The sequence below is a fragment of the Lucilia sericata genome, unplaced genomic scaffold, assembly GCF_015586225.1.
Source record: "Lucilia sericata isolate MDLA Ls3-8-SP2 unplaced genomic scaffold, ASM1558622v1 Contig000197F_arrow, whole genome shotgun sequence".
NCBI classification, from domain to species: Eukaryota; Metazoa; Arthropoda; class Insecta; order Diptera; family Calliphoridae; genus Lucilia; species Lucilia sericata.
Window position 1 is genome coordinate 116369 of NW_023994225.1, and position 144179 is coordinate 260547.

Below are 144179 nucleotides of genomic sequence, written 5' to 3' on the forward strand. Positions count from 1 at the left end.
AATACTTAAGTTTATATTTGCTGGGTATTCACGCAGTGTATGTATGTATGTTTGTTTATTTACCTGTATATGTAAATAAATGTGTTTTTATAGTAAACATCATACATATACATATGAATGTATATGGAAATATGGGAATATTTTAAATGAAAGTGACATTGGCGTTTGTTGTTGTTGTTATTTTCATCGTTTGTTAGTGTACTTGAATTTCATCATAAACATTCACATAATATCACTCATACGCACACATGCACTACAGCACTCACTTGCTGCAACATCATCATCATCAACAACAAGACACATATCCTTACATTAGATTGGTACACAAAATAAAACTTGACCAGATATCGTTTTGTCATTTTAGTCAAACTATTTTAAAACACCCCTAATAATTTATTATAGATACAATTGTGTGTGTGCGTGCGTTTGTATATGAATGTATCTGCATAAGTGAGTAGTCTACTCAACACGGTCGTATGTGAGTGTATTTATGTGCACTCACCTTAACATCCTCTTGGAATATTTTGAATTTAGGTGTGATTTTTTGTGTAGAATTTGTATGTGACATGTGATGTTATGCATTTTCCATTTTATTTTTGTTTTTTTATTATGTTTTCATCTTTTTTTATTACTTCATTCTTGTTTTGAGTAAACAGGAAACAGTGGGCTTAGAATCATTTCTTTTGAATTTATTGAGAATATTGGGTCAAACGATCTAACTAACTAACTAACTAACTAACTAACTAACTAACGAACTAACGAACTAAATAACTAACTAAGTAACTAACTAACTAACTAACTAACTAACTAACTAACTACTAACTAACTAACTAACTAACTAACTAACTAACTAACTAACTACTAACTAACTAACTAACTAACTAACTAACTAACTAACTAACTAACTAACTAACTAACTAACTAACTAACTAACTAACTAACTAACTAACTAACTAACTAACTAACTAACTACTAACTAACTAACTAACTAACTAACTAACTAACTAACTAACTAACTAACTAACTAACTACTACTAACTAACTAACTAACTAACTAACTAACTAACTAACTAACTAACTAACTAACTAACTAACTAACTAACTAACTAACTAACTAACTAACTAACTAACTAACTAACTACTAACTAACTAACTAACTAACTAACTAACTAACTACTAACTAACTAACTAACTAACTAACTAACTAACTAACTAACTAACTAACTAACTAACTAACTAACTAACTAACTAACTAACTAACTAACTAACTAAACTAACTAACTAACTAACTAACTAACTAACTAACTAACTAACTAACTAACTAACTAACTACTAACTAACTAACTACTAACTAACTAACTAACTAACTAACTAACTAACTAACTAACTAACTAACTAACTAACTAACTAACTACTAACTAACTAACTAACTAACTAACTAACTAACTAACTAACTAACTAACTAACTAACTAACTAACTAACTAACTAACTAACTAACTAACTAACTAACTACTAACTAACTAACTAACTAACTAACTAACTAACTAACTAACTAACTAACTAACTAACTAACTAACTAACTAACTAACTAACTAACTAACTAACTAACTAACTAACTAACTAACTAACTAACTAACTAACTAACTAACTAACTAACTAACTAACTAACTAACTAACTAACTAACTAACTAACTAACTAACTAACTAACTAACTAACTAACTAACTAACTAACTAACTAACTAACTAACTAACTAACTAACTAACTAACTAACTACTAACTAACTAACTAACTAACTAACTAACTAACTAACTAACTAACTAACTACTAACTAACTAACTAACTAACTAACTAACTAACTAACTAACTAACTAACTAACTAACTAACTAACTAACTAACTAACTAACTAACTAACTAACTAACTACTAACTAACTAACTAACTAACTAACTAACTAACTAACTAACTAACTAACTAACTAACTAACTACTAACTAACTAACTAACTAACTAACTAACTAACTAACTAACTAACTAACTAACTAACTAACTAACTAACTAACTAACTAACTAACTAACTAACTACTACTAACTAACTAACTAACTAACTAACTAACTAACTAACTAACTAACTAACTAACTAACTAACTAACTAACTAACTAACTAACTAACTAACTAACTAACTAACTAACTAACTAACTAACTAACTAACTAACTAACTAACTAACTAACTAACTAACTAACTAACTAACTAACTAACTAACTAACTAACTAACTAACTAACTAACTACTAACTAACTAACTAACTAACTAACTACTACTAACTAACTAACTAACTAACTAACTAACTAACTAACTACTAACTAACTAACTAACTAACTAACTAACTAACTAACTAACTAACTAACTAACTAACTAACTAACTAACTAACTAACTAACTAACTAACTAACTAACTAACTAACTAACTAACTAACTAACTAACTAACTAACTAACTAACTAACTAACTAACTAACTAACTAACTAACTAACTAACTAACTAACTACTAACTAACTAACTAACTAACTAACTAACTAACTAACTAACTAACACTAACTAACTAACTAACTAACTAACTAACTAACTAACTAACTAACTAACTAACTACTAACTAACTAACTAACTAACTAACTAACTAACTAACTAACTAACTAACTAACTAACTAACTAACTAACTAACTAACTACTAACTAACTAACTAACTAACTAACTAACTAACTAACTAACTAACTAACTAACTAACTAACTAACTAACTAACTAACTAACTAACTAACTAACTAACTAACTACTCTAACTAACTAACTACTAACTAACTAACTAACTAACTAACTAACTAACTACTAACTACTAACTAACTACTAACTAACTAACTAACTAACTAACTAACTAACTACTACAACTAACTAACTAACTAACTACTAACTCTACCTAACTAACTAACTAACTAACTAACTAACTAACTAACTAACTAACTAACTAACTAACTAACTAACTAACTAACTAACTACTAACTAACTAACTAACTACTAACTAACTAACTAACTAACTACTAACTAACTAACTACTACTAACTAACTAACTACTAACTAACTAACTAACTAACTAACTAACTAACTAACTAACTAACTAACTAACTAACTACTAACTAACTAACTAACTAACTAACTAACTAACTACTAACTACTAACTAACTAACTAACTAACTAACTAACTAACTACTAACTAACTAACTAACTAACTAACTTAACTAACTACTAACTAACTAACTAACTAACTAACTAACGAACTAACTAACTAACTTAACTAACTAACTAACTAACTAACTAACTACTAACTAACCTAAACTACTAACTAACTAACTGACTAACTAACTAACTACTAACTAACTAACTACTAACTAACACTACCCCCACTTGTAAGGTTAAGGTGGTTGGAAGTAGTGCCGAGAACCTGAATGGCTAGTTAGTGGTTAAAGAGGACTAGTCGATAACAGCTCCCCTCCGATGCCAGGGTACGGATCGGTTGTAATGCTTAGCCTAGCCCACGTACGCCGTCCCTGCGTGGGTCGTCCACCCATTACGCGCCTACTCGTGGGAATCACATGGAAAACACAACAAATAAACAAACAATAACAAACAACCCGTGGAAAGCCAGTTGGGGAAACCTAAACTGGTGGACTGCAAACAGCCTGCTATCCAACCTTCTGGTGATAGCACGGCTGAACGCTAGCGAGGAAATCTTGTCCGTAGTGGCAAGCACCTCATCAGCTGCACAAGCCTTAGCTGGTACGCCAGCAAACACCCCTCCTCGGGCACTGCGGACCAAGCAGTCACCCCCGCGACTTCTGGACAGGTTGGATCGTCGAACTCGATGTCGGGTCCAACTAATGCTCCCTCAACCGCCCCTCACGGCTAACGAAAACCCCCCTAGTCGCAAAGATCCATCTAGGAAGGCTTTTGTTCAAAGGCGTGCCGCCATGCGTTTAGTCGAGCGACTTGGAGTTAAGTCGGTCGATGCGCTTACCACGGACGAAAAATCGTCCCTAGATTGGGCTAAAGCCCTACTGGCTCAGCCGGAGTGTTCTGACACTCCTACAACCTCAGATGCAGCGGGACCAAGCTACATTGCAGGGCCTAAACGGCAGCGATCGGAGGAAGAACATGCTCTCCAGGCAGTCCCACAGCCGAAAACTAAACGTCAGAAGCAGTTCGAGACTCGTATAGTCAATAGACCCTACAGCGAAGTTGCTAAAAACCCGCTAGTTAGGGCCATTGTTGACAAGAGTGTCAACGACGGAGCTATCTCCCAGGACAAATGGTTGATAATTCGTCAAAAATTGCTGGAGGTGTATTGGAAAATTCTCAAAGAGAATCCCGGTCCATCTCCGCAGAATGATGATGCTGGCTGGTACCAAGGCCACATCAAACTGCTGGCGTGCACGAACGAGCGCTCAGCAAACCTGCTTAAGTTGGCGGTTACGTCTATAGGGGAAGTGTGGCCCGGCGCGAAACTTGACGTGATCCCGGTTAGTGAGATACCTCGCAGACCGAGATCAATCACGGTTATTCCGGCGGAACCACACGAACCAGAGGCGATTCTGGCGTACCTTCAGAGTGGAAACCCTGACCTACCTACCCACAATTGGAAGGTAGTCAAGGTCTCCGAACCTGAAGGTGCTAACAGAAAGGCGGTCGTGGTCCTTAATAAGGAATCGTTGCCGTTACTCCGAGAGAAGCAAGGCAAAGTATACTACGGATTTGATAGTATCAAGCTGCGCGTCTACCGGGGTGACGACAAACTAGACCCCAAACCGGTAAGCACGGACGGAGGAAAGGTAGACGATACCACTAACTCTGACGACCAAATGGACGCCCAATCAAATACAGACTTGATTGGGAATCTATTTGATAGCCAGGGCGAAGTGATTGACGAAGACGAGCTTCTGAAAACAGACCCAGAAGACGCCGACGTCACAATCGTCTACGACCCTGACCAAGATGAAGGTGATCCAAGTGAACCTTCACCACTCTAAAGCAGCTTCAGCTGCATTACACCTCCACCTTGGATATCAAGGGGAGGATATAGCGTTGATCCAAGAGCCGTGGACCCATAACGGCAACATACTTGGAATCAACGTAAAAGGCTATAAAATACTATACGCAAAAGGCACAGGTAACATTAGATCTTGCATACTTGCTAAAAGCACCCTAAATATCTTCATTCTATCTGATTACAGTGATGAGGATACAGTAACCGCAGCATGGGAGACAGAGGAATCCACAATGTGGATCCTCTCCTGCTATATGGCGCACGACCAGACAGACCCCCCGCCAAGTAACACGGTCGTCAGGGCAGTAAGTGCAGCAAACGGAAAACGCATCCCTGTTATTATAGGCGCAGATGCAAACGCACACCATACACTATGGGGTAGCACCAACATCAACACACGAGGTGAGTTTGTATTAGACTTCATTTTAAACCATAATCTTGAAGTAGTAAATAGAGGTTCAGAACCTACATTTGTAGTTGCAAATAGACAAGAGGTACTGGACATAACGCTTGTAAATACAAGTCATTCGCACATAATCCGAAACTGGAAAGTATCGGAAGATTGTTCCTTTTCAGATCATAGATATCTCGTATTCTCGATAGAAAAAACACAGGAAAGGAAAACCTCCTTTCTAAACAGAAGAAAGACAAAATGGGAAGAACAAAATCGAATCCTGACAAGTCTTCTTCAAAATACGCCGGAAATAAACAATACAGCAGATATTGACAGAGCTGTAGACAACCTTACACGCTCTCTTAATCAAGCAACAAGAAGAACATGCAAACCTTCGATACCAAAGGGTAAAAGTAAACCTCCTTGGTGGTCCTCGGAAATAGCGAAGACTAGGAATAGATGTCGCAAACTTTTCAATGAGGCCAATAGATCAGGTGAATGGTCCACATATAAAGCCTCATTGAATAAATTTAAGAATCAGGTTAGGAATGCTAAACGCTGCTCATGGAGAAGCTTCTGTGGTAGCATCGAAAGCTCTTCAGAGACAAGTCGTTTATGCAAAATTCTGTCTAAATCACAAACCGTTCAAGGCTACATCCAAAAGCAAGACGGTGAGTGGACTACGAGTGGACAAGAATCCCTACAGGAATTAATGGACACTCATTTTCCAGGTAACTTACCATTGGATACTACAATGGAAAGACCACAAACGTATTGTCAAACCCCGATCGGAATCACTAGGGAATGATAAAATGGGCAATAAACAGCTTTAACCCATATAAGTCACCGGGTCCGGACGGCATAATTCCAGCTGACCTGCAATATAATGCAGAATTAGTTATACCATGGCTACTTGAAATATTTCAAGCCTGTCTTACATGGCCTTACGTACCAGAACAATGGACCAAATGCAAACGTTTATCCCCAAAGGAGGAAAAACAACGCATATTAAGGCAAAGGAATATAGGCCCATAAGTCTATCATCGTTTCTGCTTAAAACTCTAGAGAGAATCATTGACGTCCACATAAGATCGTCAATAGATCCTATGCTCCTATCTCCCTCACAACATGCCTACACCAAAGGCAAATCAGTTGAGACGGCCCTACACTCATTAGTGGGACATATAAAAAAGTCCTTGGAATTTGGTGAATACACGTTAGTGGCCTTTCTGGACATAGAAGGAGCTTTTAACAACGTCAAACTCGACATCATCATATCAGCTCTAGAAGAGCTCGGTAATGAGACATCAGTGATTAAATTCATAAAAGACCTTCTTCAATATAGGATTATCCGTTCTAACATGGGAATGGCATGTATTCAAAGAATGGCAATCAGGGGTACACCTCAAGGTGGAGTCCTATCACCACTTTTATGGAATGTGGCCATAAACAGCCTACTAATGAAATTGGACACCCAAAGATACAAGACTGTCGCATACGCGGATGACGTTGCGGCAGCAGTATCAGGTTTCCATCTGAATACGATATCTCAAAGACTCGAATCAGCACTCAATCTACTAAGTAAATGGAGCGTTGATAGTGGTTTGAGTGTAAACCCTAGTAAAACCGAACTTGTACTCTACACCAGGAAATACAAGATCGAAAATTTTACCCTACCTCGACTAAACGGAGTCGTACTCTCACTTTCGAACAGTGCGAAATACCTAGGGGTGATACTTGATAGTAAACTATCATGGAAAGAAAATATCACAGCCAGGGTAAATAAAGCCTTAATGGCAATGTACATTTGCAAGAAGGCCATAGGCAAAAGATGGGGACTAAATCCCAAACTGGTAAATTGGATCCATGAAGCGGTTATTAAACCTATTCTCTTTTACGGGGCTGTTGTCTGGTGGAAAGCACTGGACAACAAATCCAATTGTATACTTCTTGATAAGGTACTAAGAAGGATAGCAATCCTTATAACAGGAGCACTGAGAACAACTTCCACCAAATCTCTATTCGCAATGCTTAATTGGATCCCAACGGATCTGATAGCCAGAAAACTGGCACTCATCACTGCCCTCAGACTCGATGCCATAAATGCTTGGACACACAGGCCATACGGCCATGCGGCCATTATCGAGGAAACATCTTTCCTCCCGGACAATATTGATTACTGCACACCCAAACCTTTCCTCCACAGGGACTTCGGATACACAATATCCGAAAACTCTTCACTGGAGGAGAATAGTTCCCCAAGAACCCTCCTAGTATATACAGATGGTTCTAAAAAAGGGGAACGAGTGGGAGGTGGCATTTTCATCCCTGAATTTGGAACTAAAATAAGCTTTAGGATACAGAATAATTGTAGTCCACTACAGGCTGAACTATCAGCCATAAAAAGAGCAGCAAGTTTGCTTTGATACTACAGAATATCAAACAGAGATATTCAAATTTGTACCGATAGCCAAGCTGCTATCAAATCCCTGATTAGTGTATATACTACATCTAAACTAGTCCAGGAATGCCGGGCATCCTTAAACAGAATGGCGAGACATTCAATAATCGTGCTCAAATGGGTACGGGGACACGGGGATTTGACTGGCAACTATATCGCTGATGAATTAGCGAAACTAGGAGCCTCAATGTCCGACAAGGACATAGACATCTTTTGCGGAATACCGCTAAAAGCTTGCAAGACCATAATGGATGGAAAGTTCTATGAAATTTCTCAGACAAGATGGCGAAATGAACCAACTTGTATCAATACCAGGAAGATATGGCCAAATTTGGACAGTAAACGCACGTCATATCTTCTGCAACTAAACCGCCCTCATATCAGCAACCTTTTTGCTGTCATTACGGGGCATATCTTATTGGGAAACCATGCAAGAAGACTTGGAATTCCCCACAACGACTTCTGTAGAAGTTGTCAAGAAGAAGAGGAGGAAGAATCTATTGAACATCTTCTCTGTCAATGCCCTGCGCTAGCAGACACTCGATCCGTATATCTGGGAAAACGACTATTTGATGATTTGTCAGAACTATCCAGTCTAGGACTGGATAACATAAATGTCTTCATCAGGCACAGTAACTGGTTTTAGGACCACCAAGCCATAATTAAGGCACTCACCAGTCCACAAGGACAGACCTCTCAATCTTCTCCTCCACTTCAATTTCTCTTCTATGGCTTAATCCTAAACTATCTTCTACTACCCTCTACTCTCTTTCTTTTATATTTTACTATCTTTACAGGTATCACAAAGGGACCAACAGGACCCAAGTGTGTGTCTTTGCAGCGTGAATACCTAACCTAACCTAGCTTACATTAAAATCCTTATTAGCGTTCGGAAAAATTGGCGAACTTGCAATAATTTGCGTGGCATCTCCCATGTGTAAGTAGGTTTATTTTTTGCTTTTTGGGTAGCAAAGCACACTAGGTATAGCTAGTCAATCCATAAAATTTTATAATTTATGAAACCAGTTTAAGGTGGAGGGTATTTAAGATTCGGCAATGCCGAATATTGCAATCTAACTTGTTTTATTTTTAATATTTCTTGTTCCTGTGAATTTGTAAATTTATATTTTTTAACTATAAATTTATGTTATTGGTGGTTTGCCGATCAGCTGTTTATGTTGTTGGTAAATCTAACACGTTTATATACTAGACCTTTTTACTTAATATAATAAAAGGTATTTTTATAATTATCTACAATACTTACCAAACCCACAAGGGTACTTTACTACCAAGAGTGAAAACCGCTACTGCTTACTAACAAGTATTTACACAGTATGCCCAGTTTTTACTATTTTTAGTTTTCCTTATAATAAAAATAAATTTCTATAATTGTGCTCATAAAAATTGAAAATAATAGTATAAGTTAGTTCTTTTGCTATTTTTTTAATTTAAAATCCAACAAACAATATATTTCTTCAAAAAAATTAACATGAAGTATAATGAAATATATGAAAATTGTTAGTTTTCATTATAAGCCCATACGTTCAAGTTATTCAAGGTCATCAATAATTATTCCGCTCGAAGAACTTTCCATTGCTCCTGATGGCATTTCATGAGCTAAAGGATTCGATGTAACAATTTTTGGTGTCTCGTTAGATTCGGAGCTAGATCTATTACCAAATTCTTGCATCTTTAAAATAAGCATTGCAAATACTTGAGCTGGCAATGTTGTTTGCAACACTTGCAATAATCGAGCAGGTTGTCCACACACAACAAGTGCATTTGCCAAATGCTCAACGCCGTTCTCAAAGTCGCCTCTTGCAATTAGCGTCTCTCCCATTTGAATCTCTTGGAGGAAATATCTAAAATATATGAAAAAGTATGTTTTAAAATTACTAAATCGGTTAATTATTTTTTTGAAGTATTGAAATATTTTTTTTTAATTTTTTTATAATTTGACATAGAAAATATTGAGGTGGAACATTAATATTAATAACGAAATAATATACACTCCCGTTCACTTAAATAGGTTCACTATTTTGTTTACATTCTAATTAATTTTTTGCAAAAAATAATGGACTAATTGGTTATATTAAAATTTTAATTAATAGCATAATGTCTTATGTATCACTAGATAGACAAGCATTAGTGCAATACTTATAACCGATTTTTAATAATTTTTTCTCTAAAACACTACGTTTTTAAACAACATTTTTTTGGCTCATTTGAATAGGTTCATCATCTTTAATTGCCAAAAACAACAACAAAATGTATTTCTCATGAAACCGTTTTATTTTTATAAAGATTTCTACAATGTTTTAATAAAGATTTAGGGAGGAACATATCAATTATTACTTGATATAACTTCGAGAATTCGAGGTGATAAAGAGTTATAAATATTCTTAAGTATTGACAAGGAAATTTCGGTCCAAGCCTTTTAAGTTCCTTCAATTTAGGCTTCTTTTGTGTTATACTGTCTGCCCGGCCTATTTTTTAAAAAATATATTGTATATATTCACAGACACTAGAATATGAATGGATTTTACCCACTGCCAGCAGTAAACTGATTTTATTCTGACTGAACCTAATCAAGTGAACCAAAAAAATACAGCTAAAAAACGTAGTATGTTAGAAAAAAAAAAAAATTATTAAAAATCAGCTATTAGGTATTGCGCTTATTTTTATCTTACTGGTGATATCTAAGACATCATGTTGTTATTTAAAATTTTTAAATTACTAATTAGTCCATTACTTTTTGCAAATAATTAATTTGAATGTAAACAAAACAGTGAACCTATTTAAGTAGCGGGAGTGTATGTATGAAGCTTTGTTTTATTTTAAAATTATTTATAAGAACAATAAAATTATAAAATTAAATTATGAGAATTGCATTTGTTTAATTAATTAATCACTAAATACAATAAATTCCTTTTTATTTTTTATAATTTTTTTTATTGCTAATGTATTTGATTTTGGAAATTTTCAATTCTTTTTCATGTAGGTAATAATAACACTGTGACACTCAAAAACACTCATTACGCGATATAATGCTTTTTATAGACCTAGATGAGTAGATCATTTTACCATTTTTAGAATCCTACCCTAAAAATCGGAAGATATTGGAAAAAACTCTTTTTGTTGACTAGACAGACCAAAAAAATTATATCTCAAAATTTTCTTAACCGGTTTAATATTTTTCAACTGTTTTGAAAAGAGTTCCCTTTGTCCTTTTGAAAAAGGTATACACACTTTTATATTTTTTACGAAAATGTGTAAAATATTTAGATCTAAATACAAATTTTTATATTTTTTTCATTTTTTTACAATTCAAGATCATTTTTGACCCACACTTATACACATATTTTTTAAATATATTAAATAGAATTTTTTTCGTAAAATCAAAAATTTACCAAATCTCTCATTTCTAAAGCAAATTATAAATTTGAATAATAAAGCTTATTGTTGTGAGAGATTTGACAAATTTCTGTTTCTACGAAAAAAATTATATTTCTGTCAGTTTTTATCTGATTTCAACGTTTCATATCTTATTTTATTCTATTATGGGCTAAAATAAAAAAATATTTAAAAAATATGTTTTCTAATAAAGTGTGTGTCAAAAATTATCGTGAATCCTAAAAAAATTAAAAAAAAATATATATAAAAATTTGTATTTAGATCTAAATAATTTACACATTTCCTTAAAAAATATAAAAGCGTGTGTACTTTTTGAAAAGTACCAAGGAAACTTTTTCTAAAACAGTTGAAAAATATTAAATCGGTTAAGAAAATTTTGAGATACAATTTTTTTGGTCTGTCTAGTCAACAACTTTTGAACCTATTCATGAGCAATTAGCTGTCTTAGTCAATAAATAATTTTTTTCTTTACTTCACTGCTTTTCCTTTTATAATGAAAGAGAGTATTGCAAGAAAATCTAAATAGGTCAGTGTTACTATTAATTTGGACCGTTATTATTTTCCTTTAAATACTACTGCTTTTTAATATTTTTCCTTACTATTATTTGCATTATGTTTGGGGAACTCTTAAAAGAATTTGTAAATTGTAATTAAATTTAATTTTTTATTATTTACAATACTTCGTATTTTATGTTAAGTTTATATACTTAGGTGTTATGGCTTAGTAGTACGTAAGATTGGCCTTATAGGCTTTGTATTACTTCAATGAATAAATAAAAATAAAATAAATAAAAAGCGTTTTTTTCCAATATCTTCCGATTTTTAGGGTATATTAAAGATTCTAAAAGTGGTACTGTAATCTACTCTACTAGACCTACCAACTTCAATAGGTCTCGCGATGAGTGTATTGATTTTTTGTAATTTTGTCACACCGTGTAATTTTACATTTTTTTTAAACAACGTAAAAATTAAAGCTATGTCAAAGCTATTGCACCCAGGTTTTGGTGGTATAATTTTCGTTGTTCTTTGAGCAAACGAATTGTCTTTGCGTATCGTTTATTTTTGTCATTTTCTTTCGTTTATTAAGGTAGAATTACAACAAATCACTTGCTGTTACATTGCCCTGAGAGTGAAGTCTCATGGCGTCAAGGCCTTGTTAGCTATTAAAATAACCTCAACATTCCTAAATTTAATATTAAGAATTTATTGAAACTCAATGATCTCAAAATTTTCTCATTACTATTTATATACATAAGTTTTTATTATTACCCAGCAAAAAAAGTGTGGAAAAAGATGTAGAATTTTCATCACAACTAGTAACCCGAAGTGCTTCAAATTCGGGTGTAAAACCTATGAATTTTACATTAGCGTGTCATTGGAGGGATGTTGTTCATTTTTGGCAGCTTTGAACTACATCTGATCTTATTTTTAGAAGCAGTAAAAATCCGATATTTGGATGTCAAAAATAAAACACATTCTCTTAATGACACGCTTATGTAAATTTCACTACTCTTTCACCAAATCTTGATGTACTTCAAATATGTTATTTGTAATGACTTTTCCACATCTCTTTCCTCACTTTTAACTGGGGTTTCATTTGTAAGGAAATATTTGGTTTATAAAAGTAAAAAATATGAAATCGCATTTTAAGATGTGATTAAGATGTGGTTTGTAAAGTATGACATCAATTATTTTTTGCTGGGTATATTATCAAGTTTAAAAATTTAAGTTTAACGCAAAGTCGTCTCTTTGTATTTTTGAACATGTCTGTGATACGTTAATTTGTATTGTCTTTTCTATGTTTGATGTATGTACGTATGCATAAAAATGTACATATCGTCCCTGTTTTGAAATTTAGTACTACATATGTGGATTTTTTCGAATTTTTTTCTATTCTTGCAATTTGCAGCTTTACTGGTTATACTTATGTGTACAAAAGCATTTACCGATAACTTAATTGGTTTAGGATTTAGCAAAAGCACCTATGTGATTTCTATATATTAAATGCGCCAACAAAAAGTCCTATGTGTTTTAAATTATATTGATTTAAATCATAAATCCGCCAAAATAATATTTTATTTAAATTAGTTAATATAATACCCCAGCAAAAAATAATTGATGTCATACTTTACAAACTACATCTTAATCACATCTTAAAATGCGATTACATATTTTTCACTTTTATAAACCAAATATTTCCTTACAAATGAAACCCCAGTTAAAAGTGAGGAAAGAGATGTGGAAAAGTCATTACAAATAACATATTTGAAGTACATCAGATTTGGTGAAAGAGTAGTGAAATTTACATAAGCGTGTCATTAAGAGAATGTGTTTTATTTTTGACATCTAAATATCGGATGTTTACTGCTTCTAAAAATAAGATTAGATGTAGTTCAAAGTTGCCAAAAATGAACAACATCCCTCCAATGACACGCTAATGTAAAATTCATAGGTTTTACACCCGAATTCGAAGCACTTCGGGTTACTAGTTGTGATGAAAATTCTACATCCTTTTCCACACTTTTTTTGCTGGGACCGTAAATAATCCCAGCAAAAAATAATTGATGTCATACTTTACAAACTACATCTTAATCACATCTTAAAATGCGATTTCATATTTTTCACTTTTATAAACCAAATATTTCCTTACAAATGAAACCCCAGTTAAAAGTGAGGAAAGAGATGTGGAAAAGTCATTACAAATAACATATTTGAAGTACATCAGATTTGGTGAAAGAGTAGTGAAATTTACATAAGCGTGTCATTAAGAGAATGTGTTTTATTTTTGACATCTAAATATCGGATGTTTACTGCTTCTAAAAATAAGATCAGATGTAGTTCAAAGCTGACAAAAATGAACAACATCCCTCCAATGACACGCTAATGTAAAATTCATAGGTTTTACACCCGAATTTGAAGCACTTCGGGTTACTAGTTGTGATGAAAATTCTACATCTTTTTCCACACATTTTTTGCTGGGATGGATTATCACCTGTCTTTTGTTTGACTCATCAACCTAAAATCACTTTATGAGTAGATTCAATCTCGTCCGTCCTTCCGTTAATATTTTTATTAAACTTTTTATTTAAAGTACTTGCGGTATTTCGCATACCGATCTTTATGAAATTTTGTAGAACTAGTCTAGTTTTGCATAGACAGATGCTGTGCAAATAAGTCGAAATTCTAAGATAAATGATTTAATAAGTATTTTCTGATAATTTATGCAAGAATAGTAATTATAATATCATAAGTGTTAATCTAATTGATATTTTTAAGTAGCACTGCTAAAGGAAATGAAAAGAAAATAATTCGAAAACAACTAATGACCCGCGAAAATAATCTTTAGCATAATATCGGAAATTATATTCTTTACAAAAGTTGTAATAACATCAAAAGTTGTACGACGAACAATCATAGAGATATATCCAAAGATTTGATACTTATGACCTTTGACTTCCACTATATCATTAGGATCGCTACTTTTAGTACTTTATTTAGATTGTTTAGATGATGCTGTAGACCAGTTTTTACATTACCGTCATAAATTCTTCATTTTTGGTCAATTTGTCTGCTAATTTAGACAAATTACGTTTGCAAAGGTAAATATCGCTATTATTGTGGATGTAATGCTAACATCCGCTGCATGGTATTATAATTGGTCAAATATACCCCCTAAAGTCTCTAAACCCAAATTTCGAACGAAATCTAAGAATCAGTACATGAAATGGGAAGAAAATTTCAATATAAAAACTGTTTTCCAAAAAGTCCTATGTGGAGTTTTCCAAAATGAAATGGAAGAAAATTTCAATATAAAAACTGTTTTCCAAAAAGTCCTATGTGGAGTTTTCCAGAATTGCGCTAAAATTCATAAAAATTCAAAATACAAATTAATTACAGCAGTTAACGGATCCTTCAAGATACATATATATTTTTTTAAAACAACGCGATATAATAAACATACAGCTTAATTAAACTGTTTTTTACCTTTTCTGAAAACTTTGTTAAAACCCACATAGTACCAATATTCAAAACAGGGACGATATACATGTATAATATATTGTTTGCGCTGGTCACAAGTTCGTATTAGTATTGTCTTCTGTTAATTTGCTCAAGCAAATTAATAGCAAAGTCGTCTAAAAAATAAAGAAAAAAATAAGTAAGAAGTTCCCAGCAAAAAAAAAGTGCGGAAAAAGATGTAGAATTTTCATCACAACTAGTAACCCGAAGTGCTTCAAATTCAGGTGAAAAACCTATGAATTTTACATTAGCGTGTCATTGGAGGGATGTTGTTCATTTTTGACAACTTTGAACTACATCTAATCTTATCTTTAGAAGCTGTAAAAATCCGATATTTGTACGTCAAAAATAAACCACATTCTTTCAATGAAACGCTTATGTAAATTTCATCAAAATTTGAAGTACTTCGAATATTTTGTTTGTAGTGACTTTTCTACATCTCTTTTCTCATTTTTAACTGTGTTTTAATTTGTAAGTATATGTTTGGTTTATAAAAGCGAAAAGTATGCAATCGCATTTTTAGATGTGATTAAGTTGTCGTTTGTAAAGTATGACATCAATTATTTTTTGCTGGGTTATAGTCGGGCAAGGCCGACCATATAATACCCTTCACCAGTTATAAAAAAAATGTGATTTAGTGTTCATAATAAAGCATCCCAGCAAAAAATAATTGATGTCATACTTTACAAACTACATCTTAATCACATCTTAAAATGCGATTACATATTTTTCAATTTTATAAACCAAATATTTCCTTACAAATGAAAACCCAGTTAAAAGTGAGGAAAGAGATGTGGAAAAGTCATTACAAATAACATATTTGAAGTACATCAAGATTTGGTGAAAGAGTAGTGAAATTTACTTAAGCGTGTCATTAAGAGAATGTGTTTTATTTTTGACATCCAAATATCGGATTTTTACTGCTTCTAAAAATAAGATTAGATGTAGTTCAAAGTTGCCAAAAATGAACAACATCCCTCCAATGACACACTAATGTAAAATTCATAGGTTTTACACTCGAATTTGAAGCACTTCGGGTTACTAGTTGTGATGAAAATTCTACATCTTTTTCCACACTTTTTTTGCTGGAATTTAGGTTGAATTGTACCTTGTCTCAGATATACTTTAGCCATTTTTTGTTGAATAAAATTGTGTACATTAAGTCATATTTCGAAGGGGGCTTTGCATAAGGGCTAGGATCGAAAATTATTCTAAGCCGATTGGTATACTTTAAGGTGGATATAGGACTCAATATACCCTCCCCACTAAAGTGGTATAGGGTATAATAATGAATGAAAAAATTAAACGTACATACAGTTAATCACAAAAATAAGTATACAGAAATACTGACAATTGGTTTTATTCAAAAAAAGGATATTATTTTTTCAAAAAAACAAAAAAAGTAACACATTTATTTATTAAAAACAATTATAATAATTATTATTCACTACTTTTTTCCTGGATATTTTTGTTATTTGAGTTCTGATTTAATGTGAAGTTAAATAGGTGCAAAATTTACGTCACAAAAGTATACAGATCATTTCAATATATATTTGGTTTAATGATATTGACAAAATTTATGAAAATTTTACCTGTTTGAATAAAATTACTTTATAATAAAATATTTTGTACACAATAACTTGGAAAAAATCCACTTTTAGATCCGAAATCTTGAAATTTGGGCCGATTGGCTCCGGAAATAATTAGTAGAACAGTTTTTCTCATTTCTACGAAATATTTTCCCACTTTAGACCCGGATTTTGGATCTGGTGGTCATTCAACCTTCCAAATGATGCATTAGAAGTTGAATTTTTAACTTTTGAAAAAGAGTTATTTTTAAAATAATGAGATATGCTTGGATTTGGCCATTTTGAACACATTACGTTCTTATAATCCGAAATTTAACTCCGATTTCTTAATACTTACAACATATCCCAGCAAAAAATAATTGATGTCATACTTTACAAACTACATCTTAATCACATCTTAAAATGCGATTTCATATTTTTCACTTTTATAAACCAAATATTTCCTTACAAATGAAACCCCAGTTAAAAGTGAGGAAAGAGATGTGGAAAAGTCATTACAAATAACATATTTGAAGTACATCAAAATTTGGTGAAAGAGTAGTGAAATTTACATAAGCGTGTCATTAAGAGAATGTGTTTTATTTTTGACATCCAAATATCGGATTTTTACTGCTTCTAAAAATAAGATCAGATGTAGTTCAAAGCTGCCAAAAATGAACAACATCCCTCCAATGACACGCTAATGTAAAATTCATAGGTTTTACACCCGAATTTGAAGCACTTCGGGTTACTAGTTGTGATAAAATTCTACATCTTTTTCCACACTTTTTTTGCTGGGATACTTGAAAATTTTGATAATTCCATATATTTCCTTTAATTTAAACAGATTTTTAAAATTCTCCGATTTCCAAAGTATACAAAAATGCTACTAACCATACCTTGATATACCCAAGACAATAACCATGTATTATGGATCGGGCATTTTATTTGTTCTAGCAACAAATTAAGAGGTATCCTTGTTCAAAATTGTTCAATTCGTATTCATACCACTAATTGAGCCTGATTTAATATAAAAATCTTATTATTTTGGACAATGACCAATTTCGGAACCGATATGTAGTGTAAATTATTGACATGGTCACCATTTGACGAGTATTGGTAGTATTTAGAAGTGTGTAATGGATGATTGGAATCAAAAAACTTGTTTTAATTAATGGAAACTAGTACAAGTATTAATAATTTCGCATTTTAAGAAATAAATTTTAGGAAATCCCCATTAATCCCCAAAACTCCGGGCGTTTAAATAGCAAGATGGCCTTAAATATGAAAAAATGCTCCTATAAGTAATATTCAGGTCAATTACCAAAAATTTAAATTTTTCGCAACTAAAAGTGGATTTTTCCAAGTTATTGTGTAAAAATATTTTTTTATAAAGTAATAAAATAATCTTTATACTTACTTGTGTGACGTAAATTTTGCAACTATTTAGCTTAACCTTAAATGAGAACTCTAATAACAAAAATATCCAGAAAAAAAGTAGTGAATAATAATTACCCAGCAAAAAATAATTGATGTCATACTTTACAAACTACATCTTAATCACATCTTAAAATGCGATTACATATTTTTCACTTTTATAAACCAAATATTTCCTTACAAATGAAACCCCAGTTAAAAGTGAGGAAAGAGATGTGGAAAAGTCATTACAAATAACATATTTGAAGTACATCAAGATTTGGTGAAAGAGTAGTGAAATTTACATAAGCGTGTCATTAAGAGAATGTGTTTTATTTTTGGCATCCAAATATCGGATTTTTACTGCTTCTAAAAATAAGATCAGATGTAGTTCAAAGCTGCCAAAAATGAACAACATCCCTCCAATGACACGCTAATGTAAAATTCATAGGTTTTACACCCGAATTTGAAGCACTTCGGGTTACTAGTTGTGATGAAAATTCTACATCTTTTTCCACACTTTTTTTGCTGGGTATCATAACTGTTTTTAATAAATAAATGTGTTACTTTATTGTTTTTGAAAAAATAATATCCATTCTTAAATAAAACCAATTACCAGTATTTCTGTATACTTATTTTTGTGATTAACTGTAAATATATATAGCACACCCAGTACAAAAGTAACATAACTCAATTTTTTTTTTTTTTTTTTAGAAAAGGAAACAAATTTTTTACAAATTCTGAAACATAAAGGAAGACATAACGTCTTTTCTTGAACAGTTAACAACAGCAAAATACACTAATATTTTTTTTAGAGATAAACAAGTATTGTTTAGATTTGAACAGAGGTTTGCCCGTCCCTGGCTTGCGTCAGATGGTGACGTTGCAAAAATCATATGAAGGAATACACAACTAGAGGCGCTATTGTCATCAGCTGGTATTCTTAAGCTTGACATTCGCATAGCTCTAAGCTTTGCATAGTTTTTGGCGGTACATTATTCGTTGCTTGGCCATCATATAATAATAAATTGTATCCTAAATTGGGGAAAAAAGGAAAGTGTTTGTATTTATATAGTTAAAAACCAACCAAAATCCTGTGTTTTGGCACTTGGCCAACAATTTGGAAGTATAATAGGAGTACACCACCAGGACATCCCGAGGGCAATTCGGCACCTCAACATTGTTCCTTCGATCCGGATTTGTTAGTGGATTATTAGCCTATACTTTTGTTCTTGTAATATTTTGTTTGTTAACATAACAAAATTTCACAAGTAAAGAAACTTTAAACATACGGTATGAAAATTCTTGAATTGTACTGTAAAATTGAAGTTTCTAAATGATAATACCGTCTTATAATACATTTGTTATACAGTCCATTAAATCAACGAATATTGATATGTATTATCAGTAAGGTGCGTGAATTTGATAGTGAGAATTCACCATATAGCACTATTTTGATTGGTATTATCACAAAGGTAAAAGAATTTGCTAAAATTGATTCACAATTGCACATTAAGGTGTTTGGATATACTAAGGTATACTGATCACATTGCCAACTTGGTTGAGGAATTAACTAAAATCTAGCAAATGCACGAACCATTTTGTTAAGTAGCAGCCTTGTCAGAGCAGCCAGATCTCATATATGTCAGACTCTGCTTTTTTAAGGGCCCTTCAGACGATCACACTTTACGTACAAGTCTAATGAAAAAGTAAAATTAAATTCCTCCGTATGACAAAAAAGAGAATAAAAGTCGTATGATTTATATTTTTTGTGTTTACACGATTGGTATAAAACAATAACAAAGTAAGATGGAAACAGTTGTTTCACTTTTTTGTATGTTTTTACTTAAAAATACATCCCTGATCTAATGCGACTTGCTTGTTTTTTGAATCATTTCACAAAATGAAGAGAGCCATACGACTGTCATTTTCCATCCGTATTTTCTCTCAATGTGTGATGATTTCTTTACATATTCCGTTTAGACGATACCATCCGATCTCTTCTACACAAAATATTGACAGATCATATTACTTGTGTGCTCGTGTGAAGGGGGCTTTAGACAGCACATTGCCTTTGTTTACATTTTAATTTTTACATTGAGTTTAACTTTTCTCACATTTTGTTAAGTTAACTACGATTATATTTAAAAAATAAGTTAATCATTTCCTTGTTCCCAGAAAGTCTAATTCAGATTTGTTTATATAAAGCGTGGCTGCTGTATTGTTTGTAATTTACCATCAAAACTTGTAGAAGCTGTATTTTTTTTGTGTTTGGACAAATTTCTACATTGGGCCCAGAATAAGAACACAAAAAGTTTTATTCCTGGATAGTGAATTTCCCTGAAACATCAATATAATACTGAGAAAATCTAAGACCGTTAGTTGTGATACCAAACTATTCTAATAAGTTGGCCACATATGTATGTACATTAGGGGAGGCAAAATACCACAGCACTGCCTTATAGCCAATACTGTCCTGATAATAAAAAGCTATTTTTTAAGTCAATTCGCACCGAACGCAATTTCTAAAAAGCTTTTGTTTGTTATTTTTACTAAAATTAAACTATTATCCATAACATGCATTGTTTTCACGATTTGTTAAAAATTTCATAACAGGGGTTTAAAGAAGAATGTTCTCTTTACGATAGTGTAATAAAAATGCAAAAATGTTGGCAAAAATATTTATTTTTCTAATACAGAAAAAGTAATATTTATACACAACTTCATGGCCTTTGATACGGGAACTTTTTTTACGATCGCGAAAAAATAATATCATATTCCTTAACATCTTTCACGCCCTACAAGGTCTTGCTATCAAGGTTTAATATTTAGTTTTATTTTCTAAATTGCCGACTAAACTGGAAAATGTTCAAGTATTTACTTTTCCCTTAGAAGCTAACTGAAATCAGTCAACTGTGCGCACACGATGCTGCAATAACTAGCAAGTGATTTTGTTTTTCTTCAGCATCCACACAAACAAGCAGCGGCCATGTTAAGTTTTTTCAACTCAACCGAACTGAACACGACCACTGAACAGTGCAAACATTTTTGAGTAAACTGCTTGCGTATTGTTATACCCTACACCACTTTAGTGGGGAGGGTATATTGGGTTTGTGCTGATGTTTGTAACGCACAATAATATTGGTCCTATACCCACCTTAAAGTATACCAATCGGCTTAGAACAGACGTCGGCGCTAGTATTGTTCTGACAACGAAGATTTTCGGCAAATTACATGTACACAACACGATCGCAGACGAACTTCTAAACAAGAGCATCAAAAATACAAATATTTTATTTAGTTGCTTGACAGCATTCAACTAAGCAGGCTGTTGTCGCTTTGCTAAAGAAATTGCAAACACAACTTAAAAAAACAAAAACAACTTGCAAAAACAAGAGCATAATTTACAAAAACAACATACACCCTAAATAATTTTCTAGAATGCATAACAATGAAAGTTAATAAGATCATTCTTATTTAATACTTTTTTGTACATTTTAATTTGAAATGTTGTTTCTATGTGAAGAAATTATTCTTCTTAAGTTGACATTGATTACATTTTGTTAATAAATATTCGCATTTTACAGTAATGCAATTTAATCTTCAAAATTAAAAATTACAAAAATTTTTTTCAGTGCAATTTCATTGAAAAAATACCAATAGTGTGTGTGTAGTGGTGATTTGTTATCTGCCTCTCTATACGCCGGTATATGGCTTAGAATCATTTTCTGAGTTGATTTAGCTATGTCCGTCCATCTGTCCGTCCGTCCGTCCATGTAAACCTTGTAATCAAACTACAGGTCGCAATTTTGAAGATAATTCAATGAAATTTGGTACATGATCTCCTACTGTTTTTGGGACGAAGCCTATTGAAAATGGTTACAATCGGTCCATTATTTCACCTATCCCCCATACAACTGAACCCCTGAATAGGGCTTGTAAACCTTGTAATCAAACTATTTTGAAGATAATTCAATGAAATTTGGCACACGATCTTCTTTGGTACCAGAAACGAAGTCTATTGAAAATGGTTAACATCGGTCCATTACCTCACCTAGCCCCCATACAACTGAACCCCCGAATAGGGCTTGTAAACCTTGTAATCAAACTACAGGTCGCAATTTTGAAGATAATTCAATGAAATTTGGCACACGATCTTCTATGGTACCCGAAACGAAGCCTGTTGAAAATGGTTAACATCAGTCCATTATTTCACCTAGCCCCCATACAACTGAACCGGACTAATAGAGCTTTTAAGTTCATAATTATGTTTAATATACTCGTATCTCGACAAAAAGCTGCAAAACCAAGTTCTATACTAGCCTTGATGACCCTTATGCATTTTTTAATTATAGGGTCTCATTTGACCATAGCCCCTATTCAAAGTCCCCTTCAAAATTCGACTTAAATGTCCACAATTTTATTCAACAATAAATTGCTTAAGTATATCTGAGGGAAGCTACAATTCAACTAAATGCTTTATTATGAAAACTAAATCATATTTTTTTGTAACAAGTGTAGGTTATTATATGGTCGGCCTCGCCCGACTATAATTTCTTACTTGTTTAGTTCTTGGTTTCGTTATCTTACTATGTACGTAATAAAAACTGGATAGTAACGTAATTTGACTGGATAGTAAGACGTTATTTGACTGGATAGTATGGCTGAAAAGTTTTGATGAGTTGTTTGATTTGTAAGATTATGTTGTTGTGTGCGCTTTTTGTTAAACTTAGTAGAATGGAGTGTTTTTTTATTTTGGTGTTTACATTTTACAATGATAAATAGAAATCATATCTCTAATTTAAATAAATTATGTATAATCCTAATATCCTAATACATATAAATCTATATATATAAAATTCTAACGTTACTGACTGACTGACTGACTGATTCACTGACTGATTCATCATCGCACAGCCTAAACGGTTGAAGCTAAAGAGCTGAAATTTGGACAGGAGGTTGGTCTCCCGCCAAATAGATCCACTAAGACGGGATTTTTGGAAATTCGAATGTTTAGGGGGTAAAAAAGGGTAAAAACGGGTAAATTCGGTAACCTTATATCTCCTAAACTAGAAAAGATACAAAAACAGCTTAAAGCTTATCGCCGTTCATTTAAAAAATAAACGGACAGGTGTCTGGTACTTTTTTAAAATTCGGCCCCTTTAGGGAATAAACGGGTAAAAACTGTATTTTGGTACTTTTTTCGCACCCCATGTATCTTTTAAACCAGTGCACATTCAAAAAATATTTTTGACTCCTTCATAACTTAACGAAAAAATAAAAATATGAATTTAGTACTTTTTGGATATTCGGACGTTTAAGGGGTTAAAATTGTACCTATTTTTGGTACTTTTTTCATAAAACATTGTTTTTGGTTTATTAACTTATACATATGAATACATAATAACGGGCTCCCACTACGATGTTGCAACTTTTTGGAATAGAATTTTTATTTCGTTAATGGGGAGGAAAAAAGTACCAAAAGGGGTAAAAACGGGAAATTTGATTTTATTCAAACACAATGATCCAATTTAGATAAAATTTTTAAATTTAGAAACACTAAATATCCTAATGGGGTGTTATTTGGAACCCCAGTATCAAGTGATATTTTTTGGTACTTTTCATTCTCCAACTGGTCCTTTTTGAGTTTTCTATGATATTGAAATAGAAACATGAAATTAATAATAAAGGGACTTTTCGCTACTTTTTCGTTCTACACAGGTACTTTTTTGAGTTTTCTTTAAAATTAAAGCTAGAAACATGAAATTAAGCATGTAGAGCTCGGAGTAAATGAGAATCTATAAAATGGGACTTTTTTGGTACTTTTTCGTTCTTCAAAAGGTACTTTTTGAATTTTCTATAATATTGAACCTAGAAACATGAAATTAAACATGTAGAGACCGGAGTAAATGAGAATCTATAAAAGGGGACTTTTTGGTACTTTTTCGTCCTTCGACTGGTACTTTTTGAGTTTTCTATAAAATTTAACCTAGAAACATGAAATTAAGCATGTAGAGCCCGGAGTAAATGAGAATCTATATAAGGGGACTTTTTGGTACTTTTTCGTCCTTCGACTGGTACTTTTTGAGTTTTCTATAAAATTTAACCTAGAAATATGAAATTAAGCATGCGGAGGCCTTAGTTAATGAGAATCTATAAAAGCGGACTTTTTGGTACTTTTTCGTCCTTCGACTGGTACTTTTTGAGTTTTCTATAAAATTTAACCTAGAAACATAAAATTAAGCATGTAGAGCCCTTAGTAAATGAGAATCTATAAAAGGGGACTATTTGGTACTTTTTCGTCTTTCGACTGGTACTTTTTGAGTTTTCTATAAAATTTAACCTAGAAACATGAAATTAAGCATGTAGAGCCCTTAGTAAATGAGAATCTATAAAAGGGGACTTTTTGGTACTTTTTCGTCCTTCGACTGGTACTTTTTGAGTTTTCTATAATATTGATCCTAGAAGCATGAAATTAAGCATGTAGAGCCTGAAGTAAATGAGAATCTATAAAAGGGGACTTTTTGGTACTTTTTCGTCCTTCGACTGGTACTTTTTGAGTTTTCTATTAAATTGAACCTAGAAATATGAAAATAAGCATTTAGAGCCCGTAGTAAATGAGAATCTATAAAAGGGGACTTTTTGGTAATTTTTCGTTCTTCAAAAGGTACTTTATGAATTTTCTATAATATTGAAAATAGAAACATGAAAGTATGCATGTAGAGCCTGGATTAAGTGAGAAACTATAAAAGGGGACTTTTTGGTACTTTTTTGTTCTTCAAAAGGTACTTTTTGAATTTTCTATAATATTGAACCTAGAAACATGAAATTAAACATGTAGAGCCCGAATTAAGTGAGGACCTATAAAAGGGGACTTTTTGGTACTTTTTCGTTCTTCAAAAGGTACTTTTTGAATTTTCTATAATATTGATCCTAGAAGCATGAAATTAAGCATGTAGAGCCTGGAGTAAATGAGAATCTATAAAAGGGGACTTTTTGGTACTTTTTCGTTCTTCAAAAGGTACTTTTTGAATTTTCTATAATATTGATCCTAGAAGCATGAAATTAAGCATATAGAGCCTGGAGTAAATGAGAATCTATAAGAGGGGACTTTTTGGTACTTTTTCGTTCTTCAAAAGGTACTTTTTGAATTTTCTATAATATTGAACCTAGAAACGTGCAATTAAGCAAGTACAGCCAAGATTAAGTGATAACCTATAAAAGGGGACTTTTCGGCACTTTTTCGTTCTTCAAAAGGTACTTTTTGAATTTTCTATAATATTGAACCTAGAAACATGAAATTAAGTACGTAGAGCCCGGAGTAAGTGAGAACATATAAAAGAGGACTTTTTGGTAATTTTTCGTTCTTCAAAAGGTACTTTTTGTGTTTTTTATAACATGAAATTAACCATGTGGAGCCCGGAGTTAATGAGAATCTATAAAAGGGGACCCTTTGGTAATTGTTCGTTCTTCAACTGGTACTTTTTTAATTTTCTATAATATTGAACTTAGGAACATGAAATTAAATAAAAGAGGTCTTTTGTTACTTTTTCGTACTTCATTGGTACTTTTTGAGTTTTCTAAAATATTGAATATATAAACATAAATTTAAATAGGGGACTTTTTGATATTGCAGATATATATACATTTACAATAATATTTATTTTATTTCATTACGATGAGGGTAGCGAAGCACACTGGGTATAGCTAGTATATTATAAATCTCTTTGTAAGACTGTTCGTTTGTTTGTTCGTCAATCACGCCTAAACGGCTGGACCGATTTTCTTCAAATTTGGAATAAAGTTAGATCTATACTTGGAGATTGTTATAGGCTATATTTTTTTCAAACTTGGACTAGGAGGGGACAACAAGGCGGTAAAATGGGTGAAAAACGGACAAAATTAATACATTTGAGAGAAAATACTGATTTTGTCTACACTTAAGCAAAATAATTTTTGATTCAACTTTTTAATTTGTCAGAAATAAGTATGTACTTGCAAAGTGTCGTTGGGAATGTTGGACCAGGAGGGTACAAAAAATAGGCCAAATGGTCGGTCTGCTTTAAGACCGATTTTTTCTATTATAAAGTCAAAATATTATAGACTATGATTTTTATAATTTCAGAAATATGTATATTATGAAAGCCCACCCTTATGGGGAAAAACGGTAAAAAGGGAAATTTGTAAACACTCAAAAAATGCATATCTTCAGACAATTCAAACTACTTCAATGTATTCTTTTAATCTTTTTTTTGGTACTTTTAAAAGAATTCTATCTTTTTTAATCACACTTAAACGGCTGAAAGGATTTTCCTTAAATTTCGAACATAGTTATATCTACGTTTCAAAATGGATGGTGTATTAGCTATATTGATTTTCAAAACTAGGATTATAAGGGGAGAAGAAGGGGTATATGGATGAAAAATGGGCAAAATTAGAACTTTTGAGTGTAAATACTAATTATTATCTATACTTAAGCAAAAAAGCAATTAAGCTTTTTAAAGTGTCTGAAGTATGTATGTATTAGCAAAGTTCCGTTTCGAAAGCTTGACCAGAAGGAGACAAAAATAGGACAAAGGACAAAAAACGGGAAAATTAGTACTTCTGTGTTTTAAGACTATTTTTTTCCTTCTAAAGAAAAAATATTTTAGACGATGAGTTTTGTAGTCTCAGAAATATGTTTATTTCGATTTTATTTAGGGGGGAACAAGAAATTCAACCTAAATGAGCAAAAACGGGTAATTATGTGTTCCTCTGGTACATTTTTTGTACTTTTATGATATTTAAGAAATATATCGTCACCTAAAACGCAGACAACCCTATCTAACATTTTAAAAATTTTACAGGAGAAACAAAAACTATTTAAATTGAAAAGTTTGTTTCTCTCAACGCGATTTCTTGTTATTCAATAAACAAATTGTTTAATAGTAAAACCTATCATTTGTTATGGTAGTTGACAAGTTGTGGACAATAAATGAGGGAATAAAACGGTAATAAAATTAGATCTATATTTCTTACAATTAAGCTGTACCTGCAATTTGAACTCGGCGTATTTAGGGAAAATCGATTTTTTTGTGTAATATTTTAGTGGATACGTATTAATTCTTTACTGTTTTACACTTTAAATAAAGTATTTTCAGAGTATTATAGTTCAGATAATATAAAATATATATCAGAAGTTTTATTCATATTGGACTTTCTTAACCCATAAATTGTGGAGTTCAAAAGTTTTAAAGTCTTATGTTTAAAATAACAGCGAAAAAAGTAAAATTAACCCTTTAAAATACATGGGACAAATTTACCCCCGAAGTTCAAAAAATCAAAAATGCACTATAAAACTTATAAATTAACCCTTTTCGAACATATACGGTTTGAATTTTTAGACATATTATGTCGAAGATCGACCGAAAAAATGGACTACATAAATTATCAGTTTTAAAATCAATGTTTTTCTTTTAAAAATGTACACCTCAAGTTTAGACCATAGTCAAAAAGGGTTAAAGTATAATTTTGTATAATTAATATATAATCTTTTATTATATTTCTGCTATTTATCTAATTATAAATCAAAGTGACATTTTTTTAACATTTAATTTTTCTGGAATTTATTTTCATTAACTTTATGGGAAAATTTTATAAAATGTGAATTATTGATTATAAATTATAATTTCGTTTGTTATAGGAAGAAAAATATTGTAAAAAAGAAATAATATTAATAAAAAACATCCAGTTTCCTTTTATTCGATTAACAGAGTAATTTTGAATTATCCGATTATTAACCAGCTAACTTAAAACCTCAAAAATTAATTTGTCGAATTAACCGAATAAGACAAAAACCCAAATAATTGAATACCATAATATATATTCACATCAAATTTAAACACATAAATAAGAAACCATTCTATACTACTAAATATAACATATATTTTATACCTAAATTTACAAATATTATACATAATTTATTTAAATTAGCAATATTATTTATATTTATCATTGTAAAATGTAAACACCAAAATAACAATCCATTCTACTAAGCTGTAGTTGACTGTATTCAATTAGTTTGTGATTAAAAATTTTAACAAGTTACTTATTTTTTAGCCGAAAACTAGATTTAGTAAAATATTTAGTAAATTGCGACTGCAATTAGTAGTTTTTCAAATCCCTGCTTGCTATGGTATTTTTCATATTTGCAAAAATTGCAAAAAGTCATAACCATAATGTATATCCCAACCAGTAGAAGACAGTTAAGAGCCGGTTGTAATTGGTTGCCGGCTGGAGTTGTTTAATTCATTTAAATTTGTAAACATTTTGGCGGTTTTGTTTTCTTGAAAGTTTTTACTAGTAAAGATAGTAATTTTTATTTTGCTCTCGTTGCAAGTATTTATTGGAAAATTGAAGGAATTGAATTATTGTTTCTTTGGAATCTTTAATTTTTTTGTGAATCTTTTTGGTTTTGTAGCTTGAAAAGCCATATATTGTGAAATTATTCTGATTTTGGTAATAATTAGTAGAGATTTTTAAAATTTTCGGAAACCATAGAGTTGCCGATTTTCTTGACACTTTTATTTTTGTTGGCGTTATAAATAAAAGACTTTACAAAATGAAATCGTAAATTTTAAAGAAATTTGAAAAGCTGACTGTTTTGCTCTCGAGTTCGAGAACGATTATAATGAAATGCCACAAGAAAATCACAGCTCCTTTAGAAGGAGGAATTCAAAATTTTATGGGATAAGTTAGAGATTCTTATGAATCTATTTTTCTAAATAGCGAGGACTCAGACTCAAAAGAAGCTTGTGAGGCGATTATAGAACTTGGCCTTCTTTTCGCGATATGTTTACTGCTGTTTACATTAATTGCGAAGATTTATCAGAAATCGAATTTGAGGCAATTTACTAGTGAGGATGCTTTAGAAATTGTGAAAGATTCTCCCTTGACAAATCAATGTTTCTGTAACGAATGGAAAAATCTATGTGATGCGTATGAGAACAAAAGAATTTTGGTGAATAGCCAACTTAAGATTTTGTTTAACCTCATTCCCGCAAAATTTGAGTCTGCTAAAGAAATAGAAAGAGACATTAAGAATTGCATATCGGTCTTAAATTTGCATGATGTAGATATTTCTTCTTGGGACCCCATTTTCGTTTACCTTTGTTCAATAAATTTGCAAGTTCTTACATTGTCTTTATGGGAACAAAATGTGGAGAACGAAAAAGAGATTCCTAAATGGAGCGATTTAGATAGTCCTAGAAATAATAGATTTAGATTCGATAAAAGAGCTAGCACTGGCAATAATAGATCCATTAAAGGACAGTTTAAAAGGTATCAAGTTTCACAAGTTTTCTATAATGTTTAAGTCTGGTGAATATGAAGGCCAGCTCAACAATTCAACATTTTAGAACTCTATATAAGATTGTACGATCCAGGCAGTATGGATCGGGGCGTTATCTTGTTGTAGGATCCAAGGGCTATGTCCATATAGGTCATTGAAAACCGAAAAAGCCTTTTTTATTAACCCAATGTAGTTCCTAGCATTTATTCTTGAGGTTAAAAGCTGATGCTCGAAGGTGCCATAATAGGAAAACAGGATTTGTGAAGTGGTAGTCAACCAAGGAGGTTCAACACATTACTAAAATAGCTTAGTTTAATTTATATCGTTGTAAATAATCTCAATAAGTTATAATTACAAAAGTTGCTATAAAATCACTTTTTCTGGGAGATGATCTTTTCAAGTGACGAATTTTTCACAGTAGCTTTTTTCGGTTAATTTACAAAATTCATATCACATTTTATTCAGAACAAAAAATATTACAATGAGGGGAAAAAACAAGTTTCCAGAAATTCCTAATCCAAAAATATAAGCTTGAAAAAAAATTGATATATGTGCTATTCAAGTGGCGGGAGTGTAGTTTCATACCGAGACGATAATTTGTCGAAAAGTGGCATTTAGGCCATGTTGTTAATGTTTTCATAGATGGTAATATACGAGATGCTGAAGTGAAAACGAACATTGGTTGTTCAGTTAAAATAACAGTGGAGAAGATCGTCGTTCTTCCCACATATTAATTTAGTTGTTAATATTTTTCAAGTATCATGATCTATCATTGCAGTAAAATTTGGATGTAATACTCATTTGGAGAGTGCAACGAATGCAATGACTACGAAAAGCGACTGTTTTCCTTATCGCTATTGCGCGGCTCATGACCATTGCGAACTTGTGGAAGTACGAGCACACAAAAAGAAGAAGAGGCGTCATCCAACCAATAAATGAATAAATGTGCCCTGGTTTTAAGTATCGAAGTAGGAACCGTACATAAATTGCATTTAATAAAAATCAATGATTGAATAAATATAAATTTTTAGACTTAGAGGCGCTAGTGATATTTTACTAATTTTACTTAATCTATTACTAACATTGTTTCAAATTTGGAAATATGGGATAATTAGTAATAGATACATAAATAGCATTTAATAAAAATCAATGATTGATTAAATAAAATTTTTTAGACTTACACAACCCCTGCATTTATATAGATAGGGCTCTCTACATATTTACATATATTATATGAAAGTTCAAATTGTTGTCTACAAAATTTGATGTGATATGAAGTTGATTATATCGATAAAAATCTTTTATGGGTCTATTATCGATAGCAACCGAACATCAGTTGAGTTGTCAGTTGCCAAAATGACATTACAGCTGCAAATTTCAGTTGCCAAATTGGCAACTAGAAATTTGTGGTTGCTGAGATGTTTTTTAAAGTAAATGTGTCGAATTTTTCATAAAGTATCCATATTTTTTATAGTTTGTTTACATTTTTTAGTTGCTAGTCTGTCAAAATTACCACAGAGGACACAATATGGATAACCATTTAGCAACTAACGAAAGTTGCCGTTCATAATACCAAGTTTTATGTCAGTTGCGTTGGCTGCTGTCAACTCAAGTTTGATTGCTATCCATAATCGACACATACGATTTTCGAGTAGGTTTTTTTAAGAGTAATAAAACGTCACTCGGGTGGGTATTGGTAAGGCGAAGGATGCAGTGAAGAAAAAAAATAGTAAACAAAGTTGTTTGTGTATTTCGTATTGCTTCCCTGCCGGCAATTTTGTAGTCGATTACGAGAAAAATTATCTTCTAGTTTACTTTTACAGACTGACTACAATGTAATGCAGAGCTATCCCGACTTTTAAAGACTAACTACATGCTAACTATCATGTAATGCAGAAGTGGCCCAAAATTATCTGGAGAGAATTTCAATATGTTTTCTCTTGTTTCCCTATTATTGTGAATTTTATTTGTTAACTTTAGTAGACTGACTATAAACGAACTACAATGTAATGTAGAAATGTTCAAAAATTTATTAATTAATTTATTATTTATTATTAATTTATTAATAAAATAAAAAATAAAAAATTGGTATTAGTTTACGTAAACAACCAACTTTTAAAGACTAGCTACAAGCTGTTATTATTAATTCCTCTGTTCCCCGGTGTTATTATTAGTTCCCCTGCAGAAAACGGATATCTGTCTATTAATTTTAACGAATTACTATCATAGCTTGAAAAAGCAGATCATATCATCATCATATATATAAATACGCAAAGCCAAAACGATTGGGAACATTTTCCGGCTCTATTACTTGACCGATTTTCTTGATTCTTTTTTTGATGAATGTAGATTCGCGAGCCTCACTATCTATATATGATCAAGATCGGTTCAGTATTTTCGGAAATATAAGCGTTTAAAGTTTCTACCAATACACAATCACACAAACATGTGCTTGAATTAAAAAATAGAAAACAAAATAAGAAAGCAAAACAACACCTTTTTTTTCATTGTAGAAAAAAGAGAGGAGAGTGTAAAAACATGTTACTTCTCTGTTGATGGTTTATTTTTGTATTTTGCAATGATATTTTTTGTTGTTGTTTTTAATAAGATTTTTGTAAACTAATATGTATACAGACAGGCTTAGCCAAAGCGAAAATATGATTTTATTGTTTTTTATTTTTAAAAGTGTAAAGTGATAAATTGTGAATGTAATAATGATATGTTATTATATTAATGATGCAAGATACAAGAGGATGATGATGTTTGACCTGGGAAAACATTGGTGGGACAACAATTCTACATAAATGTTAGTTTTTATTGATTTTAAAGATTTTAATGATGGACAAAAACAAAGCCTATTAAAATATAAGTAGGACAGTTTGTTGGTACATGATACACCATAATAAATGTATCAGTTTATCTCTAATACGTAGGTTTAGCACAGTGATGATTTGATGATATTTTTCTTTTTCGGGTTATTCTAACCAATTAGGAAAAAGGCGGTTATAGAAATAGTAGTGTAAAGTGAAAACTGTACTCTGTGTAGGCGACTTATATGTTTTATAAAAATAGAAAAATGTTGAAACGGGTCAAACAAATCATGATTGATGGTTGCCATCACTTAAGGTGGTATTGGAGTAAAATTATTATTCATTTACTTTCTATTAAACTTACATATATTAATATAAGGCTGTGAATTTATAGTTTATTAACGTTTTCTTTCACACATTTCTTATGAATTACTTAAATAATTATGAAAAATTAAATAATAACTAAATCATGGACAAACTCTTGAAGTAAAGAGACGTTAAAGTCTTATTCTCCAGATACAAGAATCTATCCCTGTTGCAAAATCTCTCTTGCCTAAACACTTCTATGCGAAAGCTAATAGAATGCCTATTAAAAGGACTTCGCTTAAAGGCCTATAAGTAGTACAGCTTCATAGAATATCTTCTATTAAATTCGATTAAAATACATTTAAATTGAAGCAAAATGAGTAGTAAATAAACTGAAAGAAGTCTTTATCGAGTGTTATAAGGGAGAATTTATACAACATAAACCTAAAGGATGGACTTTTTATACTAAAGACGGCAAAATTTATTTATTTCTTATAGAGATAATATATATTATATATATCCCTGTTCCAAAATCACATACCGATCTAAAAAGGAGTTATTTTAGTAAAGATATTTATTAAAACTTGAAAGAACAATAATTTAAAACATCCCACTTTAAAAATTTAAAGTGGTTTCATTCCAAAAAAGGTCTTTTTACTTTATTCAAAAAACAAAAACACGGAAATAATTCCACATTTGATCGGAATGAAATCATTTTGCAGTCCTGATAGCAATAATTGAAAAATTGAATTTTAAATAAAATTTTGTTAAATCATAATTTTCAATGTACTTTTGAAGGACTACTTCAAGTCTACCTTCTGCGGAAATACATAGTTACAAAAGATGAAAACACAGAAGATATGTTGAATTTTGGTTATTAAAATCTATGTCCAGTTTTAGAAAAAAGGTAATAGGTTTGTTTTTGTTATCTGTCAGCTAAAGAAAACTAAAAACAAATTTGGATAGTTCCATAATTTTTCGAATTCAATTCGGGTTTCTACTTTAACTATAAATAATATATTAAATATTAATTCTTGAGAATGACTTCAGGAGTAACGAATTTGGAATCAAATAAAAGAGACATTCCGCCTATAAATAAAATGTGTTAAAATCATCACTTCTGTAGGTCTTTTTTTTTGGCTGGGATATAGAGATATAGGTTGAATATAATTACAGGTTACAAAGGAATAGTGCTGGGCAGGTTCGACATTGTTTACGACAAGGGGCATGGATGATTGCTGGAGGAATTGGCAGATTGTTAAACATAGGAAAATATCATATTGTAAGTTTTGCATAGATTTTATGAACATTTATGTATGGGATAATAAATCGAAAGGAGAAATGTTCGTTGTTTTTGTTTTTAAAAATTCAAATATTTTTGAAAAATATGTTGCATAAATAATTTTAGAACCAACTTTTATCACTTTTTCTAAAAGAATACGTTGATCAAAGCAAGTTATACGCTTTGATAATAGCAATTGAAATAAATCTTTTCAGACATAAAAGTAGGGTTTTATTTTGCAGTATAAGTATGCAATTTTTACTTCAATGGTTCCGGTCGAATTTCGGCCGCGGGCGAACTCTAGTTACATATATTTTTTTAATCTTAAAAAGCACTATGACGAATTTTCATTCTCATTGCTCTGTTTTTGTTGTGTAATTCAGACAACTAATAGTTAAATAAATTTGAAATATATTTAATTAATGTAAATAAATTTTACATATGGGTCATTTCGTGTCAAGTGACCCAACTTTAAAAATCGGTCCTAGCAAAAATTGTCCAAATGAGTTTGGAGATTCCAAAAAAAAAAAAAAAAATTAAATTTGTTATTAACCATTTTTTTGCTCATAAGAAAGCTTTATATAATTTCCCTTAAGGGCTTAATAGTCCCATAATGGGATGCGAGTGGGATATTTATCAAAAAAAATATATTTTTTAACTTAAGAATAAGATTTTTTTTCAACATTTGGCACTTAATTCTCCCCCAAAATGGACGTTTTTGTTGTATTTTTTTACTCAAATGAAAGCTTAGACCATTTCCTTTAAGAGCTTTGTGGTCACTTAGTGGGATGCAAGGGGCATATGTGAAAAAAAATTATATTTTAACTCAAAAACTTTGCTTTTGGAATTAAAATATTTGTATACCCTTCACCTTCGTAAGAAGGGTATATATAAGTTTGTCATTCCGTTTGAAATTTCTATAATATAATAATCCGACCCTATAAAGTATATATATTCTGGATCCTTATAGATAGAGCAGACGATTTAGCCATGTCCGTACGTCTGTCCAGATAACTGACATAATATAACAGGCCTTTAAAATCAGTAAATTCGGTAAATAAATAAGGTAAATTTTGTTATTGTATTACTTGTTTATAAAAAAGCAAAGCAAGAACAACAATTATAAAAGAAGCAGTGCACATTGGGGCAGCTATATGGGGAAGGTTGGCGATATTTCAATAATTAAAAATGGGATTTTGGAAGAAAACTGTATACATATAGTTGGAAAGCTAACATTTTCCTCTATATAACTCCGTCATTAGTTTTTTTTTGTATTTTTTTTTTTCTACCCTCAGACGGGAGTTAAATTCGGAATAAGTATGTTAATAATCGTGAAGAAAAACCGCTAGCTTGCTATAAAAAGTCCATATTTTTTACAAACTACAATATAATGGTTTGTTGCTAATACATGTGTAAAATTTTATAAACATTAATGTAAAAACGGGATCAAAATTGTAATTATAAAAAAACATAATTTATTATATTAATTTTAAAATCCTATATCACGGTATTACATCAATTTATAAAATTAATTTAAAATACATTTCGTAGCTTGGACTGCTACGCCGAAATTTGTGAATCCAGAGTTACCATAGTGCATTTTTATAATCAAATTTAGTAAAATTATTGGCTAGAATAGAAAAGGTACTTTTTGAATTTTCTTTAACATTGATCCTAGAAACATGACTTGATTAGATGAGAACCTATAAAAGGGGAATTTTTCGTACTTTTTCGTTCTACTTTTTGAATTCTCTATTAATCGCCATGTTTTAAGTACTTGGGCAAAGTGAATTGTTATTGGCTAGAAACATGAAATTAAGTTTGTAGAGCCCGAATTAAGTGAGAACCTATAAAAGGGGACTTTTGGGTACTTTTTCGTTCTAGAATAGGTACTTTTTGAGTTTTCTATAATATTGAACCTAGAAACATGAAATTTAACATGTAGGTCCCGGATTAGGCGAGAACCTATAAAAGGGGACTATTCTATAATATTGTACCTAGAAACATGAAATTTAACATGATTAGGTGAGAACCTCTGAAAGGGGACTTTTTGGTACTTTTTCGTTCCACAAAAGGTACTTTTGAATTTTCTGTAACATTAATCCTATAAACATCAAATTTAGCATATAGGGCCTTGATTAGGCGAGAACCTATAAATGGGGAATTTTTGGTACATTTTCGTTCTACTTTTTGAATTCCCTATAATATTGAACTTAGAAACATGAAATTTAGCATGTAGGGCCCGGATTAGGTGAGAACCTACAAAAGGGGAATTTCGGCACTTTTTCGTTCTACAAAAGGTACTTTTTGAATTTTCTATAATATTGAACCTAGAAATATGAAATTAAGTATGTAGAGCTCGGGGGAGTTTCCCGTTTTTCCTACCAAGCGCGTCCCCGGGTGGCGGATAGAGGGTGGTGATGGACCATCTGTCCTCCGCCAGTTTTAGTTTGACTCAAGCCGAGGGAGGGCAGATTGTCCACCACCTGGGAATATTATATTCCCCGCGGACCAAAAAACTGAAAAAAAACAACATGGAAAATAAAAATAACAAGATGAAAGTTACGGTGCAGGGCCTAAATAACCCAGTACAGGCGGCAAGTGTTGATCCACTCGCGAGTCACGTGTCGTCGTCATCCTGCAATCGTGAGCAAAATACTACTACGGAGGTGGGTACCTTGGCCTCCATGGCGGACAATGCGACAAGTCTACAGCATGCCATTGGCAAAAACATAGGGGTGAAAGAGAAGGATGTACTCGGAGAGAGCTGTGAGCTACCTCAGCCTTTTAATATAGGTGAGGGTTCCGACTCTGAATCCTCAGACGATAATAACAACACCATTATAGCAAATCCCAAAAAGGATGAAGTAGAGCAAATAGTGAAACAGGTGAGTGATAGCATAGCTAAACTACCTATTACTAAGAAAAGACTATCTGGAGCACAGAGGAGGGAAATCATAGTCAATCCAACGACACTCCAAAGGAAAAATCGGACTCTCTCACAAGATCTGAGGCAAAGAGGATCAGGTCTCCCGAAGAGTTAACAACTGAAAATAAACCTAAGAAGAAAAAGAGCCCCCCGTCTTCTAATACACAGTCGAAGCCAAGCCATACTTCACTCAAAGGAACCTCAAGTCAGAATCCTGAGAGTAAGGGTGACAACGCCAAGATAGATATTCCGAAGACGATCACGTCGGCGAAATGAACCTCGAAGGTACGGGTATCTCAAAAGAAGCCCCGAAAAGCGAGGAAAGAGAGGCTAGACAGTGGAAAAGGAAAAGAGACGCCATCTTACGCCAAAATTGCCAGAAGAAGACACCGGGATGATCTCTGCTATGCAGTTTACGATGCCGGTAATCCGACAGGCAAAATTCTAATAGACCAACAAAGTAAGGTAGAAGATCTGGTGAACAATAAGACAATGCAATCGCTTCAAAGGGCAAACAACCAATAGAGAGCGTGAGCTGCGAGTTCAGCATGGGCGTGATGTTGATGAGGTTGGCATCTCACCAATGTGTTAGCACCCTAAAGAACTTGGTGGAAAGTATCCCACCTCCCTGGGACGGCGCTAAGCTGGGACTGACAAAGGAGAGCGAGCTTCCGGTACTCTTAAAGTGCACTGTCTACATAAAAGGATGGGGCAGTAAACTGTCTAATAAGCGTATGCTGGAAATTCTTGGTGGTCAAAATGCTGAGCTGGCCGTGGAAAAATGTGATGTCTTTTGCAGGAAAAAAGAACCTGAGGGAACTTTATTTGTAATAGGTATCGACCAGAAATCTATGGCTAGTCTTGCCAAGAATAAAGGTAGGGCTTACTTCGCCTCTAAAGCTGTCATATTCAAAATTGGGAAGGTGCCGATTGAAAGGGCTGTTACAACAAGACTCGAAAAGGACACTAAAATACCAAAGACCACAGCATCAGTAGCAACAACTGATAAAGTTAAGGAGCCAAATGCTAAAAGCGAGGAAGCTACCACTAACTCGCCAAAAGAAGGTGCAGCTGCCCTTTCCAAAATTGGGGAGGCGTCGATTGAAAGGGAGAACATGTCACAAGAACTTATGTTTTCTCCTCTCAACAGGATTATCCACATCGGATGCAACGGGGCTGAAGCAAGGTCGTGGCAACATATACCTTGCATCTGTTTACCTGCCTTTCGATTCTCCGACACTACCACTGGTCGAAGAGGCACAAAGGAAAAATAAGAAAAATAAGCATGGGGTAGTACAAACACCAATCGCAGGGGACAAGCCTTTATGGATTTCCTTAATACTAAAGACTTGATCACACCGAACTTAGGTAAAAAAGCTACCTTCGTCAATAGAATCAGAGAAGAAGTATTAGATATAGCAATATGTTCAGAAGAGCTTATAAACGAAATTCAGGATTGGAGAGTTTCGGACGAGCACTCCTTTTCTGACATAAGATTCAAAATACTACGGCCGCCACCAAAGCCGATAAAGTTTCGGAATAAGTTTAAAACTAATTGGACAATTTTCGGTTCCTTACTAAAGAACCGTTTATGTCAAGACACTTTTCAATATCGAAATAAAAAAGACATAGACGCCAAAGTAGAAATGCTCACAAGTGTCTTGGTTGAATCGTTCGATGACAGCTGCCGTCTGCGAGAGCGGAGATCTGCCCAGGAGAAACCCTGGGTAACCGGGGAGATCCGGAACGTTGGTAAGACTCTTCGCAAACTATTTAACCGGGCACGGCGTAAAAAGACCGCAGTATACTGGGATGAGTATAGTAGTAAACTTGGTGAATATAAGAAAATTGTTCGTAAAGCCAAACGAGACTCCTGGAAATTTTTCTGTGAACAGGTAGACAGCGCAAATGAAGTATGGAAGCTAAAAAAATTCCTATCCAAAACTTATGTCCTACCGGAATCTATGGTCGATGATACGGGCAGGAGGAGACAATGAAACTCCTAATGGACTCTCATTTCCCACCTGGTATATCGAATAACATAGATGAACCGATATTGGAGGAAGGGGAGGCCAACACGGAAATTGTAATTACATCTGATATGGTTAAAGGGGCAATCAAGAGCTTCGCTCCCTATAAAGCTGCAGGGCCGGATGGCATTTTCCCGGCACTCTTACAGATGGAGGTGGGACTGGTTTCCGTACATCTGTCTCAGATATTCACTGCATGCTTGAAATTCACATATACCCCCATTAAATGGCAGGATGCAAGGGTAATATTTATACCTAAACCAGGGAAACCTAGCTATTCGACACCTAAGTCATATCGACCGATAAGTCTTACGTCCTTCCTACTTAAAACATTGGAACGGATAGTCGATAGTATGGTTAAAAGCAGTATACCCGACAAAGACCTAAAATTTAAGCAGCATGCTTATGTAAAGGGACGATCGGTGGAATTGTGTAGAAGAGCTGAGGAGGCTCTGAATACGGCCTTGAGCTGGGCTCAACCGAGAGGCCTAAATGTTAACCCGGCAAAAACGGAAATCTGTCTTTTCACAAGGAAGACAAACATTTCTACGTATACTGAAGCTTGCCTCTTGGGCAAGAAGATACAAGTGACAGACAAAGTTAAGTACTTAGGTGTAATCCTCGACCGGAAATTAAAATGGAGACACCTCATAGAGGTTCAACAAGGCACATCGGTGCTGGGCGATATGTCGGAGAACTATAGGCATGAAATGACAAATTGGCTTTATAAAAGTGTAATTAGACCAATTCTAGCTTATGCTTCAATAATCTGGTGGACTGCTTTAGACATAAAGTGCAATATAAAACTACTACAGGGAGTTCAGCGTACATGCTGCTTGGGTATAAGTGGTGCCATGTGTACTAAAATGAGCAGGTCTGAAGTTAGTATGATGGTACGTATTCTGAGCACATCTCTGCAAAATTGGACGTGCGGATTCAAACGAATGTTGAGCATGTGGACAGGACAGTGAAACTCTGGAGCACTTTATTTGCCACTGCCAGGCATTCGTCGAAGTTAGATCCAAGTATATTGGAAGTGATGTTATTCCGGAAATAACATTCCTGACTAACACTGATTGGAAGATTCTTAGGAATTACGTTCAGGAAACTGAGTTTCTGAAAACTGAAAAATAATTCATTCAGTTCCCTTTTTTTTCATGATAAGGAGCGCACAACAGGCCTGATAGTGGCCTAGGTGTATTTCTTCGGATTTGATGTAGTATACATCCTCCTACCTACCTATCTACCTTCTGTCGACATACATTAAAATACGACATACATTACACCATTTTCAGTAATAGATTTTTAACTTAGTTATATTTCTGAAGAAAATCGACATATGAGCAATTCCAAAAACGGAAGTGTTTTTAAGATACATGTAAATATTTACGAAAATCTGCGAATTCTGTAGTTCTATCTTTTTTGTTTTAATTTCTTACACTATGGGACATATTTTTCATTCGTAATCCATAATTTTTAAATAAAAAAAAAAAATAATATAATTTTATAATGAACATTTTTGAATATCGTAATTTTTCTCCTGAATTTTTTTTCACATCTCAACAAATAAAAAGGAGTAGGAAAGTGCAGTCAGACATGGCCGACCTATATACATGTTTAAGCAATTTATAGATAAAATTAAAAAACATTAAATTAAAAAAATGGCGACTAGGGTCAAATATGGACCGATCCTCATAAAATTTTGGGGTGGTATTTTAATTCATATAAAACTTATTTGTGCCCAATTTTATTATAATACTAGTGATTATAAGTGAGTTACGAACGTTTAAGTGTTTTTCTTAAATTAAACTTTGAATGGAACTAGGGTCAAATGAGGTCCAATCGTTATGAAAATCGTAATAACGGTTTAGGCTTATATACATTATAGATCTGCCGATTTTGGAAGGAATAGTATTGTAATTAACAGTATTATGAGCTAAAATGTGATATTTGCGGGTCCGTTTGTATGGGGGCTAGGTGTAAAAATAGGCCGATTACAAAAATTTTCAACAGTGCTACAAAAGACCATATATCAATTTTTGTTGAATTATCTTAAAAAATGCAAAAGTTCTAGGGGTTTTATTTTTTCAGTCGTGGTTTACCTTTTCATGGAATTGCCCATATGTAATACCATTTTGAAAATTCGAGAGAAAATCGATGTGACTTCGACATTCATAATAAGGGTGATTACTTTTTATTAAAATCATCAGAACGAGTTTTGTAATATTTAACCTCATGATGTAAGAAGTAAAGTGAGAGCGTTTCGGCAACATACACAAAATTTTTTTGTTCTCTAGAACAAAAAAAATAATTTGATTTTATTTCACAATATGAACTGTAACTACATTATACTAGTATTTGCAGCAGGACAATGTTTTAATGTTGCTTCATCTGAATTTATTAGTCAGTCGTAATTCAGGTCTGAGTTGGGGAACAACTCTCGATCGACATTATTTCTCAAGCACGTTCAGGCTTGTGTTTGTTGCCAAGCTTTCTTACTCGCACCAATTGAGTGTATTACTCCGTATAACTGTTTCCAAATTATGCGTTGTTTGCATTAATTGCGTGCTTTCGTTATTTGAAGTTATGTTTGATTAAATTGGTGGACACCAAATTTTTTTGATTAATTAATTATTCGGGGCTCCAACTTAATATATAATGGTATAGGTCGATTGGAGGGCTCTCTCTGAAACAACGTGGGATAACCTAACATATGGAGAGTTTTAAATACACCGCCAACAAATTAGAGAGTTTAAAAAAAAGAAAAAACTTTTAGCATAAATATTAAGCTAGACGTCGAACATATCAAATTAAAATTAAATTAATAAATAGGTGTGCTCGTTCAATTCTGCAGTATAAAATTTATTATGATAACAAAAATTTAATTTTTGAAATGTTAATTTTTTCACAAATTGTAGTTTTATTATAAAACAAACTTCCAAAATAGTTGAAGGCAATATGTCAGAATGCAAAATATTAATTTTTAAATACTTTTTTATTGTATTAATTATTGAAAACAAATTTATTGACAAACCTATGGTAAAATGTGCTCGCACAAGCCCACAGACACATCAAACTGTTGCAAGTAATTGAAAATTTTCAATTTTTTGGATTTGTGCTCACACAGCCCCATAAACGATCAACATTATGTCGAGCACATACAAATCAAACAAACAAATCCAACGTGTATGGCTAGCTTAAAGTTAATAATATTTAAGAATAAATTCCTAAATTGTATGAATTTTTTATTTTTATATTTTTAAACATAATCTAGAAGCCTTGACTTAAAATATTAAAAATTTTCTTTATATTTTTCTATTTGTTAAACATTTTTGAAATTTTCTTTGGAAAATTTGTTATTTCTTTATGATTTTTAGATTGAAAACAATGAAATATGCGCGTAACATGCAACATTTTCTGAAGAATGGATGTTTAGCTACATATACATATCGTCACCTAAAACGCAAACGACATTTTTAAAATTTTACAGGAGAAGCATAAAACTATTTAAATTGAAAAGTTTGTTTCTATCAACGCGATTTATTAGTAGTAAATAAACAAATTGTTTAATAGTGAAACATATCATTTGTTATGATAGTTGACAATGGCGTATATAAAAATGGATAAATTGGACTTTTTACCTTTAATATTTAAATATTTTTGTAGATATGACCTTTTGTTTTTTGTCAATAAAATCGATAATTATGGTCGCAGCAGTTCAATTTTTGGTGTGGACATTTGTTTTAATGTAATACATTAGAATCAACAATAAAATCGATTTTGAATTTTTGGTTAGTTAGGTCCGTTTGCTTTTCAGGTGACGATATGCTGATGTTTTTTATTTCATATTTTGTTTTCTAACATTTTTATTTATTTATCATAAAAATTCGCTAATATGTGATTATTTTCCAAAAAATGGAAGATATCAATAAGTAACGGATATTTATTGCAATTTTTAAGAAAATCATGGAAAATGAGCCAAAAAACAAAAAAATCTTTCATATACAATTCATACATTTTATGAACTTTTAATATTCTGAAAAATGGTTTGGGAAAAAAGTCATGTTCGATTCATTCAATTTATTACAAAATTCATTCCAGATATTAATTATTTTTTTCTGCGCAGTATTTCAATTCATAATCGTTGATTTGAATCTTTTTTGTTTGAAAACACAAATAACATTTTTTTCAGAAAAAAAAAATAAATCATTTAAATTTGACACAAACCATACACTTTTTTAATGAACAAATAAAAATCTACTGCCTTGATGAATTCACCTTAATTAGTGCATTTTAATTTAATCTTTAATAATTAATTTGCCCAATTTACTGATTATAATTTCACAATGTTTTCAAGAAAATTACAAAAATGGAAAATAATATTCAAAATAATAAAAAAAACATGAGAAAATTGGTCAAAAATGTTTCTCTAGAGAATTTTGGGGTAATTCTGCATTACTTTGTAGTAGGGAATGGTAAACTTCGATTATGACCATTAACTAATTATTGCTGTTAAAAATCGATTATTTTGTGATGGATTCTACACTATCAATTTTATACTGAAATTTTTTGCATCGATTAATCGGAAATTTTGCTCTTCATATTTGCATACTTTTTCACTCAAATTTTGTCAGAGACGATGGAAATCAATCAAGTAAACGGTCAAGCTACTGTCTTAATTAAAAACATGATGTTACTAAAAAATGTACAATATTAGTTCGCGATTTTCCTTTTATAAAATGTGTCCTGAAAACAATTTTTAAACTTAATTACTTATCAAATTTTACACAAATTACACTAGTTCACAATGATTTTGCTCATGATATAAAACCTATATGGATTTCTTTATTTTGGCCGTCTCGGACACCCAAAGGTCCATTGTGATTCTTTTAATAAAGAACAAGGAAAAATAAAAAGAAGACAGAAGAAAAGAGTAAGATGAGAAGAGTGAGAATTTCCCTCCAAAAAGAACAAAGAGAGAATGTGGGCTTGGAAGGGAAATTCCTAATTGACCGTTATCTGAATAACCAAAATATTCCCCTGATGAAGCCCAGAATGTCGCTTAAGTTACACTACATCTCCTAGTTTATCGTGGAATCTTTTGCCTAGCCATTTCAGTCTCAGATTCTGTATTCTGGGACAATGACATAGAATTATGCCCTACTGTCTCCAGATCTCTTCGTCCTCTCACAACCTGCAAAAATCCTGTGTGTTACCGACCCTATTACCCCTAAAGGTTCCAATTGCGCAGTGTCCGGTTATTACCCCTACTGAAATCCTTATACTCTTCCTGTCCAGTACTCTGATTGCTTTTGTATTTAACTTCTCTGCCATGATCGGTTGATGGAGTTCTTGAAATTTTCGAACCGACGCACACTGGTTTCCCTCATAGGGAATCAAAAAAGTTAGTGTTTTATTCTAAACTTTATTGCACTAAGGTTATTGATAACACTCTAAATTTTATGAATCTAACAAATTTTGTTGATTATATTGCATATATTGTGGTTGCAAAGTCATATAAGAAAACTTAAGTTTAATTAAAAAATTGTTTGTGTTCTTGTGGCAGAAATCTGCAAAAATCCTGCAAACATTAAATTTTAACTTATTTTCTACCATATTAAATGGCAAAAACTGCAAAAATTTAAGCCCATTAAAAAATTCCTTAAGAATACACAGGTTTCTTAAAAACTAATTTTTCACGTAGACTTTTAGTTATTGGCCCCTCATCTGCCCACAACTTATTATATATCAAACTGTAGATTTTTAATCCCTCTTTAAATTAAACAATATTGTGGTCGCGGGTTTTGGCATATTTTCGCATATGGATGTGATTTGCATAGTCGTCGTACGAAAAATAATAAAAAAATAGTAAACTTTAGACTAAAAATAAGTAAATTTATTATTCCGAAGGAGCATAACAAATGGTTTGAATATCTTGAAACTATTCAGTTAGAAGCAAAATCGCTTGGAAAAGGATTACCAGCACCTAGTCAAAAACATGATCGTCCTACTAAAGAATTTTTCAAGACTTCAGAAAGAACAAAGAGGCGTAAAATATCTAAAATTAAATTTGAAATTGATGCCGAAAAATTTGAGGAATATGCTGTAGAGACAGCCAGAAAACTTGTTGAGTAGTATCCCTGGTACTACCTCCCTCCATCAGTACACAAAATTCTAATCCATGGAGCTGAGGTTATCAAGCATGCATTAGTGGCCATAAGTGAATTATCGGAGGAAGCAACTGAAGCGAAAAACAATTTAGATTGCAACATACAAGAAAAATATGGCGTATTGCTATAAATACAGGCTCTTTTTCAAATCCATATATTTCTGGAGCCCGAAACTTACCACCAAAGAAAAGAAATAGTTTAACTGATTAAGTATAGAATAATATGTATCCTATTTCACTTTATTATCTTACATTATTTAATATATATAACTTTGTATAACTCTTTAATTGGAATTTTTTCAGTGTATATTTCAAATTAATTAAAATGGAATAAAAATTTACAAATATTTTTTTTAAAACAAACGAATGTACATACTTTTTTTCAAAAATTCTTAAAATAAATCTTTAAGCCAATTAACCCTTGAAGACCCTAGCTTTTTTGGTTTTACAGATATTGATTTTTGACCGCTTGTCTATATAAAGGAAACCACTGTGCGACGCTACTATCGACCTCCAGATCCGTGCCCTGTCTGGCCAATTCATCTGCAATTTCATTACCCTGTACGTCACAGTGTCCCGGTACCCAACACAGCCTTAATGTGTATAACCCGACTAACCCTTCCAGGTCCCTTTTGCAGCTATTTACCAAGCTAGAATCTAACGTCTTACACAGCAAAGCTTTAAGAGCTGCCTATTAACATAAATCGTTACTTCCGACGCCTTAGTAATGCGTGTTTTAATAATGTCCACGGATTTCCATATTGCTAGGATATCCGCCTGAAAGACGCTACATTCGTCCGGAAGTCTGTAAGACACTTTTATGTTGTCATCTACCAAATAATCCCCGGCCCCTGTGCCAGAATCCATCTTGGATCCATCAGTAAAGACTGCAGGCCCCTCAAACAGTACTCATCATTACTAGGAATCACTATTGAAGGTGTTACTCCGAAGTGCAAGGTCTAACGTCTTACACAGCAAAGCTTTAAGAGCTGCCTATTAACATAAATCGTTACTTCCGACGCCTTAGTAATGCGTGTTTTAATAATGTCCACGGATTTCCATATTGCTAGGATATCCGCCTGAAAGACGCTACATTCGTCCAGAAGTCTGTAAGACACTTTTATGTTGTCATCTACCAAATAATCCCCGGCCCCTGTGCCAGAATCCATCTTGGATCCATCAGTAAAGACTGCAGGCCCCTCAAACAGTACTCATCATTACTAGGAATCACTATTGAAGGTGTTACTCCGAAGTGCAAGGTCGTAACCAAATGATCAGAAATACCCTCCGTACTTCCCTCAATTCCTGTTAGACCTACTCGTACAGTATTCTTGTGTGGCCTACCCGCTTTGGTCTTACTAGAGCTGATTCAAACAGTTTGAATAAGTTCCTAGCCGCTACAGTCTCAACATATTTCTCAATGGGGAGCGGATTCAGAATAATATCCAATGCCGCTTGCGGTGTACTACCCCTAGCACACCTTTGAGCCTTATTGAGTATTAATCTATAGCTGTTGTTCCTCATCCCTACCCAGAACACTGTACAACCATAGGTAATAATGGGCCTTCCTACCAACGTTTAAATCCAATTTACCATGTCTGGTCGCAAACCCTAATTCTTACCCAGCAAAAAAGTGTGGAAAAAGATGTAGAATTTTCATCACAACTAGTAACCCGAAGTGCTTCGAATTCAGGAGAAAAACTTATGAATTTTACATTAGCGTGTCATTGGAGGGATGTTGTTCATTTTTGACAACTTTGAACTACATCTAATATTATCTTTAGAAGCTGTAAAAATACGATATTTGTATGTCAAAAATAAACCACATTCAAAATCAAAATTTGAAGTACTTCGAATATGTTGTTTGTAGTGACTTTTCTACATCTGTTATATATATATATATATACATATATATATATATATATATATATATATATATATATATATATATATATATATATATATATATAAAAGTAAAAAAGATAACACATATTCCGGATTTCAGTTCACATTTGAGGCATTCGACCTGCAAATTTCGTCTGGTATATATAGGCAGTGAAGATGTTGGAGAAAGCAGATTTGACATTAGAAAGCGCGCTAAATCTGGCAGCGGCAACAGAAAAAAGGTGGTGTAGAACTAAACAGCAACACATACAGCGCATTGAATGTAGTAAGGAATTTTCAAAAGAAAACGAACTTGTACGTTCGTTTTCTTTTTACAATTCCTAGCAAAAGAAGAGAAAAGTCAAAGAAACTGCTATAGATGTGGCAGCACTGGTCACATTGCATACCAATGTAGATACAAAGAAACAATTTGTAGTTTTTACGGCATGAATGGGCATTTAAGACGTGTGTGTATGATAGAGAAGAAAAACTTGTACGTTTTAACTACAGATGAGGTTAGATAGAACGAGGAAGTAGATGATATTCATAAGTAACCGTACTTGAATTATAATAAAATACTACACACGTCTTTTGAATATAGAATGGAATAAACGTGTTTTAATAGTGGCGACAAGTAAAAAAGATAACACATATTCCGGATTTCAGTTCACATTTGAGGCATTCGACCTACAAATTTTGTCTTGTATATATAGGCAGTGAAGATGTTAACAAGCAAGAATATCTGCTGCACTACATGGATGCGAAGGTATATAACACATTACGCGACAAAGTGTTACCCAAATTGCCGGAGGAAATATCTTATGAACAGATTTCAACAGTATTGGAGCAACATTTTCATCCAAGACCCAACGAAATTCTAGAAATTTATCGCTTCCATTAGCGTAAACAAGAAGGTGAATCTTGTTCAGAATTCATGATAGTGCTAAAACGAATGGCAGCGACTTGTAATTTTGGTACATATATATGGAAAAAGCATTGCGAAACCATTTTGTGTTTGGACTTAAAAACCAATTGATTCAGAGCAGGCTGCTGGAGAAAGCAGATTTGACATTAGAAAGCGCGCTAAATCTGGCAGAGGCAACAGAAATGTTGGAAAAGGTGGTGTAGAACTAAACAGCAACACATACAACGCATTGAATGTAGTAAGGAATTTTAAAAAGAAAACGAACTTGTTGTACGTTCGATTTCTTTTTAAAATTCCTAGCAAAAGAAGAGAAAAGTCAAAGAAACTGCTATAGATGTGGCAGCACTGGTCACATTGCATACCAATGTAGATACAAAGAAACAATTTGTAGTTTTTACGGCATTAATGGGCATTTAAGACGTGTGTGTATGAGAGAGAAGAAAAACTTGCACGTTTTAACTACAGATGAGGTTAGATAGAACGAGGAAGTAGATGATTCGTACGGCGATGTGGAATTAATTAAGAATATTCAGAACAGAACATTTGTTATTAGTGAATAATAGATGGTTCAAATTTTAAATTGATACAGGGGCTGCGGTGACTGTTGTTGGTGTGGCAAATGTAGAGAAAATATTGGGCAAAATTAAAATATACAATACAAATACTAAATTATATAGCGACCGGCATTGTTGGGAAGCGACTGGTTGAGGTGCATTAAATTGAATTGGGCAGAAATTATACAGCAGCATCTGTCAGTGAATAAGGTCGAAGCGCACATGTCGAACAGGGAAGTTAAGAAAAAGGTACAGTCCATCGTTAGTAAATACCCTATGTTGTTTGATGATTCAATAGGAAGGATCACAGGGTTCCAGGCACGACTACACGTACGACCTCAAACAACTCCACGGTTTGTAAAAGCACGCAGAGTACCTTTCGCATTAACAGAAGTATTAGAAAAAGAGCTACAGAGGATACAAAAAAAAAACAACGCTATTCGTGTATGCGGCTACTATAATGGAGGTGGATGAGCACCCGTTGCCTACAGTGGATGAACTATTTGCAGCAATGGCCGGCGATGAAAAATTCACAAAAATTGACTTGTCACGAGCTTATCTTCAGCTCGAAATACACGATTAATGTTCGGTGTAGCAAGTGCTCCTGCCATATGGCAGCGCTTTATGGAGCTGCTTGCAGATATCCCCGGAGTGACAGTCTTCCTAGATGACATAAAAATTACAGCAACGAACGACGTCGACCATATAAATAGAATTGAGGAAGTATTTAAAAGGTTGAGTATGCATAATATGCGGGTAAATTTGGCAAAGTCAGTTTTTATGCAATCATCGATCGAGTACTGCGGGTTTCTAATAGATAAAGAAGGAATACATAAAATTAAATCCAAAATGGAGGCTATTCAAGGCATTAAAGTTCCAAGTAACAAGGATGAAGTACGATCTTTAGTGAATTATTATAGTAGATTTTTCAAGAATCTGAGCACTGTATTATACCCAATTAATCGGTTGCTACAAAAGGATGTCGAATTTAAATGGAGCCCAGATTGCGAGAAGTCTCTAATGGAAGTAAAACAGCATATGCAATCGGATGTAGTTCTGATACATTTCGATCCGAAATTACCTCTAGTGTTGGCCGTGGACGCAAGTCCTTACGGAGTGGGGGCTGTACTTACATAGTCACCAAATGCCTGATGGAACAGAGAGGCCTATTCAATTTGCTTCTCAAACCCTCTCAAAAGTGCAACAGAAATATAGTCAAATAGACAGAGAAGCATTGGAGATTGTAGTCGGCGTTCGTCATTTTTATCAGTATCTTTTCGGCAGAAAGTTCATACTGGTAACTGATAATAAACCAATTGCGCAAATATTTTCACCGAAAAAGGGACTGCCGATCTTATCAACTTCACGCATGCAGGATTATGCTATTTTCTTACAATCGTTTGAGTTAGAAATTCGTGTTAAAGCGTAATGTTGATGCTGTCACGTCTAGTTAGTAATGAAACCAGTCGAGACATTTCGTACATCGATGACAATGAAATTGCCCAGGAGGACCTAAACGCAATGGAGGTTAATATGATTACAGCTCTACCAGTTACAGTGACTGAGTTAAATGAGGCAACAGAAGCAGACGTGGAGACCAGTATACTGCGTGAGAGTTTGAAAGTATCACGACCTACTTTCGTAAACATAGATTCAATATTGAACAAATAGAGTTCGGATTACAGCAAGGGTGCCTTTTAAGAGGAATTCTACATTCCCAAAGATCTTCGGCAGCGGGTCTTATCGGAAATACACGTCGCATCTTTTGGAATAACAAAAATGAAAACGTTAGCCAGAGCCTACTGCTGGTGGCCTTCGCTGGATCGTGACATTGAAAATTTAGTATCAAATTGTTTGGAGTGTCAGTCAGTACGTCCTTCAGCCCCAAAAGTGATGCCAACACATTTGTGGAACCCACCTACAAGAGTTTTTGAAAGAGTGCACGCGGATTTCGCTGGACCTTACAAGGGGGAATACCTTTTTATTCTAGTAGACGCTTTTAGCAAATGGCCTGAGGTTCACGTTATGTCAGATATTACTGCAAAGTCCACCATAAAGATATGTCGTGATATATTTTCCACATTCGGACTATCAAATATTATGGTAACTGATCACGGCACGCAATTTACGGCAGAAGAATTACGGAAAATCACCTTCACACCTGATGTTCGGGCGCCAAATTAGAACGAGGCTAGATTTAATGTTGCCCACTGAAGAAGTTATTACAAAAACCACGCAAGAAATACCTAGAACCTTTTCTATTGGAGATAGAGTCGCTGCTCGTGATTATTTGTCGAAAGAAAAATGGAGATTTGGTAAAATTGTAAAAATATTTGGAGAATTGCATTATGAAATTAAATTGGACGACGGAAGAGTTTGGAAACGTCATTTTAATCAGTTGCGCCGAGTCGGAGATGATTTTGGGACAAGCAATCACCCGCCAGATCGTACACCTGTCATCCAACCAACATGCCCCCACGTACGTCTGCCGAACCCTAAACCATCACAGCAACCCCTGTTGTCGAACCACCTATATACCATAAGAAAAACACCACTCACACGAATTCACCTTCGGCTTCCCGAATATTGATAACAGCGTGTCTACGGCCAGGTCCCAGGAAGAAACACAACATAGCGATTTGCCTCAATCCCAATATTGATAACAGCGTGTCTACGGTCAGGGACCAGGAAGAAACACAACATAGCCTCGAAGGCCAACGCGAGTAAGAAAAGATCCAGCTTGGCTGAATGATTATATTAGAGAGTAGGAAATAGTTGTAGAGGAGAAGAGCAGTTATATATATACAGTATTGTTCGAAACCTAAGCAACTTTTTTTGGCATTGTATACAAAGTGCTATATTTTCTATTTTAATTGATTTATTAAAAATTATATAATTGATAATAATAATATTATGTGTCTACATTATAATAACAACAACAAAAGTTTAATTCCATTTCGCTGTGAGTTTTAAGAAAATAATAACTGAATTAACTCCATAAATAGCTGTTCGAAACTGAAGCAACTTTTTGATCTTCATATGAAAATCTTTGATCCTTTTGAGTTCCAAACACATTTATGGAATAGATTAGTTACTAGTGTAGTTCGTAATGAATCCCAATCGGATTTTAAGCCATTCGCCAGCTGTAATGTTTTCCAAAACGGCGAGTTCCGAAACAGCACTTCAGAATGCCGAACAGCATCTCTAAAGGGCTTGAGTCAGGAGATTTTGATGGACAATCAAAGAATTTGGGTCCCATTATACGATAACTACTCTTAGATCAACTTTGCTAAAGGATTTGGTTCATTATCATGCTGAAAATCGCAACAAAGTAATTTGTTCTGTTCAATGTACTTAATCCTTTGGTTTATTTTGTTGGCCAAAAATGTCCCAGAAAGTAAAACAACCCAATTTTATTTGTATTTCAACATCAGGACTTACTCTACTCACTAAAAATCTTGCCCATAACCTTAATTGTGTGACCTCCTTGCTTTTTTAAGTCTTTAATGTACGATGATGTAACCGCATATGAATCCCGCAGTGACATGGCACAGAGTTTACTTAAAGAAATTCGATTTTTTCAAAAATTTTGTACAATTTTGGGTAGAATATTGAAATAGATTACGCAAGACTAATAAAAACAGTTTTATTTACAAACGGGTCCACATTTTCCGTCTTAAATTCAAACAGAGTATGCGAGGCTCAGAGGCTGAAGGAAATATTACAATATACCCTTTTAGTAAAGGCCCAATAATGAATGGAGAGCAAAATTTTAGGGTGTGGCTATGTTTTTTAAAGAGAAGAGTTAGTCCTGATGTTGAAACACAAACAAAGTTGGATTGTTTTTCCTTTTGGGACGTTTTTCGCCAACAAAATGAATCATATGATTGAGTACATCGAACAGATCAACTTACTTTATTGCGATTTTCAGCATGATAATGAACCAAAACCTTTGGCAAAGTTGATCTAAGAGTTATTATCGGGTAATAGGGCCCAAACTCTTTGATTGCTCATCAAAATTTCCTGACTCAAATCCCTTAGAGATGCTGTTCGGCGTTTTGAAGTGCTGTTTCGGAACTCGCCGTTTTGGAAAACATTGCAGGGGCGAATAGCTTAAAATCCGATTGGGTTTCATTACGAACTACACTAGTAACTAATCTATTCCATAAAGGTGTTTGGAACTCAAAGGCACCAAAGATTTGCATAAGAAGATCAAAAAGTTGCTTAAGTTTCGAACAGCTATTTATTGAGTTAATTCAGTTATTATTTTCTTGTAACTCACATCAAAATGGAATTACAATTTTGTTGTTGTTATTATAATGTAGACACATACTATTATTATTATCAATTATATAATTTTGAATAAATCAATTAAAATAGAAAATATAGCACTTTGTACACAATGCCAAAAAAAGTTGCTTAGGTTTCGAACAATACTGTACATATATATATATATATATATATATTCTGCTGCTTGTCGTGACGAAAACAAGGAGGATGGTGTTCTTGCTGCCGAAGCGCGTAGGGCCTCGGTTGGAGCTGTGGTTGGCAGCAAGACATTATATAAAGTGGTTCCAGGGGAGAAGAGGGAAGGGAAACCTACGTCTGCTACTCCTAAGGGTTCTCAAAAGGGGGCCATTAGGAGAACCGGATTTGGAGGTGGCCAGAACTCCAAGCTAAAGGGGCCCAAAAATCTTCGTCGTTGAAGACGACTGGTGCAGGGGACCATTAAAAGAGCTAGATCTGGGGATTATCAACCGACCTCATCAACGAAGAAAGTGAAGACGTCCATGAGCCTGGATGTAAACTTTCGAGCAGATGTTATAGATCGGTCTGATACGGATGGGAAGATCAGTCTCGAGATGTGGCAGCTGGTCGAAGGTAGGTTCCTGGACAAAATCGCTGCATACAGTGGTAGCCCGGATGATGTCTCATTCAAGGGTGCAGACTGGGCTAAGGGCATCAAGATTGTTAACTTTGGCAATAAAAATTCCTTTGAATTTTTAAGGGCCACGGTTGCCAAGCTTGATGATGACCTTCCCAGCAAAAAATAATTGATGTCATACTTTACAAACGACATCTTAATCATATCTAAAAATGCGATTACAGTGTCTCACATAAATATTCGAATTTATTATTTTTTATGAATTAATGTGTTATTTTATGATGCTACTTTAGAAATAATAATATTATTTAAAATTTTTATAATGAAATTTTATTAATTTATATTATTTTTACGAAATACAAGAAAAAAGTAATAAAAACTCATTCATGGGTCATTTCAGGTACTGCGCAAAAATATTCAAATTTTCTAAGAAGTACTTTTTTAGAATCCTTGAACACGTGTTTTATAGCCCATTAATTAACCCATTATGCAGGTAGTGGTTATATGGAATATTTAACATTATATTTTTTGGAAATTTGCATAATTATGTTGTAAATCCTTCCTGTGTAAGCCCTTAAAATGTTCAAAGAAAAAGAGTTGATCAATTCAAATTAAAAAATTAAAATATATCTGTATAATCAAGGCCGATCAATTAAATACATAAAGGAAATGCTTGATAGATTCCCATCGACAATATATTTTGTCATTACTCGCATGGAACAAAGAATTCCATCGAGTATTTACCATTATCAAGTCGTCCAAAACTGCTGTGAATACAGGACGACAGAGAATTAGTGTCGAAATTGTAGAATTTTCACCACAAGTAACATATATATATATATATATATATATATATATATATATATATATATATATATATATATATATATATATATATATATATATATATATACAGACAGTCCTTAAATTTTATATCACATTTTAAAAATTTAAAAAAAATAATTTACTTAAACTAATTTAACTTTTTTTAAAAAAAGTGCAAAAAATATCTTCACAAAAATATTCAAATTTTTTTTATAAATCATATTTAGATTAGCATTATGAAGTGTATAAGTATGTTACTTGTGGTGAAAATTCTACTTCTTTTTCCACACTTTTTTTGCTGGGTGTGTTTTCATTTGTAAGGATATGTTTGGTTTATAAATGCGAAAAGTATGAAATCGCATTTATAGGTGTGATAAAGATGTCGTTTGCAAAGCATGACATCAATTACCCAGCAAAAAAAGTGTTAAAAAGGATGTAGTATTTTCATCACAACTAGTAACCCGAAGTGCTTCAAATTCAGATGAAAAACTTATGAATTTTAAATTAGCATGTCAAATCTCATTTTAAGAAGCTGTAAAAATACGATATTCGGATGTCAAAAATAAACCACAATCTTTCAATGACACGCTTATGTAAATTTAATTGGTTTTTCACCTAAACTTGATGTATTTTTAGCTGGGCCCAGCAAAAAAAGTGTGGAAAAAGATGTAGTATTTTCATCACAACTAGTAACCCGAAGTGCTTCAAATTCGGGTGAAAAACCTATGAATTTTACATTAGCGTGTCATTGGAGGGATGTTGTTCATTTTTAGCAACTTTGAACTGCATCTAATCTTATTTTTAGAAGCAGTAAAAATCCGATATTTGGATGTCAAAAAAAAATCCACATTCTTTCAATGACACGCTTTTGTAAATTTCATTGGTTTTCACCAAAATTTGATGTACTCTTTCCTCACTTTTAACTGGATTTTATTTGTAAGGAAATATTTGGTTTATAAAAGCGAAAATTATATACAGTGTCTCTCATAAGTATTCGAATTTAATGTATTATGAAAGCAGACATCACAAATTTGGTGAAAGAAGATACTTAGCGTTGTAAATGATCAACATTTTCACGTACCAGGTCGTGTATTTTGGGAAAAATATTTTTTGAAAAATAAATTGAATGGGTTGTAGCCCCATTTTGGTGGTACTAGCATGCAAATTCTGCTCTACAATTGACAAGTGGACCTTCTAGTCTATAATTACAATAATAAATTTTAGGAGTCCAACACCGTGGACAGACACAGAACCCCAAAATATGGCAGAGTAACTTGGGTCCTTTACAGTTGGTTTTAAGTTAGATAATTTCAAGGCATCTCCAAGCTTTCGCCATATCATTTGACGACCATCTGAGCCAAAAATATTATATTTGTTCTAATCGTCGAATATAACCTCCTTCCAGAATCCAATATTCTTACTTATGAGTCTATTTGCGGAGTCAAGACACTTAACATCGATTAACTTCGATATGAGCGGTTTCCACATTGGTACTTGACCATGCAAATTATTGCTCCCTAGTATTTTGGCCACAATTTCGACACTAATTTTTATTCACAGGACTGTCCTGAGCAGTGATGCCAAGTGTAGGGATTTTTCCCTTTTTGTGGGGATTTTTTTCAAAAATTTCATGAGTAGGGAAAAAGGGAAAGATTCTTACTATTGTCAAGTTGTAGGGATTTTTTTAATTTCATAGTTTTTATCAACTAAAAATATACTCTTTCATGTATTAAACTTTAAAATTAAAAATTAAATCAATTTTAAGTGTATCGTTAGTAAAAATTCCGCTTGTAATTTCTACAATATGTGTACCTACATATCGCTACAAGCCTGGCATAATCCAAAATTCGGGTTTCTTGAACTGAGGTCTATAAAACATGCGACATACTAAAATCTTTCATATAGTTTTATCAAATTTCTAATATGTCTATTATTTTCGATGTGAAATCGATTTTTTGTAAACGTAAAAACTAAATCCCACGTTTCCGTGAATATTAGACAACTAAAAATTGAATTTCAATTTAGATGAGAAACATATTAACCTCAACTATCTGAATTTGAATTTTTAAAATCCCTTGATTTGTTTAAAAGCTAGCAAAGAAAATAGTTAAATGTCATTAAATATTCATATCCATTTTTCTTGAAACGACTTTTTTGGATTATGCCAATCCTGTAGAGCGATATATTCTGACTCCTTATAGATAGAGTAGTCGGGGGCTTAATGCAGTAACTCAGGATTGAAAAAAATAATTTAATGTTCTGAAAATTTATAAAAGTAAACCGCAAAAAGTAAACTCAAATGTAAACCTTATTTAAAATAATTATATTAAATTTTAGTTTTTTATGTTATTTTTGTATTTTTTTAAGATAAACTTGGAAAAAAATGGAAAAAAGTAGTGTAGGGAAAAATGTAGGGAAAATAAAAAGTGGGTGTAGGGAAAAAAGGGATTTTTTCTCATAAGCGTAGGGATTTCAGAAAAAAATCTCCTGGCATCACTGGTCCTGAGTTCGTCAATTTTTGGAGCTGATGGATGAAGGTTCCTTCGGTATTTCCTCAGTATTTCTCTGTCGTCCTGTATTCACAGCAGTTTTGGACGACTTGATAATGGTAAATACTCGATGGAATTCTTTGTTCCATGCGTGTAATGACAAAATATATTGTCGATGGGAATCTATCAAGCATTTCCTTTATGTATTTAATTGATCGGCCTTGATTATACAGATATATTTAAATTTTTTAATTTGAATTGATCAACTCTTTTTCTTTGAACATTTTAAGGGCTTACACAGGAAGGATTTACAACATAATTATGCAAATTTCCAAAAAATATAATGTTAAATATTCCATATAACCACTACCTGCATAATGGGTTAATTAATGGGCTATAAAACACGTGTTCAAGGATTCTAAAAAAGTACTTCTTAGAAAATTTGAATATTTTTGCGCAGTACCTGAAATGACCCATGAATGAGTTTTTATTACTTTTTTCTTGTATTTCGTAAAAATAATATAAATTAATAAAATTTCATTATAAAAATTTTAAATAATATTATTATTTTTAAAGTAGCATCATAAAATAACACATTAATTCATAAAAAATAATAAATTCGAATATTTATGTGAGACACTGTAATCGCATTTTTAGATATGATTAAGATGTCGTTTGTAAAGTATGACATCAATTATTTTTTGCTGGAAAGGTCATCATCAAGCTTGGCAACCGTGGCCCTTAAAAATTCAAAGGAATTTTTATTGCCAAAGTTAACAATCTTGATGCCCTTAGCCCAGTCTGCACCCTTGAATGAGACAACATCCGGGCTACCACTGTATGCAGCGATTTTGTCCAGGAACCTACCTTCGACCAGCTGCCACATCTCGAGACTGATCTTCCCATCCGTATCAGACCGATCTATAACATCTGCTCGAAAGTTTACATCCAGGCTCATGGACGTCTTCACTTTCTTCGTTGATGAGGTCGGTTGATAATCCCCAGATCTAGCTCTTTTAATGGTCCCCTGCACCAGTCGTCTTCAACGACGAAGATTTTTTGGGCCCCTTTAGCTTGGAGTTCTGGCCACCTCCAAATCCGGTTCTCCTAATGGCCCCCTTTTGAGAACCCTTAGGAGTAGCAGATGTAGGTTTCCCTTCCCTCTTCTCCCCTGGAACCACTTTATATAATGTCTTGCTGCCAACCACAGCTCCAACCGAGGCCCTACGCGCTTCGGCAGCAAGAACACCATCCTCCTTCTTGTTTTCGTCACGACAAGCAGCAGAAATATTGTAGTCAATTCTGGTGTTCCGCAAGGCAGTCATCTCGGTCCAATATTATTCTTATTGTACATAAATAATCTTCCTACCATATTAAAGTTTTCCAATATCCTTATGCATGTAGACGATGTAAAATTGTTTTCAAATTCTGTTCACTCCATTGCCCAGCCTCATTTACAAGAGGACTTAAAAAATTTCTTTGATTGGTGCCAAATCAACCTACTGGATATTAACTTGAAAAAATGTAAACATATGAGATTTTCCAGAAAAAATACACCCAATTGGCTGCTATTTCCTTGGGGACTACAAGTTGGAGACTGTTGATACATTCTGTGATCTAGGCGTATTATTCGACACAAAGTTATCCTTTATCGCCGTGTACTCGGTTTTATTAAACAATGGTCTAAAGAATTTACAGATTTATCAATAACAAAACAACTTTACATTTCCCTAGTAAGACCTATTCTCGAATATGGTTCAATCATTTGGTACTATTATTATAACATCCATAGTGACCGTATTGAATCGGTCCAAAAACAGTTTTTTGTTCTTTGTATTACGGAGCTCATACCCAAATCCATCGATATATCTTCCGCCTTATAGATCCAGGTTATTGCAACTCAACTTACCAACTTTGAAAAGCCGTCAATTATTAATGGAAATATTTGCTCAGAGTTCCTTCTCAACAACTTATCACTAAATGTTCCTCAACGTCTTTTTCGTTATTACCAACCTCTGTCAATTCGTATTATCAACAAAATAATGATAGCGCTGACCCCTTGCGGCGAATATGTTTAAATTTTAATGATTTGTACAATATGATTGATACTACTTTGAATGTCAATATTATTAAACGTAACTTAATTATATATTTGAATAGTTTATATTAAATGTTTTATGTAATATTTTCTTACTTTTGTCTGTAAGAAGCTAATCAATAGACTAATAAAATAAAATAAATAAGCAAGGGTTAAATTAGGAGGAAAAAATTAATATGTAGAGTTGTAATTATTTTTTATATAAAAAATTTGACTGGTCTTCCTCACAACACTCTAACAATGGATTCCTGTCACAAAAATATTAAACATTACGTTGCAATAATCATAAATCTTGGTCAATAGATGCTATTTTTATCACTCTCACTTCCAAGAGTTTTTCGGAAAAAGTATAAATAAGAATATAAGAAATGAAGTATGAGGGATAAATTCAGATCCGTAAGTTTGTAATTCATGAATAAAATATTCGAAATTTATTATTTTTTTAATTTTTAAAAAAATATATAAAAAAAATTACTAAAAATCGGACCAAAAAGAAAGAAATTTTATATTATTGATTTTTTTTTCTGAGTTGATTGCTAGGTTTCCAAAACAGGTGCAAGCATCCAAAAATCAATTCTCATTTTCAAATATTTTTCTAGCACTACTGAAGGAAGATGGTAAATGAAAACCACTTAATCTAGATGTATAAAAAATAAAAATTGTTCATTAACCACCGGACATAGCCATTTCCAAAAATATATGTTTCATTCCAGGGGTAAACAAAAATATTAATTTGTAAACTTGTGTTATTTTTAGATAACTTTCTTAAATATTACGAAAATCGGTCTCTTTAAAAAAGTACAACAACCAATAGGTATAGCGATACAATTCTACACAATAAAGTTTTATGTGAACCATGTCATAGCTCTGTCATACATACATATCTCTAACACATTTCATAGAAACTAAAATCGTATTTTTGTTCCACCTCTTAAAATTTACCTTTCTCTGTTTTACAACGATTTTCAAGCGGTAACCATTCGTGAGCTGGACCAATTTTTAAAAAGGTAATTTTTAATTATTTTTTTTTAAATTTTAGTATATGTATATTAGAGTGACCGCAAAAAGTTGATGTTGGAATCTTGTTCCTCTTAACTCCAACAAAAAGGATTGTCCTTTCCAGATATTGATATTTTGAGGTCGATTAATAGAAGTTTACACGTGCCGATTGTCGCTCAAAGTTTGAAAAAATCCAAATTTTTGGCCATAAAGCTGGGCCTGAAGCTATAACTCCAGAATAGGGGGTGGTGATGGACCATCTGTCCTCCCCAGTTTTAGTTTGAATCAAGTTGAGGGAGGGCAGATTGTCCACCACCTGGGAATATTATATTCCCCGCGGACCAAAAACTGGAAAAAACAACATGGAAAATAAAAATAAAAAGATGAAAGTTACGGTGCAGGGCCTAAATAACCCAGTACCGGCGGCAAGTGTTGATCCACTCACGGGTCACGTGTTGTCGTCATCCTGCATTAGTGAGCAAAATACTACTACGGAGGTGGGTACCTTGGCCTCCGTGGCGGACAATGCGTCAAGTGAAAGAGAGCTCCCGTCTTCTAATACACAGTCGAAGCCAAGCCATACTTCACTCAAAGGAACCTCAAGTCAGAATCCTGAGAGTAAGGGTGACAACGCCAAGATAGATATCCCGAAGACGACCACGTCGGCGAAATCAACCTCGAAGGCAAGGTATCCCAAAAGAAACCCCGAAAAGCGAGGAAAGATAGGCTTGACAGTGGAAAAGGAAAAGAGACGCCATTTTACGCCAAAGTTGCCAAAAGAAGACACCGGGACGATCTCTGTTATGCAGTTTACGATGCCGGTAATCCGACAGGCAAAATTCCAATAGACCAACAGAGTAAGGTAGAAGATCTGGTGAACAATAAGATAGTGGACCACGCAATCGCTTCAAAGGGCCAACAACCAATAGAGAGCGTGAGCTGCGAGTTCAGAATGGGCGTGATGTTGATGAGGTTGGCATCTCACCAATGTGTGAGCACCCTAAAGAACTTGGTGGAAATTATCCCTCCTCCCTGGGACGGCGCTAAGCTGGGACTGGCAAAGAAAAGGAAAAGAGACGCCATTTTACGCCAAAGTTGCCAAAAGAAGACACCGGGACGATCTCTGTTATGCAGTTTACGATGCCGGTAATCCGACAGGCAAAATTCCAATAGACCAACAGAGTAAGGTAGAAGATCTGGTGAACAATAAGATAGTGGACCACGCAATCGCTTCAAAGGGCCAACAACCAATAGAGAGCGTGAGCTGCGAGTTCAGAATGGGCGTGATGTTGATGAGGTTGGCATCTCACCAATGTGTGAGCACCCTAAAGAACTTGGTGGAAATTATCCCTCCTCCCTGGGACGGCGCTAAGCTGGGACTGGCAAAGAAGAGCGAGCTACCTGTGCTCTTAAAGTCCTCTGTCTACATAAAAGGATGGGGCAGTAAACTGGCTAATGAACGTGTACTGGAAATTCTTGGTGGTCAAAATGCTGAGCTGGCCGTGGAAAAATGGGACGTCTTTTACAGGAAAGAAGAACCTGAGGGAACTTTATTTGTAATAGGTATCGACCAGAAATCTATGGCTAGTCTTGCCAAGAATAAAGGTAGGGCTTACTTCGCCTCTAAAGCTGTCATATTCAAAATTGGGAAGGAGCCGATTGGAAGGGCTGTTACAACAAGCCTCGAAAAGGACACTAAAATACCTAAGACCACAGCATCAGTAGCAACTACTGATAACGTTAAGGAGTCAAATCCTAAATGCGAGGAAGATACCACTAACTCGCCAAAAGAAGGTGCAGCTGCCCTTTCCAAAGTTGGGGAGGTGACGATTGAAAGGGATGTCAAAAACGGCCCCGATATGGACACTAAAACACCTAAGACGGTACCCAAAGCATCATTAGCAAGTACTGGTAATTTTGAGGATTCAAATCCTAAAAGCGAGGAGGAAATCACTCACTCGCCAGAAGACAGAACAGCAGTGCTGTCCAAAATTGGGAAAGTGTCGATTAAAAAGACTGCTCTTCTTATGCCTAATAAGGCCACCGCAGTGCCATCAATGGTACCCACTGCATCAATAGCCACTTCAGGTTACCCGGAGGAGTCAAATCCAACGAGTGGGGATGTGATCACTAGCTCGCTGGAAGACAGTTTAAATGGATGACAATGATTGAGGTTATCCAAATAAACCTCCATCGGAGCGAGGCAGCTACCAACGCTCTGATGGCAAAAATAAACACAGGTAACATATAGCTTTAATCCAGGAACCTTGGACGATTCGCAACAAGGTTTCTGGATTAAATCACGTAAATTTCCAACTTTTCTACGCTGATACAGGGTCTCGACCGAGAACATGTATCTTATGTCACAAGAATTTATGTTTTCTCCTCTCAACAGGATTATCCACATCGGATGCAACGGTACTGAAGCAAGGTCGTGGCAACATATACCTTGCATCTGTTTACCTGCCTTTCGATTCTCCGACACTACCACCAACGTCGGAGCTGATGAAACTGGTCGAAGAGGCACAAAGGCAAAATAAGAAAATTGTAATAGGTTGTGATGCCAACTCCCAGCTTGGGGTAGTACAAACACCAATCGCAGGGGACAAGCCTTTATGGATTTCCTCAATACTAAAGACTTGATCACATCGAACTTAGGTAATAAAGCTACCTTCGTCAATAGAATCAGAGAAGAAGTATTAGATATAACTATATGTTCAGAAGAGCTTATAAACGAAATTCAGGATTGGAGAGTTTCGGACGAGCACTCCTTTTCTGACCATCGGTCCATAAGATTCAAAATACTATGGCCGCCACCAAAGCCGATAAAGTTTCGGAATAAGTCTAAAACTAATTGGACAATGTTCGGTTCCTTACTAAAGAACCGTTTATGTCAGAACACTTTTCAATGTCGAAATAAAGAGGACATAGACGCCAAAGTAGAAATGCTCACAAGTGCCTTGGTTGAATCGTTCGAGGACAGCTGCCCTCTGCGAGAGCGGAGATCTGCCCAGGAGAAACCCTGGGTAACCGGGGAGATCCGGAACCTTGGTAAGACTCTTCGCAAACTATTTAACCGGGCACGGCGTAAAAAGGCCGCAGTATACTGGGATGAGTATCGTAGTAAACTTGGTGAATATAATAAAATTGTTCGTAAAGCCAAACGAGACTCCTGGAAACTTCTCTGTGAACAGGTAGACAGCGTAAATGATGTATCGAAGATAAAAAAAATTCCTATCCAAAACTCATGTCCAACCAGAATCTATGGTCGATGATACGGGCAGGAGGTTGGAGGATACGGAGGAGACAATGAAACTCCTAATGGACTCTCATTTTCCACCCGGTATATCGAATAACATAGATGAACCGATATTGGAGGAAGGGGAGGCTAACACGGAAATTGTAATTACATCTGATATGGTTAAAGGGGCAATCAAGAGCTTCGCTCCCTATAAAGCTGCAGGGCCGGGTGGCATTTTCCCGGCACTCTTACAGATGGAGGCGGGACTGGTTTCCGTATATCTGTCTCAGATATTCACTACATGCTTGAAATTCACATATACCCTCATTAAATGGCAGGATGCAAGGGTAATATTTATACCTAAACCAGGGAAACCTAGCTATTCGACACCTAAGTCTTATCGACCGATAAGTCTTACGTCCTTCCTACTTAAAACTTTGGAACGAATAGTTGATAGTATGGTGAAAAGCAGTATATCCGACAAAGACCTAAAATTTAATCAGCATGCTTATGTAAAGGGACGATCGGTGGAAACCGCTTTAAACGAAGTTGTTCACTACATAGGTTCATCCTTTGATAGCAAACTGTATACACTGGCGGTATGCATTGACATCGAAGGTGCCTTCAATAACGTGCACACTGATACTCTTATCCAATCCCTAGACCAGTTTTATGTTGACCGGGTGCTCCGTAACTGGATCAACCACATGCTAAGGAACAGATGGATAAGCTGCGAGATGTACGATATAACTATCAGGAAAAAGGCATTTCGCGGTATACCACAGGGTGGCATTTTGTCACCTTTACTCTGGGTTACCACGATTAATAGCCTCCTAAGGACCCTAACTGAGAAAGGACTTAGACCTGTCTGCTATGCAGACGATGACGTAATACTATTAAAGGGAAAGGATCCAAATTACTTGTGTAGAAGAGCTGAGGTGGCTCTGAATACGGCCTTGAGCTGGGCTCAACCGAGAGGCCTAAATGTTAACCCGGCAAAAACGGAAATCTGTCTTTTCACAAGAAAGACAAACATTTCTAAGTATACTAAACCTTGCTTCCTGGGCAAGAAGATACCAGTGACAGACAAAGTTAAGCACTTAGGAGTAATCCTCGATCGGAAATTAAAATGGAGATACCACATAGAGGATAGGATCAACAAGGCACATCGGTGCTGGGCGATATGTAGGAGAACTATAGGCATGAAATGGGGTCTTAGTCCTACTATGACAAATTGGGTTTATAAGAGTGTAATTAGACCAATTCTAGCTTATGCATCAATAATCTGGTGGACTGCTTTAGATAAAAAGTGCAATATCAAACTACTACAGGGAGTTCAGCGTACATGCTGCTTGGGTATAAGTGGTGCCATGTGTACTACTTCAACCAAGGATCTGAAACATATTTAACATATGAGGCAGCGCTTACAGCCGAACGGCTCTTTACTTTAGGCGAACTGGCCAAAAGCGGTTATAGGACACGTCATCAATGTATACTGGACACATTGGAAGGTTATACACAATCATCGGACGTGCCTGATCGCATACCAGACACAGAATATGTCGGAAACTTTGAAACGCTGATCCCAGATAGAATGTCTTGGTCAAGCGGAACATTAGAGCAAATACCATTAGGAATCCGTTGTTACACGGATGGCTCTAAATTGGGGGACAAAGTGGGGCTGGATTTCTATATTGAAGACCCAGAAACAGAAATATACCACCGTTTACCAAATCATAACACAAGCTTCCAGGCAGAAGTACGAGCAATAACGGAATGCGTAAATTGGATTAGAATAAATATGGCGCCCACAGCGCTTAATATATTTACCGGCAGCCAGAAGGCAATTAGGGCGATATCAGGCGATAGAACTAAATCTAAGACCGTATTGGATTGTAAGAAAGCTTTAACTGAATACTCTCCCAGAGGTAAGGTTCACATCATATGGGTACCAGCCCACTCGGGAGTAGTCGGTAACGAAAGGGCGAATGTAATAGCTTTAAAGGGAAGGGAGCTCGAGGCAGTTAACCTGACAAACGCAAAACCATTCGACGCAACAAAAGCTGAACTAAAAATATGGGTGAGAGAATCTCATAAGGCGTCTTGGAATAATGAAACAGTGGGTAGAACCACGAATATCCTATGAGGTGACCCTGATGAGAGCAAGACGAAAAATCTCCTCAAAATGAGCAAGTCTGAAGTTAGTATGATGGTACGTATTCTGAGTGGACACACAGGATTACGTGCACATCTCTGCAAAATTGGACGTGCGGATTCAGACGAATGTAGAGCATGTGGAGAGGACAGTGAAATTCTGGAGCACTTTCTTTGCCACTGCCAGGCATTCGTCGAAGTTAGATCCAAGTATCTTGGAAGTGATGTTATTCCGGAAATAACATTCCTAACTAACACTGATTGGAAGATTCTTAGGAAGTACGTTCAGGAAGCTGAATTTATGAACACTGAAAAATAATTCATTCAGTTCCCTTTTTTTCATGATAAGGAGCGCACAACAGGCCTGATAGTGGCCTAGGTGTATTTCTTCGGATTTGATGTAGTATACATCCTCCTATCGACCTACCTACCTACCATGTCTCCAGTGTAATACTATGAATCGTTTTTAGTATTTTTTCCAATGCTAAATATTTCAAATACCAATAATATACGATGGAGCAAAAAAACTTGTGAACTCTATATATGATAAGAAAGTAGTGTTAATACCTTTTATTTAAGATACAAAACATAAAATTCTAACGGATAATTTTTTAGAAAAATTATTTTTTACCGCAAAATAAGGTCGTTTCTATTATTTTTTCAACCACTGTATATGTATATTTTCGATACAATATAACTATTCAATATTTCTAAGGCCGCATCCAATGGTAAAAAATTATAAATAACGGCCTCCTTATAATTGTCATATTCCAAAAATTATATAATTGTAAGGTTTTTCATATAAATAAAAAACATGCACCACATCATCAAGCTTTGTACACTGTTAAACGCGGATTCAAAAAAAACTTTTAAATGATAAATGTTAAAATTTTTTAAATTATCTAAAAATTACCTTTTTTGAAAAAGGTCACGAATACTCAAAATATTTTAGAAACCATTATAAAATAAAACAATAGTTTTTCAAGCTGGGTAAAATTTTCTTCTAAACATGTAAAAGCTGTCCAGCTCACTAAGGGACAACAGTAAACCCAAAATATTTTGGGTAACGTTATACGGCCAAATCAAAAACCAAATTGGCAATTCAAGAAGTATTTCATTGCAATTTTCGTGAGTTTTAATTTCGATATTCTAAGTTTTTATTTTCTAATTTATCTTTCTATGACAATTCAAGGCATAAAATTGACTCTCCCTAGGGATTCTACCTGATTATACATACAGTATTGGCCAAAACCGAAGCACCCCCTTATTGAAGTTTTTTTAAAGTAGTTCTAGTCATTAAAAAGAAGACAAATTTGAAAGATATTACACTTTTTGTTTATAGTTTTGGTAGATATTTTAAAAACTCTAATTATGTTATTTATCAAAGAAAAAATTTAAAATAATATTCATATTTTTCAAAATTTCATTGGTCATAAAATGATTTTTTAATAGGAATTTTCGATTTTTTCTTGAAATTACATTTTAAATATAAAAATATCCTTTTATTGGCCGTATAGCACCAGACAGCTGAATCGGAGGTGCCACATTCAAAATTTCTTGAATGAGATTAAGACACAAAGAAAAATATTTCTTCAAAATGTTAAATTATCTATAAAATTAATTTTTGAGAAGATTTTGAGCTGAAAAAGTTTTATATCTTTGTACTGATAATGATAATGTAACGAATTTGGGTCAAATTTCGAGCAATATTTCAATATTTGCCAGTAAAAATCATTCTCAGAAGTTTAAAATGGACTGAAATGAAAAAGAATGTTGATGAACAGATAGAACAATTCTGAAATAAGTTAAATTTAATATTAAAAGTTCAACAAAAATCTAAATTTTTCTGCATTTCAATTCGAATCGAAATTTTCTCCGTTTGACAGCTTTGGTATTCTGCATTTCGATTCGACTCTCCGCCACACAAACAACCGATCGTAACGAAGAATACACACATTCGTAAAGCATTGAAACAAAATGGAATTGCTTCTTCTTTTTCTTACGATTCAGTTTTTTGTTGGAATAACTTTTTTCGATCGTTGCGTATAGTGTTTATAAACCGGTTTTTTAAAACATTGGTTTTCGGTTAACCGGGTTATGCGGTTTTTAAGTCTCGGTTAACTTGTTTCAAAATAATCGAATTATACCCTACACCACTTTAGTGGATTTTTGGATTTGTGCTGATGTTTGTAACATACAAAAATATTCGTCCTAGACCCACCTTAAAGTATACCAATCGGCTTAGAATCGTTTTCTGAGTCGATTAAGCTATATCCGTCCGTCCGTCCGTCCGTCTGGCTGGCTGTTCATGTAAACCTTGTGCGCAAGGTACAGGTCGCAATTTTCAAGATAATTGGATGAAATTTGGCACGCACGTTTTATTTGACCCAAGGACGAAGCCTAATCGGTCCATTATTTCACCTAGCCCTCATAGAACAGAATCCCCCGAAAAGGGTTTCTGAACTCATAATTATGTTAAATATACAGATATATCGATAAGATACGGCACAACTAGGTTTTATAGAAGTCTTGCCAAATTTCATAACGATCGGGCCCCATTTGACCCTAGCTCCCATACAAAGTCCCTTTCAGAAAATTACTTGAATGTCCCAAATTAACTTATAAACACAAATATCGCGATGAAATTCAGCACAATAAAATATTATGTAAATATAAATATATTCACAAAATTTTATCGGGCTTGGTCCATAATTTCCCCTAGCCCCCATATAAAGCCACTTTCAGAAAATTAGTTTTTCATCCATAAATTGCTTAAATGTATCGGAACAAGGGAATATTGAAGATAAATGCTTTATTATGAAAAATAAATCACATTTAATATTCATAACTGATGTAGGGTATCATATGGTCGGCCACGCCCGACTATACTTTCTTACTTGTTTTTAGTACAAAATTGTGTGTTTTCTTTGATTTTTTTATTGTGATTATCAAACATTTTGGATAGATAATTCTAAACATTATTTTACGTTTGTGCATATGAAAACAGACCTAAGATTGTTAAACACATGTTAGGAAATGTTTAACATATATTATGTATATAAAATGGAGATTTGCAATTTCAGACAATCAGGAAATTAGTAAAAAGTTGGCATTTAAACCGATAAAAAAGTTAACTATTTAAACAAATTCCAACCATTATATGAAGAAATTTGTTATTTATTAAGACGAATAAATAACTTTGATGATAAAATGCAGGATGCACTTACTTGTTTACTACGTAAATAGAATAAAAAAGAGAAGTTTCCCAAACGTTCTCAAAACGGACTTTATTTATGGAAACATAAGGGTTGTTGTCGCTGTTCGAGAATTTATGCTGCTGGGGTTTTTCACAAACTGTAATGACGCTTAGGTTGATTGACAGGAAGTCAGAATGACACCTGTCATTGGAATTATCAGTATCACGATAAAATTCAATATCACGATGAAATTCAATATCACGATGAAATTCAATATCACGATGAAATTCAATATCACGATGAAATTCAGCTTAAATTACTTTTATATAAATCTAAATCCTTCCTCCAAATTGAGGATCGGACCATATTTATCCCTATCCCCCATATAAAGTATCTTTCGGAAAATCAGTTTTGAAAAAATTTTGTATTAAGAAAAAGATCGTCAATTGCTAAAGGATTTTTAAAAACAAAGTTGCGTTTTACTTATGAATACACATGGGTTTCTAATCAGTTAATAAATAGTACGGTTCCTACATAAAATACTTTCAAAAAACATCTCCAAACTTGGGCAACGGTGCAAAACTAAAATAAAAAATATGTTTGCTGATGAAATTCACACATATCTCTCCAGGTTACTTAAAAGTTATATATGTCATTATAAAGGCCTCAGCTTAATAATGAAATAACATGATCTAAAAAGTAATTTTTATGGGGGTGCTAATGTTTTAAACAATGAAATTCTGAAGAATATGAATATTTTTTAAATTTTTTCTTCGATAAATAACAAAAATTTTGTGTTACCGTTTTCTAAAGATTTACCAAAACTATATACAGAAAGTGAAATATCTTTCAAAATTTGCCTTCTTTTTAATAACTAGAACTACTTTAAAGAAAACTTCAATAAGGGGGTGCATTTGTTTTGGCTAATACTGTATGTACATCAGGGTTGGCAATATTGGTACAATTGTACTTTTTTGGTACAATTCAATCCTCAAGTACAATGGTACACCAAAGACTCATTTTGTACAATTTGAATTTATTTCCTTATTGAAATAATAATCTAAAATTGAACTTCTGACAGAAAGTTTAAAGGTAGGAAGTCCTTCGATAAATTGTAAAAAGGAAAAGTATAATTCTTGTTTATATTCTCTCATATTGTTTAGATACTTGAAAGATATTACAACCAACAATTATTTATTTACGATTATTTTTTTATCCGATCGCTAAAATTTTTAATAATTTTAAGGGTGTTTTAAGTGCTATTTTAAATTGACTTTTAAAGTACATTTTACTAGACTTTGATCTAGTCTAATGAATTTTCTATGGTCTGGTCTATAAATTAGTCTAGGGACTAGTCTATGAAGTACTTTATAGACAACTTTATGTATTTGCCTTTCAAATGGAATCAAAAAAGTACAATTGTTAATGTTGTTTTGTAAAATTTTAAAATTCTATTTGCCAACCCTGATGTACATACATATCGAGCCCTTTTCGCACAAAAGACGTAACCGACAAAAACTAAATTTTACAGGAGAGCATTTTTTTTAATTATCTTCGAAGTAGAACATAGCATTACTCCAAAACTCCGTTAATAAATATCATTACATCTAAAATATGGGATGCAGTTTGTTTCGATTTTATATTGACAAATTTTTATGATATAAACAATGTTGAGGCGGTTACGTCTAAATTCTCTGTCTAAAAAAAATATTTTTTGGTGTATATCTTTATATAATTTGTATAAATCTGAAATTTAAGAGTGTAATAAATATTTTCTTATAAGATTTTAAGGTCATCTAGGGATGTCTGTATGTCAGTCTTTTTGTTGAAAACCGGATAGGTTCCGAACGTTATGAGCTAGAGTGATGAAATTCTCCAAAAATGCTTATTGATGACAAATATTGTTTTGTGTTAATAATGTGCAAAATCGGTTCTTGATTTCACTTAGCCCCCATACAAGTACCTCCCGGATTATAGTTAAAACATTAATAAATATGTTGTTTATGTAGCAATCGCTATAAAATTTTGCAGAAGTCGGTTATATATACCTGTAAATTATGTTGGGAAGTTTGACAAATGACAGGCAATATTTAACCCTAGCCTGCATATATGGACCCTGTAAGACAATGATTTTATGACCATAGCAGTCTTAAAAATATCAGTATAGCAACGAAATTTGATGTATGATGATGTTTAGGATGGTTTTCTATGCCCCTCATACAGAAAATAAGTTTACAGTTAATAATTCTTTCAAAAATTAAGAAAGTATGATGAAATTCTACAAAAAAAAATTGTTTTCAAAACTAATCACGCGTTTAAATTCTATAGACCTCGGTCCACAATTGACCTAATCCCTCATTAAAGGCCGTATTCTGAAAATCACCCTGATGTCTACATTAATATCCATACATGGTAGTACAATTCGCCTTATATCGAATAAATAAGTAAATTCTGGGACTATTGATTCATTAAGAGTCCATATACAGGTCCGCCTTCCAAAATCCACAAATTTACAACCAAATATAAGAGTTGGTTAAATGGTAATAATATAAATGCAATGTAATTAGTAATTAGAATGAACTAAATTCATAAAAAGTTATAGAAAATTATAAATTTTAGCACATAAATTGCAATGGCATAGTGATAATTACATGAATTTATTACAATTATACTCAGATATGTGGCATTTCATTCAGAAACAAATTTAATACTTTAATTTGTTCAAAATTTTTCTATAAATTTAATATATTTTAAAAGAAAATTTAGACGTAACCGACACTTTGCTGTTAAAAAATTCATAAACAGAAAATTAATGTGTACTTACGTCTTTTTTCTTTTTCTTGTAAAGTTGAAACCATTGGGTCTATAGCTACGAAATTTTTAGAGATGATGCTAATGGACCTAAATTATCGATTTCTATAAAAAACGAAAATCGAAAATCAAGTCGCTTACGTCCATTTTGCAAAAAGGGCTCGATATTATATATGGGGAGGGTATTATACGTTTGTGCTGATGTTTGTAACGCATAAAAATATTGGACCTACACCCACCTTAAAGCACAACGTTCGACTCAAAATCACTTTCTGAGTCGATTAATGTCCGTCCGTCTTTCCGGCGGGCTGGCTGGCTGTCCATATAAGATATTTTAAAATTTGGACCATACGAGTTTTTTGCCACAAGGACGATGCCTATTGAAAATGGTTGAAATCGCTCCATTATTTCACCTAGCCCCCATACAACCTTAACTTCCTAGGCCCCATACAACCTTACCTTCAAATATACTACTATCTCATCAAATTGGCACAACTAAGTTTTATATAGGCATAAATGACCATGCCAATTTTAATAATGATGTGCCGTCGTTTGACCCTAGCCCCCATATAAATCCCCCTTTAAAAAATAACTTAAACGTCCAAAAATGTACTTATGACCATTAGTATCGCGATGAAATTCTCTTCCCAATTTGTTGAGGATCGGCCTATATTTGAACTTAACTCCCATATAATGCCTCTTTTAGAAATTTAGTTTTTCATCAATAAATTGCTTAAATACATCGGTATTAAGGTAAAATTCAACATAAAAGTTTCTTTATTTAAAATAATTTTCAAAATATACCCATGGTGTACGGAATCATATAGTCGGCCATGAAATTAAATTATAATATAATATTATGATTGTATATAATATACATAATATTATATTATTATTATATAATAATAAAATATTATGATTGTGCGTTCGTGCTGATGTTTGTAACATGCAAAAATATTGGTCCTACACCCACCTTAAAGTATACCAATCGGCTGAGAATCACTTCAGTTGAGTTGATTAAGCCCCCAGTTTTGACCTAGCCCCGATATAACCGGACATTCCGATTTGTTCCTTTTAGCTCATAACTACGTCAAATATACTACTATCCTTACAAAAATCGGCACAACTAAGTTTGATATAATTATAAATAACACTGTCGATTTTCATAATGAACGGGCCTTATGTGATCCCAATCGCCATTCAAAATCCCCTTCAAAAAATGACTTGGATGTCCACATGTCCATAGTATCACGATGAAATTTCGCACAAATAAGTTTTATATAAACATAATTCCCAACAATATATTTTATATGGATCGGCTCAATTTCTACCCTAGCTTCCATACAACCGGATCTTCCGATTTGGGCCTTTCATCTCTTAACTACGTCTAATGTACTGATGTTTTTAACACTCAAAAATATTTGTCCTTAAGTACACTAGTCGGTTCAGAATCACATTGTTTCGATTAAGTTATGTCCGTCTTTGTGACCGTGTAAACCTTATGTGCACGCTACAGCTCGCAATTTTCAATATAATTTGTTATGTTGTTGTTTGTTTGTTTGTTCTCTGGATCTGGATGACGAAGGCTGTTGAAAATGATAGAAATCGGTCTTTTATTTCTCCTAGTCAGCATACAACCATACGTGAACGGACATTATTTGGAACTTATGTAAGTTTCAAACTAAATGCTTTCTTATTGAAAGTGAATCACATTTAATATTCGCAATTGGTGTAGGTTATCATATATTCGGTCACGCCCGACTATAGTTTCTTACTTGCTTTTAAAATATAAAAGTTACAGATTCGATGTTGATGGTAAAGCTCATATACTCATAAATTATTACGAAAAAACTTATTACTCGTGTAAATTATTCCCTCAGCAATAAAAGTCTACTCCTGTATTAGAATTTTTTTGAGATTCTATAGAAAAGCATTCACTTATATATATATACTTATTCATAAATTACCTTTCAATAGCTTCATGATCGTTTAAATTAGGCATTCCACTTCTGGATGAATTTCCATTTTTACGATTTTTTCGTCTGCCTGTATACATGCATGTTTTTACATCATAAGGATATATGTTTATATAAGACTATTATTTTTTTACTCACGCTCTCTAACTTTCTTTTTATAGTCTGGATCGCTACGACGTTTACTATCAAAATAAATACAATATCCTATAAAAAGCGTTCCTGCTACTCCTGCTGCAATTCCAATTGCTGCTTTGTTTATCTCTAACATTTTATTTTAACCACACAACTAAATTTAATTTGAAAAATATACTTTTTTTCCATGTGACGCACTCAAAGCATGTTTAACTTTCAAACTGTGATGCCAGACAAAGTTAAAAAATATACATATTTCACTATATTTTCATGTTTCTTTTTTGCGTATTTGGCCAGACGTCTGCTTTTATGATAGCCGATGATTGTTGTCTAGATTTGAAAAATGTTTATAATGCTTAACGTCAAATTGTTGTCAAAATAAAAAACTAGTATGTACAATCGTCATTAATGAATCCCATGTCTATATTAGACAAATATTTATCACAGCATTTGACAAAACATCGGCAGAAAAATTGTCAGTTTTTTGTTTATGTTAATGCATAGGGTAACAAAATGCTGATTTTATCACGACAACTCACAGATAATTTTACTTCAAATTTAAATTAAATTCAAATTTTGTAAATAAACACTACTTTCACTAAAACTTATGTTAAAAATCAATTTTAATTGCACCAAACCAAAATTCTATACAAATTCTACATACAATGATATCAAGACAACGTTGTCTAAACAATTGTTTAGACAACACTATTATAACGACGCTCTAACGCTAATAAATGCTGTCTATACCTGCTAATTTTTTATCATGATAACAATTTGACGTTTAGCATGATAAATATTTGTCTAATGTAGACAAGGGCTAACGTTATTACAATGTTATATCAAAATTGCCAGAACAATTATTTAGACTACATTGATAAAAACAAGTTAGAGTGCTATATTCGGCTATGCCGAATCTTAAATACCCTCCACCAGCAAGCTACTTTTATTAAAACCCATCACTCAACTAACTTTTAGATAACTTGACAAAATGTTTGTTTCCGTAGTGAGGGTACTAACATTTTGCATTTAAGTAATTTTGGGAAATGGTCCTTATATATGGGAGTTGTGACCATTTGTGCACCGATCAGAAAAAATTTCGTATAATGATTTATATGCAAAAAAAATTAAAGTCGAATTTTACTCCAAAAGACTTTTTGATTAATGAAATAAGTGCTTTTAAGTGATTTTCGGAAGTGAACTTTATTTAGGAGCTATGACTAATTTCGGGCCTCTCCGTAATTAGTCATAGCTCCTATGACATATGAATCACTCTACGAGTATTGTATGTACACAAAACATATTTGTGTCGAATTTTATTAAGATTGCATTATTTGATTATGAAATATGTGCGTTTAAGTGATTTTCGAAAGTGGGCCTTATATGGGGGCTATGATCAATAATGGACCGATCCGTATTTTTTGGTAGAATGATTTGTATTTACACAAAACATATTCAGCGCGAATTTTATCTCAATAGCTTGAATGGGAGCTATGACCAATTGTGGACCGACTGAGATCTACGTTGGTAGTATGATTTCTGTTCATACTATATTTGCATGTACAAAATTTTGTGTTGATACCGATATATTTAAGGGAGTAATTAACGATAAACTTATTTCCGGGAATATACACCTTTGTATGGGGCTATGGGAAATATTAGATCAATTGTTATGAGTTTGAACATAATTGATCCCTAGCAGAAAAAAAATAACGTGTAACAAAATTCATCGGAATATCTTTGGTAGTTTCTGAGAAAACTACTTAAGAATTGGGAAAAAACTTAATTTTTTTCGAGTTAATTTGAAATTTTTACTCATAACTTTTTACATCGTGAACCGATTTTGCTAATTTTCAATACCAAACCCTCTACACTCTATCACCACTGATGGTGGTAGAGGGTATAAAAACATCATTTAACACTTGTAATATTTTGTTTATGTTTATGCATGGGGGTAACAAAATGCTGATTTTATCACTACAACTCACAGCTAATTTTAGTCAAATAATGCTATATGTTATAAAAACAATAAAAATAAAATGCAAATTTTGTATATAAACACCAATTTTTTCAAAATTGATTTACAATAAATCGGAGTATATTATTTTTTTTTTAAATCCTTCAACATTATTTTAACAATAAAATAATGTAGTTTTATGATATAAATTTTAAAACACAATGGTGTTTGATATCAATACTATGTCTAAACATTTGTTTAGACAACATTGTCATAACTATGCTATGACGTTAATAAATGCCATCCGTACCAGTTAATTTTTATCATGATAACAATTTGACGTTTAGCATAATAAAAATATATCTAATCCAGACACACCAATAATTTGTAGTGGTGTGATGTGTCATCTGTTTGTATAAACGAAAACAAAATAAACAAAAAGGGACAGAGTGACCAGATTGCCAGCGGCGCTGATATACTCGCGTATTGCGTGGCTAAAGCTCGCCTGGTGGGTTTGTTCTTGCCGGCAACTTGTACCATGAACACACACACTGACACAAAAATCATACCAGCTTGAGTTTTTTGTAAAGTCAAGGGGCTCAAAGTAGTCCTGCATCTCCCTACGGTCATACCTATACACAAATTATGGCCCTCCCTCTCGAGAATTTATCCTCGCCATGACGTCATCTTCCTCGACGTCCCAGATCTTCCCTGCAAACATTTAGTCACCCTACTTATCCAATCATATTAATGATAACAAACTTAAAATTTCATTTAAACATTATAATATAATTCAAATTTAACAATTATTAAAATTTAGTTTTAGCGAATTTTAGGTTTAAAAAAAAATCAATTTAACTTTTAGAAAAATTTTAAATATTAGCAAATACTAGTTTTAATTTTTAATCAAATTTAATTTTAAATTTAAGCCAAATTTAACTTTAATTTTTAGCCATTGTAGTTTTTAAGCTTTTAACAAATTTAGTTTTAGGATTTTTTTTAACATTTAGGATTTTACCAAAATTTTAGTTTTAATTTTTAACAAATGTAGCTTTAAGTTTTTAGAAAATTTAGTATTTAAGTTCAACAAAAGTGGTTTTAAGTTTCCTTTTTTTTTTTGCAAATTTAGTATTTAAGTTTTAAATCAAACAAATTTCATTTGAGTTTTTCCTCTTTCTCTAATCTAAATTTTCCTTTTTATTTTCAGGTTTGACATGGACGGCTGGCTGCTGTGAGTGACAGGATTCTTGACGACAGTTTGTTGCAGGAATGGGTTTATAAAACAACGGACTTATTCGTAGATTAAAACGACAGGTAGCCTACCTTACATATAAACATATAGCTTGGTTTGTTTTAATTTTTTTTTAATTATTTAAAAGTTTTAGTCCCGTCTGTCGTGTCGTTCGAGTAAAGGGTATTTACTACTAGGGTCGAAAACCAGGTACCTGGGCTGATCTGCCAACAGAGTCCCACGATGGATGGAGCAGGCGACGGCGTGGCTTGTGCTGGTTTAGCTTTAAGTTTTGGCTTCTTACTTTTTCACTTAGTTTTAGATTTAGTTTTAAGTTTAAATTAATTTTTTTTCTGTTTAAAACTTTCAACTCTTTAAATTTGGCAAATAAATAAAAATTATTTAATTGGAATCGAAATGATTTTCTTTCTTTTATGACGACGATGGCCACGGGATCCACCTTCTTCACGAGCCAAAGAAAATTAAAAAGACCGACATTTTTGCTTTTAGGGACCGATAAACCTCGGTAAGCAAGATGGTTCCCTTTTATTTAATTTAATTTTAGCTATTCAGTCTTCTATAGTTTTTTTCTGGCATAGTTTTGTTTTTGTTTATGTTTTCCCCTTGAGGGAAGTGCGAAAACTGGAGGAGCGAAGCAACTCAAGAATAACTTGGGTGACCCAATTGGTAACATCTTTGTCTACGGTCAACGGAAGTGCTTTGTCACATGTAAATGACTCCAATGAAAAATCCAACACAACGGAAACTACACCGAGTGAAAATGAATCTAACCACGTGGATATGATCAACTGGTACCCTGCAACCCACACCGGCCCTTTCAACGTTCTGGTCCAATCAGGTGAGAAACTGGCGAATTCTCGGAAGAACATAGAATTGTTTCTTCATGAAAAACTCAGGAGGATTAACATTATGGTTAATGTAACAATCAAGGAGGTAGGTTTCAATTTATACAGACTAACATTTAACAGTGCAGAGGAGGCTAATAATTTTGTTTTGAACGATAAATTGAAGGAAGTAAACTTAAGAGCGTTTATTCCTGACCGTTTTATACAAAGGTATGTCATTGTGAAAAATGTTCCAATATCCTTTTCTGAAAAGGAAATTCAGGAGGAAATCGAAGATAATAATGGCCTGGATGTTATTTCGGTCTATAGGTACAACAGGAAAGATGTGGACGGGAAACCTGCACCGTCATCCACGATTAAGATAGGATTTGGGTCCCTTGCCTTCCCCAAATCATTGAAGATGTTTAATACTATTGTAAATGCGGAACTGTACGTGCCTCTCTTACGCCAATGCAGAAATTGTGGGCGTCTTGGCCACATTGCCGTTCGATGCAGATCGAAAAAAAGATGTTTAAACTGTGGGAAACAACTTATATGCGACAACACCGAGTGTACGGAACATAGATGCCAATCATGTCTGGAAAAGACCACTTGCATCCCAGTATGCGATGAAATGAAATGTCTAAATTGCAACTCCAGGGACCACATTTCGGTAGATTCCAGAAAGTGCCCAACGTGGAAGAGGGAGAAAAATATCAGGGAAATTATGGCTATCTCTAATCTCTCCAGAAAGGAAGTAATCCAAAATTATTCCTTGAACTCGAACTATTTTGAAATCCTATCAGAGGAAGAATATAAGGACAACTTTCCAAGCCTTAGAGGAAAACAAGCTTCAAATATTAGAAATCAAGACGACGAAATCAATCGAAGAGTCACCCGTATCAAATATAGCAAAGTTGCAGCTATGCGTCCCAAACCTCATTTCACAAGTCTTCAACCGACAACTATTGTCCCCACAGCTCCCGTCTTCTCCCATCCCGGCTATTTCAAAGTCTCGGATGTTGAGAAAATAATGAGCAACTTTATTTCACAACTTTCAACAATCCTACCACAAATTAACAGCGATATCAGCGAGAACCTCCTGGAGGGTCTAAAACAATCAATATCAAGCATTAGATTACAAAAGCAAATGGAAGAAAAACCAAGTTCATCAAAATCAACAGCTTAAACACTCTTAACCACTTTTTTTTCACATTAATTTCTTAAATATCATCTGACTAATGGTACGTATTCTACAATATAACATACAAAGTCTCTCTCGAAATAAAAACTTTCTAGAACACTACTTAAACAGGACAAATACCGATATCTGCGTTTTGAGCGAAATCTTTAACTATGACGATACAAATAACTTTGGTAACCTTTTGAACTATAACTTATTTATGAAAAAACGAATCAACAACAACTACGAGGAGTAGCTTGTATTTTCAAGAAATCTATTAAAGTCAAAAAGGTAGTTTTCCAAAGTCCCTTTGAAATCCTTATTTATGAAACCAAAAATCTCTCTACGAATATTATAATAGCATCCGTATACTTTCCCCCTAGCACCAGGATTGGAGAATTCAAGGACGTCATGGTCAGACTAATTGACTTTCTGGAACCGAGGGAAAACGTCTTCCTATGTGGCGATTTTAACTCCCGTTTAACTGCTTATGGAGACTCTATTGATTGCAATCGTGGGAAAGCTCTTCAATCCATCATAATGTCATCCTCTTTCTCTTGTATGAATGACAACAGTTTTACTTTCAAAAGATCTCTTACTGACCCTCTTTGTCACGGATCGGAAACAAAGAACATTCTCAAACAGTCCACTGTCAAAATAAACAACAACTCCCGCAGAATCCCGAAAAGCTGGTGGAACAAGGATGTAGAAAAACTCTTCCGTTTGAAAACTGCTGCACAAAAGTCCTTCAATATATGTAAAAATTCAGAAAATGCCAACGCCTTAGTCCTGGCCATCAAAAATTTTCAAAAGGGTGTAGCAATCGCCAAAAAAACAGCTTTTGCAAAAAAAACCGATGACTTAAACAAAATTTCTAACACAAAACAATTTTATAAATTCATAAAAGCTTGTAAAAACCCGGGTTCCCGCAACTACACATCAAAATGGATTCATGACAACAACTTACCTTTCCTGGAATATTTACGTGATCAAGTCTCCGATAACTCATCCTTCTCTCAATCTGCACTCATCCCAGATAATCCCGATGAACTTTTTTCATTAGAGGAACTATTGTACATCCTAAAAGGCAAGACAAAGGAATCTGCTGCGGGCATAGATGGGGTAACGTACTCAATGGTTAAAAAGCTTAATATTCAGTCAACAAAAGCACTTTTAGCTGCTATGAATCATCATTGGAGAGAAAGTTCAATTCGTGACTCTTGGAGATCCATTCGTATAGTACCTATTTTCAAAAAGAACAAAGATCCCGATCAGTTTACGAGCTACCGTCCGATCGCCTTAATTCCCGTCTTTCTTAAGATAATCAACCTCATGTTCAAGGAAAGATTTTCAAAATTTATTGAGGAAAACAATATTCTTCCCTCAAGGTCGTATGCCTACAGAAAACACCGATCGGCTTCAACCTGTATTAATGATCTTCTACACACCATCACCACAGCGAAGGAAGATAATCGCAAAGTAACTCTGGTCGCTCTGGATATATCAAAGGCCTACGACTGCGTCAATCTTGGAAAATTACGAACGATTTTGGATCAATATTCTTGCCCATCCCACTGGATTTATTGGGTGACGGAATTTCTCAGACACCGCAAGCTGTTTTTGGGTAAAAGCCAGGTAGATATTTATAATGGGTTACCTCAGGGGAGCTGTTTAAGCCCCCTTCTTTTTAATGTTTACACTTCTGAACTTCATAATATTGCAGACGAGATGACACACATCTTTCAGTTTGCTGATGACTTCACAATTGTGTCAATTCATGAACATTTTAACTCGGCTGTCGACAACCTACAACGCAAGCTCACGATTTTCAACACATCTGCAAATCACCTCAATCTTGAAATCAACACAGAGAAAACTGTAGCCATGTATGCTGCAAAGGGAGCCCGCCTTGAAGTTCAGATAACTTTAAATGACAACCCGGTTGCCAATGTTAAGTGTCTCAAATTTCTTGGAAGACATATTAAGAATAGTCTCACCATGAAAGATCACTTTGAGAAAATAATAGCTGAAACATCAACTGCTACGAGAGCAATTAAAATGTTAACTCCAATAAAAGGTGGCCTTCGTCCGGAAATTGCTATCAATTTAACCAAATCGCTTGTCTTCTCAAAAATTGAATATTCTCGCTCATCCATGGCTCATGCTCCGAGATACATAAATAAGAAAATTACAACTTTTCAGAACCACATGCTCAGAAGATCGCTGGGACTAAACCCCTCCACTAATGTTTTCAAAATTTACGCACTTGGCTTAATACTTCCCCCAAAACAGAGATCCGAATATCTCGCGTTCAAGGAACTATTGAAGCAGAAATTTTTTAACTGCAATCTATACGAGCAAATTGTCGCCAACCCTACAGCTAAATCTAGCTTAGGTCTAATATACCAGAAGTTCCAAACAACCTTTGATAATACGTGTACTCATGCCCACCAAACAAATTCTAATAAACTGAACATTGTGCTTAACTTATTACCTCAGTCCAAAAACAACACACCCGCGGAAGTGAGTAAGGCTATCTTTTACGAACAAATTCAACAATACAAGAATAAAGGCTATGCCATTTTTGCAACGGATGCATCGGTAAACTCCGATTCGACCGGCTGCTCTGTGTGTAATATTTCCTGTGGTAATAATCTTCTCTTTCGAATCCCGAATAGAGTCTCTTCACTAACGGGCGAATTATATGCCATCGAGAAAGCAATAGAAAATATCTCAGAAAATGGTTTTACAAATGCAGCTATTTTTACTGACAGTAAATCTGCTTGCCTCCTGCTCAGGAAGAACACTTCTTACAATTTCCTTGTGGTCAACATAATACGCAAAATTGAATCTGCGCCAACTTTAAGAATAGACATAATATGGACCCCGGCACACATAGGCCTTTCCTTTAATGAATTAGCGGATAAGTCTGCCAAGCTTGCGTCGATCGCAGGTCAGGAAATTCAAGCAAGTCTCTCATTCAAAGACGCTTGCGGTATAGTTTATAATGAACTCTGGTCACAATGGAATGCGGAGTATAAAAACATCGCAACACTGAAGGATATATCCTTTCTACAATATTTCCCGAACCTGCCAAAAACACATTGGCATTCTAACTCAAACCTACCTCCTAGTCGTATAAAAACAATCAATAGACTCCTTACAAATTCCACTTACAACAAAGCCTATCTCAACCTGATTGGGGCAGAATCCTCCAACCAATGTGAAACTTGTAACACCCTGGAGGATGACAATCACTTAATCTTCCATTGCATCAGATATAGCAACCAAAGAGCTAATTTCAATTTCTTCTCACACTTTAACAATATTCATGATCTCCTTAAGTCCAAACGCCTTGATGTATATACTCAGCTTGCCAATTTTATTGCTGCTTCAAAAATCCAACTATAAACTTTTATTAAATCATTCAATCCTCTTGCTGCTCTGTATAATATACTCTTCCGTATCTATATACTGTATCTTGTTATACAAAAGTGTACCAACAATCACCTGTGGTTTCACGACACAATTTTACAACGCTGTTTGTTCTAGCATGAAATATCCTCACCGCTTCTGGTCTGAACTTCACCACTTCAAAAGCCTTTGACTTCTGGCTCTATCTGCCTCACAAACCATCCTGAGAAATTTCGGTCGAATAACCTTTAACTATGTATAAAATCATGGATTAAACTAGTCCTGGCATATAAGTAACTTTTTTACTTAGCCAACTCAATCAATAAAACAAAAAAAAAAAAAAAAAAAAAAACTGTTTAATAATCTGCGTTGCCAACTTTTTATTTAACTTCTTTTTAAATTTTTCCCTACTACACGACAAATTGCCATATTTTCCATTAATTATTGGTTCACAATAATAAGATCACATAACTTCTTCATAATTAATAAAAGTTATTTCATTTTTAATAAAAATTATAAACATTTTGATAAAAAAAATAATTTTTTATTTACTTTTGGAGTTGTTGGCAAACATATTTTTGTAAACAAATTTTGACAGTTGAGTATCCGAACAAAAACAAATCGCGTGTGGTTTTTGTAGACGTTTGTTGTACAACAACTCGTGTCGCTACTTTATTAATTTATTTTTGTCAAAACTATTTATTAGATAACTTTCTCTTGTCTAGGAAACAAACAACATTTTATTGTAAAATTTGCATAGGATTTTGGTTTTGTGCAATTAAAATTGATTTTTAACATAAGTAAAGTAAGTCTTTATTTATGAAATTTAATTTTAATTGTTTTTATAAAATCACAGATAATACTACTTCAGTAAAATTACAAAAAAAACAGCATTTCCATGTTGTGTTTGATAAAAAATTAGAATGAAGTATGGGATATGTATTAAGCCGCATGGCCACACGCCAACATTTGGTCAAAACTTGTTTATGTGTTAGTAATTTATTCCAGCAATCATTGAGGAAGAAGCATAAATTTCATTTTTATTTAGATTTTGCGACGGCAACATCATCTTTTTACCGCATGATGATAAAAAATGTATGAAAAAATTGTATGCGTTATGTGTCTTTACTGTTACACATACAATTTTTACCATTATTATAAATGTAATTTTTGTTATAAAAAACAATTATTTATTTTTTGAAATTATTTTTTTATTAATAAAAAATTGTTTTATTAAAAAACTGGATATTTTTCTTTGTATATTTCAAGTAAAATTTGGTAAAGTGTCTGCAATTAAATTCGAATATGATTTTTTTTCATCCATATTTAATTTACCTTGCGGCAAAAAATGTGATATTGTCTCACCAAAAACTAAATAAAAATGAATTTATGCTTCTTCTTCAATGTATGCTTCTTCTGCTTCAATTTCAGTTGAAAATCAAAAGTGTTTTGATTTTCATCAAACCAGTGCGTGTGAGTTTTTTTTCACTAACACAATCAAAAAAAAATCCTGTGTGTGTAAATTTGTTTGATCATTGCCATCACCCTTGACCTGTACCTGTTTTGCAACACTCTTTGCTTCTTTTTCCCATTTGCCATTTCCCATAACGTTTCCGTTCTGTAACGTTCCGTTAACTGTTTATGTGTAGTTAGTTTCTATGTAAGAACGTAGCAGCTGTTTTTAAGAATAACAGCCAAAAAAGCAACTCTGACTTCTTGTGTCAAAAACCAGAGTTGATTTTCTTTCTTTGCTAGAGTTGTTTTTTCCATATATTTACAATTTTATATAGATTTAGCGCCTCTATTGAAAAGACATTTGTATTTTTCTGTTCTCTGCAATTAAATAAATAAAAATGAAACAGATTTATTAATCAATTGTATTATAGACTTTTATGATTCTTACCAGGAATTCCCATTTCCTTATATTCCTTGTTAAATTTATTATACAAAATATCATTTTGTTCAACTAAAAAAATTAATTTCTCGTCGTCTATTTTAAAAACACGATATACAAACTTCTTGACCAATGATTATCAGTGGACACATTTATAACGAATTTTAATAATTAAGTTAATTATAAAAAGTAAAAACACGAAATTGTTTTTTTTAATTTCTTTCTTGGACTTTTTTTTCTTATGTCGTTTATGTTGAAACTAATGTCAACTCTTATATTTTCTTTGACATATTTCACGTTTTTTTTTATTTTTTCGCGTTTTTTTTTTTTTTTAATTTTAAAATTCATAACATTTAGTATATCCTTTTTAATAAATAATTACTATTTTATTATTATTATTAATTTTATTGTTTAATTATTAAGTTTTCAATTAATAGTAATAAATAAAATTTTTCGGATGTACATTATTTTTAAAACATTAACATCACTGTTTTTTTATTGTTTACATTTTTTTGTATTTTATGTCAGCTGTTTGTAGCTGTCACTTAACGTTGCGGATTGAAATCTATTTTCTACAGGTTCATCCGCAACGTAACTTCAACGTTACGGCAAAACTAACCACTTACACAGGTTTTCGTAAGCCAAAAAGGAATCAGCTGATTCATCACGGAACGGAACGTAGAGACTAACTGAGCCTTAAGGGTGATGGCAACTATCAAAGAAATTTACACACACACGATTTTTTTTGCCTGCGTTATGGCAAGTGAAATCCAAAGAATACAGCAATAGAAATGTGAAAAGTTTTTCAATAAAACAATTTTTTATTAATAAGAAAATAATTTCAAAAAATAAAAAAATGACATTTATATTAATGGTAACAATTTTCAGTGTTGACACAACGCATAAAATTTTTTCATGCACTTTTTATCAGCATGCGGTAAAAAAACGATGTTGCCGTCGCAAAATCTAAATAAAAATGAAATTTATGCTTCTTCTTCCTCAATGATTGCTGGAATAAATTACTAACACATAAACAAGTTTTGATCAAATGTGGACGTGTGGCCATGCGGCTTTAGGCACGCACATAAAGAAAACAACCCGAATAAAAATAACACAACCCGTAACAACTGTTTTATCAAAATAAAAATTTTTTTGGTGTGGTGAGTTATTTTTGCTTACAAATATGTGTTTCTGCACGTGGAAAAGACGCAAAAACTCGTTTTCATTATTTACATTTTCAATATGTGTTTATGCACGTGGAAAAGATTCAAAAAAATTGATTTTCATGATTTATATTAAAAAAATAATTTTTGATCAATTAAGAGCAGGTTTTTGAGATGGTAATCAAATGCCAATTAATAATCAGATTAGTTAATCTAAAAATAAATTTAATCTTATGTTAATCCCCTTTGATGTTTTTGAGTACAAGATTAAACTTCGCAGTGTTGCCATACAAAACAACAGAAAACGTCACTGTTTGTTATCAAAACAATGCATATTTTATAAAAAAGAAGAAGACAATTGTAAATTTAATATAAAAATTGATGAAAACTTAAATTTAAAACAAAAAAATGTATTTTGAAGTGTCCATAATTTATACTAATCAATAAATAGAACATTTTAATGTTTAATTTATAAAAATTTTATTAATTTGCATCAGCTGTTTACACTTTTGCATTTCGTGCTTAAAATTAAACCACCTCCATTGGGCGCTTAAACTTGTAAACAAAATTAACTAATTGAGTACTCAAAAACATCTTTCGAGGATTAATTTTAATTTAATCGCTAATGTTTCACCTAAAGATTGGCCCTAAAATTAGTATATAAATGTGGAAAGGAACAAATCTGATAAAATATAAATATATTTGGGATTATATCGTTACAGAAGCCTTTTAATAAAAAACATTCAAAAAATGTTACTATGGTCATATATAGAACTTGATATATAACTACTATCGGACGATCTTGTGCACGATAAAAACCTATATAAAACTTTAAGTTGGAAGTGTAGAAATCGGTTGGCATACATTTTTTTTGTAGATTTCATCGTTCTAGGGCAGTGTTGCCCATACACACACTGTTACACATTCATTTGTATTGGTAAAGCAGCAGAGAACAAAATGTAACCCAAAATAAAACTGTACTAATAAAATGATTGCATACTAAAAAGTATATTCTAACTGTCAAATTGATATTATGGATTTTGACAGACAGCGTACGTTAAAGTTCATATATAAAAAACTATCAGCTGTGCTCTCTCATTCACCTACATAAATTCGGCTTTCTCAAAATTTTGTTGTTGTATTTCTGTGTGGATTTTAAAAAAGTTGCATACAGATCTTACTTCGACAAATCACAGGGTATACAGAGGCGTCACGAGCAAAAACCTATTTCCCTCTCTTTCGCACAAAACAATTTCAATGTTTTTTTTAGCTGTATTTTATATATCTCTTCTCACCAAACAATTTCAAAATCAAACAAAAGCTGATTTTAGACTTTTTTAAATGTCAAAAGTGACACCTCTGTATACTTTGTGGACAAATGCTGATCAGCAACTGAGTTGATTTTGTTTTGCAAGTTGAGAGATAATCAACTAGCACATGCTCAAATAAGAAAATACACAAGTAAGGTTATAGTGTAGGTGAGTCAACGCAACGTCAGCAGAATATTCTTGCCCTATCTCGCGTGATAGGGAATAGTGATTTTGGGCACCATTGTTCTAGGGTGTGTACTACAACAACAAACTTGATTTTACAAAAAAATGTTACTATGGAAGTTTATATAAATTGATATATAACTGCTATCGGACGATCTTGTGCACGATGAAAACCTATATAGAACTTTTAGTTGGAAGTGTAGAAATCGGATGGCATACATGTTCTTCCGGATTTCATCGTTCTAGGGTGTGTACTACAACAACAAACTTTTTTTACAAAAAATGTTATTATGGAAGTATATATAAATTTATATAAACTGCTATCGGACGATATTATGCACGATAAAAACCTATATAGAACTTTAAGTTGGAAGTGTAGAAATCAGATGGTATAATTTTTTTTCACGATTTCATCGTTCTAGGGTGTGTACTACAACAAACTTTTTTTACAAAAAATGTTACTATGGCCGTATATATAAAATTATATATAACTGCTATCGGACGATCTTGTGCACGATAAAAACATATATAGAACTTTAAGTTGGAAGTGTAGAAATCGTATGGCATACATTTTTTTTGTAGATTTCATCGTTCTAGGGTGTGTACTAACAACAAACTTTTTTTACAAAAAATTTTATTATGGAAGTATATGTAAATTTATATATATCTGCTATCGGACGATCTTGTGCACGATAAAAACCTATATAGAACTTTAAGTTGGAAGTGTAGAAATCGGATGGCATAATTTTTTTTGTAGATTTCATCGTTCTAGGGTGTGTACTACAACAACAAACTTTATTTTTACAAAAAATGTTACTATGGAAGTTTATATAAATTGAAATATAACTGCTATAGGACGATCTTGTGTACGATAAAAACCTATATAGAACTTTAAGTTGGAAGTGTAGAAATCGGATGGCATACATGTTTTTCCGGTTTTCACCGTTCTAGGGTGTGTACTACAACAATAAACTTTTTTTACAAAAAATGTTATGGAAGTATGTAGGTAGGTAGGTTGATAGGAGGATGTATACTACATCAAATCCAAAGAAATACACCTAGGCCACTATCAGGTCTGTTGTACGCTCCTTATCATGAAAAAGGGAACTGAATGAATTATTTTTCAGTGTTCATAAACTCAGTTTCCTGAACGTAATTCCTAAGAATCTTCCAATCAGTGTTAGTCAGGAATGTTATTTCTGGAATAACATTACTTCCAAGATACTTGGATCTAACTTCGACGAATGCGTGGCAGTGGCAAAGAAAGTTCTCCAGAGTTTCACTGTCCTGTCCACATGCTCTACATTCGTCTGAATCCGCACGTCCAATTTTGCAGAGATGTGCTCAGAATACGTACCATCATACTAACTTCCTGTAGTAGTTTGATATTGCACTTTTTGTCTAAAGCAATCCACCAGATTATTGAAGCATAAGCTAGAACTGGTCTAATTACACTTTTATAAATCCAATTTATCATAGTAGGACTAAGACCCCATTTCATGCCTATAGTTCTCCGACATATCGCCCAGCACCGATGTGCCTTCTTTATCCTATCCTCTATGTGGTGTCTCCATTTTAATTTCCGGTCGAGGATTACACCTTAGTACTTAACTTTGTCTGTCACTGGTATCTTCTTGCCCAGGAAGCAAGGTTCAGTATACGTAGAAATTTTTGTCTTTCTTCCGTTTTTGCCGGGTTAACATTGAAGCCTCTCGGTTGAGTCCAGCTCAAGGCCGTATTCAGAGCCTTCTCAGTTCTTCTACACAAGTAATTTGGATCCTTTCCCTTTAAAAGTATTACGACATCGTCTTCATAGCAAATAGGTCTAAGTCCTTTCTCGGTTAGGGTCCTTAGGAGGCTATTAATCGTGGTAACCCAGAGTAAAGGTGACAAAATGCCAGCCTGTGGTATACCGCGAAATACCTTTTTCCTGATAGTTATATCGTACATCTCGCAGCTTATCCATCCTTCCTTAGCATGTGGTTGATCCAGTTACGGAGCACCCGGTCAACATAAAACTGGTGTAGGGATTGGATAAGAGTATCAGTGTGCACGTTATTGAAGGCGCCTTCGATGTCTATGCATACCGCCAGTGTATATAGTTTGCTATCAAAGGATGCACCTATGTAGTGGACAACTTCGTTTAAAGCGGTTTCCACCGATCGTCCCTTTACATAAGCATACTGCTTAAATTCTAGGTCTTTGTCGGGTATACTGCTTTTAATCAGACTATCGACAATCCGTTCCCAGGTTTTAAGTAGGAATGACGTAAGACTTATCGGTCGATAAGACTTAGGTGTCGAAAAGCTATGTTTCTCTGGTTTAGATATAAATATTACATTTGCATCCTGCCATTTAATGTGGGTGAATTTGAATGTGAATTTCAAGCATGCAGTAAATATCTGAGACAAATGTATATATACTATTGTGGAAGTATATATAAATTTATATATAACTGCTATCGGATCTTGTGCACGATAAAAACCTATATAGAACTTTAAGTTGGAAGTGTAGAAATCAGATGGCATAAATTTTTTCAGGATTTCATCGTTCTAGGGTGTGTACTACAACAACAAACATTTTTATACAAAAAAATTTTACTTTGTGTGTACTACAACAACAAACTTTTTTTCCAAAAAATGTTACTATGGCCGTATATATAAACTGCTATCGGACGATCTTGTGCACGATAAAAACATATATAGAACTTTAAGAAATCGGATGACATAATCTGTTGGCGATTTTAGGTAGGGTCAACTGTGGACCGACCCTTACAACATTCAACAGATAAATTTAGTTTCATATAAAAATTGTTATGTCGAATTTTATAGCTATACATTTTTAAGCCAGTTATGAGCGGTAGTAATTTCCCGAGGTGGACCTTATATCGGGGATAGGTTAAATTATTGACCGATCTCCTTAAATTTGACAAAACGATTTTGACTCCTTGTTTGTGAGGAATTTCTTTGCTATATTGGTATTTTTATTACAATTATTGGAGTTAATATCGTTTTCTGAAGGGGAACTTATATGGGGGTAGGGTCAATTTTGGACCAAGCCAGAAAGGTTTTGGATCATATAAATCTTGTAAAATAATTTCCTGAGAGGAACCTTATATGAGAGCAGTGTCAAATATGAAGCGATCCTCATAAAATTTGGCAAAAAGATTTTAGTTCCTATAAAACTTGTTTTTGTCGTTTTTCTTCGCTATACTGGAATATTGAAGCTCAATAATAAACTCCATCAAGTAAAAATATTTTGGCAAATAGTCTATACTTTTATGGATTTAAGACCATTATTTCGATGTGTTAAAAACGGTGTAAAAAGTTCTTTGACTCCCTGATGAGTTTATCGTATACCGATATTGTCCATTTTCAATAACAAACTCCATCAACTAAAATTATTTTGGCAAATATTGGCTAGATGGTCTTACACTGTAATAAGATCCCAGCATATACTTTTAAGGATATTAGACCAATATTTCGATGTGTTACCTTGGCTCCCTGATGGGTTGTGTCTTCCAAGTGGTGATTTAGCGATCTTGAAAGTGACGGAACTAATAGGGAATCACATTGTTCGCCGGTCTCTGGTAAGATTTTAGGTTGATAGTCATGCTGCACTTAAAGCATTAATATGTCATAGCTGTTTTCTTGCATAGTCGTAGAATGAAGAAAAGATCTAAGTGTTATTATGAGACCGTTTAAAATAAGGCTGTGTTGGGTACCAGGACCCTGCAATATACACAAATGAGGTGTCTGGCGAACTGACACGATGAGGCTCGAATCTTGCCCCATATGAACGGAAAAAGAAGTTAAAGCCACCCCTTTTTCATTTTTTTAGGATGATCTCCGATGGATTCCGTGACTCTATCAACCAGTCATGGAATATAGAATGAATTGCACATTATTTATGGCGTTTTTAACAAGGCTTGATTCTAAAGAAACCGGAATTATTATTGAGGTAGATGGTGTACACCGAGAACACTTGCACTGGCTATAAAACATTATTTAAATACATAAATTTTTCTTAGCACAAAATAAATATATCTAGTAATTTGTTTTTGTTTCATTTGTTTACGTTTTTACAGAAACTCACCACACAACAATCAAAAACAGCTGTTAGGGTTTGCTGTTTTATCAAAAGGTTGTTTTATTAACGGGTATATCCATTTAATCCATATTCCAAGGAGTTTTTGACGCGACACTCCTGACCATTTTGGAAGAAGCAAATTTTCCACGGATCTACTCTACCGATTTTTTGAACGGAAGGATTTTTACAATCACTACCATGTCTCCTACCATAATCCATGTAGTTTTTTTGACGCGATACTCCTTAGATCCTATACAGTTTACCAGCAACGATTTTACTGACCATTTTGGACGAATCCAATTTTCAAAGGATCTACTCTACCGATTTTTTGCACGGAAGGATTTTTTCAATCCTTACCATGTCTCCTACCATATTCCAAGGAGTTTTTGGCGTGACACTCCTTAGTGTATAGGATATACAGTTTACCAGCAACGATTTTTCTGACCATTTTAGAGGAATTTAATTTTCCTATGAACTATAGTTCCAAGACTATAGTCTTGATTCCTTTTTGTGTTTCCCACCACTTTCCATTGAGTTTTCCATGGTAATTTTATTAGCTATGTAATTTATTTTTCCCCTGTAGTGTTGCCACTTAATTCCCAAAAACTCGAATATTTTTCTCTGTCGTTGCTATTTTTCCTGGCTCTATCCAAGGTAATTTTATAAAGTAGACTCATTTTTTTTTAAACTTGTTATTTGGGGACTTACTTGTCAAAAATGTTTATGTTGACATATTTGTTTTCATTTTCATGCGTGCTTTTGTACAAATTTCGGAGTAATTTGATGTATTTAATGTAAAGAAGTGTATTTTAAGTGTATAATATTTTTAAAAATGTTCTAATTTTTAAAAAATAAACAAAACTCGGTGACTTTTAATATAAATAACAACATATTTTTGGAAAGCACACCAATAATTGCTATATTTTCCATTAATTATTGATTCACAATAATAAGATCACATAACTTCTTCATAATTAATAAAAGTTATTTCATTTTTAATAAAAATTATAAACATTTTGATAAAAAAATAATTTTTTACTTACTTTTGGTTGAAGAGGCACAAAGATAAAATAAGAAAATTGTAATAGGTTGTGATGCCAACTCCCACCATGTAGCTTGGGGTAGTACAAATACCAGTCGCAGAGGACAAGCCCTCGTGGATTTCCTTAATATTAAAGACTTGATCACATCGAACTTAGGCAATAAAGCTACCTTCGTCAATAGAATCAGAGAAGAATTATTAGATATTCAGGATTGGAGAGTTTTTGACGAGCACTCCTTTTGACCATCGGTATATAAGATTCAAAATACAACGGCCGCCACCAAAACCGATAAAGTTTCGGAATAAGTCTAAAACTAATTGGACAATGTTCGGTTCCTTACTAAAGAACCGTTTAAGTCAGTTTCACTTTTCAATGTCGAAATAAAGAGGACATAGACGCCAAAGCAGAGATACAAGCCGAGACGGCTCAAATCGGCGGCGGCTGGCCGCCGGTAATATTTAGCAAGCCGCGCCGCCGCCGACTTCTTTCGGCTCAAAGTCTAAGCCGGCTTAAACGTAGCCGCTCATAAAGATTGGAATCGCACATGTCTTTCAGAAAATAATTTCACCAATTTGAACAGAGTTGCCACTATTTTAAATTCTTATGGAAAATTCAAAAGAGTTGCCACACAATATTGTGCTAATATTAAAATAGTGATAACTACTATAATAATGTCCATTTTCTGCAAAAAAAATTTATATAGAGACAGGTTTCTATATAACAGACTATTATACAGAGATTTTTCAATATAATACACGCTTATAAGGTCAATTTTTGAAGAAAAGTTAAAAAAGTTAATTTAAAAAATTCCTATCCAAAGCACATGTCACGGACAGGAGTCTGGAGGACATGGAGGAGACGATGAAACTCCTAATGGAATAACATAGATGAACCGATATTGGTGGAAGGGGAGGCTAACACGGAAATTGTAGATACATCTGATATGGTTAAAGGGGCAATCAAGAGCTTCGCTCCCTATAAAGCTGCAGGGCCGGATGACATTTTCCCGGCACTCTTACAGATGGAGGCGGGACTGGTTTCCGTATATCTGTCTCAGATATCACTGCATGCTTGAAATTCACATATACCCCCATTGAATTGTAGGATGCAATGGTAATATTTATACCTAAACCAGGGAAACCTAGCTATACCTAAGTCTTATCGACCGCTAAGTTTTACGTCCTTCCAACTTAAACCTTGGAACGGATAGTCGATAGTATGGTTAAAAGCAGTATACCCGACAAAGACCTAAAATTTAAGCAGCATGAAGTTGTTCACTACATAGGCGAATCCTTCGATAGCAAACTGTATACACTGGCGGTATGCATTGACATCGAAGGCGATTTCAATAACGTGCACACTGATACTCTTATCCAATCCCTAGACCAGTTTTATGTTGACCGGGTGGCTCGTAACTGGATTAAGTACATGCTAAGGAACAGATGGATAAGCTGTGAGATGTACGATATTACTGTATTTCGCGGTATACCACAGGGTGGCATTTTGTCGCCTTTTCTCTGGGTTACCACGATTAATAGCCTCCTAAGGACCTTAACTGAGAAAGGACTTAGACCTGTCTGCTATGCAAACGATGTCGTAATACTTTTAAAGCGAAAGGATCCAAATTACTTGTGTATTCAGAGCTGAGGAGGCTCTGAATACGGCCTTGAGCTGGGCTCAACCGAGAGGCCTCAATATTATCCCGGCGAAGACAGAAATCAAGAAAGACAAAAATTTCTACGTATATTGAACCTTGCTTCCTGGGCAAGAAGATACCGGTGACAGACAAAGTTAAGTATTTAGATCTCGACCGGAAATCAAAATGGAGACACCACATAAGGGATAGGATCAACAAGACACATCGGTGCTGCGCGACATGTAGGAGAACTATAGGCATGAAATGGGGTCTTAGTCCTACTATGACAAATTAGCTTTATAAAAGTGTAATTAGACCAATTCTAGCTTATGCTTCAATAATCTGGTGGACTGCTTTGGACAAAAAGTGTAATATACGTATATGCTGCTTGGGTATAAGTGGTGTACTACTTCAACCAAAGCTCTGGAAACGTTGTAAGATATTCCTCAAATTGAAGCATATTTAAGATATGAGGCGGCGCTTACATCCGAACGTCTAGTTACTTTAGGCGATCTGGCCAAAAGCGGTTATAGGACACGTCATCAATGTATACTGGACACATTGGAAGGTTATACACAATCATCGGACGTGCCTGATCGCATATCAGACACAGAATATGTCGGAAATTTTGAATATTGGGGGATAAAGTGGTCCTGGGGTTCTATATTGAATAAAAAGAAACAGAAATATACCACCATTTACCTAATCATAACACAATCTTCCAGACAGAAGTCCGAACAATAACGGAATGTGTAAATTGGATTAGAATAAATATGGCGCCCACGGCCCTTAATATATTCACCGACAGCCGGATGGCAATTAGGGCGATATCAGGTGATAAAATTAAATCTAAGACCGTATTGGATTGTAAGAGAGCTTTAACTGAATACTCTCCCAGAGGTAAGGTCTGCATCATATGGGTACCAGGACACTCGGGAGTAGTCGGTAACGAAAGGGCGAATGTAATAGCTTTAAAGGGAAGGGAGCTCGGGGTAGTTAACCTGACAAACGCGAAACCATTCGACGCAACAAAAGCTGAAAGGCCTCTTGGAATAATGAAACGGTAGGTAGAACAACAAAGATCCTATAGGGTGACCCTGATGAGAACAAGACGAGAAATCTCCTCAAAATGAGCAAGTCTGAAGTTAGTATGATGGTACGTATTCTGAATGGACACACAGGATTACGAGCACATCTATAAATAAATTGGCCGTGCGGATTCAGACGAATGTAGAGCATGTGGAGAGGACAGTGAAACTCTGGAGCACTTTCTTTGCCACTGCCAGGCATTCGTCGAAGTTAGATCCAAGTATCTTGGAAGTGGTGTTATTCCGGAAATAACAATCCTGACTAACACTGATTGGAAAATTCTTAGGAATTACGTCCAGAAAACTGAGTTTCTGAACACTGAAAAGTAATATAATCAGTGAACAATTTAATTTTTTTTTCATGAAAAGGAGCGCACAACAGGCCCGATAGTGGCCTAGGTGTATTTCTTCGGATTTGATGTACTATACATCCTTCTATCAACCTAACCTAATTTACTTTTGGTATTGTTGATAAACAAATTTTTGTAAACAAATTTTGACAGTTGAGTATCCTGTGGTTTTTGTAGACGTCTGTTGTGCAACAACTCGTGTCGCTACTTTATTAATTTACTTTGGCTCTATCAATAAAAAAATGTAAAAACAGCTGAAAATTATACGGCTTAACAGCTTGATTACAAATGGAACCACAACCGTTGTCAACAATGAGTGCCGGTTTAGATGAGACTTTTTCATGAGGGCGAGCACTCAAGTATGTCGAGTTTGTTGGCAAAGGGGAGAAAGTAGCAAGACAGGGGTTTTTTGACATTGGTTTTCCTTCATGTTTGTGATTTTGCTAGTTGTTTTATTTCTATTCAACTCTCACAGCGCAAATATCGTGTGCAACCCAGAGATACTAGCCGAGACGGCTTAATTCGGCTGCGGCTGGCCGCCGGTAATATATTGCATGCCGCGCCGCCGCCGACTTCTTTCGGCTCAAAAGCAGCCGCTGATAAAGATTGGAATCGCACATGTATTTCAGAAAATAATTTCACCAAATTGAAAGGAGTTGCAACACAATATTGTGCTAATATTAAAATAGTGAAAACTACTATAATAATGTAAAAAGAAAAAGTTAAGTGCTAGTCGCAGAGATACAAGCCTATGCAAAATGATCGGCGGCGGCGGCTTATTATAGAAAATATCGGCGGCGGCTAAATTGTCGGCTCAATTTAAATGTTTCTTCAGAAATTGACCTTATAAGCGTTTATTATATTGAAAAATCTCTGTATAATAGTCTGTTATATAGAAATCTGTCTCTATATAAGTTTTTTCTGCAGAAAATGGGCATTTCTAGCAGTTTTCACTCTTTTAATATTAGCACAAAAAAAAAAATGGTGCCCGCCGATTATTGTTTACAATGTAAATATAAAGGCCTTGGTGGACATATTGAAATCATCCATTCCGGATTTTTCTTTCAAAGTGAAAAATATTAATAAGAATAGGAGTAAGCTATATTTTTCCGACCCCAATGTACATACCTCTATGATGGCGATTCTTAGGACAAAGAACATCCATTCCTACTCAATTACACCGAAGGAACTTAAACAAGCATCATTAGTACTTTGAGGTCTGGTGGCTGATACTGAAAGTGAAGAAATCAAAAATGAACTTAACATTCTTGTCCCTGACACAGTCAGCTCAATAACAAAATTCAAAACACCAAGGTCAGTTAAACAAAATGCCGATACGGGCCTTTTCCTGGTCTCTCTTCTTCCAGGCGAGACATTAAGCGATGTATCGAGTATTCGTAGCCTGCAAAATCAAATAATTTCCTGGGAAAAACCCAAAAAGAAAGACAAAAATATTCAATGTCACAGATGCCAACGCTGGGGTCATATCTGTCGCAACTGCAATTCAGCTTACAATTGTGTAAAATGTGACCAGAAGCACGCTCCAGGGGAATGTCAGCGAACTCGAGAGGACTCCTCAGATCCTTACTGTTCCAATTGTGGAAAGGCTGGTCATCCTGCCAACTGGAGAGGTTGTCCGATGTATAAAAATACATCGAAGTGGCGAAAAAAAAGCGGCAAAATGTTAATAAAGCTGTCAGCAAGTCTATGCGTTCACCAGGGAAAGCATTTGCTAGCCTCTTCCAAAGTGCCCCCACGCAACAAAATTCTCACCAACCAAAGTCATTCGTGATTAACGATTTTTTAAAGCTCGCTAATTATTTCTTAGATCAAGAGGAATTAACATTGGAACAAGAAATCAATATTTTTATGAATGAATTTAAAAACATGACAAAGTCTGAATTAAAGGTTATAACTTTATTTATGACAACTCTCCTCTCGGTGTAGCCGTGGCGATTAAGAACTCGATACAATACAGTAGGGTATATTTATCAAATGTTGGAATAAATTCCTCATTTATTCAGATAAATTCCTCATACAACAACACTTGTAAAAAATATTTATTTGGGTCAATTTATATTCCATGCAATTTTCCAACTCAGCAGCTGGAGTCGAATCTGAATAGGGTTCTACAAACTAGTCTAAGTTTTGACGGGTTCATCCTTGGTGGTGACCTTAATTCGAAAAGCTCATCATGGTGTGATGTGTTAGATAATTCGAACGGAAAAGTTTTGAAAAAATGGTTGGAAGATAATTCGTTGGAGGTTGTTCGCATCTGTGACTCAACGCCATCCTATCCAAATGGTCCTTCATTTCTGGACCACTTTCTTATCAGCACTCATTTCATCGATGGAAATAATCCAAATTTCTCCGTTTCCTCGCTGCCAACTTTTTCAGACCACTTTCCGATCGAACTGAAATTAAAATTAAACTCGTCAAACATAATTCTGAATCCACCTAAATCGTTCAAATCATACAAAAATACCAATTGGGATCTCTTCCGAGGTGAATTAGGGAGCTATAGTAGAGATTCTATGCCCCCAACAAACAAAAACCTAGAAAATCAGGAAATTGATGCTTTGATCAGAGGGTTCAATACTTCATTTATTGCAATTCACGAATCCCATTCTCGGGGGATTACAATTGAAAACGGAAAAATTCCACTGTCGGAGAGGACCAATAAACTCTACAAATTGAAACATCAATGGCAAAAGGATTTAAAAATCATCTTTCATCGCAACGGAAACAAACTCAGCAGTGAGTATAAAATATTGTCAAAACAAATCCAGCTCCTAAAAATAATTATAAAAGAATCTGTTGGACTAGAACAAGCCCAAATACTTATTGATAAGTTGCAGAATATCAAACCAGGTCCGTCGGCATTTAGGAAAATTAATTAATTTACAGAGAAAAGAAAATCCCCTTTTTGTCGCCAAATAAGACATAATGGCAATGTCATAATAAACCCTGTGGAAATTGCTGATAAATTCAAATTCAAATAAATTTTTTTCAGACGACTCCTGAACGGCCAGTGGATGATCTTGACTTAATAATTTCGAATTGTATAAGTGCAACGCCGGATCATATTTTCACCTTTGATGACAGGTTTGTCGCTCTTTCAAATCCAGATGAAAAGGAATTTATAATAAACCCCCTTACAGTTTGGTTTTAAACAATTACACTATATTCAGCATACACTCTTAAAGTTTCACAATGACATATCCTTGAATTTGAGAAATCAAATTTGCACTGTGGCAATATCCTTGGATATAGAAAAAGCATTCGATTCAGTTATTCATAGTAGAATTATATATAAATTAATAGATTTGGGTATTGATCCACATCTTATTAAATTGATAAATAGTTTTCTATCTGACCGAAAGTTTATCGTCCAAATACAGAGTGCAGCTTCTTCAGTAGGCCTTGTTAATAGCGGAGTACTTCAGGGGTGCGTTCTTGCCCCATACTTGTTTAATCTCTTCCTTCACGATTTCCAACACACCACACAAAACTCTAAGACAATTCTATATGCGGATGATTGCTTAATCTACGCCCACAATACACCTCAAGTTGATTAACGAGTTCTACAAAACTTGGGGAATTAAAATCAATGCAGCCAAATCAGAAGCCATTTGTATTAGAAATGCATCGGGAAAATGTCATCGATTAGTGGTTCCTCCTCTTGATGGGGTAGATATACCATTTAAATCCACTTTTAATAACTTGTTGAAATTTAATGATTATGCACGTTCTACACTGGAAAAGGCAAAACGAATAGCGGGGATGTTTTCATATTTGTTTAATAGCAAAAATCTACCTCGAGAAACCAAGCTTCTTCTATATAATGTGACTATAAGATCAGTATTGATATATGGATTTCCAACCTGGTTCACTATTTCACCAATAGTGGTCAAAGAATTGGAAATATTTGAACGAAGGATTTTACGGAAGTGTATCAACAAACATTACGTAAGTCACATAAGAAGATACTCGAACACTTACGTATATGACACCTCTGAAGTCCAACCCTACTGCAAATATGCCTTTCGCCACCAAAGGATGTTTGTTGAAAAACTAGCCACTGATGAAAACAGCCTGATGAACGAAGTCCATGAATCTGAGGGAAATCTGCGTTGTTCGGATTCAGCTTATCTCTCCGCAGTTGGCGTAATCAACGAAGACTTGGACAATGATCCTGACCATTATATGTTGCCACAATTCTACGCCAAAACAGTACCTGAGTCCCACAGGGGCTAGAAAGATAAACGCTTATCAGTACGAGCTTAGCTCATCTCATTTTGTATCCGTAAACAGAATTGGATAATAAGTTCACGAAATGTATCTGAACGATCTATTTTGTACAATATTTGATATTTTATAATTTCTGTGATATGTACAGTCATCGAATGTTTTTTCGACATTTGAATTCTGTAGTCATATAGTTTTTTTATTGTTAACAGACTGTTGTTGATTCGTTTTAAGTGTTATATATTTAATTTTTGTTTTGTTTATTTATTTTTTGATAGTCTCTATAGCTCTGTCTGTAAAAGTTAAATGTTTTGAGCAAACCTTGTTCTCTTTCATTTTATGTTAGTCGACATATTTTTCATGAAAATTTAGCAAGTAGAATTTTTTTCCATTTATAAAATTGTAATAGAATAAGACAACAATAGTTCTATGTTAAATATTTACATGTTATCAATTAGCTAAGTAAACACATGTTATCGAAAAGGAAGAAGTCTCAATAAAAATACTTACTTACTTACTTACTAACTTACTTTTTTTTTTTTTTAATTTTTCATTTCATTTATTTATTTATCAAGGAAATTATACAAAAACATTTTTGATTAGTACTAAACCCGCTAAGCCTTTGGGCTTGTCAGCAGGATAAATAATTATAAATATTAATATTAATATATATTTTATAATGCATAGTAAATTAATTTTTTTTATAAAGGAAATAATTGTTCATTGCGAACTTATAAAAAACTGTTTAATTAATTTTTTTCTCTTCATAACATTTGTAGTGTTTAGTATAGTTATAGGAAGCTTATTAATAATAGTTGGTAACATAACAGGTAATGTGCTTATCCCATACTCATTATAAAAACGTTCTACTTTAAATCTTTTTTGACTGCGACGCCTGGTGTTGTATCCGTGGTCAATAGGATGTAGGAATCTACTGTCATCGAAAAAGTCGCTAGCTAGGCTTGTAGAGTATATGCTGTTTACATTGAGTATATTCAATTCTTTTGAAAAACTTCTGATGCTGTTTATGTTCGTGTTGTTGGTGATTCTAGTGTTGATGTTGATATTGTGCTGAGGTTGGATAACGTTTATGTTATTTAGTTGACCTGTGTTACAGATTTCGCTTGCATTAGTAGGATTATGTTGTGTTTGGTGTGTAGTTATTTCGTTATGAGCTGCGTTGTTAATCATAGAGTTATTAATGTTGTCCATGAGATTTGAGGATGAATCAGTTGAAGTTGATTCTGATGCGTTTGTGTTGTGTCTTATGTTGTTGATTGTGCATGTGCTGGTATTTCTTGAGTTATTATGATTTTTCCAGAGTATTTTGAGGATTTGATCTTGGGTTTTTGCAGTGTTTTAATATATTCGGCGCTTCCCCAGGCAGAGATCCCATGTCTTATATAGGATTCCGCAAAGTGAGAAGTAAGCCTGCCTAAGAACACTGTATGTAGCGCAATACTTAAATGATATAACACGTATGATGCTTTCCGAAGTTTTTTCTTATTTTCATTTATTTTGCGTTTTCCATTTGAAGCAATGTGTACGTAAACACCTAATATTTGTATGTCTTTACCAATTCAATATTGTTGTGCATGTTTCGGGATTGCCAGTGAATATATACTAACTTACTTACTGATTGGGTATTACGGACGGACGGACGGACGTACGGACGGAGAGGACGGACGGACTGACTGACGGACGTGACTTGAACGGGCGGACGGACGGAGACGGACGGACGGACGGACGGACGGACGACGACGGACGGACGGACGGACGGACGGACGGACGGACGGACGGACGGACGGACGGACGGACGGACGGACGGACGACGGAAGGACGGACGACGGACGGACGGACGGACGGAGGACGGACGGACGGACGGACGGAGGACGGACGGACGGACGGACGGACGGACGGACGGACGACGGACGGACGGACGGAACGGACGGACGGACGGACGGACGACGGACGGACGGACGGACGGACGGACGGACGGACGGACGGACGGACGGACGGACGGACGGACGGACGGAGGACGGACGGAGACGGACGGACGGACGGACGGACGGACGGAAGGACGGACGGACGACGGACGGACGACGGAGACGGACGACGGACGGACGGACGGACGGACGACGGACCGGAGGACGGACGGACGACGGACGGACGACGGACGGACGGACGGAGGGACGGACGGACGGACGGACGGACGACGACGGACGGACGGACGGACGGACGGACGGACGACGGACGGACGGACGGACGGACGACGGACGGACGGACGGACGGAGGACGGACGGAGACGGACGGGACGGACGGACGGACGGACGGACGGACGGACGGACGGACGGACGGACGGACGGACGACGGACGACGGACGGACGGACGGACGGACGGACGGACGGACGGACGACGGACGGACGGACGGACGGACGGACGGACGACGGACGGACGGACGACGGACGGACGGACGACGGACGGACGGAGACGGAGGACGGACGGACGGACGGACGGACGGACGGACGGACGGACGACGGACGGACGGACGGACGGACGGACGGACGGACGGACGGACGGACGGACGGACGGAGGACGGACGACGGACGGACGGACGGACGGACGGACGGACGGACGGACGACGGACGGACGGACGGACGGACGGACGACGGACGGACGGACGGACGGACGGACGGACGGACGGACGGACGGACGGACGGACGACGGACGACGGACGGACGGAGGACGGACGGACGGACGGACGGACGGACGGACGGACGGACGGACGACGGACGGACGGACGGACGGACGGACGGACGGACGGACGGACGGACGGACGGACGGACGGACGGACGGACGGACGGACGGACGGACGGAGGACGGACGGACGGACGGACGGACGGACGGACGACGGACGACGGACGGACGGACGGACGGACGGACGGACGGACGGACGGACGGACGGACGGACGGACGGACGGACGGACGGGGGGACGGACGGACGGGGACGGACGGACGGACGGACGGACGGACGGACGGACGGACGGACGGACGGACGGACTACGGACGACGGACGACGGACGACGGACGGACGGACGGACGGACGGACGGACTTACTTACTACTTACACTTACTACTTACTACTTACACTTACTACTTACTTACTACTTACTTACTTATTACTTACTTACTTAACTTACTTACTTACTTGTCGTGAACTTATGTAGACGTGTTTTACAACCGTGCTCGCAAAACTGAATTATTTATAGTGAAAACTGCCACAAAAAATCTTTTTAAAAAACTTACAAAAACTTTGAAGTGAAATATAACAATCTGTTAAAAAATAATATTAAAAATTACATATCTTGCCGGTGAAAATTAACATTTTCGTCAATTTTTAAATACATACACTCCTAAATAAATAAACTTTAATATACTTTTTTTAAAAACTAACGAACATAGCATAAAAGAAAATAAGAAATGGTATCGTTACCTATCCATATTTATACTTGTAAACAATGCTCTGAGCCTCTCCCGAGCAATCATGTAAAGTGTCATAATTGCAACAACAACTACCATTTCAACCCCTGCTGTTCCCTTTCGGAAAGCACCTATGCTAGTATGAACGGAGAGCGGAAAACAAACTGGAAATGTCATATATGCAAACCTCGATCAAAAATTACCACCAACAATCTCTATGAAGTAGCTATTTATAATGAAAAAGGTCAACAAAAACAACAGCGTGAGAGTGATGATAATGAAAATGAGCAAACACAGCGTTTCAAAGAGTCAATCTCTTTAAACGAATTACAATCGAGTATGAGAGATGAGAGATGAAAATAAAGAAAATAAAAAAGAGATTAAACAAATGGAAATAAAAATCAACCAAATAGACCAACAAATGTTAAGGAATAAAATTGAAATAAAAAATGTGCACAATAAAGAACTAAATACGAATGAGGTGGTCAAAACAATAGCTGCATCAATAGATGTAAGCATGAACGAATATGATATCAGCGATGCTTATCGTCTGAAAAACATTCAGGACAAAATAATTGTAGAATTCACAACCCAGTACAAAAAAAGGAATTCATGGGAAAGATTAAACGTCATAGAATTGACGGTCACGTAATAAATAATAATGATGACAGTTTTATTTATATAAATGATTGCCTAACTGCCCAAAACAGAAAGTTGCTCTGGCTAGCAAAGACAAAAGCAAAAGAATCCAATTGGTAATATGTTTGGTCTCGAAATGGATCAATATTCGCTAGAAAAAATGAAAATACACCAGCAATACTCATCAAAAACACAGCTGATATTGACATTATCGTATAGACCAGTTAATGTCTTTAAACTTTCTAAAACTCCCCTTTCTTTTGTATAGACCTGGCAATGTCGTTAAACTTTCTCCCAAGCAAAAATGAACTTTAAGCAAGAAAAACTTAACCTTAATCAAATTGATAAATTATACTTGAGTTATCCCTTAACAATACTACACATGAATATACGCTCATTACGCAAAATCTTTAATCCATTTTTAACTACTATCCACAACATTATCAATAAATTAAAAATTATTGTACTAGTCGAAACAAATATACATGATAATGAAGTAGATATTTACAAAATAAGAGGTTTCAACGCTGTTTTTATAAATAGAGAAGGGAAAGGAGGTGGCATCGCAGTTTACATTAAAGAAGATTTGCCATTTATCACCAACAACACAAACGCAAACTCTTTCGAAATAATAAATATTGAAGTACTTATAAACAACAAACCCCTTACACTTCTTGCAATTTACCGTCCACCTTCATCAAATGTAAATACTTTCATTTCTGAACTCGACGAACTAATCAGTAGCATCAAAAGAAAACAAGAGATTGCAATCATTGGAGACATAAACATCGATATTTTAAAGAATAATGCAACAACAAAAAAATATGTAGACATGATGATGTCGAATGGCCTGGAGAGCATAATAAATGAGAGTACGCGTGATGATGTACAAACAAATACACGTACATGTATAGATCACTGCTTTGTCAGAGATAATAAAACAAAATCGTCTGGTTATGCAGCAGTTATAACAACAACAATTGCTGACCACTACAGTATTCTCTGTTGTATAGAAGACGAACAAAGAGAAGATGATAATACAAACAAGCAGAGATCGCCAACGTATTCTGAGGCTTCCCAGGGAACCCCAAACCTTTTTATTAACAAGCGATCGATCAATAATAAAAAAGTTGACAGACTAATAAATGAAACAAATTGGTGCAACCTAATATGTAACACGTCAGATGTAAATGATTTGTTCAATATGTTCAATAATAAGTTTAGTGATATATACGAGAAATCTGTGATAATAGAAAAAAAAGAAAAAAGTGGAAGATCAAATCCATGGATAAATAATGAAATAATATCATGTTGTGAAAAACGGGATAAACTCTATAGAAAATGGTTAAATAATAGAAATAATAAAGACTATGAAAATGAGTTTAAAAAATACAGAAATTCGTTAAATAAAAAAATCAATAATACTAAAAATAATTATTACCGAAAAAAGTTTATAGAAAATAGAAGTAATATGAGAGTAAAATGGCAGCTAATAAATGAAATTTATGGTAAAAAACCATCAAATCTTGATGAAACAATAATAAATAATTTCAAAAAACAAGACATTCAGGTTTTAAATAAATTTGCATTAAATTTAAAGCAGAATGTTCTAAAAATCCTTCATGTATGTAATAAGAGAACGTTAACATATACTGAAAAAACCATCAATAATTCAATTTTTATTGAAAACACAAACGAACTTGAAATATACAATATATTAAAAACACTTAAAATAAACAAAAGTGCGGGTATAGACGGAATAAGACCACGTGACATAAAAGTTAATGCAAATTCCTTAACTCCTATAATAACACATTTAATTAACATGATTCTAAACCAAAGTATAGTTCCTGAAATTTTCAAAACTTCAATAGTCCGTCCTATATATAAAAATGGCCCAAAAAACGATTACAGCAACTACAGACCGATATCAATACTACCAGTTATCGAAAAAATTATGGAGGAAGTAATCGTAAAGAGATTAACGAACTTCTTAGAACGTTACAAAATAATCAACGAAAACCAATATGGTTTTCAAAAAGATAAAAGCATTAATAAATTGCTCGGTCATTTTTCCAATCATATTAATACATGTTTGAGCAAAAATATTCACTGCCTAGTCCTCTTTGTCGATTTTAGTAAGGCTTTTGACACGCTAAATCACAACAAACTGTTAAACACCTTGGAAAGAATTGGAATACGTGGAATTTGTTTAAATTTCTTCAAAGAATACTTATCATGTAGAAAATTTAGAGTGAAAATATGTAACAACATGAGTAATGAAACTGACTTAAACCATGGCGTTCCTCAGGGCTCTAAGTTAGGTCCATTACTGTACCTTATATACGCTAATGACTTAATCAGTACTCTTAAAAACAGCGTCACATTTGCTTACGCTGATGATACCGCCATTATAGTCGCCAACAAGGATATAAACGTAGCAACAAAAACTATGCAAAGTGAGCTTAACATAGCGACAAAATGGTGTCATGATAATGGTTTAATTATCAACGCTAGCAAAACTAAAATAATGCACATTAAACCTCGTCACTTCAGGTGCTCTAGAATAAGTCTGAAATTTCATGAAATTTATTGTATACATAATGAAAATGATAATGACAATGACCAATGTACAACATCAATCGAATTAGTAAACACATATAAATATCTGGGCGTATACATAGACCAAAATTTCAAATGGAGAACTCACATTGAAGAAGTTCAAAATCAACTAAGAAAATCATCGATTATGCTGTATCATTTGAGCAACTCTGCAACATGCAGTGTACTTAGACAGGCATATTTTTCAATGACGGAGTCTTATATAAGGCATGGTATCACTGCATGGGTAAGCTCTACTTATTGCAATATTCTTCAAAATTCACAGAATAGAGTTTTAAAAATACTTTTTGAAAACTTCCAAAAATCAAAAAAGAATACAAATAATAATTCCAACATAACCGCAAACAATAACTGCAACACAAGCATGCACAACGGCAGTTTAAACACTAACAACAACTTTAACAATAACACTAGCACAAATGATACCTGTACAAACAACACCCTCAATACAACCACAAACAACACCAGTTACAACAATAACACAAACAACAGTACGTACAACACTAACCCAAACAACCACTTCAACATAATTAATAACACTATTAGAAGAAGAAACAACTCAAATTTAAACACAACTATCTTCAACAATAATAATAACGATTCATCATACAGCAGAAGAAACAACACCAACCCAAATAGTACAATCAACAACGCCAACTCAGCCAATAACTCAAGCTTAAACTACAACACCAGATCAAACAGCAACACCAGAACATACACTAACAATACAAATAATATCAACACAAACAACAATAATATCATCTCAAATAGCAACACCACAAAAATTCAATCTATTGCCAAGAAACTAAATATATTAAATATTAAAAGCATTTATGAAACTACACTCATAAACAACTTTCAAAACGAAAACAGATATTTAAATAAAATAAACCACAACTACAATACAAGACTTCGAGCAGAAGGAAGATTTGCAACAGCTAAACATAAAAATAACTATGGAAAAGCCACAATTGATGTACGGTTGCCAAAAATTCTCAACAACTTACCTATAAATATAATAAATATACAACATAAACACAGAAAAAAGAAAGAAATTAAAAAATTTTACCTAAGTTCTCAAATATGAAAATTAACTTAAGTTTTATATGTAAATGAATAGTGGAAAATTAAATTTACTTTTGACCTACAGAAAAGCCATGAAATGGCTTCGTGGGTCTTAATAATTTTGGTAATGTAATTTACCATGAAATGAATCAGGGTTTAATATTTAGTTTTTAGCTTTATTTTTTTAAATGTCGACTGAACTGAAGAAAGTTCAAGTATTTATTTTTCCCTCACAAGCTAACTGAAGTCAGTCAACTGTGTCAACGCACTGCTGCAATAACTTGCAAGTGGTTTTGTATTTCTTCAGCAGCCAAACACACAAGCAGCGGCCATGTTAAGTTTTTCAACTCAGCCGAACCGAACACAACGACTGAACAGTAAAAACAGATTTGCGTGTGCTGCTTACGTATTGCTTAGTTCTTGGTTTCGTTTTCTTACTAAGGGACGTAAAAAAAACTGATAGTTTGACTGGTTAGTACAAATCAAGCCGACTGAACAATAAAACTTGATGGGTTGTTTGTTCGGTAAGACTTTGTTATTGTATGCAATTTGTTTTAGTATATTGTATGTTTTTGTGTTTAAAGTTGACAAAAGTAAATAAAGTAATTGATAATTATTGCTAATAGAAATTGTTAATTAATTTAAAATTTATAAAATTATAAATTACTATACTTATAAATTTAGATATTTTCTTTAAATAAAAATTGATTTAAATTTAAGCATTTTGATGATTTTTTAGTGAGATTTTGTTATTGTATGTATGTATGTATGTATATTAGGGTGGGTCGAAAATAGGTTTTTCGCTCGGATCAACATCTAATAGTGAAATTGTGTTGTATTTTAACGTCAAATGGAAGACTGTAAAATATTATTCAATTATTTTGAGGATAAGAGCCCGCGCATCGCCGCCAAAGTTTGTAAATGCGTTTATATGGGAAAAATGGCACTTTTTGGAGTTTTTCACAAAATGAGGCTTTAAGTATTAATTATTGCACCATTTTATCGTAATGTCTACAAAATTGTCTTTCCAAAAAGATGAAAAAACTCAAAATTCGTTAAACAAATTTTGAGTTATTAAAATTTCCCCCGAGAATTTTGTGATTCTGAAGACATATAAAAGTAAATATAAGAAAATTTTTGTTAGTTTTGAAAAATTTTACAAAAAAATATTATGTTTATCTTTATAAGGTTCATAAATGTGCTAGTACGAATTTTTGTTTAAATTGGATAACGCTTACTCGGTTTAGTCTGTGGTCAAAAAAGGGCCATTATTTTAACAGCATCTCCAAAACTCCATTTTCAAACTTTAAAAAATTTTGTTAAATGGATTATTAAAAATTAAAGTTTTCTATGCTGGATATTATAAAAGATATATATAAGAATTAAACACAGAAAGAATGAGCTTAATACCTCTCATAGTTTTACCGTACCTGCGATGTGAATTTGAAGGATTTCGGGAAAAAGGCAATTTTTGCCAATAATTAAGTAAAAATTATATTATTACCAATTGTTGCTTAATTTTCATCAATTAAATTGCGATTATTATTTCCGAGTCCATGAAAAGTTATTTCTGATAAAATTTCCGAAATTAAAAATCATTAACCCTCTAAAAACCGGGGTCAAAATCAAGTTTTTGTATACTTAATATTCTTCATTAAAAATAGCAAAATATTGTGTATTTAATTTATCAAAATGAATTAATAATTAAATATAATTATATTAATTATATTTAATTATTAATTCATTTTGACAAACTACACGAAAATATATCCAGAAATCTAGGAATCAAACTTCTTTAAAAATTAACCCTCTGTCATACTTGGGGTCAATTCAAGACCGATTTTTTAAACACTACAAAAAACACTTTTAAAAAGGAATTTTCTAAAATTAATTTTCTTAAAGATTTAATGGATATATATCCAGTATTTGGTTTATCGTATTATTTGAATGTAGTAAAAATAACTTCTAAGAAGTTTCATCAATATCCATCAACAAATTAACAACATCATGCTCTTATTTCTTCAAGATAATAAAATTCAAAAATTTGATTTTAACACCGGTGTTTAGAGGTTAGTGATTTTTAGTTTCGAAAATTTGATAAGAACTAACTTTCCATGGACTCGGAAATAATAATCGCAATTCACTTGATCAAAATTAAGCAACAATTGGTAATAATATAATTTTTACTTAATTATTGGCAAAAATTGCCTTTTTCCCGAAATCCTTCAAATTCACATCGCAGGTACGGTAAAACTATGAGAGGTATTAAGCTCATTCTTTCTGTGTTTAATTCTTATATATATCCTTTATAATATCCAGCATAGAAAACTTTAATTTTTAATAATCCATTTAACAAAATTTTTTTAAGTTTGAAAATGGAGTTTTGGAGATGCTGTTAAAATAATGGCCCTTTTTTGACCACAGACTAAACCGAGTAAGCGTTATCCAATTTGAACAAAAATTCGTACTAGCACATTTATGAACCTTATAAAGATAAACATAATATTTTTTTGTAAAATTTTTCAAAACTAACAAAAATTTTCTTATATTTACTTTTATATGTCTTCAGAATCACAAAATTCTCGGGGGAAATTTTAATAACTCAAAACTTTTTTAACCAATTTTGAGTTTTCCCATCTTTTTGGAAAGACAATTTTGTAGACATTACGATTTTGCTATAAAATGGTGCAATAATTAATACTTAAAGCATCATTTTGTGAAAAAACTCCAAAAAGTGCCATTTTTCCCATATAAACGCATTTACAAACTTTGGCGGCGATGCGCGGGCTCTTACCCTCAAAATAATTGAATAATATTTTACAGTCTTCCATTTGACGTTAAAATACAACATAATTTCACTATTAGATGTTGATCCGAGCGAAAAGCCTATTTTCGACCCACCCTAATACATATACATACATACAATAACAAAATCTCACTAAAAAATCATCAAAATGCTTAAATTTAAATCAATTTTATTTAAAGAAAATATCTAAATTTATAAGTATAGTAATTTATAATTTTATAAATTTTAAATTAATTAACAATTTCTATTAGCAATAATAATCAATTAATTTTGTAAAATTTAAACACAAAAACATACAATATACTAAAACAAATTGCATACAAAAACAAAGTCTTAATGAACAAACAACCCATCAAGTTTTATTGTTCAGTCGGCTTGATTTGTACTAACCAGTCAAACTATCAGTTTTTTTACGTCCCTTAGTAAGAAAACGAAACCAAAACCTAAGCAATACGTAAGCAGCACACGCAAAACTGTTTTTACTGTTCAGTCGTTGTTCAGTTCGGCTGAGTTGAAAAACTTAACATGGCCGCTGCTTGTGTGTGTGGCTGCTGAAGAAAAACAAAACCACTTGCAAGTTATTGCAGCAATGTGTTGACACAGTTGACTGACTTCAGTTAGCTTGTAAGGGGAAAGGGGAACGAGGGACGAGGGGGGAAGCGGGACGAAAGGGAGGAAAAGAGGGAGGAAGGGCGACGGCAAGGAGCAGGGGGGGGAAACCCGGAAAGGAAGACAAGAAAAGGAAGGAAGAGAGGAAAAAAAAAAAAAAAAAAAAAACGGACGGACGGACGGACGGACGGACGGACGGACGACGGACGACGGACGGACGGACGGACGGACGGAACGGACGGACGGACGGACGGACGGACGGACGGACGGAGACGGACGGACGGACGGACGGACGGACGGACGGAGGACGGACGGACGGACGGACGGACGGACGGACGGACGGAACGGACGGACGACGGACGGACGGACGGACGGACGGACGGACGGACGGACGGACGACGGACGACGGACGGACGGACGGACGGACGGACGGACGGACGGAGGACGGACGGACGACGGACGGACGGACGGACGGACGGACGGACGGACGGACGGACGGACGGACGGACGGACGACGGACGGACGGACGGACGACGGACGGACACGGACGACGGACGGACGGACGGACGGACGGACGGACGACGGACGGACGGACGACGGACGGACGGACGGACGGACGGACGGGACGGACGGACGGACGGACGGACGGACGGAAGGACGGGACGGACGGACTGACGGACGGGACGGACGGACGGACGGACGACGGACGGACGGACGGACGGACGACGACGGACGACGGACGGACGACGGAAGGACTACGGACGACGACTACGGACGTACTGACTACGACGGACGGACGTACGGACGGACGACGGACGGACGGAGGACGGACGGACGGACGGACGGACGGGACGGACGGACGGACGGACGGACGACGGACGGACGGACGGACGACGGACGGACGGACGGACGGACGGACGGACGGACGGACGGACGGACGGACGGACGGACGGACGGACGGACGGACGGACGGACGGACGGACGGAGACACGGACTACGGAGGACGGACGACGGACTACGGACTTACTTACTTACTTACTACTTACTTATCTTACTTACTTACTTACTTACTTACTTACTTACTTACTTACTTACTTACTTACTTCTTACTTACTTACTTTATACTTACTTACTTACTTCTTACTTACTTACTTACTTACTTACTTCCTTACTTACGTACTTACTTACTTACTTACTTACTTACTTACTTACTTACTTACTTACTACTTACTTACTTACTTACTTACTTACTTACTTACTTACTTACTTACTTACTGACTTACTTACATTACTTACTTACTTACTTACTTACTTACTTACTTACTACTTACTTACTTACTTACTTACTTATTTTTTTTAATTTATTTATTTGATTTCAAAAGGTTTACAAAAGTTCTATATTACTAACCCGCTAAAGCCTTCGCATAATTCTTTAATTAATTTTTTTTAGTATATTTTTCATGTTAATAATATTTAACGGTAATTTGTTTAGTATTTTGGGTAACATAACAGATAGAGTGCTTTTTCCGTAGTCGTTATTGAATCGTTCGACCTTAAATCTTTTCTGTATTCGACGTCTTGTGTTGTATCTGTGATCGATTATGTGTAAATATCTGTTGTCATCAAAGAAGTCGTTGGCTAAGCATGAGTAGTATATATTGTTGACGTTTAGAAGATTTAATTCCTTTGATATACTGTTATTGCTGTTTGTGGTTGATTGTTGATCGATATATTGAAGATGCTTTGTTGCGTTTGATTTGTAGATGTGTTATTGTTGGTTATGTTGTTATTTGTTGAATTTGTTAGAGTTGCTGATATTGTTTGTGTGAAAGGGAATCCTGTTATGCTGGTTGTTGTTGCTTGTGTTATTTGTTTGCGTGGGAATATTTATGTTTGTAGATCTTTTGTAGTTCCTTCTGAGTATTTTCAATATCTGATCTTGTGTTTTTTGTAATGTCTTGATGTATTTTGCGCTTCCCCAGGCAGATATCCCGTGCCTTATATACGATTCGGCAAGCAAAAAGTAAGCTTGCCTGAGAACACTATATGTAGCACAGTTACACAAGTGATACAACATATAAGACGCTTTTCGAAGTTTTTTCAGTACGTCCTCAATTTGTAGTTTCCATTTAAATTTACTGTCAACATGTACCCCTAGATATTTGTACGATTGGACCATTTCTATATTCGTTGTACAGGTTTCAGAATATATATTATTTTGTGCGTTTTTGTGTAGACATTCTGTATTATGGAATTTTACAATAACAGGTACATCGATGAGATGTCGCGGCTTTATGTGCATGAGCTTAGTTTTTGTTGCATTTATTACAAAGCCATTGTCGTGACACCATTTAGTAGCAATGTCGAGTTGTTGTTGCATTTGATTTGTAGCAGTTTCTAAATTTTTATTGGCGACTATAATTGCGGTATCATCTGCGTATGCAAATGTTGTGCTTCAACATGTCGTTGGCGTATATTATATACAGTATGGGACCTAATTTTGAACCTTGTGGTACTCCATACTGGGATGACATTTCACTACTGAAGCTGTTTTCAATTTTCACTCTATATGTTCTACACTCTAGGTAGTTTTTAAACCATGTTAATGTCCTCCCCCTGATTCCGTTTCTGTCTAGTATACATATTAAGTTTTCGTGCGACAACGTATCAAATGCCTTACTAAAATCGATAAATGATACTAAGCAGTGATGATTTTTGCTTAGACAGGAGTTGATATAATGGGAAAAGTTGGCAAGTAAGTTATTAATGCTCTTTCCTTTCTGGAAACCAAATTGATTGGGGTTAATAATTTTATATTTTTCTAAAAAATTTGTTAGCCTACGGACAACAACTTCTTCCAACACTTTTTCAACAACTGACAATATAGATATAGGACGATAATTATTGCAGTCAGAGTTGCAACCACTTTTGTAGATGGGCCTTATTATAGAAGTTTTAGGATGTTTGGCACCATAGCATTATCTAAACTGAGATTTATCAATTTAGTTTTCGCTGGAGTTATAACGTGAGCATTATTTTTCAAGTCTTTTGGTCTTATTTTGTCGAAACCGGCACTTTTTTGACATTCAATGATTTTAGTATATTGTAAATTTCATTTTCATCGGTAGGAGATAGATACATTGAGTTTTGTTGAGTTGTTTCTATACTGTTTAATGTTTTTATTTTGCAGTTATGAATGATGTTTTTAACATTATCATTGAATTTTAATGCAAAGCAATCTAAAATATTTTCCAGACTGCTATGTTTAAAGTTTTTTATTATAAATTCGTCGATATTAAGTGACTTTTTACCAATAATTTCATTAATTATTTGCCATGTGGCGCGAATATCGTTTGAGACGATAATAGTTGTTTTTTGCATAAATTATTCTTTTATTTAAATTGTTTCTATATTGTTTATATTCTTTTTCTAACTTTTATTATTTTTCCACTTTTTAAAAAGTTTATCTCTTATATCACAGCATTGAACTAGATCTTCACATATCCATGGGTTAGAGGATCTTTTTTTGCTTGTAATTTTGGTTTTGTATGAACAATTATAAATGTGACCGAAATTTTCGTATAAAATGTTACATAAGTCGTTTGCGTTTTGATATTGATTTAATAATTGATTCCAATTTGTTTCTCTTATTTTTTTATTTACTAAACGATCATTTATTTTCGACCCCTGATTATTATTATTATTTTTTTCCGTGCCCTGGTTGTTTACGTTTAATTTATTTACAGAACAGAAGAGAGAGTAATGATCAGAGATTGTTGTTGTGACTACTGCAGCGTGTGTTTGTGTATTTGATTCAATGTTTTTAATAAACAAGTGATCAATACATGTACTTGTTGTTCTGCCAAAATCTTCTCGTGTATTCTCATTTATCATACATTTCATTCCATTTGCTAACATCATATCAAGGTATGTTATTGTTGATTTGTTTTCTTTTTTTATATCGATATTCATATCACCTACAATTATGATCTCTTGTTTTTTGAATATTTTGTTTATTACCGATTCAAGCTCTATTATGAATTCTGAGACTTTTAGGTGCGGAGGACGGTAAACAGGGAGAAGCGAGGTGATGTTGTTGATTTTTACATCAATTCGTAAAAGTTCAAGAGATTTTGTGTTGACAGAGATTTGGGTAAAGTTTATGTTTTCTTTAATGTAAACTGCTATACACCCACCTTTACCTTCTCCATTTAGGAAAACAGAGTTAAAGCCTTGGATATTGAAAAAGTTGTTTTCATTGTTGTTTATATTTGTTTCAACAAGAATGATGACTTTAATTTTGCTTATTATTTGGTTTAGGCTTACAAGCAAAGATGCAAAATTGAGACGAAGTGATCTAATATTCATATATACTAGTGATAGCGGATAACTTAAAATTTCATTATCAATGTCTATAAAATTTTTTAAAGTTTGTTTAATACTTTTATTCATATTGTTGTTTTGTTTTTTTTTTAATTATTTTTATTGTATGATTACAGAAATATGTATGTATGTATGTATATTATAAGATTTAAATTGTTGGAGTTATACATTCAATATCGGCGGCATTATTAATAGGAATAGGAGAGCTGTTTTCGTTTTTGCGCGCAAATATAGTTCCATTGCGAACCCAGACATACTTCCAGTTAGCTTCGTGAGCTTTAGTTTGGCTATCCACAACAGCCGGCGGTAGTTAAAAGTTAACTGGTTTATGTAAATAAATTTGACACTGCTATTATTGTTGTCAGAACTGTTAATGAGTTGAGCATCCACTCTATGACGCTGAATTTTACTCATGAATTCTACTTTTTTCTTAATCGAAGAGAATTCAATAATTATTTTGTCTTCTGTTTTGTTAGACGACAGGCTTTGTCAATATCAGCTTCATTGATTTCGATGTTGAAGGAATTTGCAATTTTTTTAACAACATCAAATGCTTACTTACTTACTTACTTACTTACTTACTTACTTACTTACTTACTTACTTACTTACTTACTTACTACTTACTTACTTACTTACTTACTTACTTACTTACTTACTTACTTACTTACTTACTTACTTACTTACTTACTTACTTACTTACTTACTTACTTACTTACTTACTTACTTACTTACTTACTTACTTACTTACTTACTTACTTACTTACTTACTTACTTACTTACTTACTTACTTACTTACTTACTTACTTACTTACTTACTTACTTACTTACTTACTTACTTACTTACTTACTTACTTACTTACGTACTTACTTACTTACTTACTTACTTACTTACTTACTTACTTACTTACTTACTTACTTACTTACTTACTTACTACTTACTTACTTACTTACTTACTTACTTACTTACTTACTTACTTACTTACTTACTTACTTACTTACTTACTTACTTACTTACTTACTTACTTACTTACTTACTTACTTACTTACTTACTTACTTACTTACTTACTTACTTACTTACTTACTTACTTACTTACTTACTTACTTACTTACTTACTTACTTACTTACTTACTTACTTACTTACTTACTTACTTACTTACTTACTTACTTACTTACTTACTTACTTACTTACTTACTTACTTACTTACTTACTTACTTACTTACTTACTTACTTACTTACTTACTTACTTACTTACTTACTTACTTACTTACTTACTTACTTACTTACTTACTTACTTACTTACTTACTTACTTACTTACTTACTTACTTTACTTACTTACTACTTACTTACTTACTTACTTACTTACTTACTTACTTACTTACTTACTTACTTACTTACTTACTTACTTACTTACTTACTTACTTACTTACTTACTTACTTACTTACTTACTTACTTACTTACTTACTTACTTACTTACTTACTTACTTACTTACTTACTTACTTACTTACTACTTACTTACTTACTTACTTACTTACTTACTTACTTACTTACTTACTTACTTACTTACTTACTTACTTCCATTTCTTTATCAGCGGCTGCGTTTAAAGCCGCATCTCATATAAACATTCAAGATTTTAACGAAGCGCATTTGAAAGAAAATTGAGAAAAGCCCAGGGGGAATAAAAGTTAAAGAGGACTGAGTTTTCATACATTTTGTATGGAGAGCAAAATATCGTCTTGTTGTTGGCGATCAGCGTTGCCGTTTTGGGCTTTTCCTACAAAATTTGGTAGGAATTTTAAGAATATTAAAAATTTAATTATACATTTATTTACTGTATTAAAATATTAAAATTTTTGTATATCAAAATTTTATTACCTTTTTGAATCATTAAATGGAGTTCGGAATAACGTCTTATAACAGGACTTGAGGATTATAAACAACATATTTTTCTAGAGCCATTTATTTTTTAAAACAATTTTACGTTAATTTCATCACAAATTTCATCGTAATTTTTGGAGAACGACCTAATGTGGGATCTAAGGCAAAATTTTGTCTGAAATTCTGAAACAAAGAAATATGTAGTTTATGACGAATTGTATCTAAGTAGTCACCTAAAAGAATGGAATGCAAAGAGGCACAATAACCAAAATACTTTTTGATTGAAAATGGTCCACTGCATCAAAATGTATATTGTCGAAATTTTTTAGAACTCTATTGTCAAAAACAGGTCTATATTAATATTATTTTGGGCAATTTTATGTGGCAGTTAGAGAACCGATATTATGATTTTGTTGGTAACCAACATATTTTTGAACATTAAAATGATATTCCAGAAGTTTTCCGATTTGTATTGGGTCTGGGTACAATTATATAGCAAATTTAATCGAAGCATTTTAATCCTTGTAATTAGGTTGCTAAGTCGTTTGTTTTTACAAAATTCATATCTTCAAGGACGTTTCCATACACAAATTAAAAAAGAATCCAAAGAAAAAAATGTATCATAAAAGCTGTGATACATGTTTTTAGATCTTTCAAAGATGGCTGCAAAATATTCAGAAAATATCACAGAAAATATCACAAAAATTGTAAGCTGACACGAAAGATAGACATTTTCTGAAAAATTTTCTGCCAATATTGTACATACAATATTGTATATACATAGTTTAAAACCCTTTTGCATTTTAGGCGACGAAACAAATTAATAAATAAGTCACACTTTTCTCAAAAAATAATTTCATATGATTTTCAAAATTTGGTAGGTTTTAAACTATTTTGGTAGTTTTTTGACAAGAATTTGTTAGGTTTAAAATATGTTCAGTGGCAACGCTGTTGGCGATATTGTGGTTGAGATAGATCAAAGTAAATTAATAAAGTAGCATCACTTGAACAGCTGACTATTTTTTTAAACTAGATAAATGAAGCAACCCTACAAGAAATGTATGACCGAAACTAACACATACAAAATGATTTCACTAACACTCTTGCAATATTTTTTTTATAAAATTGCTAAAAAAAATAGTTAATGGATAATTCCATCAATAATGACAGTCAAATGACCGGTAAAATGACTGTTGATGTACCCAATGTGTGGTAAAGGGTTTCATTTGCATATGAAAGAGTGAAACAACTACATTTGACTGTTACTGTGTTTTAGAGTTATATTTTTCGACGTTATAAATTAATTATTTCTGTAAAAGCCAAAGATCAAGAAGCGAAAAATTTTAAAATTTACAAAGTGTATAAATTATTGAAAATAAAGAGAATTATTATAAATAGAATTTAAAAATAGTGCAGGAAGTGGAGCTGAAGATAAACACTTCGGAGTTTAATCAATCTATGGTAACATGATTACTTACTTTTAATTTTTATATTTCGATATTCATATGTATTTCTTACAGACAACTTATTTCCACAAATTAAAAGGAGCATCAGCGGATTTAAGATCCTGCGAGGTATGTAAAATGGTGAAATGATTGTTAATTTATGTACATGCTTATTATATTAATAAAATTAACAAATATATATCTTAAAATATTAATAAATTGTGTTTTATTATAAATTGGTATAGCCGTCACATTTGACGGATATATTCATCACATATGATTAGTCAACAATGACCGATAAATACATCATTTTTAATTTGTTAACTGTGATAGATATATCCATCAAGCATGATCAGTCAATCCTGACTAATATTTATGTCATCCTTGGTAAGTAAACAACAAAAGAGTGAGGAGCTCAAATATATGTTTTAAAGTCGATAGAATTCATAAGTGCAAGGGAGAAGAAAAATCACATGTACACAAATGTTTCCATCACTTTTGTCCATTTGCCTTAAGAAACTGATAGAAACTTTGCTTTACGCTGTGATAGAAATAATACATCAGTAGTGCCAGTCAAATGACCTATCAAATGACTGTCACTGTTCTTGTAGGGAAGTTGTCTAAGTTTGTTTTAAAAATTGTTAACATTGTTTACGTCGCCATTTTTAAATTGTGTTTTGCTATTTGTTAAAATTTGTAAAAAGTTGAAAAAGTGAATTAAAAGTGGTTTAAAAGTAGTTTAAAAGTGTAATAAATTGTATAATATATAATAATATAATTAAATCGTTATCGATGTGAACAAAACATACTTTTTCCCAGAGTTGTATAAAAATGTACATACCTTTGATTTTATTTATTTAGTACTTTTTTAATAAAAGTGCAGTACAGGTACAGGGTATGGTGTACCCATAAATTTAAATTTTAATATTAATAAATGTAAACGATTTTCGATAGAGAATTATACCAGAAATAGAAAATTTAAAAAATTCTCTTACACAAATTTTAAAGAATGCTCTTACAGAAAATATAAAAAATTCTATTATAGAATATTCGAAAAATTCTCTTATAGAAAATTTTAAATATTCTCCTACAATTTTCTTATCGAAAATTTAAAAAACTCTCTTATAGAAAATTTAAAAAATTCTCTTATAGAATATTTTAAAAAATTTTCTTATAGAAAATTTTAAAAACTTCTCTTACAGAAAATTAAAAAAAATCTATTTTAGAATATTCGAAAAATTCTCTTATAGGTAATTTAAAAACTTCTCTTATAGAAAATTTAAAAAATTCTCTTATAGGAAATTCAAAAAATTCTCTTATAGAAAAATTAAAAAACTCTCTTATAGAAAATTCTCTTATAGAATATTTTAAAAATTCTCTTACAGAAAATTAAAAAATTCTCTTATAGAAAATTTTGAAACTTCTCTTATAGAAAATTTTAAAAATTTCTTATAGAAAATTTAAAATATTCTCTTATAGGAAATTCGAAAAATTCTCTAATAGAAAATTTAAAAAACTCTCTTATAGAAAATTTAAAAAAAAAATATAGAAAATTTAAAAAATTATCTTATAGAAAATTTAAAACATCCTCTTAAAGAAAATCGATGCACTTATAGAAAATTTTAAAAATTCTCTTATAGAAAATTTAAAAAATGGTCCTATAAAAAATTTAAAAACTTTTTTTTATAGAAAATTTAAAAACTTCTCTTATAGAAACTTTAAAATATTCTGTTATAGGAAATTTAAAAAACTTACTTATACTTATATATATAAAGTGACAAATTTTAGATACATTTTCTTTCTATATTTTGCTATTAACGAAATCGGTCAGATATTGTTGTGCCAAAAAAAGTTATAATATTTTCTAAAGATAATTGTCCTAGGAACCGATTTATGGGGTTGTCGCTTTTGAGAAATTAGCCAATTATATGGTATTCACTATTAAAGTGTTATTTTTCAATATTAACAAGTATATAGTTTGTTGATTACAAAATCGGTCAGATATTGTGGTGCCAAAAAAAGATATAAAAATTTCGAGATATAATTGTCCTAGGAACCGATTTATGGGGTTGTCACTTTCTAAAAATTAGCCAATTATATGGTATTCACTATTAAAGTGTTATTTTTTAATATTAACAAGTATATAGTTTGTTGATTAAAAAATCGGTCAGATATTGTGGTGCCAAAAAAAATTTTTTTTCAATATTGAAAAATAACACTTAAGTAGTGAATACCATATAATTGGCTAATTTCTCGAAAGTGACAACCCCATAAATCGGTTCCTAGGACAAATATCTCTCGAAAATAAAATAATTTTAAATTTTATAAAATTGATATTTTTTACACTATGGTGAAGGGTATATAAGATCCGGCACAGCCGAATATAGCACTCTTACTTGTTTAAAGTCGTATGATACCATATATAGTACATACAAATTTATTTTTTCAAAATTAACACAAGAAATCCTTAAAGTACCTCCTCTAAAATTCAATTTGATGCCAATATTAACATCAATACATTACAATCAGCCATTTGATGAAATTCATTTTTAAAATAGATTTGAATCTACAAAAATAATACAAAAATTTCTGCGGCTTTTCATACAAATTATCATATTTTTATACCTTCACCTTCGTGAGAAGGGTATATATAAGTTTGTCATTCCGTTTGTAAGTTCAAAAATATAATTTTTTTAAATTGATTCTCCTAAATGGAAAGTATTTTGTTGTCTTCGTAGTATTTTGCAAGAAAATAATAAACCATTCCTCGATCGAATTGTTTGAATTCTATCACATACCGGAATATTTATTTTATTTCGGCACAGTCAAATATAAAATTTATTTTTTAAATTATATCTAGAAGGTTTTGCATTTCAAGCTTTCTACAAATCTGAGTGATAACGGTAAAATTAAATTAAATTGTTCTGAATGTAGATAACATTTTCCAAAGAAAAGGTTCATTTATGATCTAAATTGGTATTCGAAGGATTGAACGTTATATTTATTATACCCTACACCAATACAGTGGGGAGGGTATTATACATTTGTGCTGATGTTTGTAACGCATAAAAATATTTGTCCTACACCCACCTTAAAGTATACCAATCTACTCAGTATCACTTTCTGAGTCGGCCGTCGTTTGACCCTAGCCCCCATACGAACCCTCCTTTAAAAAATATCTTAAACGTCCAAAAATTTACTTATAACCATTAGTATCGCGATGAGATTCAGCTAACCTTTATATAAAATTACATCCCTCTTCCCAATTTTTTGAGGATCGGCCTATATTTGACCCTAGATCCCATATAAAGTATCTTCTAGAAATTTAGTTTTTCATCAATAAATTGCTTAAATACATCGGAATTAAAGTAAAATTCAACAATTTTTTTATGAAAAATAAATAATTTTTAAAATATACCCATGGTGTAGGGTATCATATAGTCGGCCATGTCCGGCTATACTTTTCTATTTGTTTTTATTTAGGAAGCATATATGTAGTTACCAAATTTCTGAAATAATGATATTCTACAAGTTTTTATTTAATTTAAATTTATCTTCTGTCGATTAACTTCCACAAGATTAAACAATTTTCTTCACAAACATGAAGATTTAAGATTTTCATGTATAAAATAACAACATTTATGTAATCCCGTAAAATCCCGAAAAATCCTGGGATCCCCAGTCCCGTTTTTAGTATCCCTAGTCGAGAGTCGCCTAATCTTAATTCGTTGCTCGCTCGTTTTGTGTGGATTGTCGACAGCGGTTTCAATTGTAATTAAACTTTAAAGCCGTCGACGACATTTTTAGAGTCAGCCGCCGTCACAGTTAGCGTTTGTTGGCGTAGGGCTCTGCAGTCAAAATACATTTTAATTTTCTTGTATTACAGGGAATTTATTTATGTATATTATCACTTGTTTAAAATATATAAGCTTTAAGTGTTAAAATTACGTAAAATATTGAGAATAATAGTATGCCTCCCCCAAGACCACGGGGTATTGGATGTAACACTGGAATTGCACCAGCAAGGCCGAACACAAATACACCAATGTCAGAACGACAGCAAATGGCTCTCCTTATTCAAATGACAGCTTCAACTGGTATGTTTTTTTTTAGAAATGCTATAGTATATATAACAATTCCAAAAATTAATAGTACGTACCATAGTATTTCTGGTGTTGACATTTTTAACCTACATTCGAGTGGACGGATTTCCAAAGCTTACAAAATTTATTGTTGTATCACAATAACATCCCAGCAAAAAATAATTGATGTCATACTTTACTAACGACATCTTAATCACATCCAAAAATGCGATTGCATACTTTTCGCTTTTATAAACCAAACATCCCAGCAAAAAATAATTGATGTCATACTTTACAAACGACATCTTAATCACATTTAGAAATGCGATTGCATACTTTTCGCTTTTATAAACCAAACATATACTTAGAAATTAAAACACAGTTAAAAATGAGAAAAGAGATGTAGAAAAGTCACTACAAACAACATATTCGAAGTACTTCAAATTTTGATGAAAAACCAATGAAATTTACATAAGCCTTTCATTGAAAGAATGTGGTTTATTTTTGACATACAAATATCGGATTTTTACAGCTTCTAAAGATAAGATTAGATGTAGTTCAAAGTTGTCAAAAATGAACAACATCCCTCCAATGACACGCTAATGTAAAATTCATAGGTTTTTCACCTGAATTTGAAGCACTTCGGGTTACTAGTTGTGATGAAAATTCTACATCTTTTTCCACACTTTTTTTGCTGGGATATACTTACAAATTAAAACACAGTTAAAAATGAGAAAAGAGATGTAGAAAAGTCACTACAAACAACATATTCGAAGTACTTCAAATTTTGATGAAAAACCAATGAAATTTACATAAGCGTTTCATTGAAATAATGTGGTTTATTTTTGAAATACAAATATCGTATTTTTACAGCTTCTAAAGATAAGATTAGATGTAGTTCAAAGTTGTCAAAAATGAACAACATCCCTCCAATGACACGCTAATGTAAAATTCATAGGTTTTTCACCTGAATTTGAAGCACTTCGGGTTACTAGTTCCCAGCAAAAAATAATTGATGTCATACTTTACAAACGACATCTTAATCACATCCAAAAATGCGATTGCATACTTTTCGCTTTTATAAACCAAACATATACTTACAAATTAAAACACAGTTAAAAATGAGAAAAGAGATGTAGAAAAGTCACTACAAACAACATATTCGAAGTACTTCAAATTTTGATGAAAAACCAATGAAATTTACATAAGCGTTTCATTGAAAGAATGTGGTTTATTTTTGAAATACAAATATCGGATTTTTACAGCTTCTAAAGATAAGATTAGATGTAGTTCAAAGTTGTCAAAAATGAACAACATCCCTCCAATGACACGCTAATGTAAAATTCATAGGTTTTTCACCTGAATTTGAAGCACTTCGGGTTACTAGTTGTGATGAAAATTCTACATCTTTTTCCACACTTTTTTTGCTGGGTTGGGATGAAAATTCTACATCTTTTTCCACACTTTTTTTTGCTGGGTTGGGATGAAAATTCTACATCTTTTTCCACACTTTTTTTTGCTGGGATTTTGACAATTTATACATACATCTCATAATTATTCGAATTTGGGTAAACTATAAAAAGAAATCAAATTTAATAATATATTTTGTGTGCAAAATAAATAAATTAATTTGTTATATTGTCTAGATAGTCCTTATGTTTGATATCACGCTTTTTAAAACTTGAAAAATTTGCATTGACTTAAATTAATTGTGTTTTTTTAAAAAAAGTCCATGAAATTGCCTCACAAAATATACGAATTTTTCCTGTATTTCATATTTGATCATATTATACGCAACACAAATTTTAGAATCGAATGGTTTTTATGCGTAATATTGTTTTAAGGGGTTACTATCCACGGAAAGGATATATTTTTGGCCCATTTGGTCCACAATTTTGGGGAATTTGTACCCTATTTTCATGTAATATCATTAAAATGGCGATTTTTGGCTATAATTGTAAATTTTTCTCCTTTTTTCCAGAGATAAAACAAAAATTTGATATTGGGGTATCTAAAAATAATATTTTTTGTTACAAGAATCTGTATTTAAACGTTCCATTTTTATAATACTAGGATTAACTATTTTCGGGGAAAGTTTTCTGGTATATATTCTTTTAGATATCAGCTTTTATACATTTTAAGTTATCAATGTGTTGTGGAAGTGTACAACTCCAAAACATGCCTCGAAGAGCACCATTCAAAATAGTAAAATCATTATTTTTATATACCAATGGCATCCATGCTGCATGGCACGATATCATTATGATCACATCAAAAATGTTGATATGTGTTTAAATATTATTTACTATGATCAAATTAAAACCAAAAACAGTGTTATTGTAATATGATCATTGTATAATATGATCAAATATGAAATACAGGAAAAATTCGCATACTTTTGTGAAGTAGTTTCATGGACTTTTTTTACCGGATCTTACGGATACCGACCAGCCTTGCTGTTTTGGTCTTTTCCAACCAAATTTGGACTTGGTCCTATTATGATCGACCCTCAGACAAATTAAGGATTGAAAACTTCAGATTTTTCTAGAGCCATTAATTTCCTAAAATAATTTATGTATGTTCATTATATCTTAAAAGCATACATATCGCAAATTTCATCACAATTTTTTTAAAGCGGTCTTATGTGTGAGCTAGGCAAAATGTCAAAAATTCTAAAACACAGAACTATCCAGCATACAATTTTGAAGTTCAAGAAGATGGGATATTTTTATGATTTCTTTAGTACGTATTCTATTTAATCGTTTTAAATACATGCCTAAATTCTAATAAATTTGCCATAAGTGAAGGCGTGAAAAAATTACACCCAATTCACTCATTCAACTCTACTATAGGAATTGTAATATTACACTATAATTTGGTATTCTCTTAAGATTTAAAGAAAACGTACAATTCATACAATAAATATTAAAAATAACATCAATTTGATTAGATTTTTGTATTTAATATTCAGTTCCATTTTTAAACCATTGGATTTATTAAAACCAAATTTTAGTTCTTGCACTGTTCGCCAGGTGGATTAGGCAAAAGATTTTATTCGAAGCTAAACAAATTTCAAATCATAATGTCAGCAGCGGCCAGGAGACGGAGTTATTTCAAAATTTTCCAAAAAAAATTTAACAATTTTTTGCAAAAATTTTTATTTGCACTGAAATATCATGTGTGCAATATTTTAGTTACAGTAAATAGCAAAATAAAACAAATGTATTTCTTTTAAAATTATTTTGGTTTTGTTCAATGAATACAAAGCACTGCTATATAGAAATTAGCTAAATCCAGCTATTTTTTTGGATTTAATAAATCCAAATTGGATTTACTTCTTTTAGCTGCAAAACCACAATTTTTGCACTAAAATTCATTTTTCTTTGCTTATACAGTATATCTTCAGATAATGATGACCAAAACTAAATTTCAGTGCAAAATGAGTTTGTAAATAAATCCAAGACCTTTTTTAGAAATTGGTGTCACTACATGCTAAAAAAGCTCCTCCGAAAACATTAAAAAAATTAATTAAAAATGTTTAAAATATATAAAAATAAGTAAAAGTGTTGTATTCGGCTATAATGAAACTTATATACGCTCCTTTAAAGCATGTTTTTCCAAAACTTACTCAGTTATTAGATTTGTGCTAAAATTTTATTATCGTGTATCCGTAGTAATATGCACATTAGTGTGCATTAGACTTCGGAATACAATCTTAATGGTTTGGGCCACAGACCGAACTCTAAGAATGACGTTTTAAAACAAATCCTTTTTGGCGTATGTATCATGATACTAACATTTTTTAATTGAGAATAAATTTATTTTCTTATTTGAGCGAACCACAAAAAAAAAAAAAATAAAAAAAACGTTTAAGCGTTGAGATCCTATGAAATGTGATTATGAAGAATTTTATGACATGAGTTTTAATCAAGTTATTAGCGTTTAAGTCATTTTCAGCGTGCCTTTATAGACGCTTGGATATAATATGGACCGATTCTTATGAAAGTTGATAGAGACATTTATGATTCTATAAAACTTATTTTGGTTGAATTTTATACCAGTAGTTAGTATTTTCAACCTAGTTATGAGTGTTAAAGTCATTTTCTGAATGGGACCTTATATGGAGTGGGGTTAAATATGATTCGATCCTCTAAAAATTATGAAGGGAAATTTATGTTACTATTAAACTTGCTTAAGTCGATTTTCATTGCTATACTAATATTTTTATGCTTTTTATGATAGTTAGTCATTTGCTGAAGTCGAATTTTTGTGGGGGTAAGATCAAAGTCTGCCATACAGAATAATTTTTGGGTACATAAAACTAACTTATGCCAAATTTCATATTTTCAAGCTATTTAACATTGTTTCGGCGTCAATCCGATATGGTTCAGTGTAAATGCACAAAAGAATAAACACAAAGAATTATTAGTTTTATAAAAGGAGAAGATTTGTCTTCCTTTATTTATATATTACCTTAAGCATGTATGCACAACAAGAAGTGCTCTTTAAGGCTTCTATATGACGAGTGTTAAACAACTACTTATTTCTAAGTATGGAGGCTAACAAAGTTTAAATACAGTTAGCGGTTTACTCGTTGAATTAGTAATAGTTTTCCATCAAAGATGTAAACTAAAGTAGTAAATCATTAGGATTTACACTTAGAGGAAAAATACCGCAAATAACCGATTTGTACTTAAACATTGCCGGCCCCCTTGCAACACTTAAGGTGTTGTAACTAAATAAATGACGAGTCATGAAGGACTCTCGTGGACTGTTTTTTCCAAATTAAAATGAGCCATGATCAGACTCCAGTTTTTTCTACTTGGGTCATTATGGACCCGTTTGAGCCATGATGAGACTCTGGTTGAGCCATGATGAGACTCTGGTTGAGCCATTAAGAGACTCTGGTTGAGCCATGATGAGACTCCGGTTGATTAGTAAAGTAAATTGATATATATGTAGTGATCATTTAGGAATTCAAAACAAGAAGTCTGCCATACAAAGCGATCAATAGTAAAATTACTTAAAAATTCTTCTTTCCATCTTTTACGATTCTATTAATACAGCGTTTGGGATAGACGTAGGTTAGGTTAGGTTAAGAAGGGTTATACACCGTAAAAACGGTGTATATGCACTCGGAGACCATAAGGTCCATTGTGATTCCCTTCAAGAAGTGAAGATTCAAAACAGAGAAGCCAAAACACTTCCACAACACAAGAATGAAAGAAAATAGAAAAGAAAATAGGTAGAGAGTGGAGATTAAAAAAAAAAAAAAACAGAGAAGCCAAAAACGCTACCACAACACAAGAATGAAAGAAAATGGTAAAGAGGTCATATTAATAGATAATTAAATAACAGATAAGTAAATAATTATATATATATATAATAAAGAAAATCCATGTCCCCCTATAAAGCCCAGTTAAAGAAGTGACTAATTCCCTTGACAAACCCTAGTAGACTGCGAGGGTTAAGTCCCGCAATTTCCCCCAGTTCGCCATGGAACCTATTCCCTAGCCATTTCATCCTGAGGTTCTGTATCCTAGGACACTGGCAGATAATATGCTCGATCGTCTCTACTTCCTCCTCATCCTCGCATAACCTGCAATAGTCCGGTACACTACTGTCCCACTTACTAACAAAGGTTCTAACTGAGCAGTGTCCAGTTAGAATCCCTATCAGAACCCTTAGACTGCGTCTGTCCAGTCCTATAAGTATTTTGGTAGCACCCATATCAAGTTTTGGCCATAGGGCCTTTGATATTTTGCAATCCAATCTACTATTCCAGGACTGGTTAATGATATCACGTATTCTTTCGAATATCAACCTATTATAGTGACAAATGGGTGGTTTAACCATCCTTTCCCTGTCATCTATATCAAGGTTCGAACCCAATCTAGCTAGTTCGTCCGCAACCTCATTACCATGCACATTACAGTGCCCTGGCACCCAACACAATCTAATGACAAACAGTCTCATAATGTCCCTAAGGGCATTTCTGCAATCTACAACTAGGTGCGAGTGTACCGTGTGACAATCCAATGCTCTAAGAGCAGCTTGACTATCAACATAAATTGTCACAACCGACCCCGGATCGATATGATTCCGAATCAGTTCCGTCGCTTTCCAGATCGCTAGGATCTCTGCTTGGAAGACACTACATTCGTCAGGGAGTCTGAATGACCGTTTTATGTTGATATCAGCGATATAGACACAGGCACCCGTGCCGGTATCCATCTTGGACCCGTCAGTGAAAACTGCACACCCTCCAAACAGTCTATCGGATACAAGCCAATCATCCCTAGTTGGAAATTCTATAATAGGTGTTTCCCCGAAGTCTAGAGTCGTAATATCATAATCCGTAATTCCGTGAAGGGAATTACCCTGATCAAGCAGACCTACTTCGTACAAAATTTTTGTATGATTGTCGCGCGAGGGTTTCGCTAACGAATACTCGTAGAGTCTTAGTAGATTCCTAGCCGCCACACCCGCTACAAAATGTTCAATAGGTGACAGGTTCAGAATGATGTCCAAGGCCGCTTGCGGAGTACTTCTAATGGCACCAGTAATGCCAATGGAGGCACACCTTTGAGCTTTATTGAGCAACTTCCTGTAACTGTCCTTTCTCAATGTCTCCCACCAGACAATGCAACCATAAGTTAGAATAGGCCTGACAACCGATGTGTAAATCCAATTTACCATATCTGGTTGCAGACCCCAATTCTTCCCTATGGAATTCTTGCATGTGTAGTAGGCATTGAGACCCTTTTTCATTCTTTCCTAAGTATTTTCCTTCCATGACAGCTTGCTATCAAGGAAGATCCCTAAATACTTAGCTCCTCTAGATAAACCTAATTCGACGCCATCTAACTTTGGCAATCTGAAATTGTCTACCTTATACCTTCTGGTAAATAGTACCAGTTCCGTTTTACAAGGATTAACACCCAGTCCCTTATCTTTCGCCCATAGCGAGAGTTCACCTAATGCAGTCTCCATGATGTCACTAATCGTGGATAGAAATTTTCCTTTGACCAGTATCACCACGTCGTCCGCATAGGCAACTATCTTCCTACCCTTAGATTCAAATAGCCTTAGGATACCGTTAACCGCTAGTAGCCACAGAAGAGGAGATAAAACACCTCCCTGTGGTGTCCCCCTGGTAACCCTTCTCCTAATGCAATGATCCCCTAGGGTCGAGTTAATAATTCTACTGCTAAGCATACAGACTATCCAACTCACCAGGAAGTCCTGAACTCCGAGCCCTATAAGCGAATCTCTAATAGCCTCAATCATTATATTATTGAAGGCTCCCTCAATGTCCAAAAACGCAGCCAGAGTATAATACTTATTCTTCAAACCGTGCTCAATACAACTTACCACCTCATGCAGTGCACTCTCAACAGATTTACCCTTAAGGTAGGCATGTTGAGCGCCACTAATGAGGCGAGTATCAATATTGTTCCTTAGATGTAGATCTATCAGTCTCTCAAGTGTCTTCAAAAGAAAAGAAGACAGGCTGATAGGTCTAAAATCCTTTGGCTTTGAGTGGCTTACCTTACCGGCCTTGGGTATGAAAATAACCCTAACCTCCCTCCACCTCTTTGGTAAATACCTACTTCCAAGGCATCTCTTAAAAATCTTCATCAGAAGAGATATAGCGTCCTGAGGCAAGTTCTTTAGTAGAGCTGGAAATATACCATCCGGCCCCGGTGACTTGAAGAGGTCGAATGAATTAACCGCCCATACTAGCTTTTCCCTAGTGACTATCTCCTCTATGCAACTGTAGGTGCTACTTGGCGCCACAGACTCGAAGTCCCTTTGGTCGTCAACCACATCTTCAGTTGCAAGACAACCCGGAAAATGTGTTTCCATTAGCAGAGCTAGGGTCTCAGAGCTGGACTCAGTCCATGAGTTATCACTCCTTTGGATATACCCTATGACCCTTGGGTCCTTAGATAATATCCGTCGGAATCTTGATAACTCGTTGACATTGTCTATGGATTCACAGTACTGGGACCATGAAATCCTTTTAGCCCTTTTGAGATCAGCCTTATACTTACTGAAACACATTTTATAGTTGTTCCAGTCAATTGCTCGACCTGTAAGCTTGGCCCTATTGAACAATTTCCTAACAGTCGACCTTTGAAGTCTAAGTTCCTTGGTCCACCACTTAGGTTGCTCTCTTTTGCCCGGGAAAGTAACCGGACAAGATAGCTCATAGCTTCCCTTAAGTAGGTCTGTGAACTCGTTCACAACCCCCTCTAAATCAGTTGGCAACAAATCGCACAAGGCCCGTTGTGCCAATACAGACTCTACCCTATCATTAAAGGTTCCCCAATTTGTTTTCCTAGGATCCCTAAAAGGTGGACTCCTAGCCAAGACAAAATCCAGTGTGAAGGTAATGCGACTGTTTCGGCGTCAATCCGATATGGTTCAGTGTAAATGCACAAAAAAGAATAAAACACAAAGAATTATTAGTTTTATAAAAGGAGAAGATTTGTCTTCCTTTATTTATATATTACCTTAAGCATGTATGCACAACAAGAAGTGCTCTTTAAGGCTTCTATATGACGAGTGATAAACAACTACTTATTTCTAAGTATGGAGGCTAACAAAGTTTAAATACAGTTAGCGGTTTACTCGTTGAAATAATAATAGTTTTCCATCAAAGATGTAAACTAAAGTGGTAAATCATTAGGATTTACACTTAGAGGAAAAATACCGCAAATAATCGATTTGTACTTAAACATTGCCGGCCCCCTTGCAACACTTAAGGTGTTGTAACTAAATAAATGACGAGTCATGAAGGACTCTCGTGGACTGTTTTTTCCAAATTAAAATGAGCCATGATCAGACTCCAGTTTTTTCTACTTGGGTCATTATGGACCCGTTTGAGCCATGATGAGACTCTGGTTGAGCCATGATGAGACTCTGGTTGAGCCATTAAGAGACTCTGGTTGAGCCATGATGAGACTCCGGTTGAATCACTTAGGACTCTTGCTATATTAAAAATAATTTAGGAAAAGGTTAGTAAAGTAAATTGATATATAGTGATCATTTAGGAATTCAAAACAACAAGTCTGCCATACAAAGCGATCAATAGTAAAATTACTTAAAAATTCTTCTTTCCATCTTTTACGATTCTATTAATACAGCGTTTGGGATAGACGTAAATCTCGAATTATCTATATTTAAATATTACCTCGTAAAAGGTTACAATAAGTGTTTGCACGTAGTGCCCTGTCGTAGACAAAATGAAAAAATAATGATTTACAAACATTTTAATTAGTAGCGGTTCTATTATAGATTGATAAACTAACTAGTTCCTACATCATTTGGGTTCATTACGATTCCATGTTGGAATGTAGCTATTTTTAGTTGGCCTATATCTTTCCTTCGTAGGAGATGAATTAATACTATTTACAGGACCGGTTAATATCCAACCAAATACGGTTTTTTGAGCCAATAATGATCCTAGTACTTTTTTCCTAATTCCGGGTAAAATAAGCTGGGGGTATACATCAGCTCCTAATAATAATTCCACAGGTCTGCTCCCGAAGGGATTCGAATCTGCCAAATGAAGATTTGGCAATTTGTCGGCATTAACCGAAACCGAAGGCAGATTTCCCGAAATGTTTGGCAAAACAGATGCCGAAGTGTTTAATAAAAATGATGAATCAGTACTAGAACCTATCACCAAATTACAAGTCTTCATCGAAATGGCCGAAAATTCCTCATTTACGCCTGAAAACTTCGCTGTTTCGGAAATGGTTGGAAGCTTTAAACTTTTTCTCAACTTTTCAGAAATGATAGTGCATTCTGAAGCAGTGTCAATTAATGCTCTAACTTGATACCTACAGCCATTGTGTATCAAGTCGACTGTTGCTGTACCCAAAAGAACAGAATGATTCCTACGAGTATGGAATACTTGTCGTTCAGTCATGGTGCCTGTCGTAGTAGGTCTTCCAGCTGTTGTACCTGACAAAGTGGGCAGATGGTCATTAGGAGTTGGATTAGTGGGTCGTAGAACCACACTAGAATTGTCATCTAATGAAGTAGGAGGTACATTGCTAGTCAGTGTACCCAAAGGAGTAGAATAATTTTGACTAGTATGAAATACTTGTCGTTCAACTATAGTGCCTGACGTAGTCGGTCTTTCTACCAATGCAGTTGACGTGTTAGTAGGTCGTTGGTCATTAGGAGTGTGATTGTATGGTCGTAAAACCAAAGAAGAGTAGTCATCTAATGACTCAGGAAGTGCATTTCTAGAGTTTTGCGAAGCTGAAGAATCCCGATGTAGTGAAGTATGGTGCCGCTTATTACAAATAGAACAACGATGTTCACTTAAACAATCATTAACTTCATGTGAGTTAGCTAGACAATTTATGCAGCAATGAAATTTTTTAACCGTTCTAAATCTCTCAGGAATAGACATTCTATCAAACTGACGGCAAAAACGAAGTAAATGACCCGGTTTTTTACATAAAACACAAGCATTCGTAGGACTTGTATTCAAAACATGTGTCTTTTCCTTGCGTTTAATGCCTTCCTTATCAGTATTGGAACTCTTAAGATCGCGTATGCAATCTAACGTTTGGATTCTTTCGGTCAAAAACATGTCCAAATCTTTCCATAAAGATAAGGCAGTTTTGTCCTTAACACTTTGTTCCCATAGTGTCACTGTCTGAGAGGGCAGTCTTTGTATGCAAATAAAAACGATAATTGGATCCCAATTTTGAGTGGGAATCTCATATATCGACATAGCAGTTAAAAATCCATTGATTCCGCGCTGTAACCTTTTCAAAGAGGAACTAGTCTCTTCTGTTATTGTCTCTAAACCAAACAAACACTTTAACTGATTATTAACTAGCATTCGAGGATTTTCGTATGTATCTTTTAAACTTTTCCACGCTATATCAAACCCAGCATTAGTCAACGGACATTTAGATACAATTTCTCTCGCTTCGTTATCTGTTCTTTTCACTAAATAACATAGTCGTTCGATATTACTCAGCCGACTGTTATTAATATATAAAGCAGTGAAAAGATCCCTAAATGTAGGCCATGAGAGATAATCGCCGTTGAAGATGTCCGTATCACATGGCGGAAGAGGTAGATTATGACTAACATTATCAAAATTTGAATCATTGTTTGGATGATGGGAAACTTTAGGCTTAGTCTTTGCTTCCAATTCATCAATCTTAATTTTTATCGACTTTGAACATCGCGCATAAACATTAAGGGTACTCTGGAATTTACTTTCAGCCACTTGAATATCTTCTGGCTCAGCGTCTTCAGAAGATTCAAGATCGTCTAAACACTTATCGAAAGTAATTTTCACCTTTTCCCAACACATCTTCAATTCACTTTCCAAAACTTCGAAGTAGTACACGTGATGATCTTCCTCGCGTATATTATTAAAGTTTGCCTCAAATTTTATAACGGCGTCTGAGGCACGAGTGAAACGTTCGAGGGCTGTCAAAGGCATTTTTCACAATTTTAAGATTGGATTTATTTTGGTAAAATACTATAAAAATAGGAAGCAGCTTTCAAAAATCACAAAAAATCGAAATTGTATTGTTACTTTCCAAACAAATTATTAAAAGTCAAATCGACCGACCGTAGGGTAACTAACAATAAATTAGTAAAAGGAGGAAGAAGAAGAATTTTATCTTTCACAACACAATTACTAATATTAAATTTGTGTGAACAAACCTTGCATTAAATGCAGTCACTAATTATTTTGATCACTATTTATTTCACTCAAAAATTAACACCAAAATAATTTTCTTTAAATAGTGAAAAGTTAATTTTTTATTAATTTGCCGAAAAACAAATGCAATTTTTAATTATCAATTATGGCTGTTGTCCAATGTAAACAAACGCAGCCTTGGTTATAAAAGTACCGATCACTATCTGTCAACAGGTACTGTATAAAATAAAATCGCGCAAAGATGTATTAAATAGGGATTCAAATTAATTCACAATAAATTATTATAAATTATTAATTCCCTTTTTTTGACAATAGACTTGTTGTTTTCTTTTGTTTATTCTTTATAAAACACACACACGTATATACATATGTTTTTATGTATGTTTATCATACATGGGAGTAGTTAATTATATCGACTAATTAATTGACGATTTCATTAGCATTAAATTGAAAAAAATTATAATTATTTTTTTTTCATTAGCATTATTTTGTCTAATGGTAATGGTTTTTAATGAAACAATTTCATTAGTAATTATTTAAAAATAAATTTTCATTACCATTATTCAATGGATTTTAAAAATGTTCGAACATTAGTTCGAATTTCGAAATTAATTTCGAATATCCGAACATTATAATGTATTGTCATTAGGTGAAATCATTTATGCCAAATTTCAGCACATTCGGACTAGAAGAACTAGTTTTAACAGCTTTAAAAATTTTTCGAACACGATTTCGAATTTTCTAAATTTTTTTTTAGGTTTAATTAATTTAGGTTTAATTAATTTAAAAACATAAAAAAAATTTCGAAAATAAATTCGAATTTTCGAACTTAATATCGAATATTCGAACATATTATTGTATTGTCATCAGATGTACTTATGACTGCAAAATTTCAGCCAATTTGGGCTACGTGAACTGGTTTTAAAAGCTTTCAAACCTCGAATCTTCGAAAAATTTTCCATAATATATTTTTCGACAATTATAAATACTAATTAAATTCGTTTTTGAAAATTCATTATCAAATTCATTACCATTATCAAAAAAAGTTATAATGAAAAAAATATAATTTTCATTAAATGGTACTTAAAATATTTTTCATTACAATTTTTTCTATAAATGGTAATGAAATTTTAATGCTTAATGAAAAATTCCCATGTATGATGTTTATGTACTTTTTCCTTTGACACAATCACTTTTATATCAATTTACTAACCTTTAAAAAAAAGCAATCTTAAAAACTCTCCAAACAAAAGGGCACTTAAAATTCCTTGGCAAGGGGTCTTCCTTTCATATGCTGGAGGATGAACTTCTTCGTGTTTTATCCGCTTGATTAAGATCAAGATGTGTAGATTATCCTCGATTCGAAGCAACAATTTAATTAATCCGGTTCGAAGCGACCAATGTTTCGGCGTCAATCCGATATGGTTCAGTGTAAATGCACAAAAAAGAATAAAACACAAAGAATTATTAGTTTTATAAAAGGAGAAGATTTGTCTTCCTTTATTTATATATTACCTTAAGCATGTATGCACAACAAGAAGTGCTCTTTAAGGCTTCTATATGACGAGCGATAAACAACTACTTATTTCTAAGTATGGAGGCTAACAAAGTTTAAATACAGTTAGCGGTTTACTCGTTGAAATAATAATAGTTTTCCATCAAAGATGTAAACTAAAGTAGTAAATCATTAGGATTTACACTTAGAGGAAAAATACCGCAAATAATCGATTTGTACTTAAACAGCGACTATGGTCCGAGAATGAACAGTCCGTTGCAACCTTCCAATCCCTAACGAGATCTTCTAAACGGTTAATTAAAGTTAAATCTATAACTGCCTCCCTATCCTTGTTCCTGAACGTCGGCGTATCGCCCTTGTTACAGATGATGAGATTATTATCAGTTATAAAGTCAAATATTAACTCACCTCTTTTGTTGATATCCTTGCTGCCCCATTGGCAATGATGAGCATTAGCATCACAGCCCATCACAAGGATCGCACTTTTTCTTTTCGCATATGCCGTCAGCTCACGCACCTCAGAGCCGGGTGGGTCAGTCGCCTCGTACGGCATATACACCGAAGCCAGTGTGAGCGTACGCCTACCTTTGGCTTCTCTGTTTATTACGGTTATGTCACCGCTCCTAAAAGAATGAGAAATGAGAAAACCTAATTCATTCTTTGCCAGGATACAAGTCCTTACCTTGTCCTCGGAAGACGGGACAAATAAGGTGTAACCTTTGACCCTTAAACCAAGAACCTTATTGTTGTTAATCCAAGGTTCTTGGATAAGGGCCACGTCCGTCTGTGAATCGATGAGGAAGGTTACTAAATCGGCTGAAGCTGCTTCACAGGGATGCAGGTTTATCTGCTCCACCAGCAACTTCTTTGGTTCTGTCATGTTTCGGGTACCGGAACCTGACAGTGCCAAGACCAAATTTAGCAACCCCCCCATCTCATCCAGGACTTCTAAGGACTTACGATCCACTGCGAATCGAAAGTCCTTGCCAGTATTCTCCTTACAAACCAGAAAGTAAGAAGTCTACCATTCTGTTTGGCCAATACTGCCAGTATGGTTTGCACCGTTCTTACGGGTGGTGGAATCCACACTGTTACTATTGACCGTAGTGGCAGTTCGGAAGCTTGTATCACCTCAAGCTTTGCTGCTGGGTTAATGTCGCTACATTTGCCAATTGCCGATTTTAAGAATTCCAAGGAGTTCTTGTTTCCGCAATTGACAACCTTCACGCCCTTAACCCAGTCTGCACCATTGAAGGATACATCCTCCGACTCACCCTCAAAGATGGCGATTTCATCAATCAGCCTACCTTCAATTGATTGCCAGAAATCGGTACTGATCCTCCCATCTGGATCATTCCGATCAATGACTGCCACTTGAAGGCATACATCTAGTCTGGTTGACTTCTTCACCTTCTTACTGGATGAAGAGGGTTGATCATCACCAGATCTGGCTCTCTTAATTGTCTCCTTACGGGGACCTTCAGGAGCGCCAGCCGGGGAGGGACCAGACCTCATCTTTGTGCTAGGTGACTTTGACACCACTGGTTTGGAGGGTCGGTCACTACCGGAGCCCTTTCCCTTACTAACGTTCTTGCGGAGGTCAGTAGGAGAGCGGGCCGGAAGTTTACCGGTCCTCTTTACCTTACCTGGTGTCGTGTCCACCTTGCTAGGGTTTTTGGGTGGTAGACCTTTGACCTCCGCAGCTCGCTCCGAAGGCATGAGCGCATTGGTTTCCGGGATACCACCCTCTTTGCCTTTCGGCAGACTGCAGGTTGATGTTGCTATCGACCCATCACTCTTTTGAGTGTTAGTCGGGTTGATTGCAGCATCCACCTGTTGTCTCCAGGGAGTGGACCAACCCAGAACGTCACCAACGGGGCCGTATATTCTCTCGAATTTAGCGACGCTTTGTCGGTGCCTTCTGAGCAGGAGCCTCTCCCTTGACGAGAACTTTGAAGAATCAGCCTTTGCCTTCTTAGACAGAAAGGCGAGAGACCTCAAAGTCCCGTTCCTAGCCTTCTCCTCCTTCGTTCGGCCTGTATAATTAATATCTCGTGGAGGGGCACTTGGCTTCTCCTCCACGGCTACTTGCCGAACGACCTGTGGACGGTCTTCTCCCAAATGTCCCCTTTGGATCCTCTTGGCCTCTTTAGCAGGGGATGTTATCTTAACAGTCTGACTTTCAGCAAGCTCTTCGTCAGACAGAGATAAATTCCCCAGCTTCTGTGTGGCACTCGTTTCACCAAAGGAGTCACTTGACACCTCCAGAAGACCCTCCACGTCTAAGTCGGTCAGTACCTGTCCTTCATGCTCAACAATTCTGGCATGGAGGTCAGCAAGGGTAACGTCACCGTCCTCCCATGTACTGTCCAACTCCCCATTATCCTCGTTGACCGTGACGTCCGGATTGTCTCTCCCTAACAGGTCGACCACCCCTTCCGTCGTGTCCCTACTCTCATCCTTTTTTGTTTTTATATTTGGTTCTTCTATTTTGAATCCCACGAGTATGCACGTACAGACGGACGATCCACGCAGTGACTAGGCAACTACGTTACAACAGCGCTTTACCATGACGCTGAGGGGAGCTGTTAGCAACTAGCCTCTTTATGCACCTTAAAAGTGCCTATATAACGCTATGTCTAACGGTAAAGCCCTTACTGCTCAAAGAGCCAAATCGAATAACATAGCGTATCATCTATGTCATTATAGAAGGAAGTAGGATTGACAGACACATACCACACTCACTATCTTGACAAGATGAGTAACCTTTAGTTATACACTTCTTTGAAACCATAACTTCCAGTGGCTGGATACCGAAGCATTAGTCACAGTAAGCTCTAGTCACGATGTGTACTTAAGCCCTTGCATCACGACAAGATAGTTACCCTTGGCGAAGGGGGATAGACGTAAATCTCGAATTATCTATATTTAAATATTACCTCGTAAAAGGTTACAATAAGTGTTTGCACGTAGTGCCCTGTCGTAGACAAAATGAAAAAATAATGATTTACAAACATTTTAATTAGTAGCGGTTCTATTATAGATTGATAAACTAACTAGTTCCTACATCATTTGGGTTCATTACGATTCCATGTTGGAATGTAGCTATTTTTAGTTGGCCTATATCTTTCCTTCGTAGGAGATGAATTAATACTATTTACAGGACCGGTTAATATCCAACCAAATACGGTTTTTTGAGCCAATAATGATCCTAGTACTTTTTTCCTAATTCCGGGTAAAATAAGCTGGGGGTATACATCAGCTCCTAATAATAATTCCACGGGTCTGCTCCCGAAGGGATTCGAATCTGCCAAATGAAGATTTGGCAATTTGTCGGCATTAACCGAAACCGAAGGCAGATTTCCCGAAATGTTTGGCAAAACAGATGCCGAAGTGTTTAATAAAAATGATGAATCAGTACTAGAACCTATCACCAAATTACAAGTCTTCATCGAAATGGCTGAAAATTCCTCATTTACGCCTGAAAACTTCGCAGTTTCGGAAATGGTTGGAAGCTTTAAACTTTTTCTCAACTTTTCAGAAATGATAGTGCATTCTGAAGCAGGGTCAATTAATGCTCTAACTTGATACCTACAGCCATTGTGTATCAAGTCGACTGTTGCTGTACCCAAAAGAACAGAATGATTCCTACGAGTATGGAATACTTGTCGTTCAGTCATGGTGCCTGTCGTAGTAGGTCTTCCAGCTGTTGTACCTGACAAAGTGGGCAGATGGTCATTAGGAGTTGGATTAGTGGGTCGTAGAACCACACTAGAATTGTCATCTAATGAAGTAGGAGGTACATTGCTAGTCAGTGTACCCAAAGGAGTAAAATAATTTTGACTAGTATAAAATACTTGTCGTTCAACTATAGTGCCTGACGTAGTCGGTCTTTCTACCAATGCAGTTGACGTGTTAGTAGGTCGTTGGTCATTAGGAGTGTGATTGTATGGTCGTAAAACCAAAGAAGAGTTGTCATCTAATGACTCAGGAAGTGCATTTCTAGAGTTTTGCGAAGCTGAAGAATCCCGATGTAGTGAAGTATGGTGCCGCTTATTACAAATAGAACAACGATGTTCACTTAAACAATCATTAACTTCATGTGAGTTAGCTAGACAATTTATGCAGCAATGAAATTTTCCAACCGTTCTAAATCTCTCAGGAATAGACATTCTATCAAACTGACGGCAAAAACGAAGTAAATGACCCGGTTTTTTACATAAAACACAAGCATTCGTAGGACTTGTATTCAAAACATGTGTCTTTTCCTTGCGTTCAATGCCTTCCTTATCAGTATTGGAACTCTTAAGATCGCGTATGCAATCTAACGTTTGGATTCTTTCGGTCAAAAACATGTCCAAATCTTTCCATAAAGATAAGGCAGTTTTGTCCTTAACACTTTGTTCCCATATTGTCACTGTCTGAGAGGGCAGTCTTTGTATGCAAATAAAAACGATAATTGGATCCCAATTTTGAGTGGGAATCTCATATATCGACATAGCAGTTAAAAATCCATTGATTCCGCGCTGTAACCTTTTCAAAGAGGAACTAGTCTCTTCTGTTATTGTCTCTAAACCAAACAAACACTTTAACTGATTATTAACTAGCACTCGAGGATTTTCGTATGTATCTTTTAAACTTTTCCACGCTATATCAAACCCAGCATTAGTCAACGGACATTTAGATACAATTTCTCTCGCTTCGTTATCTGTTCTTTTCACTAAATAACATAATCGCTCGATATTACTCAGCCGACTGTTATTAATATATAAAGCAGTGAAGAGATCCCTAAATGTAGGCCATGAGAGATAATCGCCGTTGAAGATGTCCGTATCACATGGCGGAAGAGGTAAATTATGACTAACATTATCAAAATTTGAATCATTGTTTGGATGAGGGGAAACTTTAGGCTTAGTCTTTGCTTCCAATTCATCAATCTTAATTTTTATCGACTTTGAACATCGCGCATAAACATTAAGGGTACTCTGGAATTTACTTTCAGCCACTTGAATATCTTCTGGCTCAGCGTCTTCAGAAGATTCAAGATCGTCTAAACACTTATCGAAAGTAATTTTCACCTTTTCCCAACACATCTTCAATTCACTTTCTAAAACTTCGCAGTAGTACACGTGATGTTCTTCCTCGCGTATATTATTAAAGTTTGCCTCAAATTTTATAACGGCGTCTGAAGCACGAGTGAAACGTTCGAGGGCTGTCAAAGGCATTTTTCACAATTTTGAGATTGGATTAATTTAGGTAAAATACTATAAAAATAGAAAGCAGCGTTCAAAAATCACAAAAAATATAATTTGTATTATAACTTTCCCAACAAACTATTTAAAAGTCAAATTGACCGACCGTAGGGTAACTTACAATAAATTAGTAAAAGAAGGAAGAAGAAGAATTTTACATTCGCAACACAATTACTAATATTGAATTAGGTGTACAAACACTTGCATTAAATGCATACACTAATTATTTTAATCACTATTTATTTCACTCAAAAATTAACACCAAAATAATTTTCTTTAAATAGTGAAAAGTAAGTTTTTTATTAATTTGCCGAAAAACAAATGCAATTTTTAATTATCAATTATGGCTGTTGTCCAATGTAAACAAACGCAGCCTTGATTATAAAAGTACCGATCACTATCTGTCAACAGGTACTGTATAAAATATAATCGCGCAAGGATGTATTAAATAGGGATTAAAATTATTTCACAATAAATTATTAGAAATTATTAATTCCCTTTTTTGACAATAGACACTTGTTGTTTTCTTTGCTTTTTTCTTTATAAAACACACACACGTATATACATACTATGTATTTATGTATGTTTATATACTTTTCCTTTTGACACAATCACTTTTATATCAATTTACTAACCTTTAAAAAAAAAGCAAAAACTCTCCAAACAAAAGGGCACTTAAAATTCCTTGGCAAGGTGTCTTCCTTTCATATGCTGGAGGATGAACTTCTTCGTGTTTTATCCGCTTGATTAAGATCAAGATGTGTAGATTATCCTCGATTCGAAGCAACAATTTAATTAATCCGGTTCGAAGCGACCAATGTTTCGGCGTCAATCCGATATGGTTCAGTGTAAATGCACAAAAAGAATAAAACACAAAGAATTATTAGTTTTATAAAAGGAGAAGATTTGTCTTCCTTTATTTATATATTACCTTAAGCATGTATGCACAACAAGAAGTGCTCTTTAAGGCTTCTATATGACGAGTGTTAAACAACTACTTATTTTTAAGTATGGAGGCTAACAAAGTTTAAATACAGTTAGCGGTTTACTCGTTGAATTAGTAATAGTTTTCCATCAAAGATGTAAACTAAAGTAGTAAATCATTAGGATTTACACTTAGAGGAAAAATACCGCAAATAACCGATTTGTACTTAAACAAACATTTTTATGACGGTTTAAAATGTATTGCATGGGGGCTATGCGAAAACTTGAACGCCATATTTCCGATTTGCAATACCAAACAAACCATACATCTAGGAAATATTTATGGAAAATTTTAGCCCTCTAGCTCTTTCCGTTCGGACCCTATCATGCTTTCAAGACAGACGGACGGACATCGCTAGATCATATTAGAATTTAATATTTTTACTTTAAAAATTGCCAAAAAACAACAAAAATTCTGACATTTGCACACCTTCAGAGTGGTAATCTATAATTTTAAAATACAAAACTTTTTAAGATAGTTTTTAATTAATAAAGATATGTATTTGAATATCGCACATGACACATTTTTCTCCTGCATTTTTTTAGTTTATAAAATATATATTTTGTAAATATTACATACACACACTTAAACAAACAAGTAGGAAAGTATAATCGGGCATGGCCGACCATATGATACCCTACACCATTTAATTTTTTTTATTTTTTGTACAAAAAACATTTATGTTGAATTTTACCTTTATTCTGATGTATCATTAGCGTGTCATTGGAGGGATGTTGTTCATTTTTGGCAACTTTGAACTACATCTAATCTTATTTTTAGAAGCAGTAAAAATCCGATATTTGGATGTCAAAAATAAAACACATTCTCTTAATGACACGCTTATGTAAATTTCACTACTCGTTCACCAAATCTTGATGTACTTCAAATATGTTATTTGTAATGACTTTTCCACATCTCTTTCCTCACTTTTAACTGGGGTTTCATTTGTAAGGAAATAATTGGTTTATAAAAGTGAAAATATGTAATCGCATTTTAAGATGTGATTAAGATGTAGTTTGTAAAGTATGACATCAATTATTTTTTGCTGGGCTAATAGCGGATTTAAAATAATTTTTTTCTAACAAACTGCGTTTTTTAGCTATATTTTTTTGGCTCACTTGATTAGGTTCATTCAGAATAAAATCAGTTTTCTGTTGTCAGTGAGTAAAATCCATTCATAATCTATGTAGTGTCTATCAATATAGACAATATATTTGTCGGTTGCGGTAAGCCATTAACAAAAATATAAAATGACAAAATTCAAGTGTTTTTGGAAACTATCCAAAATCACAGGAATTTGGCGAAAAAAATGAGGAGATTCAGAATGTTATTGGCAATTTTATAAGAAAACCGTCTGAATATTAAGAAAACAACTCAAAGCGCCAAATCGAATAACATAGCGTATCATCTATGTCATTATAGAAGGAAGTAGGATTGACAGACACATACCACACTCACTATCTTGACAAGATGAGTAACCTTTAGTTATACACTTCTTTGAAACCATAACTTCCTGTGGCTGGATACCGAAGCATTAGTCACAGTAAGATCTAGTCACGATGTGTACTTAAGCCCTCGCATCACGACAAGATAGTTACCCTTGGCGAAGGGGGATAGACGTAAATCTCGAATTATCGATATTTAAATATTACCTCGTAAAAGGTTACAATAAGTGTTTGCACGTAGTGCCCTGTCGTAGACAAAATGAAAAAATAATGATTTACAAACATTTTAATTAGTAGCGGTTCTATTATAGATTGATAAACTAACTAGTTCCTACATCATTTGGGTTCATTACGATTCCATGTTGGAATGTAGCTATTTTTAGTTGGCCTATATCTTTCCTTCGTAGGAGATGAATTAATACTATTTACAGGACCGGTTAATATCCAACCAAATACGGTTTTTTGAGCCAATAATGATCCTAGTACTTTTTTCCTAATTCCGGGTAAAATAAGCTGGGGGTATACATCAGCTCCTAATAATAATTCCACGGGTCTGCTCCCGAAGGGATTCGAATCTGCCAAATGAAGATTTGGCAATTTGTCGGCATTAACCGAAACCGAAGGCAGATTTCCCGAAATGTTTGGCAAAACAGATGCCGAAGTGTTTAATAAAAATGATGAATCAGTACTAGAACCTATCACCAAATTACAAGTCTTCATCGAAATGGCCGAAAATTCCTCATTTACGCCTGAAAACTTCGCTGTTTCGGAAATGGTTGGAAGCTTTAAACTTTTTCTCAACTTTTCAGAAATGATAGTGCATTCTGAAGCAGTGTCAATTAATGCTCTAACTTGATACCTACAGCCATTGTGTATCAAGTCGACTGTTGCTGTACCCAAAAGAACAGAATGATTCCTACGAGTATGGAATACTTGTCGTTCAATCATGGTGCCTGTCGTAGTAGGTCTTCCAGCTGTTGTACCTGACAAAGTGGGCAGATGGTCATTAGGAGTTGGATTAGTGGGTCGTAGAACCACACTAGAATTGTCATCTAATGAAGTAGGAGGTACATTGCTAGTCAGTGTACCCAAAGGAGTAAAATAATTTTGACTAGTATAAAATACTTGTCGTTCAACTATAGTGCCTGACGTAGTCGGTCTTTCTACCAATGCAGTTGACGTGTTAGTAGGTCGTTGGTCATTAGGAGTGTGATTGTATGGTCGTAAAACCAAAGAAG

General features: G+C 33.9%; 3 protein-coding genes across 3 annotated transcripts in view; 1 reads left to right on the forward strand and 2 right to left on the reverse strand.

The window, feature by feature from the left end:
• Positions 1 to 9368: 9368 nt before the first annotated feature.
• LOC119601894 (mitochondrial import receptor subunit TOM20 homolog) lies at positions 9369 to 73712 on the reverse strand. The gene is made up of 3 exons (XM_037953131.1): positions 73392 to 73712; positions 73245 to 73323; positions 9369 to 9807 (listed from the first exon to the last, which is right to left on the reverse strand). Exons 1-3 carry the CDS (start codon positions 73519 to 73521, stop codon positions 9495 to 9497), a joined length of 522 nt encoding a protein of 173 aa, XP_037809059.1. The 5' UTR covers positions 73522 to 73712; the 3' UTR covers positions 9369 to 9494.
• Positions 73713 to 121754: 48042 nt separating this feature from the next.
• The window catches only part of LOC119601888 (putative uncharacterized protein DDB_G0282133), a 106448-nt gene continuing 84023 nt past the window's right edge, over positions 121755 to 144179 (forward strand). Inside the window, exon 1 of the mRNA XM_037953125.1 lies at positions 121755 to 122048. Within this exon, the coding sequence (XP_037809053.1) occupies positions 121922 to 122048 (127 nt within the window). The 5' untranslated portion in view covers positions 121755 to 121921. The remainder of the gene's footprint in view (positions 122049 to 144179) is intronic.
• LOC119601889 lies at positions 132582 to 133773 on the reverse strand. The gene is made up of 2 exons (XM_037953126.1): positions 132887 to 133773; positions 132582 to 132777 (listed from the first exon to the last, which is right to left on the reverse strand). Exons 1-2 carry the CDS (start codon positions 133516 to 133518, stop codon positions 132708 to 132710), a joined length of 702 nt encoding a protein of 233 aa, XP_037809054.1. The 5' UTR covers positions 133519 to 133773; the 3' UTR covers positions 132582 to 132707.

Excerpts from the sequence above, each read along its gene's own strand:
- LOC119601894 (XM_037953131.1), bottom strand. The coding sequence starts at position 73,521 with ATGTTAGAGATAAACAAAGCAGCAATTGGAATTGCAGCAGGAGTAGCA. Across the intron at positions 73,324-73,391 it reads TAAAAAGAAAGTTAGAGAGC|GCAGACGAAAAAATCGTAAA; the intron begins GTGAGTAAAAAA and ends GCATGTATACAG. Across the intron at positions 9,808-73,244 it reads GATCATGAAGCTATTGAAAG|ATATTTCCTCCAAGAGATTC; the intron begins GTAATTTATGAA and ends CATATATTTTAG.
- LOC119601889 (XM_037953126.1), bottom strand. The coding sequence starts at position 133,518 with ATGCCTTTGACAGCCCTCGAACGTTTCACTCGTGCCTCAGACGCCGTT. Across the intron at positions 132,778-132,886 it reads CGAATGCTAGTTAATAATCA|ATTCCCACTCAAAATTGGGA; the intron begins GTTAAAGTGTTT and ends TCGATATATGAG.